Source organism: Vulpes lagopus, chromosome 5 (assembly GCF_018345385.1).
Source record: "Vulpes lagopus strain Blue_001 chromosome 5, ASM1834538v1, whole genome shotgun sequence".
In the NCBI taxonomy this organism is placed as follows: domain Eukaryota; kingdom Metazoa; phylum Chordata; class Mammalia; order Carnivora; family Canidae; genus Vulpes; species Vulpes lagopus.
The window spans coordinates 839,939-952,024 of NC_054828.1; the positions used below are offsets into that span (position 1 = coordinate 839,939).

General features: G+C 50.1%; 2 protein-coding genes across 4 annotated transcripts; one reads left to right on the forward strand and one right to left on the reverse strand.

Moving 5' to 3' along the window:
• Positions 1-4,876: 4,876 nt before the first annotated feature.
• On the reverse strand, positions 4,877-75,605 carry MOV10L1 (Mov10 like RISC complex RNA helicase 1). Its single transcript, XM_041756686.1, has 27 exons — positions 75,509-75,605; positions 74,313-74,497; positions 64,113-64,275; positions 57,689-57,801; positions 56,888-57,075; positions 52,903-53,046; positions 52,205-52,428; positions 51,652-51,781; positions 50,398-50,592; positions 47,916-48,030; positions 41,747-41,924; positions 41,369-41,439; positions 38,709-38,800; positions 31,733-31,791; positions 31,200-31,297; positions 21,860-21,968; positions 21,317-21,495; positions 20,145-20,295; positions 18,998-19,115; positions 17,787-17,886; positions 16,797-16,961; positions 12,852-13,025; positions 7,355-7,504; positions 6,528-6,635; positions 5,494-5,631; positions 5,313-5,404; positions 4,877-5,153 (listed from the first exon to the last, which is right to left on the reverse strand). The coding sequence occupies exons 1-27, from the start codon at positions 75,603-75,605 to the stop codon at positions 5,144-5,146; spliced, it is 3,546 nt and encodes a 1,181-aa protein (XP_041612620.1). The 3' UTR covers positions 4,877-5,143.
• Positions 75,606-78,717: 3,112 nt separating this feature from the next.
• Positions 78,718-100,885, forward strand: MLC1 (modulator of VRAC current 1). 3 transcript variants are annotated; one of them, XM_041754276.1, is made up of 12 exons: positions 78,718-78,852; positions 79,074-79,343; positions 80,961-81,050; positions 82,137-82,190; positions 82,963-83,064; positions 89,239-89,337; positions 89,811-89,882; positions 90,682-90,798; positions 93,377-93,433; positions 94,047-94,169; positions 97,816-97,968; positions 98,996-99,105. In XM_041754276.1, the coding sequence occupies exons 2-12, from the start codon at positions 79,164-79,166 to the stop codon at positions 99,065-99,067; spliced, it is 1,119 nt and encodes a 372-aa protein (XP_041610210.1). In that variant the 5' UTR covers positions 78,718-78,852; positions 79,074-79,163; the 3' UTR covers positions 99,068-99,105. The 3 variants fall into 3 exon arrangements, with proteins under 3 accessions (XP_041610210.1, XP_041610208.1, XP_041610209.1); XM_041754274.1 differs by having other exon boundaries at positions 78,721-78,852; positions 99,090-100,885; XM_041754275.1 differs by lacking the exon at positions 78,718-78,852 and adding an exon at positions 78,872-78,950 and having other exon boundaries at positions 99,090-100,885.
• The last annotated feature ends 11,201 nt before the right edge of the window (positions 100,886-112,086 follow it).

The window sequence follows — 112,086 nt, forward strand, 5'->3', positions numbered from 1 at the left end:
TTGGTCAAGTTTCCAAAAAGGAAATGAAGCTGGAATATTGAGATTGCCCTAATAATGTATACTAACCTGGGACACCTGAAATCTGCACAATTGTAGGTTACCTTTCCTTATCCATAAACATAGTACATTTCTTCATTTATTTACATCTTTATATCTTGTAATAAATTTACAATTTCTCTGTAAATGTTGCATTGGTTTGTCCTAGACAGGTCCTAGTTTTTGTTCTCTGTACATGGCATCCCATTTTGTGATGTACTTCAGCTGCTTAGTCTGGTGCAGAGGGCACACCGCTGATCTCCATGTGATCAGAGTTGGCCTGTGGGCATTAGCAGGTTGTGGACTTGCCTCTGGAGTACAGTGGTGCTCAGGACACTGGTGGCACCTGCTCCGTGAGGAAGGCTGGGCTGCTGTCTTCCCATCCAACAGAGGGGCTCCGGGGGAGAGCTGAGGCTGGATTGCACCCCCATCATCCCCACTGCAGCTGTGGCCTTGAATGCTATCCTTCCTTCTCTCTGGGAAGAGAGGGGCCTGGATGTGGCTAGGGTGGGCCCCAGAGCAGAATGGTGAGCGGTGGTCTTTGATGGCACCCCAGACAGGGCTCAAACCCTGCAGAGACCTGGAGCCCAGGGCCCTGTCCCTTGTTTCCCGCCCCCCAGGAGCAGGGGTCACCAAAGACCTCACAGCTGGCTGGCGTGGGCAGGCTGTACTGGAGGGTAACTCTCCCCACATCCTGTCTTCAGGGAGGACCACACTGGAGAGCAGCTTGTCCTTTCTTGTGCTGAGATGTTAGCAGATGGCTTCTGACACATGGAGAGGTTTGCAGAGGCTGACAGTGCTTCAGCAAAACTTTTTTTTTTTTTTAAACACATGACTCTGAGGGTCAAGACCTGAGCTGAGATCAAAAGCTGGACACTTAACTGAGCCACTGAGGCCCTTCCCTTTTTCTAAAGTAATGTCTACATCCAACATGGAGCTCAAACCCAAACCCCAAGATTAAGAGTCGCATGCTCCTCCAGCTGAGCCAGCCAGGCGCCCCTGTAGCAAAACTGAATGCACTGTCTGTGCAAACCAGAAATGAATGGAATGAGGGACCCTCATTCGAGCGGTGTTGTGCTGTCCCATGAAGACGGCAGCTTGTTAGCCGATGCCCTTCCAGTTCTACCTCACTTCCGTGTTTACTTATGAAGATCCAAAACATATGCGTGTCACTGATTAAATCCTTACAGTAACTACAAGAACAATTCAGGTGAACTTGCTATCAAGTTCAGTCTTACGTTTTCACAAATCAAAGTGAAAGGCTGCTTCAGGGCACCTGGCTGGCTCAGCTGGAGGAGCGTGCAGCTCTTGATCTCTCGGTTGTGCGTGTGAGCCCCAGGTTGGGTGCAGAGATAACTAGAAAACGAAACAAACCCCTTAAAACAGCTGCCTCAACGTATACAAGTTTGGAGAAGCAGCAGAGGGTAAGCAAGAGGCTCGTTCAGTTGCAGGAATCAACCACCCTGCTCTTCATTATCTGTCATCGGGTTGGCTGGGAGCTGTGCCCATCTGTCCCCTCACTCTGGGGACTAGCAGCCACCATCCCAGTGGTACAGTTCACACCTCTAGGTCACTTCCGCTCACTCTTCAGGGGTCAGAGCTCATGCCTGGTGGCACAGCGGTGGGGTGGGGTGGGGTGGGAAGGCTGGTGCAGGCCCCATCGTGTGCCCCAGAGAACAGGCTGTTTGCGACGCCCTCGACTTTCAACCCCACACACTCGGCATCACGTATGCTGCTGTGGGCGAAGCTCTGGGGGAAGGAGCAAGGGACAATGTGCAGCCATGAAGGGGCAGCTGGCTGGGTCCTTTCTAAGTGACCAGAAGGAGTGTCAAGCTGCAAATGCCTTTTGATTCCAGTGGACACACTGAAAAGGCTGCTTTATCGAGCTTCAAAATGGCAAAAATTACGACCTGCCGGAATGAGCAATTTTGAACGAGGAGACCAACGGTAGGTAAGCTGAACCAAGTGGCAGCACACAGCTCCCAAGTCTCCAAGCACAGAAGTTAAACCCAGTGGGGGCCACACCTGCCAGCAGGAACCTCTGAGCTTGGCCCACCAGGAGTCCATGCTGCCTGGGCAGCCCCCACGCCTTCTCGTCCTGGGCTTGCCAGTCTTCTGCTCAGTCACTGAGCGCACTCAGTGAGTGCTCCGGGCCCAGTGGGGCTGCACTGGGTACCCCTGCCTGTGGTGCCCCGTCCTCTACAGAATGACCCACCTGCTCTCCCCCCCCCCCCCCGACACACCTCCAGGCCAGTACTGAGTACTCCCTCGGCCTGGGACACCCAGCCCTGCTTTCCTGTCTGCTCTCACCCTGGATCCCTGCACCTGCTGCCTCCTGCAAGCCAGGCCACCCCATCACTCAGGGCTGTGCCAGCTGGGCTGGGTGCAGTGCTGTGCAGGTGTGCACATCGTTCTGGGGTGGCAGCTGGGCCCTGTAACACAGTGTGGGCAGGAGCAAGGGGACAGTGCTGGGCTGGTCTCAGGGTGGGGACGGGAGGCCATTTGCGGGGGTTGGGGGGAACGAGGGTGGGATCTAGCACATGTGAACTGCCAACCCTGGCTCCCTCCAGGCCTTTCTGGGCCCTCCTGGTCACTGCTCGGGGGGAGAGAAGACCTGCCCTCCAACACTCCTTCTAGAGACTGGGGGGGGGGGGGCACAGCACGGTGAGGTGGGGGCTGCTCAGGGAGCCTGGCCCTGGGGCAGCCAGTGCACGAGGCCAAGAGCAGGTGTTTCCTGAGGTAGTAAATCAGAATTTTCTCACGTTCTGACAGTTTTGGTCTTGGGTGACCCACCACAGCCAGGAGTGAGCTGTGTGGTCAGGAGAGCCCTCTCCTCAAGCATGGAGGCAAGGAAGGGTTGTGGGCCGGCCCACCAGGACCTCAGTGTCCCCACCCGCCAACAGGGAAGATGGGATCTCATGTTTGCTGGGGGTGGGTTGAGGGACAAAGCCCTGATCGGTGCCCTGGGAAGCAGGAGTGGTGGCAGCCTGTCACAGGGTGCGCTAGGGGCCTGGGGTGGCCCTGGGGCCCCTGGCATGAGCACTCTCTACCTTGTCCCTCCCCACCTGCCCTCATCCTGTATAGGACCAAGTTCTCATCTGCCCATCTGCAGCCTCTAGGGGCTGCACTCAGCTATCTCTGGCAAGGCTGTTGTAGGTTTGTGGCAGGACACGGCTCGGCATCCACCTGGCCTCCCGTTCCTTTCCTTCCCATGACAGCAGCGGGCATGGCTCCCTTCTCCTGCCATCTGCCCCTCCTCCCCTCCTCCACTGGCTGTGGCAAAGGTAGGGAGGGCCAGGCTGCACAAACTGGGGGCTGAGGGCCACCTCCGTAGAGAGGCCCTGGCTTGGCCTGATGCTGCTGTCGCCATCTGAAGTTCCCAATGGTTTTACCCTTGACAGCATTTGGTACCTAAGGTCTGCTGCCCCACGAGGCCGGCGAGCACAGAGTCCCCACAGACCACAAAGGGTCCCCAGCCATTCATTGCATCAGGCACTGGCTGCTGCAGCGCCAGTCCCCACGGGCCCTGGGAGTGAACGGAAGTCTTCTGGGCCCTGCAGACAAACGAAGTGCCCCCGTGGCACCCCCTCTGTGTGTGTGCACACATTTGGGGACTTGCCCAGAGCCAAAGGAGGTTTAGGCCTGATGCCACAATGATGCCAGCTCGCACACAGTGAAGAGGGGTGAGTTTGGAAATAATGCCCCCAGCCTGCTATGCGGAGGAGAGCACCCACCAGAACCCCATATTCTGGCAAGAAGGCCCCGTCCTAGAACCTGCGCTGCTGGCCTCTGGTTCCAATGATCCTAGGATGCGCTAGCCTGGGCAGGACAGCTGAGCAGAGTCCACACCACCCCTGGCTACTGGCTCCCAGTCCTGATGACTCGGGTTTCCTCCTGAGGGCAGCTGGCTCGAGGTCTGGGGGGCGGGAGGGCTCTGCCTAGGCCTCCACGCTCCGCACGCAGCCCGCCATCTGAGCTGCCTTCCTGGAGGAAGCCATCCTGTGTTCTACCCACAAGAGGACTCAGAGGGCAGCCCCAGTGGCGCAGCAGTTTGGCGCTGCCTGCAGCCTGGGGTGTGATCCTGGAGACCCAGGATCGAGTCCCACATCAGGCTCCTTGCATGGAGCCTGCTTCTCCCTCTGCCTGTGTCTCTGCCTCTGTGTGTGTGTGTGTCTCTCATGAATAAATATATAAAATCTTAAAAAAAAAAAAAAAGTACTCAGAGCCTCGGTAAGGAGCAGTGCAGGGTCGTGTCTAGGCAGCACTGTCCTCCTGCGGAGGAATCCCCTTGGACGGGGGTTGGGGGGGGTGGGGGGGCACTGCAGGACAAGAGCCTTAGTGCCCCAGGGTGAAGGGGCTTGCCCCGCCTCCTGCACTGGCTGCTGGGGCTCCTCCCTGCCCCACCCCCACCGGGAAGACACGGTGCCTTCACTGGGTGCCTGGGTATGGACGTCCCCAAGCCTGATGCTGTTCACAGAGAATAGCCTCCATTGTGTAAACGCAGCCGGCCCTTCCCAGAAATGGGTTCCTGAGGATTTGTGCTGACAAGCCTGCCTCTCGGCCAGAGGGCACAGGCCCCACCTAGCTGCACCAGGGCTCCAGGTGAGCAGGATGCTGACCCCCACTTCTTTATAGCCGCTCAACCTTTACAGGTATCCTGGGCTTTCCAGGGCTGGCTCAAGGACCTGGAGAACATGTGGGAGCCCGGGAGCCCACAGGGATCAGAGGTCAGAGGCCATAAAAAAGCACAGTCACTTCCCAGTATCCAGCGCATTTTGAGGTGGGAAGGCACGCTGGGTGTTCCATGTGAGCATTTATTTTGGCAATGCGATGCAGTAACTCCCCAGTGGAGGAATGGGGTGGTGTGGAAAACAGACGGACAGCAGGCTGTCTGGCCCCATGGCCCCCACGTTCACGGCCAATGACAGGACACAGGGAGGCTGCAGGGGCCCCACCACAGGGACCCTGCCACAGAGGCAAGGACAGGAGCTCCCTGGGCTGCGGTGCCAGGCCTCCTGGCCGTGCCTTACCAATGGGGCCTGTGGACCTGGTCCTGTGGGTCCCTTGGATCCTGGCTCTGTGGGGTGGAGAGGGACCAGCTGCACATCTACTCACAGCTGCAGGTGGGGAAAGGGGGAGGGTGGCGAATGAGCTGGGCTTCCCAGAGTGGCTCAGACCATAGCTGCCTCTTTCAGTGACCCCACAGGAAGGAGGTGAGTGCAGGGGGCCCGCAGGGAGGGGCAGGCCTAGTGCAGGAGGAAACAAGCAGAGCTCACTTTTGCAGGGACTGCAGTTCCGGAGGTAGATTGCACCCTGTGTAGACACCGTTGGTAATACTGTATTCCAGTAAAGCACCAAAACAGGGATCCTGCTGAAACACCAAGGAGCCAGGCCTCAAACCCCACACTGTCTGAGTGGCACCCTGTTAAAAGGCCCTTTCCTCTTTGGGTGACTCACTTTGACCAGAACGTGAGGATTTCCCAGCACAATCAGCAAGGCTTTGGGTCTGGTGATGGCAACATTAAATCTTTTTGAGTTGGATAAGAAACCCAAAAAATATCTATCATCTTCAAATCTATCTTCATTTGACCGTACCTAAAAAAACACACAGATGAGAAAAACGGTATCATAAGTTTTTCTGACATGGAAAGAAACTTGGTATTTTAAAAGCATTTTTTTTTTAAATTTTAAAAGCATTTAAAAAAAATATTAAACAACAGTATAACTCCATTTTTGGTTAAAGAAGGAAAAACCCGGCGGTGTAAGGGGAGCCTCACATGAGACCCACTAATGTATCTCTAGGGTAGAGTTGTAGGCAATTCCAATTTCCTTTATCCTACCTGAATTTTCTAATTTACCTGCAGTTTACATGTACTGTTCAGTAAAGAGGATTTAAAAATGGAACGTGGGGTTTTCAGGATTTACCTGGCATTCCTCAGGTGAGAGCCGAGCTGCTGTGGCCGGCGTGTTATGGCAGGCCCTCATTTCCTGCCTGGCCCTCCCATCCCCTTCTCTTTCAACATCCGTCCCTCTATCTCTAGCATATTTCCCACTTCTTCCTGGGATTCTTTTATTTTTGTGTCAGTAGATCTTTGAGCGAGCTATCTATGCCTTTTTTTTTTTTTTTTATGATAGTCACAGAGAGAGAGAGAGAGAGAGAGAGAGGCAGAGACATAGGCAGAGGGAGAAGCAGGCTCCATGCACCGGGAGCCTGACGTGGGATTCGATCCTGGGTCTCCAGGATCGCGCCCCGGGCCAAAGGCAGGTGCTAAACCGCTGCGCCACCCAGGGATCCCCCTATCTATGCCTTTTAAAGAAGCTCCTCCATAGTTAACAGCTTAAGATGATGCTGGAGCATCTCTATACTGCAACTGGTTTTCTGCACTACTGATCCGCCTCTGCCACTTTCTACTGGAATGTACTAGGAACCTGGTGACCATCAGGTGGCATCAAACACACTGCCACCCCCACTGAAAAATGGGAATACTTACAGTGGAGATAATGATGGCCAAATATTCTTGCCCTTGAAACTCCTCTACTGATCCAACCTTTATGTCCATCAGATCAATGTTTCGCAAAAGAATTTTTATTTTTTCCACCTTTGAAGCAGATAAAGATTAAACTTAACACATTTGACCATTTCTTTATATATATGTAAGCATAAGCCAAATAAATATTAACCAATACAAAATATTGCTTTTCAATTCCAAATCCTATTTCATCTGACTTAATTTGATTAGAACACAAATTCTGATTCCAGATACAGTACACTGGGGGAAGGGGACACCTATGTCAGAAGCAAAGTTTCCCTCACCCCATGAGTGCACAGCAGGGAGGGCCGAGGCATGTGCCTGCTGCTGCATGGACATGGCCATCTCCATGGGGACAGCACAGGGCCCCACACCCCAGGGGCCTGGAAGCTTCTATACAACTGGCGCAGTGGGAGCAGCCAAGTCATGGAAACGGGACCCTGCACTGTGTGTCTAGAGATAAGGCTCTCCAATGGGTGTTGGTAAAAGAAACATCAAATTAAAATTTTGCAGAAAAGTCTACAGAATAGGAGTTAGCTCAGCGGTTGCGGGGAAAACTGTTCCCTAGGAGGGCATTGAGGGGGCCCCTTGCCCACTGCCAGGTGAATAGACTCCAGCCCCCTCCCTGGCATCTGAGCACCAGAGGTCTGTGTGTGGAGCAGGCCTGTGGGAGCCCCCTGCTGGGGGGCACAGAGGCAGTGGCTATGGAAGGACTTGTGCCACTTGTCTCCACTCTCCTTCCAGACTCTGAACAAGGAAGCTCAGAGGAGTGGTCAGCAGGGCCACACCTGCTTCCGGTAGGGTGTGATCACACCAATGTCAGCGGTGGACACTTGGCTGGAGACGCCCCTGGCCAGGAGACAGCAGTAGCGCATGACCTGGACAGCTTCCGCCGCATTGAACCATGACGGGCTCCTCCCTTCACGAGCTTCGCTGCCCTGAGTTAATCAGGAGACAAGAGAATGGGACATCTGTCACAAAACTTCATTTCCTCAACAGATGCTTATGCAGGTAACAATGAACAACGAAAGGAGCAGAAGCAGGTGTTGGGAATACAGCATGAATGAGAGTGAAACACCCTGCTGTCTGGCACACCACACGCTCCAGCAGTCTGACCAGCTTCAGGAATGGTGGGACCCACCACAACTACAAGAGCCCACGGGAGAAGGGCTGCGTGGAGCCGTGCTATGATCTGTGGAACAGGAGTGGACGGTCAGCGAGGCCTGTGCCAACATATGCATGTGCAGGAGGGTATGCTAGAAACAGGGACAGGTGTTGCTGCAGCCAAAACCCAGGGGTCCAGGGTGAGCGCAGACTGCATGGCCTGCAGAGGCAGGTGGCCAGCTGGGGTCAGCTCAGCAGGGGGCGAGTGCAGCCCTGCCACGGGCCAGGTGGGTGACCACGCACTCAGAGTCCCACTCCCTCCCTACATGTAGGTACGGGCCCTCTCAGCCAACCAACAAAGACGACATGCAACTGACCAGCATCACTAACAATCAGGGAAACAGATCCAAACTCCAAGATCCCACCTCACACATGGCTACTATCAAAAAACAAAACGTGTTGGTGAGGATGTGGAGAAACTGGATGCCTGTATGCTGCTGATGGGAACGTAAATTGGTCCTGTCACTGTGGGAAGCAGCATGGAGGCTCCTCAGAAAATTAATCAGACGATATGATTCATCAATCCCACTTCTGGGTCTAGACCCAAAAGAACCGAAAGCGGGGACTCCGACTAGCACCTGCACAGCATCTGCCGCAGTGTTACCCCAGCAGACCAGCGGCGGAAGCAACAGACCGATGAACTGCAGCTGAACCACAGGATGGACCATCCTTGGCTTTCAAAAGGAAGGAGGTGCAGACACCCAGGTGAGCCCTGAGGACGCTGTGCTCAGTGACCTACGCCAGACACAGAAGGACGAATCCTGTACGGTTCCACTGCTATGAAGCACGTGCAGTGGTCAGATTCCTGGGGACACAGGGCAGCTGGTGGTGCAGGGGGCCGGGGAGGAGGCTGGGGGCGGGGTATGTGTGATGGGGACATAGCTTCAGTGTGTGGGGTGGGAAAGTTCTAATAACTGGCTGTAAAACAATGTGAATATATTTAACACTACTGGATTGTATACTTAAAAATGGCTAATGAAATAAACGTATGTCATATGTATTTTACCACACACACAGAAAAAAACACCAGATAGAGCAATTAGAATGCATTAATTCTGAGGATGTTTTCTGCTGCTAAGCCATATGTAATTTATCTGTTATTATTTTAAAATTTTTTATAGTTTATTTATTCACTTTTTAAAGTAATTTCTACACCCAATGTGGGGCTTGACTCACAATCCTGAAATCAACAGTCACACGCTCTATCAACTGAGCCAGCCAGGTACCCCATAATTTATCTTTTAGATTTACAATAGAGAAGATACCTAAAAAAGAAAATTAAGTTTGATGAACCTTAGGAAACTTCTAAACTGAAGAGATAAAACATTAAACAGAAAGCAACCAATCACATACAAAAAATAAGGAAAAAGAAGAAATAATTGATTAAAAATGTAAAAGGCAGCCCAGGTAGCCCAGCGGTTTTAGCGCCACCTTCAGCCCAGGGCGTGATCCTGGAGATGGGGGATCGAGTCCCACATGGAGCTCCCTGCATGGAGCCTGCTTCTCCCTCTGCCTGTGTCTCTGCCTCTCTCTCTCTGTCTCTCATGAATAAATAAAATCTTAAAAAAAATAATAAACATAAAGATGAAGGAATAAAGGTCAATAACCAACCATAAGTTGGACTGATTATCTCATTAAAACCAGAGACCCTCAAATTGGATTAAACATTAAAACTAGCTGCTCCTAAGACAGATGCCTAAAATAAGATGATAAAGAAAGAATGAAAAGAAAGAACAGAGATACCAGATTAAAAAGAAACAAGAAGGGGCCCTGGAGAACTCTGCTGGTTAAGACTCTGACTCTTGATTTTGGCTCAGGTCAGGATCTCAGAATCCTGGGATGGAGCCCTGTGGTGGGCTCTGCACTCACTGGGTAGTCTGCTTGGGATTCTCGCCCTCTGCCCCTCCCCAGCACACACTCTCTCTCTAAAATAAACAAATCTTAAAAACAACCCAAAAAGAAACAGCAAGGAGTGGTAACATTAATATTACCAGGTGGAATTTAAGGCTAAAAACATGAAACAGTATAGAAGAACATTATATAATAAGGAAGATAATCATAAACCTGTATGCAGGAAACACCACAGAAGTTCAACACTTAAGGCAGAAAGTACTGGAAATTCAAAAACAATCTGATTAAACAGCACCACTATAACAGGAGACATCATTACTCTTCCCCTTTAGTGGGAGTACCTAGTGGACAAAATCTAAGTCAGAATACAGGAGAACTAAGTAACAGACTCCATAAGTTTATTTAAAAAATGTTGGGATCCCTGGGTGGCTCAGCAGTTGAGCGCCTGCCTTCACCCCAGGGCGTGATCCTGGAGACCCCGGATTGAGTCCCACATCGGGCTCCCTGCATGGAGCCTGCTTCTCCCTCTCTCTCTGTGTCTCTCATGAATAAATAAATAAAATCTTTAAAAAAAAATGTATACAGGGGGAGGCGGGGCTCTTGGGGGTGGCTTAATCCGTTAAGTGTCTGCCTTCAGATCAGGTAAGATCATGATCCTGGGGTCCTGGGATCAAGCCCTGTGTCGAGCTCTCTGCTCACTGGGGAGTCTGCTTCTCTCTCTTCTCCTCCCCCTTGCTTGTGTTCTCTCTCTCTCTCAAATAAATAAATATAATCTTTAAAAAAATGTATAGAATGTACATTTTGTGTGTGTGTGTGTGTGTGTGTGTGTGTGTGTGAGGGGTGGTATGTCCTTAGAACATTTACCAAACCTGATACCTATTTGACCACAAATTTTTAAAAGCAAAGAGTTTTTGATCAGAACCTAATAAAATTAGAAATAAAAAAAAGGTGGCCAAAGTATTCTTAGCCAGTTGGAAATTAAGAAAAATACTTCTCTATAATCCTTAGATCAACAAAGAAAATAAAGAGAAAGTTATAAATGTCCAGAAAGTCATGAAAGGAGGATCCCTCAGCAGACGTATGTGGAAAGAGAAAGCTACAGGATGGCATCCCCAGGGCCTTCCTAATTAAGAGGATGAGGAACATGGGAACGAACTGTCCATCTTAGGGAGTTTTAACAAAGAAAATAAATAAGAAGGTAAGGAAAAAAAAAAAGTAAGGGGGATGCTTAAAGACAAAGCTGAAATTAATGAATAAAACAAAGAGGAGAAAACACAAGCAAGTGCAAAGCTGCTTTTTCGATTGACCAGGGGTTGCCACATCTCTCCTGCAGAAGGCCAGTCGCGTATCTCAGGCCTTGACAGGACTATGCTGTCCTATTCAACTCTACTGTAGCAGAAAGAAGTCTGAGATCAGCGTCCTGTCTGCTGGGCACAGGCTTCCAACTCTCTTCTTTATGAGGACAAGACTACAGTGACCTTGGTGGTCCCACCTTGGGCCACCCTCGGGCTCAGCCCTGCCCTACAATGTTCACACAGCATGTTCTACTGCACTTCCTCTGCTGAGATGGCATGGGGATGGAGCAGTGAGTCAGAGTTCCTCCTAGAGCCTCCCCAGGAGCAGGTGTCAGTCAAAGTCACACTCCCATGAGGTGGCCCTTGCCAGGCAGGGTGTCTGACATTGCACCCCAGGACGTGGAGGGGCCTGCAGGAGCCGAGGGTGAGTGTGCAGAGGGAGAGGAGCAAGGGCCAAGCCTCACTAGCGATCCTGAGGCCATTGAATTGGTGGTAAAACCCTTTCTGCTGCCATGAAGGGAGTAGACCAAAATCTCTGCAACTCAGCCCCATTTTATACTCAAGGCACAGAGTAGAGTCTAGGACACAATTTGAGGCCCTTAAAAAATCCTTACTGAATAAATATTTCTGGACTTTGTTCCACTGACCAATTTCTTTTCTATGAGTCAAAAGTATGCTTTTATTTGTTATTGTTTGTAGCATGTTATCTAGGCGACTTTGTATCTCATTCTTCTACAAATACTGTTTGCACACTTACAACACATTTGCACACTCATAATCGCTTTCTCATGAAAAAACCAATTGTGACTTCTATGTAGACTGTGATAAAAATATGAATGAATACGGGCAGAACAATACTGGTCTCTCTCTCTTCGTGGGCACCACGTGCCCGTCTCACTTCATGCATGTGGGTTCCTAAGCTCTCTGGCTCTACAGCAACTCTGTTTACTTCTCCTTAGGCTGACTTCGAGATAATGGTAGAGAGACCTCTGACCCCCTCTGCATTTTCTCACTGGTTTTTCTGATGTACAGGGGAGCCGCACAGAGCAGGGGCGGTGTCCCTGGGAGCCAGAGCAGCATACAAGGCTGGGAGAGGCACAGGCCACTGAGGGCTCGTGCTGAGTGCTCCAAGGGAGGTCTTAGTCGCACCGCAGAACCTCCTTTCCTTCAATTCTCTTTTGTCCAAAGGGCAGGCACTTCACAGTCACACGTGAATGTGATACTGCCTCTCCGTCCACTCCCGAGAGAGCAGACACATACACAGGCACGAGGCAGTGTGCCCTCACCTGGAACCTTGAAGGCAGGCTGCATGGAGGAGGGGGCAGCCATCTCCCCAGGGGCACCCCAGCACTAGCTCCTCCTGTCCTAGGGTCTGGGTGCAGCCCCAATTCTGGATGAGAACTTGGGGGTGGTTAATGCAAACGATGACTTCTGGTTCTACCAACCAAGTTCTAATACACATGTCATTTTCTGGACTAATGAGCATCTAGCTCTTTCTGCCTGGTGAGGCCATGGTGAGGAGGAGGCCCCCCCACCCCATTACCAGTCCACTCACTTGACCAGACCAGCAAGGTGAGTGGTCACTCTGGGTGAGCAGGGGAGCTCCCTGAGCTCTACTTGTCACCCCGCCTTCCATGCAGCTACAGGCCATCTTCAGTGCCCTCCGCATCAAATCCTACTAGGGTGACACTCTCTACGCCTACGTGGGCCAGCACCTCCTCAGATCTGTTCTGTGTACAGTCACCTGAGTGGTGGCCAGGCCGGCCTTGCAGGGGCAAAAGCCCTCCTTTACTCTTACTCTTCAGCACCAGCACGACCATCAGCACCGCCCCCCTCGGTAAATGCTTCATTAACAACGGATCTGAACACACACACACAATGAAGGTGCTTAAAGCCCGGAACACCACTGTGCACCGCGCGGTCACTCAGCTGCTAGAGCTGAGCCGCTCCCCTTCCCCACAAACGCACAACTCACCCGCACACCGTGGAATATGAGTGGGAAGCCTTTCTTTGGTAACTTCTCCCAGCCCAGCAGGGAGGTCACCACCTTGGGGTCTGCGCACACTTCAAGCTCTTTGTGGTAGAACAGCCTGGACGGCAGCGCCAGCAGAGCTGGGTGGGACCTGTAGTTCTTCACCAGCTTCGTGACCTGCAAGGAGACAGCTGGCAGCAGGTCCCCAGCTAAACGGGCCCATGCATGGAGCATTTCTGCCAAAGACAAAAATGCTGACACACCACCTCGGGTCACAGCTCCAGGGCCGGTCCTCCCAAACCTGGCCTGTCACCTGCCACCTCATTAGGATGTGCTCTTGCACCTCTAATGACTTTTTGAACAAAGGATCTGTTTTCTTAGCTGAAATATAATTAGCATACAGGGTCATAACGAGTTTCTGCTGCAATAAAACAAATCAATTCTATACATGAGCCAGCGCTCATCACAAGAAGTGTACTCTTCATCCCCGTCACCTATTTCACCTGCCACCACCTACCTCCCCTCTGGTGACCATCAGTTTGCTTTCTGTATTTAAGAGTCTGTCTCCTTGTTTCTTATATTCCACACGAATGAAATCATATGGTATTCATCTTCCTAAATTAACTTATTTCACTCAGCATAATGCCTTCCAGATCCATCCATGTTGTTGTAAATGTGAAGAATATCATTCCTTCTGATGGCTGAGTAATATTCCATCGTGTATAGATGTTTATGTGTGTGTGTGTATGTGTGTGTGTATATATATATATATATATATATATATATATCATATCTTCCGTGTCTATTCATCTGTCAGACATGGGTCAAGGTGGCCCTTTCTTGAGAGGACTCAGGACTAAAGTGTTCCCTTTAAGACTTTGTAAGAAAATGTAAATTTCACTAAGAGGGTCAAGAGGTGAACCTGACTTAAAAGGATCCCGTAGGAAAAGAAAACAGAGCCAGGGAGTGTGCAGTTCTTAAAGGCAGGCCCTGATTTGCAGGTGCCCTATGACCTGGAGTTGATGGCAGGGGTTGCTCATCCATGAACCTATCCCAGTCCACAGAGGAGTTGAGGCCACAACTGGGGGGATGGCCATGGAGGGCCTTGGGCTCACGGAGATCTCCTGCCTTCTTCTGATCATGGGGCTCTGGCTGGGGGACTGAGACAGCCAGTGACGGGGTGAGCTGGAGGTGGCTGCATGGACGGCAGGCCTTTGTGTGCCTCCCTGGGATCTCTCCTCAGCTTCTGTGGGGCCACTTCCACTCCAGGCCCTGCTCTCCCCTGGAGTCCTGAAGGCATCCTGAAAAGCAACCGCCTCACCTTCCTCATCCATGTCCCCAGGCCCTGAAAGGGGTTTCTGGCTGTGCCATGCCCTGATCAGGGACAAAGGGTAGCAGTGGAGGAGGGTGGGTCTGTAGTCATGGACTGGGCAAGGGCAGGCCAGTGCGTCTGGAGGTGACAGCTGCCTGTGTACTGGGACTTACAAGCCCGGCTCTCGGGCAGGCTGAGCCAAGGACAGAGACGGCTCCGTGTCCAGACTGCCTGGACTTCCCCAGCTGTTACCACTGGTCCCCAGTGGCAATCAGTCCAGGCACAGAAGGCCCCACGCGGGGGGCAGGGGGGGACTTTCAGTTTACAAACCCTCCTGATCACCCGCTCTGAACCCAGCCTTGGCTGACCCAGGGCCACCTGGATGGGCCACAAGAGTCGGCAGGGGTGGAGTGTGACAAGCTGAAACTGGGGTCCTGGGGCCTAGGGAGTCCATTAAGTCCCCCAGGGAGCCGCAGGAGCCCTTCCCCTGACAGATTCCTTCTGATTTGCAGGTTGGAAAATGCTGAGGCTCCAGAGTCTGAATGGCTTTCTGGGTCCCACTCCCTGCCCCTTTGTCTTGTTTGGCTCAAGACTTCTTGACCCGCCTCCCCTTTTCCGTGGCTTCATCTCTGGGTGCCATCATGGCTTCCAGACAGTCAACACCTGCTCTCCCCGTGCTGGGCACTCAGGCCATCCTACCCTTCTTGCCGGCCCAGCACAGACAGAGGGAGGCTTCTGGGCAACTCAGGTGGTGGGGCAGCTGACGGGGGAGGCCGACACACACTTGGCGGCCTGCTGGCATCCACGTGGCTTTGCATGATGGCCAGCAGTCCCCACGCTATGCGTGCTGCAGCTGAGGCCCGACAGTGAGGCTGAAGCATGCTCAGTGCACCTGCAAGGCCTGCCAGTGGTTGCACGGAGCGCCCAGGCCTGGCTCCCCGCCAGCCACCAGGGTGCCCTAACCCCCACCAGGCTTCTCACTGATGCTGGGTATGAAAAGCACTGCCTCCATCCCAGGGATTTGTGTTCACCACTGGCCTGGCACTGTCCCCGGCAGAAGAACTCTTCACCTGGAAGATGCTTTCAGACCACAGAACTCCTGAGAACCACAGGTTTGCTGAGAAGTAAGTGCCCATGAGCCGCCGCCTCCCAACTCCAGGGCAGGCTCAGAGGGTTCGTGTTTGAGAAGGTGAACATCAGCCAAAGAGAAGAAGAAGCTGCTTGGATGGTGTCCTGGGTCTAGAAGCTGAGCAGTCCTTCCTTGGGGACAGAGCACTGCATGCTTCACTCTGCGTTCATCCTGCAGCCTTGACATGAACCACGAAGCCTTGTCTCAGCTCGGCTGCAGGTGGCCCCTGGTTTCTGGACCGTGAGGCCATGGTGGCTAAGGGCACATCCCACTGACCGCTCAAAGCCTGGCTGGGACCAGCACAGGGAGCACAAATGGCAAACACTGTGTCTCCTGCTGGCCCCGGGGTGTCCTTCCCTTGTTTGTGTTGTGAGGACTCATGGACCCAAAGATTGTTCCGCCAACTGATGGTTACAGTTGTAACGTGTCCAGTCTCCAAGAGGCTAATCAAAAGTCCACACTCAGTTTGGCATCTCAACCTCTGGCTCCCCCAAGCCAGGCCCTGTGTTAGCCTGTAGGGCACCCAGGGAGAGAGGCCCTCTGCGCCAAGAAACTCGGTGTAGCTTCAGGCCCTCAGAGCAGAAAGCAGCTACCAGCTGAGGCTCCTGCCTGAAGGAGTCCACTGAGCACTGCCATCCCTACCTGGGCCAGGGGCCTCCCTTCCCCCTTTGCCTGTCCGCCCTGGGGACGTGGATGTGGGGCGGCACACAGGTGTCTCCACAGGCATGGGCTCCCTGCTGCTGTCTGGGTCAGTACAAGTGCACTGCTGGTGTGGGCTTGCCTGGGAGCCATCTCACACGGCCCCCAGCACCGCCCCGCAACCCCCCACATGCTCTCTTGCCCTCTACTCTCCAGGTGGGGAAAGGGCCTGGGGGCTGAGAGCCTAGCACAGGTCCTAAGCCATTTCCAGGAAAATCTGCCCAGGATCACTGTACCTCGTTTCTGTTTACTGTTCGAGTTTAGAAGGAACTCTTGTTTTCTACTGTAGGAATTCAGAGAATATGCTCCTTGGCTCATCTTAATGAGTGACATCAGAGACCCAAGGTTCCTGAGCTCGTGTGCTGGGAGAGGGGGACGTAAAATGCAGTTTGCAAGGCCCATCCCTCCAGAGTGGTCAGTTTGGCTGGGAAGGGAATGTGCAGCTTAACCAGCAAACCAGCACCACAGAGGACACAGGGCCTCTTCTTTCCGATTAGAGTAGAAGGCTCTTGCCCGTTTCCCATGTTAAGCCAGATTTAGCTCTTACTGTGCGTGGCCACACAGACCTCAGCCATCAGCCTCAGGCTGGACCACCCGGAACTGCCTACCCCTCTGGGGCCGAGCAGCACATCTGAGTGGCTGGGACAGAGGAGCCAGCCAAAGGTCCCACTGAGATGGGAGGCAGAAGTGTGAGCTATTTGCCCCCCCACCCCGGGGGGCAGCTCCATGCACACAGGGAGCGGGGCCAGCAGCCACAGGGGCTGCAGCGGAACCAACAAGGGACCATGTGCCCCACCAGTCTGCTTACCAACAAGGGGTTGTAGGCGCCGCAAGCACCAAAAGCATCTTCATCTCTCAGATATGCCGGCCGGGACATCAGTCTTTCCAACATGGACACGTTCAGCCCGTAGGCCATGGCAAGTCTGGATTTAATGACCGGCCCGAGCTGCATGGGGTCTCCCGCGAGGACAATCTGTGACACACAAACGGGCACCCACAGCCAGGGGGCGCTCAGGAAACAGGCGTGGGGCACCATGCACACAAACGGCTGGCCACCCGCCTTCCGATGGCCTGGCTGGGGCTCCCGGAGCACAGGCTGGGAGGCACCTGGGCTGCAGAAGCCAGGTGAGGCCGGCACAGCTGCACGAGCCAGGTGACAGAGGCTTACACGCCAGCGGTGGGGATGTGCACAAACTGGCCGGGCAGCTCTGCCCCGGTCTTCTGGAAGCACATGCTGGGCCCTTTCTCCTTGATGCTGCCCTCTTCCCAACCTCCCGCGGGCCGCTGCAGCAGCTGAACTAGGTCTGCTCCCAGCTCTGTCTCTGTGCAGCCCTGTACTGACCATGGCGATGGGAGGAGGCAGGCGTGGAGGACGCAGGCAATCTGGGGAGGTCCCTCCCTGAGTATATACATGTGCCGAGAGGAGGCCTGTGGGGAGCATAAAAGGACCCCAGGTCCCTGTCAGGGTGAAGGTGCGAGGAGCTTGGGGCAGGGGAGGGAGCAGAGTTGTCAGCTGCTGGTAGCGAGCCACAGCCATGCCTGGTGTCCTTGCCTGGGGGCACAGCTCTTGGTGTCTGTTTCAGACTGTGAATCAAAGGCAGAGCCGCCCATTCTTCCCTGTCCACAAGGAATGAAGTATATGACTGAGCACAAAGCCCCAGCTTCACGAGCCTCAGGGTCCTTCGCACCTCACCTGAGCCTGTCACCCTGCGGTTGTCCTGTGCAGACTGAGGTCGGGTGTGCAGAGCACCCACCAGTGTAGAAGTGGGATGAGAACCACAGAGCAAACGGGCCTTACCTGGCTGTTGGCATCGGAAACCAGCCCCAGCGGAATAAGGCATTCTGGCTCGCTCGCCTGTCCTGCTTCGTCCACAAACACGTGTGTAAAATGTCCGACTCTGGAGCCAAAGATGTTCTCAGTGGTCATTTCTGTCAAAGTGTGTTAGCAAGCGACTGCCAACACACACCGCATGGGCACCACAGGCTGGCCCAGAAGGTGGGTGTCACCTGGTCTGGATTAACAGGCCACGGGAGACCTGAATCAAGTCCCACCAGCACCTGGGACTCTATGTAATGTATGTGCTTGTTCACAGGATGAGGGGTGGGAAAGAGTAAACTAGTGAGACCACGGGCAAGGCCGCAGCACTGTTCACATCAGAGCAGGGGCTCCTCACACCTGTTTGAGGCTCAGGAGCCGGGATGCCTAACACAGCTCCACTGCCCACAAACCATGTGACCCTGGGTAGGTCACACTGTCTCTCTGTGCCTCAGTTTCCCTGACATGACGTGGGAACAGGTCAGCTGGTCTAGCTGAGCGGTGCCCCCACAGGGTGGCTGCTGGCCTCCCCAGTGCGCCCTCACAAGCATGTTCTGTGTTACGATGATACCCCGACCCTCCAGACCAACGGGGGCCCCAGGCAGCCTCTGCCCCACTGGACGCCCGGAGAAAAGATCTACAGCAGGGACACCATGCCAAAAGCCACAGAGCTGCTGTTGACAGGACAAACTTCGGGCAGAGCCTGACAGCAGTGCCACCAGAGTCCGCTGGCCACAGTGAAGCAGCTCTGGCCCTACCTCTCTCCATCCACAGGGAGTCGGCTTACAAGCCCACAATGACACCCATAGGTCCCTCCCTATGAAAGATGAGCAAGTTGCATGCTCCTGTTTTTCTACTTCCTGTCCTAATTCCTGCTGAAGAAACTCAACGTTGATGTATCTTTCTTAGATTATAAGCACTTACGGTTTCAATCTTTTTATAAATCAGTTATTTAAAGGGATGCTGATCAGTCCCCACTATTACCTGATTATACCTCCTCAGCTTGTACAGCCCAGCGGCTTCCCACCTGCTGCTGCTGGCTCCTTCCTCGTCCCTGCCACCTCGGGGAGCCCCGGGTCCCTCTCACCTTTAGGGTCTCCCTGCCCCCCAGCCCATGTTCTCGTACCCTGCCCACACACTAGCCCCGTGCAAGCTCCACAAGGACAGGGACCTGAACCATGCCCAGGGCCTACCTCACTCCTATTTGGTAAAAGAGCCCCGCGCTGCTGCACGTGGTAATGATTATCCTGAAGCGTGAGGCCTTCCAGATATCTTCTCCATCTTTGCAGTATGGTTTGATGGCATCAGTGACTGTCTGCAGGAAGGAGGTGGGGCCAGCTTACTTTTTAAAGTATGAAGTATTTCTTTAAATTGGACAAAGCTGAACAAATCCTGAAAGATAATATCTTGTTCCCACTTCTTAATTATGACCAAGTAATGACTTGAGATTCTTTTTATTTTTTTTTAAAGATTTACTTATTCATGAGAGACACAGAGAGAGGCAGAGACACAGAGAGAGGCAGAGACACAGACACAGAGGGAGAAGCAGGATCCCCACAGGCAGCCCAATGTGGGACTCAATCCTGGATCCTAGAATTCACGACCTGAGCTGAAGGCAGGTACCCAACTGCTGAGCCACCCAGGTGTCCCTTCTTCTTTTTAAAATATTTTATTTATTTATTCATGAGAAATACACAGAGAGGCAGAGACATAGGCAGAGGGAGAGGCAGGGAGCCCAGTGCGGGACTTGATCCCAGGACCTTGGGGTCACAACCTGAGCTGAAGGCAGATGCTCGACCACTGAGCCACCCAGGCGTCCCAACTTGAGATTCTTCAACTGAAATATTTTACACCTTCCTGTCACCTCAGCCCACGTTCTACAGACTCTACAGCCATGAACATAACACAAAATCCTGCAGATCTTTTCCCGAAACAACTGCATACATTTCCTAGATTGTTTCTTTTGTTAAGCCAACCAAGAACTTCTAATTTTCCTAAAGGGGTATTTATGGAGAAATCAATAAAACAAGACCCAAAAGAAACAATACATTTGAGTATCAAACAGAAGTGGAGCAGCAGCGTTTACTAAAGCTGAGACCGCCAGGGGTGCCAGGTGGCTCAGTCAGTTAACTGTCCGACTCTTGCTTTCTTCAACTCAGGTGGTGATCTCGTGGTCGTGAGATCGAACCCTGTCAGGCTCCATGCTGGGCATGGAGTCTGCTTGAGGTTCCCCCTCTAAAGAAAAAGCTGAGAATGCCCATCTCACAGAGAAGGAAGAGAATGTACTTCAAGTTAGGCATGTGTGGGCAGGACTTCCCTCTGCCAGCTGGCTGGGACAACTCACCTCCTCAAACCTGCAGGTGGCGTTCACACGGACCATGGTGCCAGGCCGCAGCACCTGGCTCTCATGCAGCCGCAGACACACGAGGTCGGCCGCACTGTTGGAGGGTGCACACACCAATATCCGGCTGTCCAGCAAAGCGTAGTATACCTTCAACCAGGGCACATGAGAAACAGAGGTGATAAATGTCAACCTGTCCAGGGCAGACACATGTGGTAAGTCTGACACCAACATGCTTGTGCTCACTATGCGGGGGTGGCCATGTGGGCTCCCATCGGTTCCTTACATGCCTGAGACATGGCCACTGACACATATGTGCACGTGCCAACAAGACAGGAGTCGGTGAGAGAGTTCTCTGTTCTCCAAGATCTTAACCTGTCCTCCCAAGGCAGAGATGGTGTCGTCACTCTGATTCCTGAGTGTGGCTCGTGGTATGGTACCCGCTGGGTGCTCAGCACACGTTTGCTAATTTGTTTTTGTTTTTTTTTTAATTTGTTTTTTTTTAAATTTATTTATGATAGTCACAGAGAGAGAGAGAGAGAGGCAGAGACACAGGCAGAGGGAGAAGCAGGCTCCATGCACCGGGAGCCTGATGTGGGATTCGATCCCGGGTCTCCAGGATCGTGCCCTGGGCCAAAGGCAGGCGCCAAACCGCTGCGCCACCCAGGGATCCCACGTTTGCTAATTTGAATCCTGAATCTCACACACACACTCTGTACCAACTCCATGTTAAATATGGAGGCACCAGAAACTTCTGCAGAATGGTGGCTTTACTGTAAAGGGAACTTCTTTTCTACAACAAAGTTCATGACTGAATGGTAGAACATTTTTTAAAATTCTTTTTAAGGTTTTATTTTTAATTAATCTCTATACCCAACGTGGGGCTCGAACTTACAACCCTGAGATTAAGAGTTGTGTGCTCCACTGACTGCATCAGCCAGGCACTCCAGAATTGTCAACCATCCTAAGAATAGAGGGTCCTTTCTAAAATTATGAAATAAGCTTTGAAAATCCTACCTAGTTCCATAAACGTAGTACAAACTTGGCTAACGTGAAATAACTGAGATGAAGCTCACTCTTACTTTGATTCTGCACGAGCTGCTACTTCCTGAGAACATAAAAGTGGCATGTGGCCTAGGCCACCAGTAGCTGTGCTGCCACCTGTACTTACCTGTAAGACAGCCTCTATTATCGTCACTGTCTTCCCGGTTCCAGGAGGTCCAAAAAGAATATACGGGAGAGGGCGGCAGTCTCCACTCAGGATTCTTCTGACTGCTAACTTCTGGTTTTCATTGAGCACAGGATTGAAAAATCCCTTCTCTCTCGCCTTAGGGGTTTGAACGTCATTTACTGTATTCAAAGTGGGAACCCGTGTTAGGCAGAGGTCAAACAACTTGGCACAGCAGGAGCACAGGGCAGCAGAGCCGCCCAGAGGCGACATGGCCTATCTGGAGCCTGCTGCCGAGGTGTGCTGTCCAATAATCTGAACTTCACTGGGCGAGTCCAGAAAGTTAACTTTCTGAGAACCTAACTGCCAGCCATACAGTTCATTCTTCCACTTTCCGTGCGCACATCACCTAACCAAGACGTCAGGGACGTGGTCTGGAAAAGGCCAGCTGCAGTAGCCTGGCCTCGGGTTGAGTACCTAACCTCACATTCCTCCCCGGCCCGCCCCATGCCCTCTGGGGCTGCAGTCAGCCCTCACCATACGCACCCAGATTCCTTGACTCTTCAGCAAGGGCCACTGGCCCCGGGGTGTCCTGGGCCCCAGCCTGCCTCTCCTTTGCTGCATGCTTAATCTGGTCCTTCATGGCTTTCCTATTCTAGAAAGAATCATGCAGAAAAATGGCCTTAAAAAAAAAAAAAGCTCTGTATTTACACAGGTTTAAAGACGGAACATAAACAGCTGTCAAAGTTCTTTGTGTTTTAACAGCTCTTCACATGGATCAGATTGTATGTTTCAAAACACAGTAATAAAAAAAATACAGATATCTGACAAAAAAGTTGCAAAAAGGTTTCTTTTTTGAATTCCCTTACAAATAAAAGCAAGAACAAACTAAACTCTGTATGGTGACGCCAGACAAAGGGTGATACTTATTTGACGAAGGGGTCTTCTCTATCTGCATCCTTCCCCGCCCTGCTCATCTGTGAGGGAAAACTCAACAGTACTGGAGTTAAATCCTGGCCCCTGGTTCCCCTCAGGCGAAACCCTTTCCTCTGCAGCCTGAGTAAGGCCGGCAGGGATGGCTCAGGGCAGAGCTTGTTCTGAGGGGACTGAACATGGCTCCCAAGTGCCCAGGTGCTGCCAAGGCCTGGCAGGGCTTCTCTGTCCACTGTGTTCCACATTCTGTGTAAGAACTGATTCAGTGTGTTTAAACAAACCGAATCTGTCCTGGACCAAGGGGGTTGGCTTTCAAATCTCCCGTTACAAACAACACTGTAATAAGCACCTCTGCACATTTACCTTTGTGCAGTCACATGATTATTTTCTTTCTTTTTAAGATCTAGTGGGCTTTACTCAATTTGTGAGTCAGGCAGCATCGCACCTAACGTGATTATTCTCACAGGGCAAATTCTAGAAGTAAAATTGTTACTAAAAGTTTCACATTAAAAATGATATGCATATTGCCAAATTTTAGTCTAGAAGGTGACAGCAATGCACCTTCCCATTACTTTGAGTTTTCAGAGAGTCACTGATACACAGTAAAATGTGCACATTTAACATGCCCAACTGGACAAGTTGTGACACATACATGGGACAGCATCAACTAGAGAGCTAAACACATCTACAGAGTCCACAAGATGCCCTCTGTCAACAGTGGTTACTTTTTCTAGAATGTTCTGTACAGGGAAGCCTAGATGATGTACTTCTTGTCTGACATCTTTCTACAGGGTAGTTAAGTGTTATGAGATCCACCTACGTCATCCCAGGCATCAACAGTTCACACCTGTCACTGCCAGGGACTATTGCACAAGAACATACTGCAGTTCCTTTATCGGTTCACATGTGGATGGATACTGGGCCATGACTCAGGGTGTTGCTGTGAACATCTGTGCAGGGCCCCTCATATGGACATGTGTTTTCAGGTTTCTGGGGCCAACACTAGGAGTGAAGCAGCTGGACTGTACTGCCAGTGTGGGTCTAGATTCTTAAAGAACTCATTTTTTTTTTAAAAAAGATTTTTATTTATTTATTCATGGGAGACACAGAGAGAGGCAGAGACATAGGCAGAGGGAGAAGCAGGCTCCATGCAGGGAGCCCGACGTGGGACTCAATCCCAGGTCTCCAGGATCACGACCTGGGCTGAAGGTGGTGCTAAACCACTGAGCCACCAGGGCTGCCCTTAAGGAACTCATTTCAAAAGCAGCTGTACCATTCTGTGTCCCCAGTAGCTCGTATGACACTCCTGTTGTCACACATGCTCACCATGGTAAGTCTGTGGCCCTGTTAATTTAATTTGGGTTCCTCTGTGTGTAGTGGCAGCTCACTATGGTTTTGTTTCCCTAATGACTAATGCTGAACACATTTTCATGGATTTACTCACTGCACAGTTCCTGATGATGGTCTGTCTTATGATGGTATGAAAGCGGTACACACTTTGCAGAAACTATTCAGAATTTTGAATTTGGATCTTTTCCCTGGGGCAGCGATATGTACTACGATCCTCTGGCAATGCTGGCAGCGGCCACAGTTCCCAGTCAGCCTGCGATCCATCACGAGGTCGACAGCCGATGCCGATAGCCACTCTATTTCTCACTTTGAATACAGCATGCAGTAATTACGTGAGGTATTCAGCACTCGATTATAAATAGGCTTTGCATAAGCTGATTTTGCCCCACTGTTTTGCACACTGTTGAGGTTAGCTGGACTAAGCTGTGATGTCTCGTAGGTGTATTAAATCCATTTTCAACTAAGTATTTTCACCGTATGCTAGATTTCACAAGATGTGACCCCACCCTAAGCCAAGGGAGATCTCCATAATCTTTGGTAAAGTGTTCATGTCTTTCATTCAGTTTTAAGACTCTAATGCTCTAGTGATGAGCTAGACTTTCATGATCCTAACCATGTCTTTTGAACAGTAAAACATTTGAGTCCAAATTCATCAATTTTTTATGAATCACATTCTTGGCATCCTATCTAAAAACTCTTTGCCTAACCTGAAGATATTAATATTTTCTCTTGGGATGCCTGGGTGGCTCAGCTGGTTAAGTGTCCAGCTTTTGGTTTCAGCTCAGGTCATAATCTCAGGGTCGTGAGATTGAGCCCTGCATGGGCTCTGCACTGGGTGTGGAACTTGCTCAAGGTTCTCTCTACACTCCTGCCTCCTGCCTGCCCTCTCTCTCAAAAATAAAAAGATTTTTTTATGTTGTTTTCTAGAAATTTTAGTTTCAGGCTTTGTATTTTGTTATGATCCATTTTGAAGGATCCAGGTGCACACCCTTGCATACAGACTCCCCATTGTCCTAATGCCTCTCGCTAAGAAGACCATCCTTTCCCCACCCTGATTAACTGTGTACCTTTGTAGAAAGTCAGCTGTCCAAATTCCCATGGGCCTACTCTAGGCTTCTGTTCTATTCCACTGACTTATGTTTATCTCTATGACAGTACCACACACAGGACCACACCATCTTATTATAACTTTGTGAAATGTTTCAAGATCAAGGAGTGTGAGTTCTTGAGTTTGTTCTTTTTCAAAGTTGTTTTGAGAATTATAGGCCTTTTGCATTTCCATATAAATTTAGGAATTGGATTCTCAATTTCTTAAAAAAAAAAAAAAAAAAAAAGTCTGCTAAGATTTTGACCTGACCCACACTGGGTTTGTAGGTTGATTTGGGTCCTCTGACATGGAACAGTTTCTCTCATCAGAGCCATGAGGTCTCTAGTGTATTTTTGTACACCTTTTGTCAGATTTGTCCCTAACGTTCAGAACTTTTTATTAATGAGACACTCACAGAGGCAGAGACACAGGCAGAGGGAGAAGCAGGCTCCCCATGGGGAGTCTGATGTGGGACTCGATCCCAGGACCCTGGGATCATGACCCGAGCCAAAGGCAGATGACTCAACCACTGAGCCACCCAGATGCCCCTGTTCAGAACATTTGGTTGCTATCTTACATTTGGTGGCACTGTAAATTAAATTCTGGGTGTTTATGCTAGTATACAATTTATTTCTGTATACTCACCTTATATCCTGTAAATTTGCTCATCTCTTATTAGTTTCAATGGCTTCTTTTTTGAGTTGGATTTTATACACAAATGGGTGCATTTTTCTTGCAGAGTTGCTGGTCCACAGCCTCCTGCAGCATTGAACATAAGTAGCAGGACTCGACGTGCCCTGATCTTCATGAGAAAAGTGCATTTTGTCACTCACTGTGTAGGTTTTTTGTAGGTGAAGGACGTTCTCTTCCATTTCTAGTTTGCTAAGCTTTTCGGTGAAGAATGGATGTTGGATTTTGTTAGGTGCTTAGTTTCTATTTCACATGTTCTTATTTTTCTAGTTTTCTAAGGAAGAAGCTGAGGTCACTGAGTTGAAACCTTTATTCTTCTTTTCTTTAGGCATTCAGGGCTATGAAAAGGGTGTTTCTAGCAGCAGCTTACTGTTCCTGGTATGCTGCGGTGTCACTTTCACTTTGCAAGAAACATTCTAATTTTTCTACTGATTTCTTCTGTGATCTGTGGGTTACATATAAGAGTGTTTTCCGCTTCTCAATATTTGGGGATTTCCTAGAGATCTTCCTGCAATTGATTTCCAACTTGATTCCATGTGGTTAGAGAACGTATTTTGTATGACTTTAATCCTTTTAAATTTGAGACCTGTTTTCTGGTCCCAAATAAGGTTATAGTGGTGAAAATTGTGTCCACTTCTATACAAAGTGCATGTATCCAGCTCTTCTTGAGTGGTGTGTTCTACAGACACCCCTGACTGCCCACGTCATCTGCACCTGTGCCCATCATCTTTCCTGTAATTAACTGGGGGAGGAGTGCTGACATTGCTGACAGGCAAAGGGAATTTGTCTGGTCTCATTGCTGATAGGCACAGGGAATTTGGTCTCTCTGCAGTTTTATCAGTTTGTTTCATGTGTTCTTTTTTTTTTTAATTTTTTTTTTTTTAATTTATGATAGTCACAGAGAGAGAGGCAGAGACAAAGGCAGAGGGAGAAGCAGGCTCCATGCACCGGGAGCCAGACGTGGGATTCGATCCCGGGTCTCCAGGATCGCACCCTGGGCCAAAGGCAAGGCGCCAAACCACTGCGCCACCCAGGGATCCCTGTTTCATGTGTTCTGAGGCTGTTATTAGGTGATTGTGTGTGTCTAGGATGGTTATACATTCCTAATGATTACTTTCCGTTACTATGACATCACCTTCATCCTGATTACCAATACTCTGAAACCTGACACTGATACAGCCACTCCATCTTTTTTTTCCATCTTTATTTTGATATCTTTTTCTTTTACTTTCGACTTATTGTCTTTATATTTAAAACATATTTCCTATAGGCAGCATATAGTTAGTTCTTTCCTTTTTATGCAGTCTGACAATCTCTACCTCCTAACTGCTTTGTTGAGCCCACATACATGTGATGTGGTTACTGATAGATTTAATTTCCTCATCTTGCTACTTGTTTTGTGTCTCAAGTGTTCTAGGTGCACAATTACAGCCAGAGATGTCAACAACCCACCCCATGTAAATCACTGTACAAGTGGGTAATAAATAAGTCAGGTTATGGTATGGTTGTCTATGTGTCCTTTTCTGCTTACTTTTGAACTAATTATTTTTGTGATTTCTTTTTATCTCCTTTTTGGTCTAGCTCTTTATATTGTTATTTTAGTAGCTGCTGTAGGGTTTAGAGTATATATTAATTGATCACAGTTTCCTTCCAGTGAATTATAACAGTATAAGAAATAATATTCTTCTCCCATCCCCTATACTATTATATTTTATATGTTACAAACTATAATACATTGTTACCATTTTAGCTTGAAAGTCAATTATCTTTTAAAAAATTATTATGAAGTTTTATCACAGTAATAACATTTCACTTCAGATCTCTTAGAATTCTACTCTTTTGATTCCAGGAGTCTGATTATTTTAGAGATCTCATATGAAAGGAATCACGCAGTATGAGTCCTTCTGTGACTAGTTTATTTCTCTGAGTATAATGTCCTTCAGGTCCACCCATGTCACATTTTACAGGATTTCCTTCTTTTTAAAAAGTCAATTATCTTTTAAGAATTTTTTTTAAAAGATCTATTTATTTATGATAGAGAGAGAGAGAGGCAGAGACACAGGCAGAAGGAGAAGCAGGCTCCATGCTGGGAGCCCGTCCCGGGACTCCATCCCGGGACTCCAAGATTGTGCCCCGGGCCAAAGGCAGGCGCCAAACCACTGAGCCACCCAGGGATCCCCTAAGAATTCTTTTTAAAGAAAAAAGTGATTTAAATATATGTAGCTACTTATAATTTCTGGTCTTTTTCATTCCACTGTGTAGACCCTCATGTCCACCTGGCATCATTTCTGTGTGCTGCAAGGGTCCTCAGTCCAGCAGTGGTCAGTGGGTAACGGACTCCCCCATCTCTCAGCCTGAGCAAGTCTGAGTATGTTTCTATTTCCTCTTATTTCTAGTGTTTACTGGGCACAGAGTTCTGGGCTGACGGTTTCTCCTGCCAGCGCCTTGCTGTCTTCTGGTGCACACTGCTGTCAGAGTCTGCTGCTGTCCTCCTTCTTTTTTAAAATTAAAAAAAAAAAATTGAGAGCGAGAGAGAAGCAGACTTGTTTTCTGTGTCTCCACTGAACAGAGTGCCCTATATGGGGCTCCATCCCAGGACCCTGGGATCATGACCGGAGCAGAAAGGAGACACTTCACCGGCTGAGCCACTGAGGCACCCTGCCATCCTTGTTTCTGCTCCTTGGTATGTAATGTCGCTCTTTGCTTCTAAGGTTTGCTCTTTGTAAGCGACTTTCAGGAATTTGACTGTCAAGTACCTCAGTGCAGTCTTCTTCACATTTCTTGTATTTCAGGTCTGTTAGTAAGTCTCCTGAATATTTAGGGTTTATGGTTTTTATCAATTTAGGAAGGCTTCCACAATTTTTTCTAGTATTTCTTACGCTTCTCTCTGGGACTCCAATTGCATAGATGTGAGGCTGCTAGAAGGTGTCCTACAGCTCACTGATGCTTTTCTACTTTTAATACACTTTGTATTTTAGAGCTATTTTAAAAACTTATTTTGCTTCATTCTGTCAAGTTTCTGTAACTGTTCAAGTTCACTAATTTTTTTTGACTGTATTGTCTAGTCTTTTAATTCTTTCTTTTTTTCTTAATGTTTATTTATTCATGGGAGACACAGAGAGGAAGAGATAACAGGCAGAGGGAGAAGCAGGCTCCCTGTGGGGAGCCCGATGTGGGACTTGATCCTGGGACCTGGGATCTGGGATCACACCCTAAGCTGAAAGCAGACACTCAGCTGCTGAGTCACTCAGACCTTCCTATTTATATTTTTCATGATAGACATTGAATTTTTTTAAGATTTTATTTATTTATGTGTGAGAGAGAGAGAGAGAGATATGCAGAGGAAGGAGCAGGCCCCATGCAGGGAGCCTGACATGGGGTGGGACTTGACCCCAGGATCACACCTTGGGCTGAAGGCAGGAGCTAAACCGCTGAGCCATCAGGGCTGCCCAATTTTTTTGTTTCTTTAAAAGAAATTTGTCTTTTGTTTGTACCTCTACTGAACATGCTTGTGCTCATGAGCATATGGAGTGTAGTTATAAAAACTATTTTAATGTCCTTTTCCGTTAATTGCCACTACTGTTACATACACACACACACACACACACACACATATATATACATATACATATATATTATTTCAACTGATTGAAATTTCTTATAGGCTGTGTTTTCAGTTTGTTTCTGGATTAGATACTAGACATTGTGAATTTTACACCTTGAAAGGCATGTACTTTTGTATTTCTGCAATTATTCTAGAACCTTGTTGTGGCTGTGGCTGCACTACTTAGCCACTCTCTCAGCCTTTCAGATGGACGGGGTGGCAGGCAGCACAGGGCCAAACTCTCCCCATTCCTCAGGTGACACCCTCTGAGGACTCTACTTGTTACCCTGTCAATTCTGTGGCTGTGGGAACAAACCATGCCCAGCACTGCGGGGACTCAGGATTCCTGCTATTCTCCAGGGCTTCTTCCCCAGACCGGAGTTGTTTCACCGCTGGCATGCATTCAGGAGTCCTGGCCTGAAAATTCAAAGGGGCCTGTGCTGACTCCAAGAGCTCTCTCTTTCCTGTGGTCTCCTCCAGCCCTCTGTCCCATGAACAACATCTGTCTTGTACTTGTACTGCCAGGAGTCTCATCCTCAATTCTGCAGACCATTGGCTTCCCCCCTTCTGCTCCCTGGCCTGGGAACTTTGAAGATGGTGAGCTGGGGCAATCACAGGAGTCACCTCATGTGCTTTCTCTCTCTCAGGAATCACTGTCCTATGATAGCTGATGTGCAAATGTCTGAAAGTGTTGTGTCATGTGTTTTGTCTGATTTTTAATTATTTAAGGCAGGAAGGTAAATTCAGTCTCTGTAATTCCATCTTGGTTGATATGTGGAATGCCCCTGAGTTTATTTGCTACCTAGCTAATCCATAATAAGAAGGTAATGTTCTGCATTTAAAAGTATTAAGATTCAGCTAATCAGGAATGTGATCCACACAAACAGCCACACTTCCTCCACCTCACATGTCCCATCAGGATCACAAGACCCTCCCCCTGAGAATCAAGCCATGAAGTGGACCAGTGAGGTGATGGAGAGAGTCTGCAGGTAACAGTGTCTGTTCCAATGAAGATCTCTTTCTACTTTCAGATTAGGTAAGAAAGATTATTTTTTTTTATTTTTTAAACTTTTTTTAAAAATTTTTTTATTTATTTATGATAGTCAGAGAGAGAGAGAGAGAAGCAGAGACACAGGCAGAGGGAGAAGCAGGCTCCATGCACCAGGAGCCCGATGTGGGATTCGATCCTGGGTCTCCAGGATCACGCCCTGGGCCAAAGGCAGGCGCCAAACCGCTGCGCCACCCAGGGATCCCCAAGAAAGATTATTTTAATGGAAACTATTTGCTGTTTCTTTCACAGAATTGTTTGTGACTGTGTAGGCATTCCAAAACTATCATTTTTGCATTGTTTTGGAGAGGAGCTATAAAATGGTAAGAGTTTCTAAATATTAGATAGAACTAAAAATTTATATTTATTATACATTTAAAACATGCTAAAAAAGGAAATTCCAACAGCACAGAACTACAGATTAAAACCTCTACCACAGGGATCCCTGGGTGGCGCAGCGGTTTGGCGCCTGCCTTTGGCCCAGGGCGTGATCCTGGAGACCCAGGATCGAATCCCACATCGGGCTCCCGGTGCATGGAGCCTGCTTCTCCCTCTGCCTGTGTCTCTGCCTCTCTCTCTCTCTCTGTGACTATCATAAATAAATAAAAATTAAAAAAAGAAATAAAAAATAAAACCTCCACCACAGACATGGAGAATTCTGCTCATTACTGGAAATACAATGATAAATAAAACCACTTCTGTTTTACTCATAAAAATATATGGAACAGCCTAGGATAACAGCTGGCATGTAACAGGCACTATGTTACTCTGTATAGAACAACTGGATTGTATAAATAACAAATAAATAACTTTGTAACGCTCATAATGATTACAATTGTTAACAACTTGGTAGATGTATACTTGTCCAGACATTTTCTATGCAGCATATAACCATATAAATGTGGATATACACAAAACACATATAACTTTAAAATAAAATGGTAAGCTCAAACAAATGGATCCTTGTCTTGGTTTTCCCCACTAACGATATGATAGCCATCTTAGCCCTATGTAAAGTTGTATGTAAACTTTACACTACACATCTGTAGTATGGTATCTTAGTTTTATTTGAGCTGTTATCTCGGGTTACTTGTGAACTACACTCCTCTAACACACTAGGCAATTGAGAACTAATATATTATCTACTTAAATATTTAAATAATCAAAGCAATACCTTGATGGTGGAGTGTCCATTGTTTTTGGTGTCTTGTGCAAGGTTCCAATTCCCCGTCACTTGGGGAGACTGTAAAATGATTTCTTCTGGAAATAACACTTTTAAAACAAGGGAAGAAGGTAGGTATTACTGAAAAGCTTAAAAAAGATGAATAGAGGCAGCCTAAGTAATTCACATTTATGCCTTCCTTTCTCTTCTGGCTTCTGTACATGGTTTCTCAGTTACCGCAGAATACCAGTACTGTGTATCGTTCGCAAAGAAGCCATCTGCCTATCTGGAGCTACATAAGTGAATTATATTAAGAGGGGAAAAGCACAGTGCAATGACTTCATTTTAAATAATTTAAGCATGCTATTTTTATGTAGTTGGAATAGTAAGAAAACACTGAAACTTGCCAATGGGAAGGAAACTTTGGACTGCATAGTTTTACTTGTAATATAGGACTGAAGAGTCTGTTTTTGCACAAAATTGTACATGAAACTTATAAAAACATTCTGGGAAGAAGTAACACTATCATTCCACAAAAATAATACCTTTAACACCTAAGTGGATGACGTGTTCAAGTGCAAAGTGACACCGTCTGCTTGTAGTCCTGCCAGAGAGAGAACAACGTGGAATAATTCACCTTCAGTTTAGAAATATTAAGTTTAGCACTGGTCACTAGGTTATGAAACCTAATTACATAACTTGCGCCAACCTGCTAATGTAACCTTTATAAAATACGTAAAAAAGAGCTATATTAAGAGACAGAAAAAAAAAAAAAAAAAAAGAGACAGAGATCCCCACATTCTCACAGGCCCCGCCGGGGAGTCTGGAGCACAGAGGGGTCACTTTACAGTGTGTGTCTATTCACAACATTAGGAATTTTACAGAAAACTTTAAACCGAAACAACTCATGTATCAGGACAGCAGAGACTCTTTCCTTTCTAGGACTATTTCTCTTTTAAACATACAAAGAGTGCAAGTAGAAAAAAAAAGGGGGGCGGAATATAGCCTTACAGCCTTAGAGGCATTAGGGAAATATTAATACTATTATATCAACAGCAAAGCAATTTAGATTGTAAGATTTAAACTTTTGAAATTCACAACCATTAAAAGATACTGAGGCCTATTAGTAATTTTAAGAGTTTAAGCAAAAATTGATTCAAACCAAGCAGCACCCCAGCCAGCAGATGCAAAGAGGCCATGAAGAGCTGTATGGAATAAAGGACTTTACAGCCAGAAGGGAGTGGGCACAAGGAAATTACCCTGGGGCAAAACAGGGGGCTGGTTATCGCAAGCTCCTTTTCATAAGGGGTGGGCAGGGGTCCGCCAGGCTGAGCCCCTCACCAGTCCTGATGAGGCAGTTCCCGAATGACTGGCTCAAGATTCCGTTTCGGGGGGAGTCAAAACTGTATTTCCCTCCTGGTGTGGTGACTTGGGGCTCAGCATAAGAAACTGCTGTAGGGAAGCCCCGGTGGTGCAGCGGTTTAGCGCCGCCTGCAGCCCAGGGCATGATCCTGGAGACCGGGGATCGAGTTCCACGTCAGGCTCTCTGTATGGTGCCTGCTTCTCCCTCTGCCTGTGTCTCTGCCTCTCTCTGTCTCTATGAATAAATAAAATAAAATCTTAAAAAAAAAGAAACTGTTGTACACCTGCTGTTTTGTTTCTCCACACAATGAAAATAAAAAACATAAAACCTCATCTTCAATGAAGATGACCAAAGCTCCAAATAAGTGAAGATGGATATCTATTAAATAAAGAGTATCTGGCCTCAAATAAGCACAAGTACAAGAGCGGCTCCTTACCAACTCCAAATCTGGGCCACACACAGGTTTCTGGAAAATTCAGACTCGGGAGCCCAAAGACCAAATGATTGTTTCTCACCCGAATTACAAGGTGCAGAGCAGATGCTGCAAGGTCACCATGAGGACCCATTTGCACAGCCTGGAATTATGGGTGAGGGGGTGTATGAAGCTGGAAAAACTGAGTGCTGCACCCAAACCTCAGACACTTTCCCTAGGCTCCCAGGCACGAAGGGTACTGGCAGCCCCACTGTTCCTTCAGCATCATCTTCAGCAATTAGCTGCCCAGGTTATAATCAACTCCATCCAAGAGGAGTCACAACCAGAACAGCACTTAAAGCAGACACTTAGAGAAGAAGAGACCGGGGAAGGACTAAATGCCTCATCCCCTTTCAGTGGGTGGCTTTCCAATCTCAGTGCTATCTCACCTCTTCCAGAGGGGAAGGAGAAAAGGTTTCCAAATATTTTAAAAGGTACAGGGGCACCTGGGTGGCTCAGATGGTTAAGCGTCTGACTCTTGATTTCTGCTCAGGTCATGATCTCAGGTTGTGAGATCCAGCTCTGTGTCAGGCTCCACAGTGGGGGCTGAGCTTGAGAGTCTCTCTCCTTCTCCCTCTGCCCCGCCCCTTGTGTGTGTGTACGCCCTCTTTAAAATAAATAAATCTTAAAAAAATATTTTAAAAGGCACAAGAAAGACTGAACATGTAACAAAGACTATGCCAAGCTAACAAGATCACTGTCACTGCACACAAAGGTGATACTTAAATGCTTACTGGTTTTTATTAAATCAAATTTGCAGTCAGAAAGCTTTCCATCAAGAAAGCTCCTGACCTGGAAGGCTTTACTGGCAAATTCTACTGCCCAAGGATCCTGTCCTCATGCTTTAATGAAAACTGAAGGCGTCTCAAGAATTCTTTCTTGGTCTTCGGCTCTGAACCCCACCACTTTAAATCACATTGATTTTACATTAGAAAACCAATCAGTTTAACTATCTTAATAGACTAAAAAAGGAAAACCACACAATCACCTTGATACAGAAGCAGTATCTGACCAATCCCACACCTACTCATGACTGAGTGCTGGCTGGCAGCACACCTGGAGTCCATCTCCTCAACCTGAAGGGGGCCAAGTACAAAGGACCTACCTCCAGCTCACACGGTGCTTAATGGTTCCAGACTGAATGAATGCTAACCCTCAGGTGGGGAACAAGGCCATCTAGGAAATGCTATTCTAGCCAATGCAGTCAGGCAAGGAAAAACAAAATGCATCCAGATAAGAAAGCAGTAAAGCTCTTTACTTGAACATAAAGATCATATGTGTAGAAAACCCTATGCAGCCTATAAAGAGCTACTAGAACTGCAAAATGCATTTAACAAACTCTCAGGATACTAGAATATACAAAAATAAATAGCATTCATAAACATTAACTGGAAGCAAGTAGAAATTTAAGGTTACTGTTTACAACAGCAGTACATTTTAAGAGTCCTACCAATCTGACAGAGGAGAGGAAAAACAGTAGTGAACTGTACAGATGCTCCTGAAAGCAATGAAAACCAGACCTAATGAGATGGAGAGAGGTACCATTTCCAAGGCTTGAGAGACTCAGTATTAAGGTATCAATTCTTCCTGAGATGGACCTAAAAATTCAATGTAATCCCAATCAAAACCATAACAAGTTTTTTGTACAAACAGATAAATTGAATTCTAATATCCATACAGGTCTACCAAAGACCGAGGAAAGCCACACCAACGTGGCAGACAATGGACAAAGTGGAAGCCTTATGCTACCTGATTTAAAGACTCATCAACGAAGACTATGAACGGGAAATAAGCACATAAGAAGGCAGTCAGCATGATGACTCATTTGGGAAATGCAGACCCAACCATAGTGAGACACCAGCTCACAACTATTAGAACAATCACAATGAAACACGCTGACCAGACCAGGGTGTGAGCCTGTGGAGCAACAGGACCCCCACACGAGCTGGTGGGAATGCAAATGGCACAGCTGCTTTGGGTCAGAGCTTTCTTTCAGTTTCTTACAATTATGCACACCCTCACCACACTGTTCCATGTTCACCCAAGAGAAATGAACACACGAACATGCAAAGATTTGTATGCAGACATTCATAGCAATTCCTTTATGTAATGGCTAAAAGATGAAGAAAACCGAGTGTCTACCCACAGGTGACTGGATAGATGAACTGTGGTAGATTCCTTTTTTTTTTTTTTTTTAAGATTCTATTTATTTATTCTTGAGAGAGAGAGAGAGAGAGGCAGAGACACAGGCAGAGGGAGAAGCAGGATCCATGCAGGGAGCCCGACGTGGGACTCGATCCCAGGACTCCAGGATCATGCCCTGGGCTGAAGGCAGGCACTAAACCACTGAGCCACCCAGGTGTCCCCTATGGTAGATTCTTACAACGAAATACTACTGTCATAAAAAGGAAAAAAATGGGAATCACTGTTAGACAACTGATGTTAATGTAACATCGTGTGTCAACTATAATTCAATAAAAATATCAATGAAATCATTTTAACAGTGAGGTTGAATCTTAGAATAATTATGCTAAGTGAAAAAGAGATGTCAGGTAAAAAAACAGTAAGTCTTGTATATTTCCATTTATGTAAGATTTTATAAAGTGCAAACTAACCCTACTGCAACAGAAAGTGCTGCTTTGGGCCTGGGGAGGCCAGGGCGGGGGCGGGGTGGTGGTGGAAGGAAGCGTTTGCTGTGGCAGATACTCTCTTTCTCTTGACCGTGGAGGTGGTTTCACAGGATACAGATGTATATGAAGTCCTCAAACTACATACTTTAATAAGGCATAATTACAGTGCCTATATTCTATCTCATTAGACCTGTTTTATTTTTTAAAGGGAAAATCCCTACAGAAAGCAAGTAACACACAAAAGTCCAGCCTCTCTGCCCTCTCTACAGAGCCCTGCCCAGCTCTGCTCCACCTGCTGCACTGCAGGCCTGCCCCATTTCCAAATGTTCAAAAAATAAAATATCTATTCCTCACTTGTTTTTATTTTTATTTTATTTTATTTTTTTAAAGATTTATTTATTTATTCACGATAGACATAGAGAGAGAGAGAGAGAGAGGCAGAGACACAGGAGGAGGGAGAAGCAGGCTCCATGCCGGGAGCCCAACGTGGAACCCGATCCCGGGACTCCAGGATCGTGCCCTGGGCCAAAGGCAGGCGCTTAACTGCTGAGCCACCCAGGGATCCCCAGGAATAGATATTTTAAAAAAAATGAGAAATCTTGGGGCACCTGGTGGCTCAGTGGTTGAGCGTCTGCCTTTGGCTCAGGGTGTGACCCTGGGGTCCTGGGATCAAGTCCCACATCGGGCTCCCCACAGGAAGCCTGCTTCTCCCTCTGCCTGTGTCTCTGCCTCTCTCTGTCTCTCTCATGAATAAATAAAATCTTAAAAAAAAAGTGGGGGGAAATCTTGGGCACCTGGGGACCTCAGTTGGTTGGGCTTCTGTCTTTGGCTCAGGTCATGATCTCAGGGTCCTGATATAAATCAAGACCTGTGCTGGGCTTCCTGCTCAGCAGGGAATCTGCTTCTCCCTCTCCTCCTGCTCATGCTCTCTAATAAATAAAAATCCTTTTTTTTTGGGCAGCCCTGGTGGCACAGCGGTTTAGTGCTGCCTATAGGCTGGGGTGTGATCCTGGAGACCTGGGATCAAGTCCCACATTGGGCTCCCTGCGTGGGGCCTGCTTCTCCCTCTGCCTGTGTCTCTGCCTCTCTCTCTCTCTCTCTCTCTGTCTCTCTCATGAATAAATAAAATCTTTTAAAAAAATCTTTTTTTTTTTTTAAAGGGAAATCTCTTGATTTTGTATAACTTAATACAAACAACCTAAACAGTTATGTGGGGCAAGCAAAGCCTTGGTGCGTCAAATGTGGCAGCTTGCCACTCCCACACTCTGGCCTCTCATTTCTTTCACACTCTACACCAGGCTGCCCACATGCTTGCTGAAGACCTGGGCCTGGTGTCTGAGATCACCAAACCAACGTCTTCTCTCCACCTCATCATCCTGTCTCGCCAACAGCCCGTCACTGCTGGTACCCTCAGGCTTCTCCTGGACACGTTCTTTCTGGCTCAACCCCATGGTCTGTCAAGCCTACTGCCCGAGTCCTGCATCCTCTGGCAGGTCGGCTCCCACACCACACCACATCCTTCTCTCCTTCCCTCCTCCAAACCCCTCCTCCTCTGGGACTGGGCTTGCTGCACATGCCAGAGGAACGCATGATCAGAAATGGCCAAGTACACATCAGCTCTCGCCTCTTCCAATCAACTATCTTGAGGGAGAATGTTACCCTCCACCAATGGCTCCTGCCCCACCTGGCCAGACTCATCTCCTCCTGCATGCACTGCCTTGCCCCAGCCACCCCTGCCACTGCAGGAGGCTCCACGGAGCTAGTTTCTCTCATTCCAAAAAGCAAGAACAGCCTTTCCTGGACTTCACGTTGCTCTTCATGCCACCTGCTCAGCCTCCATGGCCAAACAACCTGCTCTCCCCACTGATCCACAACCCATTCATACTCAATACACTTTGATTTGGCGGCAGCCTCAACACCCAAACATTTTCCTAAACAAGACTAATTTTAAAAATCCCTGATCAATTTTAAAATTAGCACCTTCTGATACCTAAAAGGTACACTACAGAAAGTGAAACAACAAGCAACAGATATAGAGAAATTACAGAAGTTAACTGTAGCATTAGGTAGCATAATCAAGAACAGTCCACAAAGAACACAGAAAAGACTCCTACAGGTAACAAAAACCAAATTATTCAGGAGAAGACATGAACCAGCATTTCATGGATGAGGAAATTTTATGGCCAAGAAACATGGAAACTCCCAACCTCATAAGAAGTTAGAGAAACACATGTTCAGATCATAAGGAGACAGATTACCAAGATCTACGAACTTGGCAAGAATTTAAGAGAGTTTAACAAAACCAGGTTCTGGGATGGTGTAGATCAGGTTGTTAGAGATGCTGATGGTGGGGTCTCTGATGCCATCATGGATAAAGCGGAAACAAACACCCAAGCCAAGGTCCCACTCTTTTAAGGTACGGCCAAGAAAACACTGGCACGTGTGCACACAGAGGGAGCAGGTCCTCACAGCAGTGCCTTCAGGGCAGAGACAGGATAAGCGTCCATCCACAGAACGGGGAAAGTGAGTAGGGGACTTACCCTGTGATGGAAGCAGCAGTGAAGACACTGAATAGTGATACACAACATGGAGAATGATAGGAACAGGTCAGTGAAAACCTCCTGGACATCAGACACTGACTGCTCCAAACAAAACCAAAAAAGATTTTTCTGTGTATGTGTGTGCATCCACGTGTACAAAGACACACAAACTTTTTTTTTTTAAATAGGGGAGAGAGAAATACAAAATCCTAGTTAATGGTGGAGGGTGTAGTAGATGAAAGGGAGGGAAAGACAGGTTGTCAGGGCCACCGGCCCACGCTCATGTGATAAACAAGTCATCCGTGTACTTAAGCTCCATTAAAGAATGAAAAGCAAATGTCTGTGACTTCATCTCAAAACATGTCTGGTAGTGAAGCTGGAATCGTGACCCATGAACAGGGATACTGCCATCCTGCATCTCCTACACTGGTGCTGAGGTGTGCAGGGATGGAAGGGAAGCCTGCTACCTGCCAGGAATGAAGATACATTTGTATGACAAGTCACTGAAAGCATTACCTGTTATATGTGAATTCCACATCCATAGGTTCAAAGTTATATGCTTGCTCAAATTCTGGGTTAAGTTTAAGGGTTACATCTTCTTCGTGAATCTAAAAAGGAAACAAAATTTAATTCCCATACTTCACACATTTGATTGTTGGGACAATCTTCATCTTCATCTAGCAACATGTCATGAAACACTGTACAGACTGGAGCTAAAATATGGCATTTTTAAATCCTTGTGAAACTGATCAGAGGATTAAATCCCCTGTTGTTACATCCTCCACACCAGGACCTGGCCCCTGGAGGCGCCTGCATTAGCACACTTCCTGAGCTCCTCCCAGGCCACGCTCCAGAGCCAGGCTCTGTGGAAACAAAGTGTACAGCATAAGCCACAGCCTCCACAAAGAGGTCCTTCCAAGGACTCCCTTTGCAGCAGAATAGGGAACTAGGCATTCTGGGGCCCTTCAGCCATGGCTAGGGCCTGTGTAAAGTGATTCCTGGACAGGTGGGACAAAAAGGGAATTTCTAAGGAAGAACAGGAGGAAAAAAGCAGGAAGGACAGCTGTGAGGTGAAAAGGAGCACAGGCTGAGTAAGGGTGCCAGGCAGTGTGGGCTTCCCAAGGGCTAGGCAACCAGAGCTGGCTGGTGGGAGAGTGGGCACTTGGGCCGCCCTGTTGGCAAGGCCCCCTCTTGCAGCAGAAGCTGTCAGTCCCGTTAAAAGATGAGAAAGCCCAGCACAGGTCCGCAGGTTTCCCAGGGATCAAGATGAACGAGAATGATCCTGTTAAGAGATCACCAAGCACACAAGGAAGCAAATATCCAAGAGTGAGGGTCAGCACAGCCATCAAGGGAGTTGGACCCCCAGGACATCACATGCTAATATCATCATTTCCAGAAACTTGAAAAACTGTATGATTTTTTTTTAAACCCAGAAAGAAAACGATAAACAAGCCAGTATAAAAAATAAGAGGGCAGCTTTAATGAATCAAACAGAGCACGTGGAGATGAAAGCCATGCTAAGACAAACTGAGCGGGAAGGGAGGAAGTGATGACCTCTATTCCCAAGCACATGCTCCTGGTGATAAGAAGGCCCCTCTGCAGATGTGGCTATGCTGGCTGAGGTCAGTGCCGTGCCCAGCCTAGGGAGCCTCCTGTCCCATGGCCCCTGGACCACCAGGTGTGTGTAATCTGCCGGCAGCAGCAGCCCCATTCTGGAATGTCCCCAACACCTGGTGCCAGGTGAGAACACTGGGCTGCTGTCACAGAAACACCAATTTGACATCCATGGAGTAACTGCTGATCCTGGATGTGTGTCTTCTGCCCAGCACGCCATCTGCAGGGCTCTCCTGAGGGCCTTCTGTACCATCATGGTCTCCCATTCCACGGCACTGGCCAAAATTAAACTACAGAGAATCAAGTAAAGCAATGGGCCGAGACCTATAGGATTTACTAACTGGACCATGAATTCCACCACTCAGAAGCGGCTGCCTTTGTGGAATATCCCCCTAAAGGATCAGTAAGCGTGCTCAACACCCTCAAGGCGTAGCTTCAGTCTGGATTTGTCAGCCTATGGTGCTCACTTTGGCAGCACATAGACTAAAATTGGATTTGTCAGAATATGATTCTGGCCACCCCCCAACCAGTGTTCAGGAACCAAGGAGACCTCAACCTGTGATCCTGGTCCTGCTGCTTCTGAAGCTTTATTTCCCACAGCATCTTCCTGGAGGGGCACAAGTGGATCCATTCTTTGGAAGCTAAAAAGTCACTTGGCCATTATGGGATTCTCATACTCTTATTTAACAGCTAAAGTGCAATAAAGCTGGGAAAGCTGACAGCCCCTTGAGCTTGGGCTAAGTGGCTATCACTCTGCAGCGAGGGAGGGAGGGCAGCCTGCTGTGCTGCCCACTGGGGAGAGTCAGTGGAACAGCTGGCAGGGCACCAGGGGTCAGTTCCCTCTCCAATCATCCTAGCACTGGTTTCATAATCAGTGCATTGGCAAGGGCTGGTGCCCTGTATTTTGGTGCAGAATGCAACAAACGTGGCCACAGGGCCAGAATTGCCCCCTCTTTGAATCCTTACCAGACTCTTCTAGTTCCTACAACCTAACCCCAGACAGGGCTTCAGCATTTCCTTGTTTACTTTTAGGTATCAGGCTGGAGTGGGCTTCATCCTTATCTTCACACAGACTTGGCATGTGTGGCAGTGCTATGCGCAGGATGGGAGCAGCAGAGACCGGCCAGAGAATCCCAGAACCATGTGGTAATGACGGGAGGGAGTCCGAGAAGTCAGCAAAACTTCTCCACGAAAGCATTTAGAACTGTAAACTTTTAAGTCTACTTTTCCTTTTGAGGGTCTCTATTCGGGAGTATGTTCGGCCCAAACCTGACTAAATCAAACATCACCACTTACATGTGCTAAAAATAAAAGGTAAATATGACTTACATGATTGAAAATTACCGGGTTTTTTTAAAAGACATTAAGCTCTCTTTATTTATGTATTATTATTTTGTTATTAAGCTGTCTTTATGCATCACTTTAAATATTCACTTAATCCTAAATTTTCTGAAATACTGTCAAAGGCTGAAGGAGCACCCCTGCCACAGTGGCGGGACGAAGTTGACCTCTGACGGGCTGGAAGAGTTGGCCCAGCAATAAAGATCAGGAGCGCCGCTCACCTCAATCACATAGCCGATGTACTCGATGACATGTCCATTGTACTCTTGAGTTTTTAAAATCAGCTTATCACCTAGTTAAAAAATATAGTGCCACATGTAAAACTACAAAATCCCCAAATTTTGCAACTGTTCTCTAAAATTAAACACTTTGAAAAAGTAAAACAAACATCACTGGGATGAACTGCTTAAAACCAGCATCAGAATGACCAAAGAGAGGTGCTGGATGCATGGAAAGTGCTGACCAAGTTTTACAGAAGATTCCAACCCAAAGCAAAGCCAACGAGATGTAACTGGAGTGTTGCCAGTTGCGACGTTCTTTCCCTGACAGGGGATCTACGTCTAGTCCACCGAGTAAAACGGGACCTGTAACAAACCCACCTGCATACAGAGAAGGCCTACTTTCAGCCAATCCTGGGACCTCCAGGACCAGTAGGTCACCATTTCTTTTCAAGGTGACCCCACTCATGTTGTATTCTTTCAGTTCTATTTCTGCATGAATCTCCTCAAGCCAGAGCAAAGTCGAAAATTTTTCTTTGTAGTTTGACATGTTCAAAAGCTGAAAAAAACCCCAGCAAGTTAGTGAGAGCAGAGTCATACATCCAATACACCCGTGGTCCAGGAAAGCAGCAGCTCTGGAGGTGCTAAGTCAAAGCTGCTGAAACTCAGCAAATGGGAGATAATGGCTTTAAAACACTGACCCCCAGGCTGTGCAGGACAGTGCTCCTGAGGTTGGGAGACTACCTCCGGGAACCGCACAACTGCCCCGGCTACTGCCTAGACAGAGTTTCTAGGCCCTGATGCAGAGAGCCCAGGGGAGCTGTGTGGTCTCTGCTTTGAGGAGACGGAGCTGGGGTCCGAGGAGGCCAAGGGGGCAGAGTGCCAGGAAGAGCGAGCAGCACAGATAAAGGTTTGAGGAGCTGCAGAGGGTCCCCTCTGAGCTGTCAGCTGAATGCTGGTCAGTGCGTGAGTGCAAGAGCCCATGTCAGGTTGGGACATTTATCTGATGAGGTAAGAGCAGGGTTCCCCAACCCAGGCATGACCAATACCTGGGCTGCACTCTCCGGGGTGGGGGCCATCCTGTGTACTGTAGGGTACTTAGTGGCACTCCTGGCCCCTACCCACTTGCTGATACTAGCACCCCCAGTCATGACAACCAAAAATGTCTCCCAGGAGGGGAACTGTCCCCTGTTGAGAACCACTGCATGAGAAGGAATAATTCCCAGAGCTCACACAGGGCGGAGAACAGTTTCCAGCAGCCCAAGTGGAAAGGCTTGTAATACATGAGACATTGGACAGAGTATTCAGAAGGGTATTAGCCCTAAGTCAAATGCTATTCTGGTCCCATCTAACAAAGCCTTAAAGCCAGGCTTCAAAGTATCCAACTGTTTCAAAGTAACTTAACTGCACCCCAGAATAAACCTCAGAATATTCTCAGGAACAGAAAAATAAGCCAACAGCCAGCAAGGTAAAATCCAGAATGTTTGGCATCCAAACAAAGATTAACAGGCTTAGAAAGAACAGAAACCACAACTCATAATGGGGAGAAAAACCTCTAAGCAGAACCAGAACTGACCCATGTGACAGAACCTGCAGACTAGGACGCTGAAATGGCTGTTATTCAAAGAGCTAAGACTGAGCATGTGCAGCAGGGACACAGAAGATTTACAAAAGACCCATGCTGAACTGCTGAAGATGGTAACTACCATGAGCAACATTAAAATACACCGGATGGGCCTACACATTGCAAAGGAGAGAACTAGTGAACCTGAGCACTGGCAACAGGCATCTTCCAAATGCAATGTAGAGAAGACCGAGGAAATGTGAGCAGAGTGTCAGTGAGTTGTGGGTGGCTCCAAGTGACCAATACACAAGCAATGGGAATCTGCAAAAAGGGCCGGGCAGAGAGAGAGTCTGAAGACAGAATGTTCAAAAATTACCCAAATTTGAAGAAAACTAAAAGCCCACATATCCAGGAAGCACAAAGAACTCCAAGCCAAGGGATCCCTGGGTGGCGCAGCGGTTTAGCGCCTGCCTTTGGCCCAGGGCGCGATCCTGGAGACCCGGGATCCAATCCCACATCGGGCTCCCGGTGCATGGAGCCTGCTTCTCCCTCTGCCTATGTCTCTGCCTCTCTCTCTCTATCATAAATTAAAAAAAAAAAAAAAAAAAAAGAACTCCAAGCCAAGAAATGAGAAGAAAACTATATTAAGGCAGATTATAAATTGAAATTTTTTAGAAAAAGAAAAACTTAAAAGCTGCTAAAAAAGTACACATTATATGCAAAACAAACGGTAAGAAAGAAAGCAGATATTTCATTAAAAACACAGTGAGCTGGAGACAGCAGAGGAGCATCTTTAAAGTTCCAGCACAGAATTCAAGACCCAGCGAAAATCTTTCAAAAATGGAGGTAAAATACTTTTCCAGATATATAAGACTGTAAGAACTGGTCACTCTGGGGCCCCTGGGTGGCTAGAGGTTGAGCATCTGCCTTCAGCTCAGGGTGTGATTCTGGGGTCCTGGGATCGAGTCCCACATTGGGCTCCCCACAGGGAGCCTACTTCTCCCTCTGCCTGTGCCTCTGCCTGTCTCTCATGAATAAATAAAATCTTAAAAAACAAACAAACAAATAAAAAAAAACCATCACTCACAGATAAGCACCACAGATGTTTACCTTGCTCTATAAGACCCCAGGTGTCTGGGTCCACATGAAGGAGTGAAGAGCACCAAGGATGGGAACTATGTGGTAAGCCTCAAAAAATGCTTACACCTTTTACTTTTTAAAATATTTTATTTATTATTCATGAGAGACACAGAGAGAGGGGATGGGCAGAGACACAGGCAAAGGGAGAAGCAGGCTCCATGCAGGGAACCCAATGTGGAACTCGATTCCAGGACCCTAGGATCATGTCCTGAGTCAAAGGCAGACGCTCTACTGCTGAGCCACCTGGGTGCCCCAAAACACCATTAAAAAAAAATTTTATTTATCAGAGACAGAGAGAGCGAGTGAGCAAGCACGAGCAGGGGCAGAGAAAGAGGGAGAAGCAGACTCTCCACTGAGCAGGGAGCCCGACATGGGGCTCCATCCCAGGACCCTGGGGTCATGACTTGAGCCAAAACCAAGAGTCAGAGTCCAGAGTGAGATGCTTCATCAATTGAGCCACCCAGGTGCCCCAAGAAATGCCATGTTAAACACTCATCAAAAGCAAGCTGCAGAGGGGTGGGTGTTGGGGCTCCTCGCTCAGCAGGGAGTCTGCTCAAGATCTTCTCTCTCCCTTCCTCGGCCTCCCACCACCCCACACCCCCCGCCAAAAAACAAGCTGCAGAAGCAGCATCGGTATCACACAGAGTAGATGCCAGAACCGAGACTATTAGGGACAAAGCAAGACCTTTCATGTTAGTAAAGGGGCTCATCAATCAATCTGACATAGTAGCCATCAATGTCTATGCCGCTAATTATAGGACTTCTGTATAGGGAGTTAAGGGCAACAGAAAAAAAAATAAGGATCAGAACAGATATTAACAATAAAAACAAAAACAAAAACCCAGAAAAATAGACAAAAAAAAAAATCAAAAGCTGGTTCTTTGAGAAGATTCGTAAACATTTATAAACATCTAGCCAAATTGATGACAAAAGAAAACACATGTTAATATTATAAACAACTTCATGTAAATAAATTAGACAACTTACACAGCAAAACTCCTTTAGAAATAAAAGCCACCAAAGCTCACTCAAGAAACTCCACTTCTTTATCACTTTTGAAGAAATCAAATTCCTTTTTTTTAAAAAGATTTATTTATTCATAAAGATACACAGAGAGAGGCCGAGACACAGGCAGAGGGAGGAGCAGGCTCCTCGTGGGGAGCCTGATGTGGGACTCGATCCCAGGACCCCGGGGTCACACCCTGAGCCAAAGGCAGACGCTCAACCACTGACCCACCTGCGCGGCCCAAAATCGAATTCCTAATCAAAAATCTTCCCACAAAGAAAACTGACCCAGAATGCCTTCCTGGTAAATTCTGTCAAAAACTTAAGGAGTAAATGATACCATTTCTACAAAAACACTTCACTAATTAAAATGAGGGAACACCCCAACCATTCCGGGAGGCCCACAATACGCTCCCATCAACACCAAAGAGGTCACAGAAAAACCACAGCACCATGTCTGCTGTGCAGACACAGACACCCCAACAAAACCTTAAGCACACCAAATGCAACTCCGTGTGCACACATGCACGAGTACGGACCACGGCTGGGTGGAGCTGACCACAGGAGCAGGAGGCTGAGTTAACTTCTCACCACATTAACACATCACCCTCAAGAGAGCCAGAAAAAGCAGCTGAAACTCACCTCAAGTGGACACCCGGGTGCCCTGAGCACACTTCACAGTGTAGTGCGACACCCATAAGAACACCACGGCCAGGCAGTGCGCCTGCCCCGTCCCCTGGCCTCTGCAGCCTGGCATGTTCTGGACACCTCACCTAAACGCAATCATGAAGCGTGTGACCCGAGGGGAATGCACTGGGACACGCTCGCTGAGTGGTGACGACAGGGCCCCACCAAGCAGCTCCCAGCGTGGGGGTTTCCTGCTGTTGCTGTGATGGACGAGTGGGCTGCACACGTGTGGTCTCACCTCACAGGGGAAGCCCAGCTCTGGCTGGGGCTGCTTCCTCTGGGAGGCTCCCAGGGAGAACCCCGTCTTCTTGCCTTTCCCACTCCTAGAGGTGCTGAATCCCCCTCCCTCACCAGGTGGCCAGTCCGGGCCACCTCTCTCCCTGACAAGGCCCACTGGGCTACCCAGAAAATCCAGGGTCATACCCCCAACCTGCCGAATCTCAAACTGAAATAACCTGAGCCAAAGACCCAAACCACCAAAGGAGAAATACTTTGATTCTATTCACACAGATTTCTGAAAAGGAAACCACCCTCTGGAGACAGCAGACGGTGCTAGGCCTAGGGACAGGGCGGGGGGAGAAGAGGGGTCACTCGGGGACGCCGGGGGCAGATGTGCTCACCATCCTGACTGTGGTGAGGCAGTGGGCAGGGGTTGGAGTGCTCTTCCATGAATGCACCTTCCATGGACGCAGGCTGCCGGATGTCACTCATGCCTCAGGAATGCTGATGAAGGGACGCACCTGTGTGCTGGGCGCACCTCAAAGGCAGGTGCAGGACTAAACACATCACACAGGTGGAGAACCTGGGAGCCTGCAGGCACACGGCACTTTCACCACCGTTCCCGTTCTTAGTACTACCCAGCAGGATTGTGCTACGTTCTTGTGCCCACACAAGGAAGGTCCCTTCCCAGTGCCCAGGTTCCCGTGGTTGCGTCTGTACCAGCAAGAGACACTTGGTCTCCAGGTGACCCCCTATTTCGAAGGCTGGTTTGCTGCCTCGGAACCTAGCTCAGGCCTGGAACTCACTCAAATACCGCAACGCCTTCCTGACATGACAAGCCTCCCTGTGTCCACCCTCTGCACCCTGATCCTCCCATGTGGCCAGGCCAGTGCCCAGGCAACGCAGAGCCGCCCCTCCTGCCTCTGTGTCTCAGCGTGCCACTTGCTGTTTGCAGTATCTCCTTCCCTCTTCCAGAGCGCCAGCGAGTCCTTGGGGAGGGGCACCTCCTGCCCATGCCCACCTGCGGTGCAGCATCGTGGGAGCTTCTCCTGCCCACCCTGCTAGGGGTCCAGAGCCCGGCTGACAGGAAGACCACCCCTCCCCTGGTCCCCAGCCTCCTCCCAAACCTTGTTTCCTCTGTGTACTCCCCTTCTCCATCTGCTCCCTCCTGCTTCATGCCCTCAGCCCGTGACAGACTCAAGGCTGGCTCATCCTAGATAGAACGCTGGGAACCAAGTCTTCCTCCAGCTGCCATCTGGTCTCTGGTCTCATCACCCGGATGCTGCATAGGCCCACACCCTCACAGCTGCTCAGCTGCTCCTCAGCCAGTAGACCCCCTGCACAACGGGCAGCACTCTCCCCTCTAACAGCAGACGTGATGCTTTCCTCGCTCCTGGACTTGGCTGTCCACTACACACAGGCACGTGCTCTGTCGACCCCCGGCTCCTCCTCGTGCCACCCCTCCCCTGGGGGCCCTTCCCCTTGTCTGGCTTTGCCACCACCTGTTAACAGTGTACAGGCTGGACAACGCTTCCTCCCATGAGCTCGACAATAAGCCTGAGCACAAAGCAGGAGCACTGCCACAAAGGGTGGGTGATGTAAAGGCGGTCGTGTGTGAGGCCTCCTCCCAACCACCGGGACCCTGTAGCTTGAGGGCTTTCCCACACACGTCCTGCCTTCCCAGGTGTTCAGAGTTTTATTCTGGATGGAAAGCCATTTGGAGGCAGGCCGCTGGCCTAGCAGAGACAGGCTGGGCGGGTGGCAGAGGGCAACCACACACGTGGGGTCAACAGCAAGGAGTCCCTCTCTCTCAATGACCTGCTATTTCCAGATGTCCACGATAGAAATGAACCAGTCTGAGCAGGGTTCATCCTCAGTTTGTCAGAAAAAGCTCAAGTGTGGCAAAGAGTATTTCATATCAAATACATTTCCTACCTCTGCAAGTAACGGCTGAAAAGTCAGAATGTCGATTTTCTGTTCTACACATTTTTTAAGTCTATCTGGTATTGGATACTGTGGGAGGAAACTTGGAAGTTGTCGTCTTGAATTCCTTTAAAAAAAGAACAAAAAACAAAAGCACAAGTCAAAGATAATTCTTAATGACCCTCCATGTCACAGGAGCCGTACTCACTCAGACATCCTTTCCCACTTCAGAAAAGCTAAAGGTCCTTCCATAACCCAGTATAAATGTGAACTGCTGCCATCAGTCTGGAGTTTGCAAACTTACTTCAGCTGCTTTGGGATCCTTCCACCACATCAGCTCTCGAGGGCCCTCTCGTGTCCTCCAGCAGAGAACAGCAGGGCTGCCTGGCCCAAGACTCCCTCAGAACCAGGGAACGAAAACCACTGTTCCTGAGCCCCCACTCCGGTAACTCCCACTGCAGCCCTGCGCCTCGGAGAAGCAGCTCCGCTCCGCAGGCCGCGGAACAGCGCAGGCTGCTCCATCTGGGTCCTGCCGCCCTGTTTTTCAGCCCGGGGAAATTTGCTTTTACCCTCTGGCTTCAATCTTTCCCCAGGAAGGGCTGTGGAGAGGAGTCACCAAAGTCGGCCACCGCCAGGATGAAGAACACGCTACTGCTATGGTTCGGTCTGACAGAGCACAAGAAGTGACCGGACAGGAAACAGCCAGGGGAGGCCCAGCGGATCTCTGATCTCAGGCTGTCCCCCTGCATGCAGTGAAAAAAGCACTCCTGCTCCATCCTAACTCCTGCTTCCAGCTCTCACCTGGCCGGGGGCATGCAGCCCCAGCCCCTTCCTCCAGGCACCTCACTTGGATATCCCAGTGGCTCAGCTCTGGACAGGAAGGCTGCTCAGAGAGGTACTGTGGCAGAAACGCCCCCGAAGCCCCAGAGCCACTACTACTACTAGCAGCACCTCGCACCTGAGACACGGGTTTGCAGCAAGGGTTTCCACCAAAGGACGTGTGTGAAGTACATGTGGAGAGGCATTCCGTGAGTGACAGTGAAGTGTTAATTACCAGTATGAACAAGACAAATGGGATGGGACCATCATTACGTACATATTTAGGTAAAAGGCCTCAACGGTCTTACCACATGGTCTGTCTATAGCCCAGGGTAGCTGGAGACTCCGCGGAAAAGGTCCTGGCACAGAGAGAGCCTCCAGAGACTGGCTAGCCAACACACAGCGCTGTTCTGGGTGGGGAGCAGGGGCAGGTGGCAGCAGTTCCAGGTCCCTAACGTGACAACAGGAGACCCTACCTCCTGTTTTAGAGACTCTTCCACACAGTGACCCGCGACAGCTGAGCAGGGGGCTGTTGGTCTAGTTCCCTCTCTAGTTCAGTCAAATGCCAACTAGCAAGCTGCTTGCTATACCGCCACCTGACAACCTGGGCTCCATAAAGCTCCTATAGTTAAAATGCAATCATTTAGGACATTCCGCTGCCTGCAGGCCCCAGTAACGCTCATTGCCCCGGCCTAGGCTCCATCCCCAAGGGCATATCCTTTCCATGATGGATGGTTCTCACAACTTACTGGTAACTACTGATCACTCTGTAGAAGAAACTGGACGTTTTACATATTTACCTCATCTAATGCTTGTAACCATGTGAGGGACACTATCATTTTACAAACAAGACCAGGATTCCATGAGGCTATGAAACTGGCCCAAGGTCACACAGCGCCTGGTAGTAGTGCTGGATTCAAACAATGGCCTGACTCCAAAGCCAACCACTTCATACTCTGCTAACAGAATTTTTCTTTAGCCTGCAAATTAGTAGAAATCCGTAATACCTTAAGTTATTACTGGGCAGAAATGTGATTTGAAATTCAAGATTTTCCAATATTAGAAAAGAAGTATCTATCCTCCAGTGGATTCTGGGCAGTACTCACATTAAACCTGTCAGTTCCTACAGCTGTGGGTGAGCTTTCACATCACAAAATCAGGAAATATCCTTATAGCTCAGATTCTTCCCTATAGCTCAGATTTTTCCAGCACCGAACTGCAAAAATTCTGATTTTCAGAGATTTTTCGTTTAGCAGCTACAGAGCATGTGGACCTGTAGCACTTGCTTGAGGCTACCACCCCAGTCCCCGACCAGTCACATTTTGTGGACCTCTTGCCGACTGGTTCCTCTGGGTGCCCATGTGGGATGCAGGATGTCTGGGTAGATGGGCCGGGCTGCTGGGAAACACGAGATGAGGCAGGAGCAGCTGAGGCACACTGGTGGCCCAGGGGGCCGTGGCTACTGCTCTGTTCTCACACAGTGGGGCCCTCCTGAGGGACAGAGCTCTAAGAGTTTCATGAAAACTCCTCCCTGCAAGTTCGATGAGGGAGGTGCCTGACGTAGCTGCCCCCCAGCTTTATCCCAGGCTGCCTGCCTCTCTTCAACAACCACGTGGCCTACTCATCTCTCACACCACGAGCACACATTTGGATTCATGTTTTCTGCTTAAAGTACCTTTTCTGTGTGGTCACAACAACTGTAGTTTTTGTGGATGTTACTGTGGGGGAACTTTTAGACTTTTTCCAAGAAAATGGTTCTCGGACGGCTATTAGCAACTCCTCCCCACTTATGACATTGACTTCAAGGTACCGCCCAATTATGAAATTGGAGAAGCAGATCAGGAGAAGCTCCTTGCAGCGGCCAGAATTCCTGGAAAAAACAAAAAGCAGTTTGATTTTAGTCATAAATAAGACAAGCAGATCCGATGGAATTCCCCTCTGTACATGTATGGAAAGTCGGTTACAAAACCAGTCACCCTTAGTTTTCAATAATTTTCTTCAGAGGAGAAAAATGAGCTTTCTAAAATAAGAATGTTTTCCCATGATAAAAATAAATCAGCCACTTAAAACTATTCTGTGATTCTCCAACTTAAGAACAATAGGAAAGACACCGTCAGTTCTTAAGTTTAAATGAGAATTGTGTAATGTTACCAAAAATATCCTGCTTTTACTTTGCTTTCTGCCCAGTTTCCTGCTGCTGCTCTATGCAGGCTCTCTTGGATGCGCTACACTGTGTTCTGTACTGTCACGTTTAAAGTGTTGGCACCACACGCTCTGACTGAAGGAAAGGTCACCGTGCTGTGAGGACCGAGGGCCTGAAGCAAGGTGGTGGTTTAATCAGACACATTAAAAAAAAAAAATGGAATTAGCAACTATAGAGGGCTGCTGAGAAAGGAAGAGGCCTGCAGCCCAGATGCCCCAGAGGCAGGCCCAGCAGGCAGGGCTGGGGAGCTCAGGATTCAGGGCAGGAGGCAGGGGAGGAGGAGGGCTGTGAGGGCTCCCGGCCAGCTCCACACAGTCTGCCCAGGAAGGGAGGGCCCAGCTTCCTGCCCCCTGAAGCCTGTACCCGGGCCTGCTGCCCAGATGGAGACGGAGGGGCAGGAAGGCCTCAGCTGAGGAAGCAGGAGGGAAGGCGAGGAGCAGTTGCTGAGGGGCTGATGGCAAACTAAGCTGAGCCCAGCAGGCTTGAGGCTCAGAAGCCAGGGTGATCGGATGGGGCAGCTTGTCAGGCTTGGGGAGGCAATGCCTTGGGTGGTAAACTCACTCAAGCCATTTTCTCCATCAGTGCTTTTCCTTGTGCTTTGTCTCATCTGAATAGTTATGAAGACTTTTACAACCTCCAACCTAGAAGTATCACCCATGAAACCTTAAAATCCAAACATACAAATGTCTCCAAAGGAAACTCACTCCAAGCCCTCCAGGCACGTACTTTGCATCACACACAACCACAATCGGGGCTCTTCCACCTGGAGGGATGAGCCCTCCGGGCTCCAGCTCTGTCACCTGCTTCCAGGGCTTCCTCTCTTCTCTGTCCCCACCTTCTTTACAGGCACGGTCATCTGGGAGGAGGAATTCAAATCCAGTATCAGATCAGAAGCTGAGCGGTCTCCGACAGCGGTGGCAAGCCAGTGACAGTGCATGTGCACGCAGTCAAAGCATAGGACAGTAGGTGACAAAAACATCAGTGGACAGTGGGCGGCCCTTCCCGAGTTCAGAACTGCTCACAGGAAGCAGCATATCTGAAGCACTTCTGGGTATCTGTCAAGCTGTTTTTATCCCTTTCCTCATTCCCAAAACATCAGACAAGAGCCCAGAACCAAAACAGCCGGGAGCACACACTGCTGTACCAGCTGGAGCATGCCAGCCACTCGGCCCCCGGGCCCCCGGGCCCAGGCCCCAGGGACAGCAGCAGCCTCCCTGTCACGCAGACCCTGCAGGGCTCTTACCGGTGGACCCAACACGGTAACAGGAGGAATGTCTACCTGGACAGACTTCCTTCTCTGATGCCTGACAAGCTGGGTTTTCTTGGTAGCTCTCTAGTGAGTTAGCAGTTTCATCTGAAAAATTCTTGTTCTCCTTCTCAGGAACAGGAGACCCTACTGGGCACATCTGAGTTTTATCCAGCATTTGGAATCTGAATTGTTTAGCTTTATCCCAGCCAGCCAGTTTACAGCTGACTAAGTTTTGAGGAGTATCTCCTTTATTCCTGGAAAAAGAAAATCAGCCATGAATACAGACAAGATCCCTGAAGCTGAAATAATTGGCTACTGTAAAATACAGAATTCAATCTTTTGAATGAAAAACAATTACAAATACCTTTAAGAATATAAGTAAAGAGGCTATTTCAGGGTGAAAAACTAAAAGATCTTTATAAAGGAAAAAATTAAAGTTGGTTCTACAAAAATCTTTTTCCTTTTTTTTTTTTGGTTTTTCAAATTCTTAAATTGTAATTTAAAACCCATTGACAAGGACACCTGGGTGGCTCAGTGGTTGAGTGTCTATCTTCAGCTCAGGCCGTGACCCTAGGGTCCCCGGATCGAGTCCCGCATGAGGCTTCCTGCATGGAGCCTGCTTCTCCCTCTGCCTGTGTCCCTGCCTCTCTGTGTGTCCCTCATGAATAAATAAAATCTTAAAAAAAATAAAACCCATTGACATAATTTTATATAAGCAACAAACTTACTCTATCCAGATCACCATATTTTTACTTCCTCCTTCCTTTAACGTTCCAAAATTTGTCATCCTCGTGACTTCAATATCACCTTTGTTTTTCAGTAAAAGGGCTCCATAGGACTCATCGGTAGTCTCTTCAAAGGCAGCGGGGTCCCTGGGGAGAGCACCCACAGAGACAGCACCATCACTGTGGCAGGCACCCCACAGCGCCACCACCCGCAAGCATCGACCTACCCAGGGTCCACTGTTAGAGGACAAATCTGCTGTCAGTCCCCCAGGGACAGGCCACAGACCCACACAGAGCTCCCACAACACTGAGAATCTCTGAGAAGGACAGCAAAACATCTTGAGGAAGAAAATGACAAATTCTACAAGATCTAGAAAAAAAATGTCACCGTGGTGACATCTTGAAGGAGTCCCTGACTGTGGGAACAGAGTGTTCAGTCCTCTCCTCTGCAGGCTGCCAGCAGGGGTGAGGGAAGGCACCAGTGCTTCTTTACTCTCCCTCCACAGACCCTGTGGCTCCCCTCAGGCCGCGGACACTGCTGGGAAGCCGGACCATGTCCTCCTCTCTGCGCATCCACAGTGCTCCTCTAGACCGAAAACCTGGAGGCACTCCCCTCCCAGACTGCAGCTCCCTTCAAAAGACGGGGCCCTGTCCACAAACTCAGTGACATTCTGTAGCATGCCGGAACCCTCCTCAGCCAGCTCCTGCCCCTCACACCCTTCCTGCCCACGCGCCTCCCACTCTGTGTCACCCCCGATCCTTCCTCTCTCCTCTCATCCAGTCCACATGGGCTGACAACAGTTGCCAACCCCTCTTCCCGTAGCTCCCACAGTCTTGCCTCTGCCCTCACCCCTACCCCAGACCACAGAGGCCATGGAGGTTTCTGGCTCAAGCCACCTAGGGAATGGGGATGGGGAAGACTTGGGGCAGGAGGAGCTGCAGCTGGAGGAGAGTGGACGTCCTGCCTCACACTCATGAACTGGTGCTCTTCTGGACATTCAACTAGGCAGCGGGTCCGCAGGGAGCATACGCTCGGGACTAATGCTGCAGAGTCCCAACCAGCTCCTGGAGAGACTCACACAGAGCCCCGCTGCCCCCAGGCCTCCACCAGCAGCCTCCCCTCGGGGTCAGGAAGCCATAGCGAGTGACAGCCCTTAAACTCTTCAGGGCAGATACATGGCTCTTCTTTGTCCAAGGCAGCACTTCTGGGGCTGCAACAGTGCTTGGCACACTGGGCTTCTGCTGAAGGGTAGGACGTTCATTCCATTATAAATTCAGGAAATGGGAGCTGACTGCTTCACTGCCTGAGAGTTCCCGGGACCCACACATTGCTCTCATCCACTACTCACCCTCTAAGCCCCCATGACTACTAGAGGCTTTCAGAGAAGCCTCAGGCAATGTGCAAGGGATCAGAGTGTCTCCTCCCCAAGGAGAACGAGCACTCCCCCAGACTTACAGCTGCGCAGGGGCCACCTGAGGCTCCCCAGTACCTGACCACCCCGCCCCTGGTAGGAGGCCGCGCAGACCGTCTCTCTGGTCACTGCCATGCTTTATGTGTACGGAGGGGAGCTCAGCTGCAGAACAGAAACAAAATTAAACCCCGGGGGGGGGGGGGGGGAAGGGTCATGCCCCACCCATTCCATTCAACAGATACTAGTCCACACCTACCCTGAGCTACCACTTCTCTCGAAAACATAAATACAAAAACCATAGAGCATGTTAAGAAGTGCTTAAGGGGGGATCCCTGGGTGGCGCAGCGGTTTGGCGCCTGCCTTTGGCCCAGGGCGCGATCCTGGAGTCCCGGGATCGAATCCCACGTCGGGCTCCCGGTGCATGGAGCCTGCTTCTCTCTCTGCCTCTCTCTATCTCTCTGTGACTATCATAAATAAATAAAAATTAAAAAAAAAAAAAGAAGTGCTTAAGGGACTCCTGGTGGCTCAGTGCTTGAGCATCTGTCTTTGGCCCAGGGCAAGATCCTGGGGTCCCGGGATTGAGTCCCGCATCAGGCTCCCCACAGGGAGCCTACTTCTCCCTCTGCCTGTATCTCTGCCTGTCTCTCTCATGAATAAACAAAATCTTTGAAAAAAAGAAAGTGCTTAAAAAACCCACATCAGACTGAACAACAAGGATCTAAAACTGGATACAAATGTTAAGTCATTCCAAGGAATACACTTGGACCCTGAGATGGCAACTATTTTCCCTGTGACAGTCGGCAAGGGGCAGGACTGGCCACCATCCTCCTGAGCCCATGGCAGTCAGGAGCCCAGGTAACTGCAGTGTCATTTTCAAGCATTTCTGGGCTTAAATGAAGAGTCAGGGAAGCATATGTTTTCATGGCACAGGTGTTTCCTTATACTGTACATGTAGCTCCAGGGGACCGTGATGCCTAATGTGGGAAGCAGGCCTCCCAGCTTCTGCTCCAGGGCTTTTGACTGCTTACTACCAGGAAGATGACAGAACTAGTGGGGAGTCCAAGAGCGTGATGCAGACACAGGGAGGAGCTGCTCTACTCCTGTGGTACACACACTGGGCAGTGAATTCCTGCCATGTCTCATATGCTCACACTACTCAGTCCATCAGATGAAGCGAAAATCCAACCTCCTGTGCCTGCCAGGCTGTTGTGGGTGGTGAGAGGAGGTAAGGGCCGTGTATCTGGTTTCATTGCCCCACAGATGGGCCAGAGTCATTCCGGGCAAAGTAGGGTCCTGTGGGGCAGGGGCACTGGGTGCTAAGTAGCCAAGGATGACAGCATCTATTGGATGGTGGGAATAGCGGCAAGGCTCCCCATCCCACACAGCTCCCACAGCCTTGAGCCAGGTGGTCTGTCCTACTGAGTCTGTCTGTAAACCAGTGGCACTCCCCACTGTTCTGCTCCTGGAAGACCCACATTCGTGCCGAGGACAGCGGCACAGGTGCTCAGTGTGTTGCAGGAAACAGGACACAAACACCTTCTTGCACAGAACTTGCATTCTGATGATAAACAGAATAACTAAGGAAAACATCCAGTAAACTCACTGGAGGTTAAGTGCTAAGGAGAAAAACCAGGCAAAGGAAGGGCACAAGGGGCAGGGCAGGGCTGCCATTTGCACTGAAAGCTCAAGAAGGCCCCATGCTGCTTTATAAACATGTGTGGACAAGCTGGAAGGTTGCTGGGGCTCAGAGTGAAGAGCCCAGATATGACAGTAATTCTAAGGGGCTCCTGGTGGCTCCATTGGTTAAGTGTCCAACTATTGATTTCCACTTGGGTCATAGTCTCAGGGTCATGGGGTCAAGTCCTGTGTTGGGCTCCTCACTTTGTGTGGAGTCTGCTGAGGATTCTCTCATTCCCTTTGCCCCTCCTCCAGTAAAATAAATGAATCTTAAAAAAAATTAAGAACCTGTGTCCAACAAGTTCTATAAAGTAGCCACATGTGAAAGAATAAAAGCTATAAAAACCCACCAAGAGGGTATTATGCTGAGTGAAGTAAGTCAATCGGAGAAGGACAAACAGTGTATGTTCTCCTTCATTAGGGGAATATAAATAATAGTGAAAGGGATTATAAAGGAAGGGAAAAGAAATGTTGGGAAATATCAGGAAGGGAGACAGAACATAAAGACTCCTAACTCTGGGAAACGAACTAGGGGTGGTGGAAGGGGAGGAGGGCGGGTGTTGGAGGGGAATGGGTGACGGGCACTGAGGTGGACACTTGACGGGATGAGCACTGGGTATTTTTCTGTATGTTGGTAAATTGAACACCAATAAAAATTAATTTAAAAAAAACCCCACCAAATGTGAAAATTTCCAATATAAGATTAAGGATTAAGAAGGAACCATTCAAATTTCAATCAACTACAGAGGCTGCCAAAAACCTTCCAGAAGATACTTTCCCTTTAACTGCCCCAGCTAAGGATTTTGACAGGCTATTATTTGAGCTTGTTAAAGCAACTCTTAAAATACACTTAAATTGGGCCTCTCTCTTCCCAGAGAAGGTGGCTGTTTCCTCATTACCGTTTTTTCACCGGGGTGATGCACAGGGCTCTCCAGATGTAGCATGACTGGCTGCTCTCCACCACCACAGCATTGACTATGTCATGTCTTCGAGGCACGTATCCTTCAGCAAGTTTCACAGAGTCCAAGGTGAAAAAGATGCTGTCATCTATCACCCCGTTTCTCCCGCAGAGGCTAGAAATGCAGACCTGCAAGCACAGTAATTGACAACTGTGTCCACATGTGCTACTCCGGAGGCCCACCTCTCCTAATCAGCCCAACTCGGGTTGGTCCGGAACCAGAAACACACACCTCACACAGGCCCCACTGCAGACAAAGTCCAACCTCTGGGGGAGTGGGCACCCTGAAGATTTTGTGACCATTGGAAGGAAAGGACCCCAAAGCCAAGGCTGAAGTAGGGGAGTGAAAGTGTCAGGTGGCCAGTGTTCACTTCCTGAGTCTCCATCCCAGCACGCATTTCCACCTCCACCCTGTGCAAACTCAATGCCCCCTCGTTCCAGTCTCCAACACAAAGCATGCCTGCCTTTACGGGCAAGCTCTCATCCTACACCCATTCCACTCATTCCCAGCAAGCAGAACTTCTTCTCATTCTGTGTCAACTACAGGACCTAGAGTTCCATTGTATGAGCATGCCAGGCGATCTCTATTTATCTCCTTAAGGAAACCAGCATTCTCAGCAAGGAAACGAGGTCTTTTGGCCAAGACTGAGCCTTATTTAGCTTGACTTCCCAATGCACCCCCAGGAGAAGCCTCAGCTGTGAAAACACAGGAAGACCAGGACAAGCGAGGGCCAGCACCTACCCTGTCCACGTGCTTGTACCTCAGTGGCTTCACTGAGATGGCCTCGCTGCTCCATGTGCCTGGCCGGATCCAGTATTCCGCCTCCACCCAGTCTCCCTTGCAGGGCTTGAAACCTCCAAGCAAGGAAACCATGGTGCTTACTTAGTAATGTTGGTTATACCAAAGTGTACAATTCATTCTGAAGTTATGATAGCTGACGTCATTTCTGTCCTACCTAAGAAACCAGTTTTCCAATCTCAGCTCTCTTCTAGGTTGCCTCAGTTGAACGAGCAGAGGATGTTAAAGACCAACCTTTCTATGACCTCATCCTCTCCCACCTACAAGGGCAGGGAGCCTAGGAAGGATGGTGGCCATCATGGTCACACACCGGGTTTCTACAGTTTTGGGATCCCATCTGGTTTCAAATACTTTCCATGTTTCTCATAACTATTATTAACAATTGCAACACAATAAGCTGAACAGCCAATCTCTGACCCAGCCTCTAGGGAGTGGCACATTCGTGGTGGGCAGTCTCTCTAAATCATGGGCACTCCTTCCTGTCAACTGTTTCCAAAAACAGTGTGAGTGCCTCTCCCTACAGGTACACACGGGGGACTTGCGGACACAAGGCAGTGTACTCAAGACTTCAGAGTTGGGAGGTCTATCCCAGCTCAGACCCCCTGCCAGACCCTGGGTGTGCCACATAGCTGTGCTGTGGCCTGCAGGATGCAAGGTGCTGCTGGGCTGCCACTGGCGGGATGGGTGGGAATGTTGGGCCACTGGAGGTTCCATGACATAAGTGGCTTAACCGTCCAAGGTAAAACATGGAGAGTAGTCTGCACAGGTGTGCTATGATGCAAGGTGTAAAGCTACAACTTGTTAACAACCTTTGTGTTAGTTTGCAGCCATTAGTCCAAAACACAAAAGTACAGGGATGCCTGGGTGGCTCAGCTGATTAAGCTCAGGTCATGATCTCAGGGTCCTGGGATCCAGCCCCGTGTGGGGTTCTGTGCTGGGCATGAAACCTGCTTGGAATTCTCTCTCTCCCTCTGTCCCTCCCCACCTCACACATGTGTTCTCTAAAAAATAAAAAAAATACATAAATAGGGATCCCTGGGTGGTGCAGCGGTTTAGCGCCTGCCTTTGGCCCAGGGCGCGATCCTGGAGACCCGGGATCAAATCCCACGTCGGGCTCCCAGTGCATGGAGCCTGCTTCTCCCTCTGCCTGTGTCTCTGTCTCTCTCTCTCTCTGTGTGACTATCATAAATAAATAAAAATTTAAAAAAATACATAAATAAAAACCCAAAGTGCACAATTTAAAACTGAGTTTGTTTCTCAAGAAAGCTGGTGATAAATATCTATAAGTGCAAACACCTGCTGATCAGCACAAGGGCCACAGTGGTACCACTGATGGTATGAAACCAGAAGAGACAAACCTGTTGGAGCATCAACTTCCAGGTCAGGTGGTATTTTAAGACAATGCTCAGAAGCACAATTTTACAGGTTGCAGGACACTTTTGTATGTTGTTTTATAAACCATGACTTCAGTTATCAAATAATTGTTTAACATAATTCTGTTAATTTTTTATTCCAAATCTCTTCAGATACATGTGGCAAATGAAACAAAGTGTTAGTTGTATAAAGTTACTTCAAAGAGAAAACAGTGAAGCAAATTCAAATAACAGTTTGATTTTTTTTTGCCCATCAAAATCATGGGATCAGGGGCTCAGTGGGTTGAGTGTCTGCCTTGGGCTCAGGTCATGATCCCAGGGTCCTGAAATCAAGCCCCATGGGGCTCCCTGCTCAGTGGGGAGTCTGCTTCTCCCTCTGGCCCCCCTCCCCAGCTTGGGCTTTCTCTCAGGCACATGCTCTCTCAAATAAATAAATAAAATCTTAAAAAATAATTAAATCGCAGTTATTGAAAATACAGCTTGTAAATAGAAGACAGTGACACTGATTTCCACCAAAGCAACAGAGGAAATGAGGCCATGAGGCCCCAGGAGCTTGCATGATGCACAAAGCATAAAGCTGAAGCCCTATATTGGACTCCACACTAACCCAATTTGTATCAAGTCTTCCAACAAAGCCCTTTACTTTTAATTAGGTAAATAGATATTCTGTAATTTTTTATGACCTATAAATTTACAGCATCCGAGTTTATTTATCTTTTAAAGATTTTATTTATTTATTCACGATAGACACACACAAGAGAGAGGCAGAGACACAGAGGGAGAAGCAGGCTCCACGCAGGGAGTCTGACGTGGGACTCGATCCTGGGACTCCAGGATCACACCCTGGGCTGAAGGCAGGTAGTGCTTAAACCGCTGAGCCACCCAGGCTGCCCAGCATCTGAGTTTAATGTAACATTCAAAAAAAAAAAAAAATCAGAGACACAACTATTTGATGAGTTTTAGTTTATAACATTTGATCACCTTTGTCTCAGAGGCAAAGACAGTACCTATAAAAACATTTGGCCTGACATATCTCAACAGAAAAAAACCTGGACTTAAGAATTTAGCAGAATTTGTTCTGAGCTTACTAATAGTCCCTCAATTAAAAATATTACAGCCTACAGGGAGAGCCAAAGGTTTCAGTTTCAAGTTTATCAACCATGAAATGCAGCTTTGAAGATTCTAAGCCACTATATAAAAAAACAAAATTAAAATACTAAAATAGATGTTTTAAGTGTTATTAAACGTTAGTAAATAGTAACTTATTTACTATTGTTTTTCAAATATTAGGATTCTATTTATTGGTTTGAAAGCACACACAAGAGAGCTTACACACAGATGGGATGGGGGGGCAAAGGGCAAGGGAGGGAGAGACTCTCAACCAGACTTCTTTGCTGAGCTGAGCAAGGTGCCTGATATAAGGCTTGATCTCACAACTCAGATCATAATCTGAGCCAAAATCAAGAGTCAGATGCTTAACCGAGCCACTCATGCACCCCAATGTTTTTTTAGAATACCAGTGACATGGTGTTAGAAATTCTGAAAAAAATCAAAGTATGTGTCAAGAATATAATGATGGAATAATAAATATTAAGTTGTTTTATTAAGCCCAAGTCCTATTTCTTTTTTTAAAATATTTTATTTATTTATTCACGAGAGACACACACACACACACACACACACATACACATAGGCAGAGACACAGGCAGAGGGAGAAGCAGGCTCCACACAGGGAGCCGGATGGGGGACTCAATCCCGGGAGTCCAGGATCAGGCCCTGGGCTGAAGGTGGCGCTAAACCACTGAGCCACCCGGGCTGCCCACAAGTCCTATTTCTTTAAAAAAAATTTTTTTTTTGCAAAGTTTCTGAAAAATGCTACTTTAAAGATCCATTAATATAGTAAAATCAATCTGCTAACTGATGTGTAACTATTTCAAGAATATTTAATTTTAATTAATTTTAACACCTCCTCCCACTTCTCCATGTGCACCAGTCCTGACACTAACTTACGTGGTCACCCTGGCCATGGCTCTGGCCCTGGAGAGGAGTGCAGCCACTGTCAGGACATGAGGTGGGGTGTGATCCTAATCTCCATCCCCTCTCTTCTGCCAACTGGCGGGTGCTGTCCCATAGGCTAATCCCAACCAGCAGCTAGAGAGCAAGGCTGGGGGTGCAATATTGGGCAGGTTTGGGGGAGAGTAGGGCAGATGTAGAAAGACATCGGACTGTCCAGTTCCAAAAGCTGAAGAACTTGATGAAGGGAGAGTTGTTGGGAGGGCTGTGCTTCAACCCAGGAAGAAGGGGGCCAGTTGCCGGGTAGAGGTTTTCAGAGAGAAAGCATGAGGACCTCCGGGATACTGGCACACTAGTCAATGAGGAGCACCCTGACACAGGGCACAGCATCCTGTGCTACGTGTGGCACCAGCTTCTTGGGCCTAGGGAAGGTCTCAGAAAGGATCCAGGGCACCTGCTCTGTACCTCACAAGTGGGTCCATGAACCAATTTAATTTGAAAATAAAGAAAGCCGGGGATCCCTGGGTGGCGCAGCGGTTTGGCGCCTGCCTTTGGCCCAGGGCGCGATCCTGGAGCCTCGGGATCGAATCCCACGTCGGGCTCCCTGCATGGAGCCTGCTTCCCTCTCTGCCTGTGTCTCTGCCTCTCTCTCTCTATCTGTGACTAACATAAATAAATAAAAAAATTTAAAAAAAAAAAAAAAAAAGAAAATAAAGAAAGCCTGAGTTATGACCCAGGCTGAGAACTCAGGCCGCGATGGTGACATGGATATGCAGATGCTAGAGGGCCACCCACTGCTTACCCTAGAAATGAAGAGGGAAGAAGCAGGTCCGTCACATACGCGGATTTTAGACCCCAACCTTTAGGCCACTGATTCATACCCAGGGCCATTCGTCACCCAAGCCACATCTGCAGATGTTCTAGCTGTAATAATCGGCATTTAGTGGGCAGAGGTCAAAGATGCTGCTGAATACATCCCACAACTTTCAGGGCAGTCACCACAACTGAATGACCAGCCTCAAATGTCACAGGGCAGAGCATAAGCAAGCCTGCTTTAGGCTAAACGCCCATTTTAGCAGCCTTGGCCAAACGGGTTTAGGACTCACTGGATATTCATGTGTAAAACAGCTTGGGCCCTGCTACTGACAATAAGACTTCCTGTTAGTAGGAAGTTGGGCACCTGGCTAGCTAAGTGGGTACAGCATGTGACTCCTGATCTTGAAGTTGTAAGTTTGAACCCCACGTTGGGGGTAGACTTTACTTTAAAAAAAAAAAAGGGTTAAAAAAAGAAAGAGAATTCCCATGAGTGTTATTTGGGGGCCTACATCTGAAGTGTCATCCACAAAACTGGGCTGATGGCCACCACTGCCTCTACAGTCGGAGACTGAGGGGACTCAGTGATCCTGAGGACTTTCCTCCCACCTGCACACTGTTCACATTTCTCCCCAGTGACACCCCTCCTTCAAACAGTCACATCTTGCATACCTCCCATGCTGAAAGTACACTGTACACAACTGAACCGGACACCCAGGTTACCTACAAGGGTTAGGACACAGCCCATGCTTCACCTGGACCTTCCTCAGAGTCCTTAGTCAGCTCTGCACTCAGGGAGGCTGTGCCTTACTGTGTCCTAGAGGAATCCCAAGCTGGTTCACCTCCCACTCTAACACACCACTTGTGTGGTTACTACAGAGCAGAAAACTGTCCTGTCTACTCTGCCTCCTATCACAGCACATTCTACAAAACAGTGCCAGGCCTGGAGTAACACCTTCTAATATTTGCTTAATGAATGCCAGAAAAAAAACCGCCCATTCTGACTCCTCCTAAAGTAAATAAACATCTAGTCCAATTCCTCCTCTTCTCACCTTCATTCAGATCAGAGATTCGCAACGGCATCCTGCCACCTGTTTTTGTAAGTATAGTCTGATAGGAACACAGCCCCATCTTTCTGCTCCGGTGGTGCCTACAGCTGCTTTCTTTCTTTCTTTTTTTTTTTTTTTAAATTTTTTTTTATTATTTATGATAGTCATACAGAGAGAGAGTGGCAGAGACAAGGCAGAGACATAGGCAGAGGGAGAAGCAGGCTCCAGGCACCGGGAGCCTGACGTGGGATTCGATCCCGGGACTCCAGGATCGCACCCTGGGCCAAAGGCAGGCGCCAAACCGCTGCGCCACCCAGGGATCCCCCAGCTGCTGCTTTCATGCTACCTACCAGCCCAGAGGTAAGGAGCTGCGAGACAGCACATGGTCCACAGGCTTTACTACCTGGCCTTTTTGGACTCTTATCTATTTCCACATTGTGTTTTCTCTTTCAAGAACATTGTTGAGTTGAACTTCAGAATTGCATTAACAAATTATTTAGGCATAAAAACAAAATTTTATAACAGCTAAAAACAAATGCAATTAAAAACATGTATGTTTGTGCGAAGGCACAAAGTTACCCCCAAATCCTATTTTAAAACATCTGAAGTTCTGTAAACAGCAGTCCCCTTGTATGTCTATTAACAATGCTGACTTAGATTAGTAACAGTACTTAATTGAAAGTAATAATTAGGGATCCCTGGGTGGCGCAGTGGTTTGGCTCTTGCCTTTGGCCCAGGGCGCGATCCTGGAGACCCAGGATCGAATCCCACATTAGGCTCCCGGTGCATGGAGCCTGTTTCTCCCTCTGCCTATGTCTCTGCCTCTCTGTCTCTCTGTGACTATCATAAATAAGTAAAAATTAAAAAAAAATTTGAAAGTAACAATTACCCAGAAATTAATGACTCCATTCAACAAATGACACAAAACAAACTACAGCAGTCTATACCACCTAATCTGCTTGGAGCCAACACCTGGTAAAGGCATTCTAGTCTGAAATTCTCTTAACAAACAAAGCAAATTTGACCCTTTCAATGTGTGTAACCATCTCAAATCTAATTCATAAAATTAAAAAAATATTAAACACAACCTAATCCTAATTATAAAGTCATCTAGTGTACCTTCACAGACACTCTGCAGAGAGAAGTATGTGGTCTGACTGATGTAGCCAGCACCTTCCAACAGTGATGTCACACAGCCAATCAGCACCCGGGGGCTGGAGTCAGACAGTCCTCCACCATGGGTTTTGCTGTCATCTTCCCATTTATCTGAGACAGCTTCCACCTGCAAGACAGACCACTGTTCAAACCATAATAAAAGGACTACAAGAGAAGCAAACTACAGACCAGTATCTCCTATGAATATACACATTAAAAATTCTCAAAACATAAGCAAACCGAGTAACGGCAGTGTATTAAAAGGGTTATACACCACAGTCAAGGCTGGTTTATCCAGAATGCAACACAGGTCCAACATATGAAAATCACTCAATATAACACACCACACATTGGTAGAACAAAGGAAAGAAAAACACACAAAAATCTCAGCTGATGTAGAGAAGGCATTTGATAAGACTCCCCCTTCACGAGAGAATACTCCAACCAGGAATTGAAGGAGAGATTTCTTCAATGTGATAAAACCCACAAACGAAAAACCCACAGCTAACATCACACTCAATGATGGAAAAATTGAAGGCTTTTCCCTTAGGATAAGGAACTAGGCCAGGATTTTGCTACTTCTCTTTAACAAAAGCACTGAGATCTTAGCTAGAGCAACTGGGCAAGAAAAAGAAATAAAAGTTATCCAACCTGGGAAGGAAAAGTAAAAATTTTTGTTTGTAATAGCATGATCTTATAGGTAGAAACGCCTAATATTCCATTAAAAATATGTTACAGTTGGGGATCCCTGGGTGGCTCAGCGGTTTCGCGCCTGCCTTTGGCCCAGGGCGCGATCCTGGAGTCCCGGGATCGGGTCCTGCGTTGGGCTCCCGGCATGGAGCCTGCTTCCCCCTCTGCCTGTGTCTCTGCCTCTCTCTCTCTCTCTATCATAAATAAATAAAAAATAAATCTTAAAAAATAAAATAAAATAAAAAATGTTACAGCTAATAAACAAATCCAGCAAACTTGTAGCATACAAAATCAATATACAGAAATCAGTTCCATCTATATGCACCTACAAAAAATTAAAAAATGTAAATTCAGAAAACAGTTTCACTTACAATACCATCAAAAAAGAAAAAAAAACAGGAATAAAGTTAATCAAAGAGATAAAAAACATACACTAAAAACTACAAAATGTAGATGAAAAAAGTTAAAAAAGACACAAATAAATGGAAATAGAAAGCATTCATGGACCAGAAGATCTAATGTTAGTGTATTGATATTACTCGATGTGATTTACAGATTCAATGTAATCCCTATCATAATCAATAGGGATTTAATCAATCCCTATCAAAACCTCAATGACATTTTCAATAGAAATAGAAAAACCTCATCCTAAAATTCACCCAAAGACCCTCGAAAGGACCCTGAACCACAAGTATCATCTTGAAAAGGAAGAACAAAGTTAGAGCATTTCAAAATGTGCTGTAAAGCTACAGTAATTAAGAGTGTGGTAGTGCCATAAAGACAAACAAGGCTGATGGAATAGAATATGGTCAAGTGATTTTTTTTTTTTTTAAGATTTTATTTGACAGAGCAAGGGGGAAGCAGGAGAGGGAGAAGCAGGCTCCTCACTGAGCAGGGAGCCTGACATGGGGCTCAATCCCAGGACCCTGGGATCATGACCTGAGCTGAAGGCAGACACTTAATACACTGAGCCACCCAGGCACCCCTGGTCAAGTGATTTTTCAACAAGAGGCTAAGACCACTCAAAAGTGAAAAGGTAAAACCGGCTATCAACACGCAAATGAATGAAGGAAACCCTTACTCAACACCATACTAAAAAAATTAATGCAAAATGGATCAAAGGCTTAAACTTAAGAGCTGAAACTATAAAACTTGTAGAAGTAAGCAGATGTGAAAATCTTCATGATTTGGATTAATCAATGATTTTTATATTGATATCAAAAGCACAGGCAATTAAAAAAAATAAATTGTACTTCACCAAAATTTAGAACCCTTTGGGAAGCCTGGGTGGCTCAGTGGTTGAGTGTCTGTCTTTGGCTCAGGGTGTGATCCTGGAGTCCCAGGATTGAGCCCCACATCGGGTTTCCTGCATGGAACCTGCTTCTCCCTCTCCCTGTTGTCTCTGCTTCTCTCTGTGTCTCTCTCATGAATAAATACGATTAAAAAAAAAATACATGGTTTACAAACATTCCTCTCATTCTGTGGGTTATCTTTTCAGTTTTTCTTGATAGTATCCTTTGATCCACAGAGGTTCTGGATTTTAAAAATATTTTATTTATTCATGAGAGACACAGAGGGGCAGAGACACAAGCAGAGGGAGAAGCAGGCTCCATGCAGGGAGCCCGATGGCTTCGGTCCTGGGACTCCAGGATAACACCCTGGGCCGAAGGCCGGTGCTCAATCGCTGAGCCACCCAGGCATCTCGTAAACCATGGATCTGATGAAGACGTTGATATCCATTATATATAAAGAATTTCTGAAGAAAAAAATAAGATAATTAAAATATGGGCAAAGAACTCAAATGGACATTTCTCCAAAGAAGATCTATAAATGACCAATGAACACATGAAAAGATGTTCAGTATCACTGATTATTAGGGAAAGGGAAATCAAAGCCACAGTAAAAGAGCACCTCATAGCCACTAGGATGGCTAACATTAAACAAATGGAAAGTAACTAATGTTGGGGAAGATGTAGAAAAACTGGAACCCTGTGTATTGCTGGAGGGAACATAAAACGGTGCAGCTACTAAGGAAAAGTTTGCTGGTTCCTCAAAGAGCTAAATATAGGGCAGCCCGGGTGGATCAGCGGTTTAGCACCGCCTGCAGCCCAGAGCATGATCCTGGAGACCCGGGATCGAGTCCCACATCGGGCTCTCTGCATGGTGCCTGCTTCTCCCTCCGCCTGGGTCTCTGCCTCTCTCTCTCTCTCTGAATAAATAAAAAAAAAATTTTTAAAAAGAGCTAAATATAGAATGACCATATGACCTCTGTAATCTCACTCCAAGATATGTACCCAAAAGAAAATATAGACTCAAAGACACCTGTTCAAAGCAGCATTATTCACAATAACCAAAAGATAGAAACATTCCAAGTGTCCATTAGCAGAAAAGTATACAAACCATAGTCTATACACACAATGCAGTATTATTCAGCCACTAGATAAACCTTGAAAATATTGTTAAATCCAACAATACAAACACAAAAGGACAAATGTCACATGATCCCACGCATATGAGATACCTAGAACAGCCAAATTCATAGCGACAAAGTAGAATAGTGAACTATTATTTCAAGGATGATGATGAAGTTGTGAAAATAGTGGTAATGGGTGCACAATCATGTTATAATATGCTTAATGTCACTGGATTGTATGCCTAAAAAATGGTTAAAATGGTAAATTTCATGTTATATGTATTGTACCACAGTTAAGTCCCATAAAAAGTAAGCAAAAAAATTACCTATCTTTCATGAAATCAGTAAATACTACCTCTAATGTTGGTAAATCAAGTAAACGTGTAAGCATATTATTCAAGTAATTCAGGATCTACTGAAGAGCTAAGAATAGAAACCAAGAAAAGCACTGGCTTTTCCTCAAGCACAAAGGCTTGAGGAAATAAAGCAAAGCTGGAGTGTATGCAGGGTTTTTTTTGGTAGCACTGTGGGCCAGAGCAACCTACTAGAACTTTCTGTAATGACAGAAAGGTTTTATGTTTGTGCTGCCCAATCTGGTAGCCAGCACTGCATTTAGCACTTGAAATGTGGTTAGTGAAGTGGAGAAATTTTACATTTTATTTACTTTTAATAAATTTAAATTTAAATAGCCACACATGATTGCTATCATATTGAATGATGAAATTTATAATATCTGATATTTAAACACGTTATTTTTAAGACTTGAAAAATTAACATTAAGATACCATTTACTAACTGCAACAGTAATTAATACAGTATATTTCAACCACATTAAAAATTTTTTTAAATATTTTATTTATTTATTCATGAGAGACAGAGAGGGAAAGAGGCAGACACACAGGCAGAGGGAGAAGCAGCCTTCCCCTGAGGAGCCTGATGAGGGACTTGATCCCAGGATCTGGGGGTCACACCCTGAGCCTAAGACAGACGTTCAACTGCTGAGCCACCCAGGCATCCCAAGATTGTATTTCTTTATTTTGGAGAGAGAGAGAGAGTGAGCAGGAGGGAGAGGGAGAAGGAATCTCAAGCAGACTTTGTGGTGAGCATGGAGCTCAACACGGGGCTTGACCCCATGACTCTAAAATCATGACCTGGGCTGAAACCAAGAGTTGGACACTTAACTGAGCCACCAGGTGCCCCAAACCTTTTTTTTTTTTTGAGAGAGCACACGTGTGTGTGTGCAGGGTGGGGCTGGAACAAGACAGGGAAAAGGAGAATCTCAAGTGGGTTCCACACCCAATAAGAAGCCTTATGTGGGGCTGATCCTACAACCCTGAGATCATGACCTGAGCCAAAATCAAGAGTTAGAAGCTTAAGCAACTGTGCCACCCAGGTGCTCCTCATCTCAGCCATTTTTAAAAAGGAGTTGGGCTCAGTTAAGTTTGCCAGCTTCCAAATTACATAACAAAACCCAGTAGCTTTCCTACACAGGAAAAAAAATTAAAAATATAGAGGCACCTGGGTGGCACAGTCGGTTGAGCATCCAACTCTTGGTTTCAGCTCAGGGCTGATCTCTGGGTCATAGGATTGAGCCCTGCATCAGGCTCCACACTGGGCATGGAGTCTGCTTGAGATTCTTTCTCTCCCTCTGCCCCTCCTGCCTGTGCTCTCATTCTCTCTAAAATAAATAAATAAATAAATAAATAAATAAATAAATAAATCTCGAAAAATATGAATTCAAAGCAAAATTATATGGATAAATAGAATATAAACATTAAAATTCTTGGAAATAAACAAGAAATTAGCAGAACCTAAATAAAGCTATTGGGATATAAAAAGAACATAAAAGCAGGCTTAAGTAATTGCATGAATCATAGCTGGAGAAGTCTGTATATGATCTACGTTTTGCTTAGCTAAACTGGATCCACAAACTTAGTGCTGTCCAAAGTGATTCTGAGCCGAGGAGGAGAAACAACAGAATGACTCTAATGTTCATCCAGAATAATCGGAGAGGGAGAATTCCATCCACATCGAGGAGGAAAACCTGCCTATCATCCATGGATGAGTCAGGGCCACAGGGACCCACACATACACATCAGGACTAAGGGGGCCCTATGCACATGGGGTTCTGGTGTATGATAAAAGGGACAATCCTAATGAGAAGGAAAACAAGTGGGATGACTGGTTAGCTACTGAGAAAGAAATGTCTGGTTCCCTTTTTCAGTCTGTATAGCAAATAAATTCCAGGCAAATTAAATATTTAAATGCCAATAAATTTTCAGAAGAAAGCTTGACTGCATACGTGTAAATGGAATAAGCCTATGGATTCTTAGAGGCCAAGAGGCCATGTGAAAAAGACACATTTAACTATTTAAAATGAAACTTTATTTTTTAAAAGACTTTATTTGAGTGAGAGAGGATGCACATGCGCCTGTGTGCGCACACACACATGCAAGCAGAAGCAAGCAGGTGGGGTGGAAAGCAGAGGGAGAAGCAGACTCCCAGGAGCCTGGAACTGGGACCCAAGCCAAGAGCAGACACCTAATCAACTGAGCCCCCCAGGTGCCTCAAACAAAACTTTATAAAACCAAGTCAAAACACACCTTGGGGGAAACATCTACAGTACTTTCATACAGTGATCTTCCTTAAAAATCTCTAATTTCCCAACAAGATAAGGATGTTCACTCTTCCCACTGTTATTTGACATAGTACTGGAAGTCCTAGCCATAGCAATCCGATAATATACAGAAATAAAAAGCATCCAAATTGCTAAGGAAGAAGTAAAACTCACCATATGCATATAACAAGATACTCTATATGGAAAACCGTCAAGGCTCCACCAAAAAACTACTAGAACTGATAAATGAATGTAATACAATCACAGAATATCTACAGAAATATGTTGCGTTCCTATGCACTAATAATGAAGCTGCAAAAAGTGAAATTAAGAAAATCCCACTTACAATTGCACCCTGTAAAACAATAAAATACCAAGGAATAAACTTCATGAAAGAGGTGAAAGACCTGCACTCTGAAAACCACAGAACACTGATGAAATAAACTCAAGATGATGCAAAGATGTTCATCAGTTGGAAGAACATATTGCCAATACAGCTATACTACCCAAAGCAATCTACACATTTAATGCAATCCCTATCAAAATACCAACAGCAATTTTTACAGAGCTCGAACAATCCTAAAATTTGTATGGAACCACAAAAAACCTTGAATAGCCAAAGCAATCCTGAAGGGACGCCTGGGTGGCTCAGCAATTGAGTGTCTGCCTTTGGCTCAAGGCGTGATCCCAGTTCCAGGGATCGGGTCCCACATCAGGCTCCCTGCGGGGGGCGGGGGGGGGTTACTTCTCTCTCTGCCTGTGTCTCTGACTCCTCTCTCATGAATAATTTTTTTAAATAAACAAATCTTTAAAAAAAACACAAAGCAATCCTGAAAATGAAAAATCAAACTGTAGGCATCACAATTCCAGACTTCAAGTTATATTACAAAGTGGTAGTAATTAGAACAGTGTGGTCCTGGCACATAATTAGACACACAGATCAAGGGAATCAGATAAAAAACCTAGAAATAGACCTACAATTATATGGTCAGTTAGTCTTTGACAAAAAAATAAAAAAACAGAATATCCAATGGGAAATAGTCTCCTTGTCAACAAGTGGTCTTGGGAATACTGGATTGCCACATGTAAAAGAATAAAACTGTACCTCTTTCTCACACCATACACAGAAGTAAATTCACGGTGGATGAAAGCCTCAAATGTGAGGCCTGAAACCGTAGAATCCTTGAATAGGACACAGGCAGTAAGTTCTTTGACACTGGCCATAGCCACATTTTTCTAGATAGGTCTCAAGGCAAGGGAAACAGAAGCAAAAATAAACTACTAAAACAACATTAAAATAAAAAGCTTCTGCACAGTGAAGGAAAACAACCAATAAAACTAAAAGGCAACCTACAGAATGGGAGAAGATATTTGAAAATAACATCTAGTAAAGAGTTAGTATCCAAAATATATAAAAAACTCCTACAACACCCAAAAAACAATCCAACTTAAAAATGGACAGAAGATGGAACGTCTAGGTGGCTCAGCGGTTGGGTGTGCCTGCCTTTGGCTCAGGGTGTGATCCTGGAGACCCGGGATTGAGTCCCACGTCGGGCTCCCTGCATGGAGCCTGCTTCTCCCTCTGCCTGTGTCTCTCTCTCTCTCTCTGTGTGTGTGTGTATCTCTATGAATAAATAAATAAAACCTTAAAAAAAAAAAAGGGACGGAAGACATGAACATTATCCCAAAGACCTCCCAATGGCCAGGTGACACATGAAAAGATACTCAACATCACTCATCATAAGGGAAATACAGATCAAAACCACAATGAGATACCATCTCACACCTGTCAGAATGGCTAAAATGAACAAGTCAGGAAACAACAGATGTTGGTGAGGATGCAGAGAAAGGGGAGCCCTCATACACTGTTGGTGGGAATGCAAGCTGGTGCGGCCACTCTGGAAGACAGTGTGGAGGGTCCTCAAAAAGTTAGAAATAGAACTACCCTTAAGATCCAGTAATCACACTACTGGGCATTTACCCAAAGAACACAAAAACACTAATTCAAAGGATACATGTATTGCCTATCTTTATAGCAACATCGTCCACAACAGCCAAACTATGTAAGGACCTCACATGTCCTCTGACAAATGAACAGATAACGAAGACATGGTCCAAGAGGACCCCTGGGTGACTCAGTGGTTGAGTGCCTGCCTTCAACCCAGGGCGTGATCCTGGAGTCCTAGGATCCCGTCCACATGCACCTGTGGACCACACTGGGCTCCCCCACATGGAGCCTGCTTCTCCCTCTGCCTGTGTTCTGCCTCTCTCTGTGTCTCTGATGAATAAATAAATAAAATCTTTTTAAAAAAAAGATAGGAAAAAAAAAAAAAAAAAAAAAAAGATAGGGTCTGTATATACAATGGAATATCACTCAGCCGTCAGAAAAAAAAGGAAATCTTGCCATTTGCAATAACATAGATGGAACCAGAGAATATTATGCTAAGTGAAATAAGTCTGAGAAAGACAAATACCACATGATTTCCCCTGTACATGGATTTTAAGAAATGAAGGAGGAAAAAAAAAGAGAAACAGACAAACCAAGAAACAGATTTGTAACTATCAGCAGAAGAGAGATGGGTGTGGGGATGGGTGAAATAGGTGATGGTGATTAAAATTAAAAAAAAAAACTTTTAGTGAAAACGATACTCAACAAATTTTGAACCCCAGTAGTGTCTCTCCTAAAAGACCAGCAAGTCAAGAATGAGGAGAGGGAGATAAAGCCTGGACAGACTGACATAGCGAGATCATGCCTGAAAAAGAAGCCATCCAGGGGAGAATTCTGCCCAGAGAAAAACTTGTTATATTTCTCAATGCTTATGGCAGATTGTGATGAGTGTAAAACTCTGTGACCATGATATACTCAACTGTACACTTTAAGTGGGTAAACTGTATACTACATGAATTATATCTCAATAAACCTCTTTTTAAAGATTTTACTTATGGGGAGGAATGTGCACAGGGAGAGAGGGACGGAGAGAATCTTGAGCAGACTCCTTGCTGAGTACGGCGCCCAACATGGGCCTCGATCCCAGGACCGTGGGATCATGACCTGAGCTGAAGGCAGACGCTTAAGCAACTGAGTCACACTAAGGTGCCCCATCTCATTATAACTCTTAACAAAAAGAGAAAAAAAAAGCTCTAATTTCCCTAATAGAGGACCTTTAAGTAAAAAAGACTTTTTAAACCAAAAACAGTATAAAGAACATAAAAATAACTCAAAAAAATTAACCTATTTTAAGTGAAAATTAAAATTATGAAGTCCCTTAGGTTGGCAAAGATTTCAGAGATTGGTATCTCCACATCTTTGCCAACTTTGGGTAACAGTCTCTCATCCTGCTCCTGGGAGTAACTTAATTTGAACGTTATTAGAGGATAATCTGATAACCACTGAAATGTTAAATGTGCGTATGCTTTGACTAACAATTCCACTTCTAAGAAATATAGCACAAAAACACTATTTTTAAATGAAAAATTGCTGAATAGAATCCACCAATTCTCTTTGCTAAGTGGATTGCAAGGGTCCACTCGTTCCACCATCTGGGAGCCTGTGGAGACCTGCTGGGAACAGGACTCCTGGAACGACAAGTATGTCTGCAAGGCTGTGCTCCAAGGCCATTCTTGCTGGCTCTAACTGGGGTCTCTGGAACCAGGGGGAGCACACAACTCTTCTTAAAACTTAAGGTGTCTTTGCTCCAGATGAAACTGAATTCTATTTAACCTTCTGTGTAGAAAGCAGAGAACACCACAGTGACTCCTGGTGGCAAACTGAATAAAACCAGAGTCATGTGGGGAAAAGTAACTCATGCTCCTGGAAACAGTGACATGGTTTGTGCCAAAATCTGAAGGAAACTTCCTGCTAAAGCCGCTGGCCACGGAATCTGTGTGACACTGTGCCCCTCAAGGATTTAAGCTTACTGAAAAATAAAGGTACACCCTTTGCTTTCTTCTTTAAAAAAATCTAATGATGATCAGTTTTAGTTTTAACCTTTTTTTTTTTTTTAAGATTTTATTTATTCATTCGTGAGAGACAGAGACAGAGAGAGAGAGGGGCAGAGACCCAGGCAAAGGGAGAAGCAGGCTCCACGCAGGGAGCCCGATGTGGGACTCGATCCTGGGTCTCCAGGATCACACCCTGGGCTGAAGGCGGCGATAAACCGTTGAGCCACCCAGGCTGCCTTTTTAACGCTTTTTCAAAATACTAAAATAAACAAACATTAAGCATTCCTTGTCATGACATAAAATTACAAACTTTATATTCTGAATTATACATCTTTACATTTGAACGACACACAATAACTGCCATCATGAAAACAAAAGCACCGCAAGCAGGTCCATCTCAGTCTCCGCCCTGCCTGCGTTGTCCCTGAGAGCTTAGCTCCCAGAAGGATGGTGACCTGAGGCTGCACCTCGGAGACCCTGGAAACAAACAAGTAGGCCTTACCCTGATTGCCTTCAGCCCGCTGGACACCTTATCTTCTTGCACAACCGCGATGACCTCCTGCCCCACGTTGAGAAGCACCTTGCTAGTCACAGCTTCGTTGGAAAAGTAGATCAAATCATCAATCATGCCATAATCGCTGCAGTATCTCGTCACCACACCCTGGATGGTCTTCAACTTGGTGTCCCCTGAGACGCATTAAAAAAAAGAGGTTACCTAAAGCGTAAAGGCTAAAGCAGCGAACGCTGCCGAGAAAGGGAAGGGTCCCTGTATGGAGCCCCCAGCCCACTGGAGCCCTCAGAGCAGATCCCTCTAAGGCACAGGCGGTGGGCGCGGTGGGCGGGCGTGGAGTCCACGGCCAGAGGCCTGGCTCTGACCCCCGCTCGTCTACGGCCGCGTGCGGGTCTCTGTGCACGTTCTCAACGGCGATACAGGGCCAGCCGCGGCCTCCACCCAGCAGAGCTGCCCGGGCACAGGCCGGGCGCGGCCGCACAAGTGGGCCTTGGGGGACGCCCCGCGTGCGCACGCGCTGCCGTCACGGTCCCCCCGCACCAGGAACCCAGCCGCGGCGTCAGCGGGTCGTCACCTCGCCCAGCAAGGGGCCCGGGCACATTCTGGGCGCGGCGCGGAAGCCTGTCCACGCGGTGAGCGCTCCCCCGCCCCGGCAGCGCGTCTCCGGCAGGACGAGGCCGAGGTGCCCAGGGCGCGGGCACGGCTGTCGCGTGCAGTTCAAGCGGCTGCGGGAAGCGCGCGTTCCACGGACGAGCCCGACGCCGGGCTCCAGGCCCTGAGTCCGCATACAGACGGCGCTTAGCACGCTGCCCGCCCCAGATCCGCCGCCGGTCCCCGGCTTCCGGCCTCTGGCGGCAACCTCACGTCTTCAGAGATTAGAGGCAGCAACCGGAGGGCCACCGCTCCGGTTCTCACCCCGGAGGACCGGCGGGCCTGGGCCGCGTCCACACGGCACGTGGAGACCTCGACGCCCGAGGTTGGGGGGGGCAGCCCCGCGCTCCGGGTCACCGCGAGGGCTCTCGGGTGTTCCCAGAGCAGCGCCACGCCCAGCGCGGACCCGCCTCAGGACCCGCCGCGAGCGCCCCTCCCCCCGTGGCGTCAGTCCCCGCGGGAGACACGGCGACCCAGGGAGGCGCTCAGGGCTGGCATTCAGAGCCGCGCTGCCCCCTGCCCTGCCCCGCGGGCACCTTCCGCGAGCTCGGGCGCCTGCGGCCCAGCCTCCTCCTCAGTGTCGTCTGCCCTCCTCCAGAAGAACGCCAGCAGCTTCGCCGCGAGGCGCAGCATGGCTCCGCTACTACTCCCGCCGCTCGCCACCCGCCGTCCGCACGCGGCCACGCGCCTCCTGCCGCCCTCGACCAATGGTGTCCCACGCTTTGCACCCTGGGCCAATGGGCTCCAAGTCCCCGCGCCTGCGCCCGCCCTTTGCACCCTCGGCCAATGAGCTCGAAGTCCCTGCGCCTGCGCCTGCCCTTCACGCCCTCGGCCAATGAGCTTGAAGTCCCCGCGCCTGCGCCTGCCCTTCACGCCCTCGGCCAATGAGCTTGAAGTCCCCGCGCCTGCGCCCGCCCTTCACACCCTCGGCCAATGGGCTCCCTGCACGCGCGCCACCGTTAGCAGGGGGTGGCTGGCGGTTGGCGACTGTTAGCACGCGGCCCAGAGAGGCGAGGTGTGGGCGGGCTAGATGCCCGGCTGGGCACGTGGTGTCGCGCTGTGGGCGGGGCGCCGGGAGGAGCGCGTTGAGGGGCTCCGCTAGGGCTGCCGGGGGAGCTCGTGACCCGCCCCGCCCCGCTGCCCGGCTCTGGCTGCGCGGTTACAGCCCTCGCAGTCTTTGGTTTTCTCCAGGGCCGCGCGTCTCTTATCTGTCGTTGCTGCTGATCCGGGCTTTGTACCTTCTTAGGGTGGAAAAGAGACGCGTGTTCGCCGAGCCCCAGTTGAGCTGGGCCTGCAGATGGCGGCGTGGATTCCGCGCACTTGTCCTTCGCGGAAACTCCCAGGCGGCCTCGGGGCCTCCTCCTCCCACCGCACGGATAAACTTCTCCGGAACCGCGGTTTCTCGTGATTTAATGCTAATTCCCCCTTAGTGTTTGTCTGGCTCAAAGCAGCGGCCTGCGCGAGACACCCCTGGGGGGGAGGTACGAGTGAGGGTCCGTCCCGTCAGCGGGTGTGGGGGGGGGGAGGGTCCGTCCCGTCAGCGGGTGTGGGGGGGGGAGGGTCCGTCCAGTCAGCGGGTGTGGGGGGGGGAGGGTCCGTCCCGTCAGCGGGTGTGGGGGGGGGGGAGGGTCCGTTCAGTCAGCGGGTGTGGGGGGGGGAGGGTCCGTCCAGTCAGCGGGTGTGGGGGGGGAGGGTCCGTCCAGTCACCGGGTGTGTGGGGGGGGAGGGTCCGTCCCGTCAGCGGGTGTGTGGGGGGAGGGTCCGTCCCGTCAGCGGGTGTGTGGGGGGAGGGTCCGTCCCGTCAGCGGGTGTGTGTGTGGGGGTCCGTCCCATCAGCGGGTGTGGGGGGGGGAGGGTCCATCCCGTCAGCGACCCTGGCAGGGCCGCATGTTCGAAGCCAGCGGACTCCGCCTCAGCGTGGTCACCTGCGGCCGCGGCGAAGCTCCGTGGCGCCCCGCGTGGGGGCGGAGGCCAAGGAAGGGGCTGCGGGGCAGGCGCTGGCAGCAGCCCAGGCTCCCGCGGGGGTGTGGGAGGAGTGCACTGCGCGACCCCCTGTGCGGCAGGCCTGCCTCCTGGACTGGTGCCCGCTGCCACCGCAGCTCCCCCGGCGACGCAGCAGGGCGTCGAGGTCCATCAGGGGCAGGCGGCGGCCTCGAGGCGTGGCTGCCCCGACGGGTCCTGCGGGCTCCTGGGCGCCTGACGCTCTCGTGGCCGTGGCGCCTCAGAACCCGAGCGCCTGTGGCTTGGCGCCGACTCGCCCGCATCTGCTCTCACCGGGCGCGGCTTGCTCTGTGCGCAGCACCCGATGCGCCCGGGCCCGGAGCCTCCCAGCGGGTCCGCCTCAGAGCCGCAGCTGGGGCTGTGTGCATGCCACAGGGCCTCAGGCCGGTGCCCACCTCGTCCTTGCTCCGCCCCCGGCCGGGTGCCTTGGGGCCCCTTGCGGCCGCCGCCCCCTGGCAGCGCTGCTGGAGGCTCCTTCCTCGCCCTCGGTCTTTGCTCAGGCGCCTCCCACTCAGCGAGGCCCGTCCCGGCACCGAGGGGCCTCGGGTCACGGAGGAGGGTTTTGTGTTGCGCGCTGTGCCCGCCGTTACCGCTGCGGGAGGACTGCCGGACCGTGTGCGGGTGAGAGCGCTCCGGGCGGGCCCGGCGGCCTTTCCGGGAGCCGCCGTGTGTGAACGTGCGAAGGCAGCGGCGCTCTGGTGACTGGGAGCGCTTCGGAGCGTCGATGGCCTGGGGCCCTGAGGTTCCGGCGGCGCTGCTGCTCTCCGCAGACTCAGTCGGGGGCGCGGCGCGGGAGAGGCCTGCTGACCACGTCCTTCAAACAACCCCGAAGGGTCTGTCCGGCCACGTGGGCTCCTGCTCTCTCCAGCATCTGGGAGACCATCGAGGGGCGTCCTGGCCTCAGCCAGGCCAACCTCGGGCAGGACGGAGACCCCATCGAGCCCCACATCGGCCGCGCTCAGCTCAGGGTCTGCTGGAAGCTCTGTGTCCCCCTACAGCCCCTCCCGGCTCTCCCCGAAAACCAGAAGAGACAACCAGCGAAGGTCAGGAGATTTCAGGTAGGTTCCAGCCCGCTGGACTTCCCAGCGGGCGAGGAGCTTTCTCTTCCCCAGCGGAAGGACCCTGTGATAGAGCCGGTGTTAGGTGGACCCGTGCTTCGCTTGAACTTGGTGTGGATCTGCAGCTTGAGGAGGGGGCTGTCCAGAGCGCCTCCAATCAGCGCTTCACAGCTCCCAGGTCCACAGAGAGCCCGTCGTTGTCACTGTCAGGGCACCAGTGTCCCCGGACCAAGTCTACTCAGTCCTTTTTCTTTGCTCAGTGAGCAGAAATAAAAGGCCCAGCAGGACCGCGGGGGCTGCCCAGGAGAGCCAGCGGCCACCGTGCCAAGCAGGTCAGGGGCCCCGTCAGCCGTGCTGAGTGTGCAAATGCATGTGCGTCCCTGGGACGGAGGTCTTCCTCCAAGGTCACCAGACAGGGGATGGGCTGCCCAATAGGACGGATCACAAGGGCTTTGAATAAAAAGTTACTTGTTTGGAACCCTGGCACGGCCCCCCGCCCCGATTCTGCGGGGACCCGCAGCTGGCAGATGCCCCCGTGTTGCCCGCCTCCTCCCCCACCATCCCCGAGGGGCTGAGCGGAGCGGGGCTGGGCGGGCAGGGCGGTGCTCCGTGCCAGCGGTCAGACAACCATGGACAGGCCAGCCCGCTGTCTCCAGCTCATTGACATTCAGGCAGCAGCACCCCTTCCCTGGCTTCGGTGCTACTGCGACTTTTTTTCCTTTGTGAATAGCAGTTGCTGGAAGCCCGAGGCCGGATGGCTCGGTAGCAGCCACTTCTCGCCTGGAGACAGGAGACCACGGCTCAGAAGCAAACAGCTTAAGGTGCTTTGACCAGCGTGGGGCTCCTGCGGTGCAGGGTGGGGTGTGTGGGGGCCCCCGCGTCACCCCGGCGTTACAGCCGCTTGGGGCTCTCTGGGAAGGTGATTGCAGCCCCTCGGGGGTGGGGGGTTAAGTGCTGCTTTTTCGCTTTAGTTTTATGGCATCTCGGTGCGGCTGATGTTCCCCTTCCTGAAAACAACTTCCTTTAACTACTTTTGTTCCAGAGTGACCCGGATAACAGCGGCAGAGGTGACCCCGGCTGCGAGTGCCACTGTCCTGAGGCTGCCAATGCGACGGTCTGTGCCCTGGGCACCATGACGCGGGACGAGCAGGGCAGGGAGGAGCTCGGTTATGATCGCATGCCCACCCTGGAGCGCGGAAGGCCTGATGCAGGGAGCTACGCTCTGGACACCAAGCCCAATGACCTCCAGCTGGCGACGAGGCTGCCCCCGTGCTTCAGTCACAAGACGTGGGTCCTCTCCGTGTTGATGGGGGTGAGTAGCTCCCCAGCAGGACTGGGGAGGCCTCCCCCTGCCACGAGCTGTCCCTTGGCCTGGGTGCTGTCCCGGGGCCTGGGAGAGTGCGCTTCCCAGACTACTTCTCCTCTGGAGCCCCTCAGGCCTGATGTGCTTACTTTGTGTTCTCTGGGTTCAGTTCATGAATGTCCAGCCCCAGCTACTGTTGGCTTCTGGGCTGTGGCTCCTCTATGTCCCACCAGGGTTGGGACAGCCCACAACCAGGCCTCCCCTCTGTGGGGTCATGCGTTGCACTAGGGTAGCTTCCACCACCCTCTCCCCGGGGGGTCTGGAGTTGCCCTGCAAAGATGGGAGGAGGGGCCGTGCTCTGAGCAGACCTCTGGTCAGGGTCCCCGAAGAGGGAAGGCAGGGCCCTGGCACAGGAAAACCCCGCAGTCGGAGGGACAGGGCCAGCAGGAGGCAGGCCTGGGGTCGGGACATTTCCGATCAGACATGCTTGCTGGGCACCGCACCACTAAAGGGGTCATTTCGGCCCCAGAGCAGGCTCGCTCAGACTGGGCCACTGGATGCACCTCCTTTCAGGCAGGACCCCAGGGCTCTGTGTGGCCTGGGCAGAGAGCTATGATCCAGGCAGTGCCCTCCCCCCACACTGGGCTTTCCCAGGCCACCCCCCAGCACTCCTGGGGATCCTGCCCACCCTTCCCTGTCCCACTGAGACGGTTCGCCCATCCTCCCCGGTGTGGAGGAAGCCTGTCCTCCCTGCTCCCAGGGCCCTGGACTCTGTGCTGCCTGCTGCTGCCTGTGGCCAGGACACACAATCCTGCTCATTTCCTCGCGAGGGCTGTGTCTTGGCTTTTCTGTTGCCTGGGTCCCAGGTCCCTTGCTCCCATCACAGCGGGGCGCACACACCCCGGCCCAGACCCTGGGGCTGAGCCTTTGACACTGAGCTCCGCCCCAGAGCCTCACCCTCGGTTGTACGTTCCCATCTCCCAGGCCTGACGTGAGGCCTGGCTGCCCCCCCAGCCAGGAAGCCCTTGGACCTGCAGCCCCTTCCTCGAGCAGTCATTTCCCAGCTGTCCACTTGGATTAGCTTTGTGGAGAGCACCAGACAGATGTTTGCCAGCCTCCGCGACGCCCCGGGGATCGGGATGCTAAGGCACCTGAAATCGCACATGGTGGGGTGTGTTCAGGAGAGAAGCACCTTTTCTTGCTTTAAATTTCAACAGAGGGATCCCTGGGTGGCGCAGAGGTTTAGCGCCTGCCTTTGGCCCAGGGTGCGATCCTGGAGACCCGGGATCGAGTCCCACGTCGGACTCCTGGTGCATGGAGCCTGCTTCTCCCTCTGCCTATGTCTCTGTCTCTCTCTCTGTGTGACTATCATAAAAAATAAAATAAAATAAAAATAAATAAATAAATTTCAACAGAGGTCTTTTTCTGTCTTCCCAGAATGTCGAGGCCCGTAGTCTGACAGTGTGGGGGGGCAGTGCGGGCTGAGGCTGTTTTTCAGAGAGGAGTCTGGTCTGGCGGGAACCGGGCGTCCAAGGTGGCATTGTACAGACTATTAAGTTGTAATCAGAGGACTTGATCCTCAAGTGCACACGCCTGTGTTGTCACTCGAATCGTGCTGTTTTGCAGAGCTGTCTACTTGTGACGTCGGGGTTTTCTCTCTACCTGGGAAATATGTTTCCCTCTGAAATGGATTACTTACGTTGTGCTGCGGGATCGGTAAGCATCGCTCTTCTCTCGCGTCTTTCAGTACCGAGGTTTGAGGTGCGTTTGAGTTTCTTTGCTCTGAAATCTGCGTGTTGCTTTCCGTTGCTCCTCGTTCAGTATCTCCCATTCTGACTTCAGTTTCAAGTAAGATTTTTACTTTTGAAGTGATTGCTGCAAGTGTCAGTCTCACTCCGCAGATCCCTTGATGGGAAACGGTCCTTGGGTTTCTAGCGGCTGTGAGCTGGCAGGGAGCCCGACCTCTGCTCTCCCTAGAACAAAGCCCCTTGAAAGAATGTGACCCATCCCCTGCTGTTGTTCTCTCTGGAGCCTTCTAGGTGGCCCTTGTTGGGGGTCACAGTGACTTCTGACCCAGATGCTCCAGGGTAGCGCTGACCTCGACTGGGTATCTCAGCAAAACCTCAGAAGTGACAGGCTGAGGAGACAAGCATGTTCTCCCCCCAGATCCCCCTGTGCCCTCACAGGCCCAGCCCGGGGCCCTCGTCCACCCACTGCTCTGCGTCCTGCAGGCTCTGTCCCCATAGTTCATGGGTCTGTGGGGTCCTGTTGTCCTCAGGGGTGACATCTGGCATGGTCCACAATGCCCAGGCTGGTGCCCTTCCTTCCACCTCCCCACTGACCTGACATCCCCACGCTTGCCCTCCTAATGCTTCACTTCTGTGGGGGTCAACTCTGGGGGTGTGGGTCTGACGAGAATCTCCTAGGGGCCCTGGGACTCCTGAACATTTCTTCTCCCTTTACACAGACACGCTTTTCCCTTTTGGGGTAATACATGAGCCAAGGTGAACTCTGCTGTTCTGCAGTTAGTAGAGGGGAAGGTCTGGCTTCTAAGTGTGTTCAGTGAGAATAGCTTCCATTATCTGTCTGCTTTTCTCTTCAGAAAAATTAAACTTTTCCCAGAATAAATCATTTTGAAAGGCACGAGACCTTCTACCATTGGCAACACCCCTGTGCCTGCAGACTGGTGGCATTTGTTTGTCTGGCATGTCTTGGGTCATTCTGGAAGCTTAAGCACTGCAGCCCAAGTAGGGACACCCAGGGGATCCACCGCTGGCTCACAGAGCTCTGGTTTCTTTCCAGTGCCTTCCCTCAGCAATCGTGAGCTTTGCCGTTTCACGGAGAAACATCAGTGCGGTGAGTCCAGCTTTCCCTGCGGTATCTGCAGGTGTGGGGGCAGCACATGGCTCCCAGCTGTGCAAGAGCCCCGATGGCGGAACATACCAGGCCGCGGGCTGGGGAAACCGGCCGAGGCCGCCTCTGGGGCTGACGGGCACCCGCCCGTGTGTGTGTGCGCGCACGCGCGCGTGATTACATGCACACATGTATGTGGAAGGGTGCGTCTCCACTGCCTGCAGACCCTGAGCCCCCCCAGCAGGGCTTCCTTACCCTCACTCCACCCCTGAGGGGCTGCAGGGCACCCTCCCTGGCTATTTTTTCTTTTTTTTTTTTAAGACTTATTTATTTTAGGGAGAGAGAGAACAAGCATGGGGTGGGAGGGATAGAGGGAGAAGGAGAATCTCAAGTAGGCTCCCCGCTGAGTGTGGAACTGGATCTCATGACCCTGCAATCATGACCCGAGCTGAAGTAGAGTCAGATGCTCAGCCACTGAGCCACCCAGGTGCCCCCTTCTTGGGAGTTGTTTTTTTTTAAAGATTTTATTTATTTATTCATGAGAGAGGCAGAGATACAGGCAGAGGAAGAAGCAGGCTCCATGCAGAGAGCCCGATGCGGGACTGATCCCAGGTCTCCAGGATCACACTCCAGGCCGCAGGCGGCGCTAAACCGCTGTGCCACCAGGGCTGCCCCCCTTCTTGGGAGTTTTAATTAACAACCTGGAATTTGGTTCAGTGATGCCTTTTTTTTTTAAGTTATGCAAGAAAGAGTGAACCCTTGTCTTGTTTTTCAGATCCCCAACTTTCAGATCCTGTTTGTGTCCACATTCGCAATCACCACTACATGTTTAATCTGGTTTGGATGCAAACTGGTCGTGAACCCCTCGGCAATAGACGTGAGTCCCTGAGTAGGGCTGTGGGTCCCACCTGTTTTCCTGTTTTTTCCCTGGACATGTCTTCCTGCTGATATGGGTGCCAGAGCCCTGGTCCCACCAGGTCTGGTCCAGAGAGGTGCTGTCATTGGGTTGGAAATGTGCAGTAGTCACGCGGTGCGTGTGTGTCAAAGCTCTTGAGTCCAAGAAGTTTTGAGAATTTTATTTATGCTTTTGAGAATGGTCTTTTTTATTTTCAAAGATTTTATTTGAGAGAGAGCGAGCACAAGTAAGAGAGAGAGAGAGAGGAGAGAGAGGGAGAAGCAGATTCCCTACTGAGCAGGGAGCCCAATGCGGGACTCAATCCCAGAACCCTGGGATCATGATGATGCTTAACTGGCTGAGCCACCCAGGCACCCCATTGAGAATGGTCTTTATTTGTTGCGTTGATTCCAGTGGATGGGTTTGTTGGTAGTATCTCTAATGTCTCTTTTACTATGTATTTCATTAAATTTCTGATGCTGTTGACTGGAAGGTGCACTTTACTGTGTGAACCACTAAGAAAAATGGGAAAACCTTCCCATTTAAACTACGATGGCAGGGACACCCGGGTGGCTTAGCGGTTGAGCATCTGCCTTTGGCTCAGGGTGTGATCTGGGGATCCGAGATCGAATCCCACATCAGGCTCCCTACATGCAGCCCACTTCTTCCTCTGCTTGGGTCTCTGCCTCTCCATATCTCTGTCTCTCTTTCTCTCTTTTTCTGTGTCTCTCATGAATGAATGAATGAATAAACAAACAAGCAAACTACGATGGCAGAAAAATCTCGTATGAAAGAGGGCTCATCAGAGATACCTCAAAACAACAAACAAAAAAACCCTTCTGTTTTATGGGAAATGTTGAACTACTTTTTTTTCAAGATCAGGAAGAGGATGAGGTGACCCTGAGGAAGTATCAGCCAGGCCCCTGAGGCAGAGGCATGAACATTATCCTGTGGATCTGGAAGGGACACTCATGTTGCCATAATCTGCAGGCAAAGGGATTCCTGCTGACTTGACCTCAGAATTCACATGTAGCAGGGTTGCTGGGTATGACAATTGTGCCGGCAACAGAACATTCTGGAAAAGTAACTTAAATACAGAAATCATTTTATAGTGATAAACGTGGAGTTCCTGGGAATAAGTTGGAAGGTTTGTGAGGCTGATTTGTAGAAAATCAAAGTCTTCCTGAGAACCAGGATGTCTTCATTAAAGCGGTGCCACAGGTATGGGACCAGGAAGACAGGGGTGCCCTCACCCCTGACCAGGCCAGCCTGGAGCAGCCCCACATGGGGAGACCATGGCTCTGGACTTGGAAGAGGGTAGTGCTGTGACCCAGCTGTTGGAGCCCACACTGTCAGGGGGACCCCTTCCAGCTCCTGCTGTAGATCTATAAGAGAAGGTCCAGGGCAGGAGGCTGCTTTAGGTACTCACTGAGGAGTGAGGCGCAGTGTCACCCGGCAGCGGGAGGCACTCTCAGCCTCGCTGTAATCAGAGGAGGCAAATGGAAGCCACAAGGAGATGGCATTTCCAGCATCACATGGGCAGAAGCCCCAGGTGCCTGCCTTCCATCTGAAGCGACTCTCACACCCTTTGGAGACAGTCTGGCGTCTGAAGCAGCACATACACTGGGACTCCGTACAGCATCCCCCACACAGTGCAGACCCCGGGAAGCACTGGTGCACTCGGCCACAAAGTGTGGCTCCAGCAGCCCTGAGTATGGTGCCCAAGACCCCAAAGCAAAACAGATACTCAAATGTCTATTGCCTAGGATGGTGCCCCCAACGACACAGAATGATGAAAGGTTGAGAACCGCACACCAGGTAGCCTTCTCAAGCGTGGCCGTGGCTGCAGTGCTGCCCGTCCTGGAGCTGGAACTCCAGTCTCCACCCCACCTGGGCCACCACACGGGAATCCACAGGTAGCCAGGCCCTTGGGTGGTTCCTGGCATCTGAAGGTCGAGCAACAGCCCACTGGAAGTGCTTTTGTGGCACCAAGGGCACATGGTTCTAAGGCCTGAACCACCAGTGTCTGGGGATGTGTGTGTGTGTGTGTGTGCGCGCGCGCACACACACACACACACACACACACACACACACACACACACGGGAAATAGCCATGAGTGAGACATGACCTTTCAGGACTGTGACTCCCACACCCGGCTCCTTGCTTGTGTGGGGCCCCAAATGCTCAGCCTCCACCTGCGGGCAACCACATCTTGATGTCCCCACGTGGTATATGCAGGAGAGCTCCTCTGTTCCCTGTCCTTGCCCCATCTAGCTCCCCATGAGTCTGCCCAGCATCAGCAGTAGGGCCTGTCTCCCCAGCATTCTTCAGGGGTGGATCCAGATGGCTCACATCCAATGTCCCGCAGCCACAAGCAGGGCCCACAATGACACATTTCTGCAGGCGTCTCCTACGCCAAGGAGCATGCTCTGCCTGCACTGCCTGCACTAGAGCAGGGCCCGGCTCTCACCCTCCTGGCCTGCTTAGGCCCCTCAGATCCCACAACCTTCCCTGCATTTGGCGTCACCAGTGTTCCCCTGTGTCCCAGTCAGACGGCCCCAGTGGCAGCAACTCATTATGTCCCTTCCCCTTGTCTCATCCCTGATGCTTCTGAGCACCTGGTGCTCCTCTGCCACCTCCTGAGCTTCCCTCCTTGACAGCTGCCTGCTTTTGCCCTTGGCCTATCTGAAAATCGAGGTTGTCTTTCTCCTCATGTCCAGGACTTGATTTTACACAGTATGTGTGTCCCCTGTGCTGCTCCCCCACCCTGTCTGGAGGCCACACCGCACGGCCTTGGGCCAGAGTCACACCTGCCTCCTCCCTCAAAGCTGACCTCTGACTTTATACTTTGGAAGGGATTTACGGAGTTCCTCAGCAACTGCACCTGGGGTTGCATTATGGTTAAGTTCATAGAATAATTTTGTCCCAAGTAACATCTTTGTTACATTAATCATCCCATGGAAGAGCCTCCTGGTCTCTCCACTTATTCAGATCATCTTCTGTGTCCTTAGGGCCTCAGTTTTGTGTCGTCTTGGTCAAGTAATCGCTACATCATATACAGATTTTGTTAGTATTATAAACAGCATCTTATTTTTTAAATTATATTTTCAGATGGGTTTTTGGAGTGCAGAGAGAAGGTATTGATTTGAAATTTTTCTTTATTTTGAAATATGTTAAGACTCAAAATAACTTGCACAAAGAGTAGGAGAGTTCCTGTGTGCACCTCACCTGGCTTCCCCAAGAGACAGCGTCCCACATGATCAACTAGGAGATTGACCCTTGCTGTTGAATATTCACTTAGGTGAATTTGCAAACTGTACCAGTTTTTAAATAAAAAGGGTATTTCATCAGTTGATTTTGTGTTTGGAAACTTTGCTGAACTCTCTTATCCTTCCTAGTTGTTGTGGATTGTATTGGTTTTCCTGTGCAGGTGAGCTCGTCATCTGTGAGTGTCCCGTCAGCCCTCCAGCCTGCTCTTTCTTGCTGCGTAGCTGCAGTAGGTCTGCAGCACGTGGGCAACAGTGGGACGTTTCTGTCTTATTCCTCACCCATGAATTGCATCCAGAGTCTCTTGCATTTTTGATGTGTAACTTTTCCCAAGTTAACAATGTTCCCTTCAAGTGCAGGTTTACTATGAGGTTTTCATTTTAAAAACATAAATAGGTGTTGAAGCTTAATAGTTTGGTTTTGTATGTGTTCAGATGACGTTTTCCCACTTAGTTTATTAGATTGATAGATATTTCTGGTGTTGAGCCTTTCTTTCCTAGAATAAACCTTCCCTGATGGCACCAGTATTGTTGTGGATATTCTGATGCAGTGACTGACAGGTATGGTGATTAGGATTTCTGCATCACCTTGAAATGGGCCTGTTTCCCTTTTTCAGTTTTAGAGTCAAGGTTACGCTGGCCCATAAAGTAAACTAGGCAGCAATGACCTCTTTCGTGTTTAGGAATTGATAAAATGAACTGCTTCTTAAATGTTGTGTAGAACTTGCCTGTAAAGTCATCGTCACCTGAAGCTGTGGCTGAGGGAGGATGTTGTTATTAGCATCAGCGTGTTCTGTGTCTTCTTGTGTCAAGGTCTGACATTTCTCTTTTTATTTTTTATCAAAAATTTCCCCATATGGTGCAGTTTTTCAAAATTATCAGCATGTAGTAGCTTGTAATGCTGCTCACTATTTTATGTGTGCCATCTGTGATTTCTCCTTTTCATCCAGAATTTTATTTGTGTCTTTGTATTGACCTTACTCATCCATCCAAAGAATCAGCTCTTGTTTTGTGAACCTCCTTTGGTTTGTTTCTGGTTGCCATTCTCTCTTTACTGGTCAGTCTGTCCTTCCCTCACTTCCTATGTCTCTGGGTCTCTGGGCTGCTTTTCTGTCTGTTGGTGGATCAGTCGGGATGCTACCTCTGTTGAGAGTTGGCAGCCTGGCTCACTCGGGGTGTGTCCCGTCCTGTCTTAGCTGCATTCCAGATTCTCATGTAATGTTTTCATCTTTGTTTGGTTCTCAGTGTTGGTGAGGTTCCCCTTTTGCCTCTCCAGACCCACTTCCCACGCCCTGCCTCCCCCTCCCTGCCTGTGCAGAGCAGGCTGCATGGGTGGGCTGGAAGACTCAGAGAGATACAGATGGGGCACTAAGGAGTGGTTGGTGTGCCCCGTCTCCTGCCTCTGAGGCCGTGGGGGTGGCGGGATGGGGCTGCGTCCTCTCTCAAAGTCACTCCTGCTTCCCCTGGTCCTCAGTGGTTACTCCTGCCCCTCTGCTAGGTTTCCCTTCTTCCCGGCTCAGACCTGTGAGCTCTCCTCTGGTTAAACTTCCTCCAGTCCTTCCTATGGCTGTCCCTGGGTTTTTGCTAGGACCCTCCTGAAACAGATATATGAGCTTATTTTTTGAAGTCTTCCATTTGTCGTGTTCTCATATTATCATTACTGTCAGAATGCACAACTTGTAGTGTAGATTTGTTGGAATTTACCAAGGCTTATTTTGTGGCTCAATAGTTGGTCAGTTTTTGTTAGTGTTTCACCAAATCCTATATTAAAAAAAAAAGTTCTCTGTTTTATTTTGCATGTAGGGTTCTGTAGATCAAACGTCAATTTCATTTGATTTTAAATGTAGGTTTTATTACCACTAAGGTCTGGCAAGGCCTGTGATCAGGAGACAGTACCATTGGGAGAGCTTGTCACTCACAGCTCCCAAGAGAAGGGGGCAGGCCGTGCCCAGGCAGGGTGCCCAGGGGGGTCACCCCAGGAGGCAGCGCAGGAGGGGGCCAGGGCAGGAGCCTGTCCCGTGGTTTCTGCAGGAGGAACAGACAAGGCAGGTGGACGGGCTCAGGGCTGGCTCATGGGAACACCATCTGCGGGCTCCGGGGCTCCCTAGTCGCCAGGCACCTGCCCTGGGTGGTGGGAGCAGGTGAGGGAGGCCCCGAGGGCAGGACCCCCATGGAGGGTGCTGGGCGGGGGCTCTGGGTTGGCTGCTGTGCATACCTATAGTTAAATTGACTTTTTAAAGTTTTTTTTAAAATTTATTTATTCATGAAAGACACACAGAGAGAGGCAAAGACACAGGCAGAGGGAGAAGCAGGCTCCTTGCAGGGAGTCCGATGTGGGACTCGATCCTGGGACTCCGGGATCACACCCTGTGCCAAAGGCAGATATTCAACTGCTGAGCCACCCAGGGATCCCTTAAATTGACTATTTTAAAGGATTTTGTTCTATGATGATTAACATAGGCACAGATTCCTGTAATTGCCAACACGATCAAGATATGGAACAGTTCTATTACCCGGGTCTCTTCAGTTGTTGGCAATTATGCATAGAGCTGTGTAAAGCATGCAGGTTTTGATGTGAACATAAGCTTTTGTATCTTTAAACACCCAGGAGGGGTGAACCACTAAGGAGGGTTTAGCTCAGGGGTCAGCGGACTGCAGCTCAATGGCCAAATCCAGCCTTTGAGCTAAGGATGGTTTTAAAAGAGAGGAAAGAAAAGACCTACGTGAGTCAGAGGTGATATGTGGCCCTGTGCCTAGCATCAGGCCTTGGACAGGACAAGCTGCCCAGAGCTTTGAACGGGCTTCTAAACCTGTCCATAGGATCATCTACATTTACAGAATAAAGGTGAAGAGAGCCGGTTTCATAGACATAGGTCTTCTCTTTGGCAGATAAATTTTAATCTGATTCTGCTCCTTCTGTTGGAGCTTTTCATGGCGGCCACAGTGATCATCTCAGCACGATCAAGTGAGGCGCACTGTAAGCAGAAGGTAGGTCCAGCCCTGTGCTGCATGGGGCACACAGCAGGCGCCCCAGAGCGCTCGCTCCCCTGAGGGTGGTGGGCTTCCCCAGGGCACCCTATTTGGCCCCACTCTCCAGGGATTCATGAGGCTCGTGGCCTCGGAGGCAAAGTGGAAGGTGCAACAGGACCTCCCTGTAGACTGATTCTGGCCCAGCACCACTGCCCCGCACTTCCCAGGGAGAGACCGAGTCTGCTGAAAGGGTCACCTTGTACATACACTGGGATCGCAGGGATTAGTCCTATTTTCCTGACCAGGGAGAGCATTGGACCCGGAGCATGGTTGAGCGGTGGCCGAGACACAGCCAGCTGGTGCTGAGAGCCTGGGCTGTGGCTTTCCTGGGCGCACCCCTGCCCCCAGCCCCTGCAGCAGCTCTTCTGAGGTGCATCCCCCTACCACAGCACATGCAGAGTCACCAGGCCAAATGTGTTGTTTCTTTTCAGGGTTCCATGTTGGAGAGCGCCAACATTTTGTACGAAGTGGCATTTCCTGCCCGGGTCCTAAAATCCTATTCAGTAAGATAAATGTGTCTTTCTCCTTGTTACTTGATTTACTAGGGGAGGTCTGTGGTGATATCCTGTCCCCAGGGTTTAGGAGTTCCTAGTTCACCGCCTCACTCTCAGGAGGGTCCTGGTTGGCAGGGGGGTGATGGGGCCGCCCTCCATCCTTACCTGCGCACTTTCCCCCTCGTTCTAATAAACCTCCCGCTCTGAGCATGGCACTCAGGATCTCTGCTGGTTGGTTCTGTACTTTCTGCCATGGTTTCTGGAGCTTGTGTCCCTAGGTCCATATGGGCTTCCTCCTCTCATCCCTCAGCAACTTTGCTGATGGCTGCCCCTGTGATGCCTGTGTCGCCGGGTCCCGGTGCCAGGCTCCCTTGTGGTTGGCCTCAGACGCTCAGCTCTGCTTGTCCTTGGGTTGGGGATGCTTCTTTCAGCAGCCTGGGACTGTTGTCCTCTCTGTGGCCTGGTGGACGGAGTCCCTCACGTGCGGGCCCGCATCACTGCGCTGCATGTTTCTACCCAGTTTTACCACTTTTGTCTCTTCCAGCTTCTTTGCCTTCTCCTGTCTCTCCTGTTTTTAATTAGGGGGGAGCATCTTCCTTCCTGCTCCTTGCCTTTCTCCTTTTCTCACTAATTTTGAGCTGGAAACTATGCATTTTTCCATGTTTTTTAGAGGTGGTTCCCAACATTTCAACATAGGTCGTGTGGCTCTTTGGCCCTGAGCTCTTAGAACAGTCCCTTCATGCCCCCTGCCCCCCTGCCACCTGTCAGACACTCCCTGGGTGATGCTACCTGTGTGTCTGCCCCCCAGGTCATCGAGGTGATTGCTGGTGTCTCTGCTGTCCTGGGTGGGGTTATTGCTCTGAACGTGGATGACGCTGTCTCGGGGCCACACCTCTCAGTGACGTTCTTTTGGATCTTAGTGGCCGTGAGTACACCTTGGTGGCCCTTGTCTGTTTGGCTGTGCAGGCTGGCAGGCTGCTGGCCGAGCCCTGGTCCCCTCTCACCAGGACAGTCACTGTGGGCCTTGGAGCTCAGCTTTGGTGGATTTCGGGTGGGAGAGCAGCTGAAGAGAAGAGGGTGGAAGGTGGGTGCCAGTGGGCCAACCAGGACGCTTCGCCTTGGCCGCCCTGCCTGGGTCCTCCCTGGGCCCACAATCGGAGGGATTTGAGAATCAAGGCTCAAATGGGTCAACAAGTTAACTGTTTTTATATGAACCAATAGCATGGTTTCTTGTCTTGGTGGTTTTCCTGGCGAACACTTACTGGTTTTATTTTGTGCAAGGGTATGATGTGTGATAGTTTATCTTGCTTTGTAATGTGATTTGTTTTGTAAAATGTAACATATTTATGTTATCATCTTATGTTAAATATTACTGTGGTAAAATACCTAACACAACACTGGTGCTCGGTAAGTGCTTGATATACATGGTTGCTACGTTCTGTAAGGTTCTTTTGTTGTTTTATGAGCAATTCTAACATTGGTCATGTAAGTTAATGTTGTTTAGTGTTGAACTGAAATGCCATCTATGGGGCTTCTAGCCCAGTGCCTCCCATTCTCAGTCTTATGCAGCCGTGGCCAGTGTGGGCCCCTCACAGCCACATGGGACAGTTAAGATCAACCCCAGCACATCCAAAATCCCATAGTCCTGGATACCGCAGACACCTGTGCCCCGTGCTTCTGGGCGCTGTCACCCCATGGTGGCTGCTTTGCAGCATCACTGTGTCACATGGTGATGCCTGCAGGAGGGGCTGGTTTGTCCCACCTTCTGTCCAGGGTCATCCTGTATGAATGAATAGGACGCAGTGAGCATCCCTGGCCTCGTCCAGGAGCTCTTCCTGAAGCTGCCTTGGAGGCCTGGCCTCTGCCCTGACCACTGGCACACTCAGCTGAGGTGCTGTGCTCCTGCTGCATCCCAGGGCTCAGAGCAATGGCGCAGATGCCTGTGCCCAACCTTACTGATCCCTGGGAATAATGGTGGAGATGCTCCCCAAGGACTTGGAGGGAGAGGGAGGATGTGGGATGGAGCCACACACCTGGCTGCCAGCTGCCAGTGCACAGGTCGGGCTTGCAGAGCAGAGAACTGGCCTCGTGCCTGCCCCAGCACACAAGTGCAGCTGTGAAAATGGAGGAGGCACATCTGCATATTTAACCTCTCAGGTGACGGGGAAGCACCTGTAATTATGTCCTTGAGTTATTGCGACAGAGACCAAATACCTGAGGCTGATGAAGAGACTCGCCTGAGCAGCCCTGTTAACATGCTCAGCGACCCCCCAAGCAGTCACTCTGGCCCTTCTCTCTGCAGATGCTCCCAGTCCCCAGTTGTGGAAGAACTGGCCAGGGGTGAGGGGAGTTTCCCTGGTGGGGAGGGCTGAGTCTGGGGACAGTGCTCCATGGTCATGGAGCAGGTGGAGAGGGTCAGGGCTCAGGGCCTGGCTGTCCCTGCAGCCTCCCTGGGCCGGGTATGTGTGTGTATGAACAGGAGTCTCTTGGCCTGAGTCACTTCCCCACTGGCTGCTCCATGTCCACATGCCCTCCTCATGGACACCTTCGCCCCCCACACTCCCTGGCCCAGGCCCACAGCCTGGCCACACCAGCATCTTCAGAGTGCCAGTGTCCCCACCTTCCTTGGCCTGCTCCCCCGTCATCCTCCCTTGGCTGTCCAGGCTCTCAGCCATGAGCCTGCTCACCCTCAACCCAGAACCCTGAACTAGTGCAGATACGTCCCCAGTATCTGGGGGTCTCAGCTGTTCCCACCCAGGGTGTGGTCATTTCCTTTTCCTCTGTGGGTGTGTGGCTGGGCCATGAGCTCCCTGGGCTCCTTGTGGAGGATAGGCTTTCCTGCTGTGCTTTTCTCTGCCAGGGATGGCGTGAAACTAAATCCATCTCCTTCACATAAGTGGAAAAGGACATCTACCTGTTATGAAAGGGCAGAGGTGCCCATCCAGTGAGGAGCCTGAAGAGCCCAGCTAATCCCGTGGTCAAACCCCTTGGTCAAAGTCAGTGTGGCGGGTGGTCCTGGGGGGAGGCCTGTGTCTCCCGAGGCTCCCTAAGTCTGACGCCGAGGAAGAGCACAGTGGCCCCGGTTGAGGCCAGTTTGTGGCCAGCTGGTGCATCTGATGACAGGGGACGAGGCTCTGGTCAGGGAGACTCCTAAGTGCAAGCAGGGTCACCCAACTGTGTCCTGTGCCTGGAATGAAGAACATGTGTGATGTTTGGTGGGGCGCTCGCTGAGAGTGGTGCAGGAGCGTGCCCTCTGTTTCTGCGGTGCATGCACACCTGTTCGGGACAGCGTCCTGTGTCTCAGAGAGCCGACGAGGCCGGAGGTCACAGCAGTGATTCCAGGGCACACAGGCACTCTGGCTGCGGCTCCTTGAGCTTCTCTGCAGCCTTGGAGAGGCCATCCCGTGTCGCCCCACTGGCTCCAAGGATGCACAGGGGAAAGCAGGAGAAGGCGTGACTGCAACCTCAGCCATCACCCCTCAAGTTGACGTGTTTTCTTTCAGTGTTTTCCAAGTGCCATTGCCAGTCATGTCACAGCCGAGTGTCCCAGCAAGTGTCTGGTAAGTGAAGCCCTTCCCAGGAGCCTGAGGCCTGCTCTGCGGTGCCAGGGCCCAGCTTGCCCCACCTGGGCTGCCGCGTGGTGGGGCAGTTCTGGGAACCAGGCTGCGGGCCAGAGCAGGGGGTGGCCTGGGGAGGCCTGAGGTGTGTGGCTCTGAGGGCAGGACTGTCTGTGGAAACAGGTAGAAAGTCAGGAGAAAGTCTGCGACTCAGCAAAGAGCCTCAGCCTGCGTCCTGTCGGGTTGTCCGTTGTTGACAGGGATAGTTGCTAAATTTGGGCCAGAACAGCCTGCATTTGTACTTGGCAGCACCTGTGTGCAGTGCCGGCCCAGACCACCCAGGCATCGTTCTCTGATGGGGCAGAGGTTAAAGGAACTGGTTTCAGGGCAGCGGGAGGAGGCCACCTGAGCATGTGTGTTACTCATACAAGAGTGGACACTTGTATCTGAGTTGGGGGGACTCATGACACGAGCCGTGCTCGGAGCTCCTGGTAGCCCAAGCGCAGAGAGCCTAGCAGGAGCCGCGTGCCAAACCCAGAGGCTGCCCTCCTGTGCAGGCAGTGGCTCCCGGGCCCCACGGGCCGGCTGGAACCGAGTTCTCGTCTGCTTTCCTCAGGTGGAGGTGCTGATCGCCATCTGCAGCCTCACGTCCCCGCTGCTGTTCACGGCCTCTGGGTACCTGTCATTCAGCATCATGAGAATCATGGAGATCTTCAAAGATTACCCACCGGCCATCAAGGTACGTGTTCTTTTCTCTCAGAACTCTGTACAGACGTGGCCTTGCTGCCCTGTGGGCCACATGGGAGCAGGCTCTCCCAGGACGTGTGGTCCAGCTTAGCGTCTGACCCGCGTGGGGCCCGAGCTGCATCTCCTTCACTTCTGTGTGGACAGCCAGGTGTCTGTCCTCCTCTATGGTGGGCGTGTGGCCCCAGCGCCGCACAGGCTGCCTCTTTTCCTAACTTTGGGCATGGTGCCTAGTCTCGAGTGGCCCCCTGCCTGCCTGGACACCCTCTCAGCCCCTTTTGCTTCCATCCTCACCGTAGAATCCGTTATTCATCCAGTCATGTCACAACCTTGCTGGAATTTTTGTTAGAATCACATCAGGTTTATAGATAAATCTGAGGGGAGTTGAGGGGTTTTCCACAGATGAACATGCCCATAACGATAACCCCCCATGACTGTCTCCGCGGGCTCAGACACACATCACCAGGCTGTCGCTTAGATACCTTGTGGTGTTACTGGCAGGTATTGTATTTACTCCCAAATGTTTACCATGAGAAATTTCAGATATGCAGAAGAATGGAAAGGATTCCCCAGCAGCTTACACGTTGTTTATACACGTGTGTTTACACTGACGGCTGGGAGCACAGACGCATGTGCGTCGTTTCTCAGAAGCATCTGAAAGGGAGCAGCAGGAGTCTGATGACAGGACCCTGCACCCTAAAAACCTCGGCATTTCCAAAAGGACTGCCTCCTCCACAGACAGCCCACGTGGTACCTGACAGGCCTGAAATCATCACGCGGTGTCACCCTCAGGCCATGTGCACGGATCATCCCCAAACTGCGCCCCATGGGCTGGAGCTTTTGGAGCAGGGCCCGGCTGAGGGCCACAACTTGCCCTTGAGTCTCTCAATTCAGGACAGTCCCCACCTCTTCCCCCAAGACACTGACTTTTTGGAGTCCAGGCCATGTGTCTGGGAGAAGGTCCCACTTGTGCATCTCTTTCCTGTGATGCCTGTAGGGGTGAGGTCAGGAGGAAGTGCTGTCCCCTCCCACCTGGTTTGGCAGCAGCTGCCAGAGTGCTCCCAGGTGAGTGGCTCTCACAGGAAGGAAGTGACCACAACCATGGTATGAGCCGGGCACCGGTGGATGCCGCATCCTGGCACCTTGCACGGGGTTAGCCCTGGTGCCTGACCCTTGTCTGAGCTGTTGTTTTACACGGAGGAGTAGAGAAAGATGACCTGCCTGGCTCTCTTGTCCCACATCCCCGACGAGCTGGCACGCAGTGTGACGGGTGCTCCTCTTTGGAATGCCACTAAGGACTCCTGAGCTGGCCCAGCTGTGGCCAGAGGAGGCACCTGCCAGCCCTGTGCTCCCTGAAGTTACCTGGAAGCCTCTGCTTGCAGACTTGCCCCTGCCCCTGAGCTGCCCGGGCCCCTTCAGAGAGAACCGTACATAGAAGTCAAGCTCTGGGGGCTCTGTGTGCTCATTCTTGCTGGAGCATCATTGCTTCTAAGCCTCTGCAGGAGACAGAGCTGAGAACTATAGATTTTACTTTTTATTTTTTAAAAGATTTTATTTATTTATTCATGAGAGAGACAGAGAGAGAGGCAGGCTCCCTGTGGGGAGCCCAATGTGGGACTCGATTCCAGGACCCCAGGATCACGCCCTGAGCTGAAGGCAGGCGCCAAACCACTGAGCCACCCAGAGAGCCCCAAGAAATATAGATTGTTAAAGGCCTTGTATTTATATTGTATTTCCAATTCAGAATTTATGTACTTGGGCTTTTTTGTTATATTTGCATCACTTTTCAAAAATCTTGTTTTCTGAGAACATTGAATATAGTCACTATTTTATCTTATAACATATGTAAGAATGTTCCCAAGTCCACCAGCAGCACATCTGCTGAGTGAGGTCACAGCTTCCTCTTTTTTTTTTTAAATTTTTATTTATTTATGATAGTCACACAGAGAGAGAGAGAGAGAGAGAGGCAGAGACACAGGCAGAGGGAGAAGCAGGCTCCATGCACCGGGAGCCCGACGTGGGATTCGATCCCTCTCCAGGATTGCGCCCCAGGCCAAAGGCAGGCTCCAAACCGCTGTGCCACCCAGGGATCCCACAGCTTCCTCTTAACCCATGTAGGAGGTGACGTCACTTATTCGAGGAAATAACCCCCTTTCTGCCCGTGGTCATGCTGTTGGTCTAATGTGCGCTCAAATTTAGTATTTTCTGTTTGTATTCCTCAGTACCCAGGATGGGGGCTCTTCTGTGTTGTTTAATTATGGGTCGCGTGATGATGTCACACACCCCCGGCCTGTTCCTGGGGCAGAGGTAGCTGCTCTCTTACCTGCTGTTACCAAGGGCTCCTCAGTGCACACGCGTGGTCTTGAGTCTGTGCGATGCGTCATTAGGACAGTTAGCTCGGAGAGGGCCTCTGGGTCAGCGGGACACGTGTGTAGTTTTGTTAGATGGTGACGAGTCCCCCTCACAGGAGGTCCCAAGTCCCCTGGGAGCTCCTGCTTCTCCACAGTCCGCACACAGGGTTGTCAGGCAGGCGAGCCAGAGCGCCCAGTGTGGCAGCCGCGCGTGTCTCTCTGGACACAAGTGCTGTGGGGCCTTGGGCTGTGCCTGGCGGTGCTGGCGTGTCTTTCTGGGTGAGCTCCTGCCCACTTTCCGGGGGGCTTTGAGCCCCGCCAGTGTTTGGGGGACCAGCGCCCTGTAACGGCAGAGCCAGGAGGAGGCCTCCGCGCAGTGGCTGGCCTGCCTTCTGCTGCCTGTGATTCTGTCATGAGGAAGTTTGTTTTATGTAGTTTGTCAGTGTCTTTCTTGCTTCTGGATTTTAAGTCGCGATGAGAAAGGCTCCTGCTCATGTCTGGCGGGAGTTTATCCTGGAGTGCGGGGGAGCCAGCCTTTCCTCTCGAGGGCTTCAGACGCCATCCGCTGGGATGCCTGTCTTTCGGCCCTCATTGGAGAGGCGGCCCTGATCACACGCTGAGCATCTGTCTGTGTGGGGACCCGTTTCTGCGCCTGACGTTCTCACACGTGTGTTGTCCGGTGCTGCCCTGTTCCTATTGTGAAAGTTTTATTACCGGCTTCACCAGCTGGTGGGCTAGTCTCCTCATTGCTGATCACTCTGGGTTACCTCACTTTTGTGTATTTGCTTTTTTGTGTTGGACATTTTATAATCAACTTTGCCTGGCTCCAGAAACCACTCTTTTTTTTTTTTTTAAACTGGGCTTAGGTTTAAATTTATCCTCGAACTCGAGGACAGGGTTTGTGTCTCCTTGCTGCCTTCCTACAATGACACTGTATAGGGCTAGGGGTTTTATGTTAACATTCGGGGTGTGGGAGACTTGGCTGTGGGCCCCTGGGGTTGCTCACAGGGCTCAGCAGCCTGCGGGCTACCTGTAGGTCAATGTTAAAGCGAGGACAGCAGAACTTCCAGCAGAATCGATTTCCTCGACTCCCATTCACGAGACAGAAATCCCAGTGCAGAAGGGCAGGTACCTGTGGTTGCTCCACACCAGCTCCGGGGAAGCTCCCGGGAGCCCCAGGGCCAGGGCCAGGGCCTGCCTGCATTGCCTCCCTTGGTTGGGGGAGTGGCCTCAAGGAACCCCGGGTGGCGGCCATGCTGCTCAGCACTGCACCACCTCATGTCTCGCCAGCAATCCTATGACGTGCTCCTGCTGCTTCTCATGCTGGAGCTGCTGCTGCAGGCCGGCCTCAACACAGGCACCGTCATCCAGTGTGTGAGCTTCAAGCTGGGAGCATCCTGGGATGCCGCACAGACCAGCCAGCAGGAGCGCCCCCCAGGGGAGGTGAGTGGCGTCGGACTCGCTGGCTGCCCTGTCCTGGTGGGGTGGCCCGACACACAGCGTCGTTCCCGGGAAGCTACTACGACCGAATGCCTTCAGCTTTACTCACGGACCTGGACAGGAAGTTGGTCAGCCTCCACACTGGTCACAGAAGTTCCCTCCCCAGCCCCTCGTGGGGGCACCGACCCAGCTCCCTACAGGTGTGGCATCAGTGACCTCTGGCCCACAGGCTCTGGAGGTGATGTCATGCCAGCCCCCATGCCGGGCTCACGGCCACCCGGACAGTACTCTGCCCAGGTCCTGCCCCGTGCTCCCCATGAGCTGCCCGCCCACAGGTATTTACGCTGTGGACTGAGGAGGCTGCTGGAGGGTCCTCCAGGGCTGCCCGAGTGGACCAGGCCCTCCTCCCACCCAGTGCTACCAGCCCTACGACCTTTGTGCGGGTGCGCCTGTGCTCCTGCTATCGGCCCCTGCTCAGCAACCCTGGTCCTCTCCAACTGTCTTGGGCTTTCCTTCACGGAGATCCAAGGATGGTGCTCTTTCCTTGTTTTTAACCAGTGAGGGCTGGTCTCCGTGGGGACGGCTCTACCCCCAGGCCTGGGCAGGGACCCCAGGGAGCTGAGTGGTGAAGGAGAGCTCCCACCAGGTGCCAGAGGCCTGGGCAACTCTAATTTTAGCAACTGTCTGGTGACCTGTGCCTCAAGTACTCTCCTTCCCTGGGTGTCAGGCCCCTCATCTGTGGGGGCGCTGGGCCCCTGCCCCCGGGAGGAACTTGGAGGGCCTGGCCCCTCCCCGTTTATTCCTGAACCATGGAGTATATCCTTGCCCTGTCTCTGAGTACTTACTGGACACCTACTATATGCAGGTGCTCATGCCATGGTGGCCTCCCACCCCGACCCAGAGCCCACCCTGCCCTGGCCGTGTTCCCGCGGGGGATGCGGGCCGAGGTGCCAGTCAGTGGGGGCGTGGAAGAGCAGGGACATCTGCTTCCCCTCCTGGGAGTCCAGCACTGTTTCTGGTCCTGTCACAGGCTGAGAAAAGCCCGCGAGTTAGCAGAGATGTCCTGCCCGCCTGCTGTTGCTCCGGGGCCCAGGAGGAATAACACTCTGCCTGTTTGGCCACAGGTGTCCAGGAGCCCACTGAAGGAGTTCGACAAGGAGAAGGCGTGGAGGGCCGTGGTGGTACAGATGGCCCAGTGAGCACGGGCGGGGAGACCGAGGCAGGAGCAGGGCCCCACCTGGCTAGTTGTCATCTGGCTACCACTGACTTGCCTTCCACCTCCGTCCAGGCCAGGCTGCAAGGTGGAGTCTTCATTGCTTAGAGTAGTTTAGTTCTCAGGCTCGTGTTGACTATTTTTGTGCTTATCAGCCTGTCAGGTCCTGGCAGCCCAGGCGCCCCCGGGGCGGTGGCACGGGGCCTTCAGGTGAGGAGGGCAAGCAGGAGCCAGGCCCTCCAGGGCCGAGGGGCATCTGTGTGCTCGGAGGTGTGGCCAGCCGCCTGGCTGCTCCCCTGCACCTGGCCGGCCTCCCTGGCCCGTTGTGGAGGAGGCAGCTCAGCGGCTGTTCACAGCCCCACAGGGGTCTCACCAGCTCTCATGTTTGTCGTCTGAGCCCAGCTGGCCATGCACGGTTTCTGACAAGAGAGCAGAGCTGCACATTCCTGTCGTGTCTCATGAGCCAGGGGAGCCCCCACGCTCACAGCTGTCCCTCTGTGAGGCCCACGTGCCCAAGTTTCCACCTGGTTATAGAGGGACCTGCCCTCTCCATGGCCCTGGCGTCCATGGCGCCCCTGGTATGCAGAGACCCAGGTCAGCATTGGCTGCACTGGCACCAGGGGGTTCCTAGCTCCTGAGCCCTTTGCCAGCACCCATGCTGGGAGTGACCCTCGCCACTGTGACAGCTCAGTGTTCTTTGGGGTGGGGCCCTATCCAAGGCTTTGAAAACTTGGGCCACATTTCCTGGTCTCGTCGGCCTTGGTGATGTGGGTGGGGTTGGTCCCGTTCCTCCTGTTATGGGTTCTACTTTGACTCCTGTTACCATGCCCAAAATCGCAGACAGATGCCCCTGGGACCCTCAGGGCACTCCCTCCGTGCACTCCCTGACCTGACTCAGCTGAGCTCGGGCCCGGGCCAGGGGTCTCCCCCATCTGTCACTGCCCCCCCCCCACCCCGCCCCGGGCACACAGCAGAGGCAGTCTGTGAGAATAACATCCCCTTCTCTGAAAAGCACCGCCCAAAATTAGATTGTGTGCCTCTCCTTGTCCCCTGAGTACACCTGGAACTTCTGGGAGGACAGTTACCTTTCCCAGTGGACCTGGTCACTGATGACTCCTCCACACCCTTCCTTCCGAAGTGGAAAGTTCACTGTCCCCATGTGTCCTTCACAAGCCTACACATGCCCGCGCTGGTCTCTTTCCTTCCCCTGGAAAGAGTGAAGCAGCCCTATGCTCAGCTGGGAGGTGCTAATGCTTGCTCTTTACTGAGCTCATGGGTGAGGACTTGGGGCTGCTGGGTGTAGACTCTAGGATGTGCCCTGCTTCCTCATTTCCCAGTACAAGTGACTGGCTGCCTGTCTTCACCACCAGCTGGGTCATTTTCAAACAGGTGGAATGCAGGTGAGACATGGAGAGGTACTTGGAAGCACTGATGGCTTCTCCTGCACACAAGTGCATGGCCTCCCCCAGCATCCCCGCCCCCCGCCTGAAGCAGCACAGGCCATGCTGATGTGTTCCTGGGTGTCCAGAAAGTCTGAGTCTTAGAGCCAGAATTAGACATCTGGGGACTCTATACAGGTTTGTAGTTTATTTCAGAGAGAGCTTGAGAAATCCAGGCAAATGGGGGTTTAAAAATTTATAACTGTCCATTTACATTTTTGTCTGATACAGTTTAGCATCTCCTGAACAATAAATGCTAACATGTAAATGCAGCCTATTTTATTTCAGGGCTCTTGGGTTCTGAAAACAATGAGAGGGAGAGCGTAGGAGGGTGGGTGGAGGGGAGGACTGGGATTGCCTGGGTGGGGGGCCCCGGGGACTGCCCGCCGCAGAGAGGTCCGCTAATGCGAAGTGGGGGCAGCTCTACACTTTGGGGTTGACTCGGGAGTTAGGTGCAAGATAAAAGTAACATGTAGGTTTCTGAAATCTACCAGCGGGAGGTCTTTCCTAGTCCCCCCTCCCTCCAGGAGGCGGGAGGAAGAGTTGGACGCTGGGGACTTCGGGTGGTGGCGTCACGGGGTGGAGCTGGAACTCGTAGGCGGTTGAACTGGCCCCATAAATGACCTGGGGACACCAAGGCCCCCCCGGGGTCCCTCCCCGGACCCGAAGTCCTCCGACGGCCCTGGTTGCCCAGTGTGCAGTCCCCCGCCGCGCGCTGGGGACCCGGGAGTGGCGGTTGGAGGGAGGCCTGGGGCGGGGGCGGGGATGGTTGTGACTCTGGTTGTGACTCTGGTCTTTATGACTTGGGGGCCTCTGACTGCCAGGGGGGCCTGTGTGACCCCAACAGCCCGGCGCCTGGTGGGCCCGCATGAGCCCGGGCGGGATGTGGCGCGGCCTCCCCTTCCTGCAGACACCATGGCCCGGCCCCCCCCGCGCCCGGCCCCCTGCCTCGGACCTCAGCCCCGGGCCCAGCGCCCTCGCCCCCGGCCCGCGGGGCCGCCCCCGCCGCAGCCGCTCCGGCCGCCGCCCGCCCGCACGCCCGCGCAGCCCCACGCCCCGCGCCCGCCGCCGCGCTGCGCTCCCCCGGCCCCGCGCGCCCCCAACCCCGCGCGCCCGGCTTGCACAATGCGCCGCGCAGCCCCGGCCCGTTGCCCCGGGCAACCGCGGGACGCCCGGCAGCGCGGCGGGGGGCGGGGGCGCGGCGCGCGCCACGGGGCCGGTCCCGGGTGAGCACTCGGCCCCTCCGCTCGGGACCCGGACCCGCGCCGCTGCGGGTGCCGCACGGGACCCCGCGCCCCGGCCTGCGCGAGTCCTCGCGGCCCCGGCGCGCCCTCCCCGGCTCGGGACTCTGGACCCCCCCGCCCCGCCCCGCCCCGGGCCTCTAGGCGCCCCCCGCGGAACCCCGGACACTCTTCTTGGAACGCGGGCCCGCACCCCGCCCCCCACCTCCGGCGCTGCCCTCGGGAGCCCCGACGGCCCCTGCAGCCCTGCGCCGCCGCAGCCCTGCGCGCCCCTCACCCTGGCTGCCCCGCCGCGGCCAGGAGCCCTCGCCCATGCCCCTCTCCCTGCAGGGCCGCGAGCCGGCGCGAGCGAGGGCGAGCCGGAGGCCGCGATGGAGCCGCTCTCGTCCGCCGCACGGGAAGGAGACCCGAGAGAGGAAAGCAGTCAGTGTCCCCGTCTTCCATCCTCGGGCGCCCGCGGGCGGAGGCGGCGGGGTGGGGTTAGTGGCTCCGCGGCCCTGCCCGGAGCTTGTGCTCGGGGCCCTTCCCCCCCAGCCCTGCCCCGGAGCCCCCTCACCTCCGGCCGCCTGCCCTGCACCTGTGTCCTCCAGGCTGGGCAGCTTGGGAAAGTGGTGCAGGGTCCTCTGCTCGGGGTACGGCGCTGCCCCAGAAGTGACGGCGAGCCCCGCCTTGGCCCGAGGCCCCCCCCCCCAAACCCCCGGGCTTGCCTTTGCGCGGCGCGAGGCTGCCGGTGGTGAACACCTGGGGGGCCTCGCTGGGCCAGGGTAGGCTCCGTTACTCTCCGCGGACCCCTGGGCTGCTCCGGGTCCAGGCTAACGCGGGCACCGCCCTGTTGGTCTAGGGCGATGGGTGAGTGTGCAGGGCGCCTCCCCGAGCTGCCCATGTACCCGCCTTTCCTGTGCTGCTCCCCTTGGGGCTCTGCCGGGAGCGCCTGTCCCCGACTTCCGGCCATTACTAAGTCGGGTTGTGGGTTTTCTCCGATGCAGCTGCAGGGTTGCTTTGTCTCTTCTGGACGGACTCTACTTCTTTGTCAGATAGATGTGTTATTAATACCTTCTGGTCGGTGGCTGCTGTTTCAGCCACTTAAGAATTTCTTTAGAAAAATCAACCTCTCAGTGGTAAACAAGTTTAATTGTCAATCTTTTCTTCTATAGTTAGTGCTTTTAGAGTCTTATTAGGACACCGGTACCCACCCCATTGTCCAGGAAACAGTATCCTGTGCTTTCCTTTAGAAACTTCATAATGTTACATTTCACAGTTACCTCTGCAGTTTCACAGGGATTGACTATTTTGTATGGAGTGAGGTGTTGGGGGCTGGGCACATGCTCACGCTAACCCCGCGGGGATTCTGGTTGACCCAGCTTGAGCCCAAGAGCACCCTTGTGTGGAAAATCAGGCCTAGGCCTATTTTTTGTTCTTCATTATGTTTTATTGATTTCTTTGCCTGTCCAGAGTCCATACTGTTTTAATTCCAGTAGCTTTATACTAAGGCTTTTTAAAAATATTTAATGTATTTATTCATGAGAGAGAGAGGCAGAGACACAAGCAGGCTCCATGCAGTGAGCCGGATGTGGGACTCCATCCTGGGTCTCCAGGATCACACCCTGGGCTGAAGGTGGCCCTAAACCACTGAGCCCCCCAGGCTGCCCAATACTAAGTCTTAACAGCTTATAGTGTAAGTCTTCTGACTCTGTCCTTCAAGATTTGTTCAGGTGTTCTTAGACTTTAGCATTACCATATAAATTGTAGAATCAAATTATTAATTTAACCCCTCCTAACCCCCCAATCCTGCTGGGATTTTAATTTTGGTTACACTGAATCTATAGATTGATATGGGTGAAACTCAGCATTTTGTTAATACTGAGTCTTTCAACCCAGGAACCTTTAGTTCTTTGATTCTTGTCAACAGTATGCAGTTTTCAGGGTACAGGTATGGAAGATCTCTTTTGTTAGATTTACTCCTAGATTATTTTATGTTTTTTAGAGGTGAAATTATTGAGTTTCACTCTCTATTCCCAACGTATAGAAATACAGTTAATTTTATTGTACTGACTTGGCATTTGGTGACTTTGCTAACTAATTCTAATAGCTAGTAGATTCATTTAGATATCTTTTACATACACAATCATCTGCAAATCTTTTCAGTCTTTATACTTTTTATTCCTTTTCTTGCATTATTGCATTGGTTAGTACTTTCAGTATAATGTTGAATGGAATTGATATAGTGGATATCCTTTTTTGTTCTGAAACTGAGAGGAAAAGTACCCAGTATTTCAGCATGAAGTATGATGTTGCTATGGGCTTTAAAGGAAGTTCCCTTTTGTTCCTGATTTACTGAGAATTTTTTAATGAATAGTTATTACATGTGATAAAATGAATAGTTATTACATTTTATCACATGCTTTCTTCTGCATTATCGAGGTGATAATATATACTTTTTTTCTTTTAGTCTATTGTGGTGGATTATGTTGATGGATTTTCAAATATTAAATCAACTTTGTATTCCTGGAATAAACTTCACATGGTCATGTTATATTGTTTTATATTTTTTATATATTATTTTATAAATGTTTAGGATTTGTATGCCTATTTCTATGAATGAGATTGGCTATACCATTCTTTTCTTATAAGGTCCTTATTAGGTTTTGGTATTAAATTTATGAACACCTAAAAAGAATTAAAAGGGTTTTCTATTTCCCTATTCAATGAAAGGCTTATAGAAGGTATTTTTCACCATTAAATGTTTGGAAAGATTGATCTGTGATGCCATTGAGAACTGGAGTTTTAGGAAACTTTTTAATTATGAAGTTAATTTCCTTAGAAAAATAAGCCAAAACTTTCTATTTTATGTCAGTTTTGATAAAGCTGTATTTTTCAAGGGAAATGTTAATTTCCTATGAGCTGTCAAATTGGCATGCGGATGTTCATAATATCTTATTATCATTTTAATATCTGTACAATCAGTAATGATGTTCCCTTTTTCATTCTTGATATTGGTGATTTGTGCTTTCTCATTTTTCTTGATCAATTTAAATTTAAAATTTTTTTTTTTTTTAATTTATTTATGATAGTCACAGAGAGAGAGAGAGAGGCAGAGACACAGGCAGAGGGAGAAGCAGGCTCCATGCACGGGGAGCCCGATGTGGGATTCGATCCCGGGTCTCCAGGATCGCGCCCTGGGCCAAAGGCAGGCGCCAAACCGCTGCGCCACCCAGGGATCCCTAAATTTAAAATTTTAATTTAAATTTTTCTTGATCAATTTTAAAAATTTTTTAAATTTCAATGGTCCAACCTTTGGTGTGTTAATTTTCTCTATGGCACATCTTTATTATTTTCTGTCTTTCATTTCTTTTTGTTTAATTTTTCTAAGACTCTTGGGATGGTAGCTTAGATTTCAAATATATGAAATTAAATTTATAAATTTCCCTCTAAATCACTATTTTAGCTGCATCGTAATGCTTTGCTATGTAATATTTTTATTATCATTTAACTCAAACCTTTTTTGAGTTTCTCCTTTGGTCCATGTTTTATTTTAAAGTGTGCTGTTTAATTTTTGAACATTTAAGAAAATTCCCAGCTACCTTTTGGTTATTAACGTCTAATAACAGTTGTCAGAGAACTTAATCTATATCATTGCAATCCTTTGAAATTTATTGAGATGCTCTCTGGTCTAGGATGTAATCTGTGTTGAAAGACGAGAAAGTGAGGAACATGGTGTCTACGTACATCATTTAAGTGCAGCCGGATAATGACAATGTTCAAATCTGCTATATTCTGCCGATTCTTTGTTTACTCTTTTTTTTACTTTAAGTTCTTTTAAATTTATTTATTTGAGAAAGAGAGAGAGCACACAAGTGGGGTGGGGGGGAGGGGCAGAGTGAGAGGGAGAAGCCGATTCCCCTTGGATCAGGGAGCCAGATGCAGGACTTGATCCAGGGACCCTGAGATCATGACCTGAGCTGAAGGCAGATGCTTAACCTACTGAGCCACCCAGGTGCCCCTTTTGTTTAATCGTTCATTTACTGAGAGAAGTAGGTTAAATAATCTCAACATGATTGTGGATTTTTTATGTCTTTTTTTCTTAGCTTTGTCAACTTATTTTTTTTAAAAGATTTTATTTATTTATTCATAGAGATGCAGAGAGAGAGAGAGAGAGAGAGAGAGAGAGAGAAGCAGAGACACAGGCAGAGGGAGAAGCAGGCTCCATGCAGGGAGCCTGATGCGGGACTCGATCCCAGGACTCCAGTATCAACCCCTGGGCCAAAGGCAGGTGCTAAACCACTGAGCCACCCAGGGATCCCCAGTTGATTCTTTTAATACTATGGGCTATCTGTCTTTTGTCTTTAATAATGAGTTTTCTGCAAAGATTTTATTTATTCATGAGAGACACAGAGAGAGAGAGAGAGGCAGAGACACAGGCAGAGGGAGAAGCAGGCTCCCTGCAGGGAGCCCGACGTGGGACTCGATCCCAGGACCCTGGGGTCATGCCCTGAGCTAAAGGCAGATACTTGACCACTGAACCACCCAGGTGTCCCTTTAACAATGATTTTAAGTAAATATTAGTATGTATCTAAATATTTACTAAGTACCTCTAAAAATGACATTTTATATATAACTAAACTCTTTTTTCACATTTAATAAGATGGGCAATCATTCCTTAATAAAACCCAATAACCAGAATACGTTCGTATTTCCCAGAGTTGGTTTGTTCAGATTGGGTTCTGGGCGAGGACCACACACGGCATTAGGTTGTCCTCTTTGCTGTCTTTTATCCTCTTGTGTGAGACCTACACTTACTGATGAGGACAGCCTCTGTTGTGCAGCAGGTCCTACCTGGGGACTTGTCTATCTGTTGCCTGGTGGTTTCTTCTCTGCCTCCGTCCTGTATGAACTTTGTGACATGGAGATAAGCTCTGGAGGCTTGATGAGATTCGGGCTGAGTGTTTTGCGAAGACTCCTTTGAAGGTGGTGCTGCACTCCTAACCTGCCGGTAGAATCTGGGCGGCCTGTCATCAGTGCACCTGAGGAGGGGTGCATGGCACCCGGTGGCTGCCCAAGGCCCCTGAGCAGGGGTGGGGGTTCCCTGGAGAATCCCTCTGAGATGGGACTGGGCGCAGGAGGTTGACAGGCCCACAAGGTCGTGAGGAATACAGGCCTGGCAGGGGTGGGGGGTGTTGTGGCAACCCTGGCCCCTACTCGGGCAGCACCACCACGGCACCCGCTCCTCTCCCCTCACCCTCCCTAGGGGTCCAACCCTTGTTTGAGTGGCCAGTTCTCCACACTGAACAGACAGGGAGCTATGCTCTGTGAGGAGTGCTTCCTGCCCGGGCAAGACTCCTCAGCCTCCCCAGCCTCCCCTGCTTCCCCAGCCTCCTCAGTTCGGCCCCCAATCATAGGTTTCCAGGGAAGTGTTGGCATGCCGGGCGTGTCTGACGGCTTCAGGTGAGGATTGTTTGTGTCTCGGCCTCACTCCAGAGTCTCCTGGACATCTGGGCCGTGTCTGGCCAGTAGCCGTCATATTCCGTGGTGCTCCAGGGCCAGTGCTCAGCCCTCCCGCCTCTGTGTCTGCGTCGTTTTGCTGCTCCCCTACCCCAGCCTGTAGCTGCCTCCAGATGCTCTGAGATCACCCGGCTCCTGGGTCCCGGGCTGGAGTCCCTGCTCTCAGGGACCGCAGGACCCTCCACTGGGCACGGGGGTGTGGTGCTTGGAAACCAGAGGCCGGGTGTCGCAGGGGGTTGTTGCCAGGCTGTTTATGGGCGTCTCTGTTCATTCAGACTTTTCAGCCTGAGTGGATATTTGGGTTAATTAAGATATTTCTGCATCTGTTAAGATGGGATTTGTGACTTGAGTCCTTTAAATGGTGAATCTAGTTTGCTTTTCCAGTCTAGCCGGGGATAACCCAGCCCTCTGCCTGCATCGCTGCTGTGGGTGGCATCTCCTGTGCAGGATTCTGTCCTCTGTGCAGGGGTCACGCCGGCCCGTGATCTTGCAGTTCCGTCTGTGGCTGGCCTCGGAAAACGAGTGAGGCGTGGCCTTGAGTTTTCTACACTCGGAACGAATCGACCAAGACTGAACGTTGAGTGTTTACCCGTGAAACCGTTGGGCCTAGAGTTTTACTGATGGGAAGGTTTTGTCCCTTTTCTTTTCTAGCTGGTCTCACCAATTGTTCATTAATTTTAAGCCTTTGGCTTGATTAATTCTCTGCTGGATTTTTTTGAAAAGATTTTATTTATCCATGAGAGACACACAGAGAGGCAGAGACACAGGCAGAGGGAGAAGCAGGTTCCCCGTGGGGAGCCCGATGTGAAACTCGATCCCGGGACCCGGGGTCATGCCCTGGGCCAAAGGCAGCGCTAAACCACTGAGCCACCCGGGCTGCCCTCTGCTGGATTTTTAAAAATACTTCATCAGTGTCTCTTATTTAGTTTCTTGTTTCTCTTTGGGTTTAAATTTACTGTTCTTAACATCTTGAGACGGATGCTTAACTCACTGTTTTTAGCTTTTGCTATTTTTGAATATATGCATCTACAGCTAAAAATCTCTTTATAAATATAACTTAAGCACCACCCAAAGATTTGCTGTTTGGTGTTTTAATGATCGTTTAGTTAAGAAACACGCAGCACTTTCCAGGTCGACTCCCAAGGCGCATGGGTTGTTCGGAGCCAGTGTGGAAGGCGCGGGTGGCGGTAGCTCCCTCGCGCGCTGGCTTCTGCGTCCACCCTGGCCCTTCTCTCTGGTCCCTGTGTCCAGGGCACGTGCGGGGGCCACGGAGTGAGGGGCTGCACGCGTGGGCACGAGGTGGCGCAGTGAGGTTGGGGCGGGTCCTGGCAGCGGCCGCTGACCTGCGAGCCCTGGTGGGGCTGCTTCGGGGCCGCGCTGCTGCACCGGGACCGGCCGCCTCCTGGCAGCCTCCTGGCGGCTGCTCCTCCCACCCTCGGCTGGCCTCTGGCCCGGCCGCTTAATTCTGCTCCAAAGCCCCACACGGACGGACGGACCGATGGAACCGCTCACCGCCCACCCTTTTCTGTCGGCTTCACTTGACGTAACGTTGTGAATGGTTTTTCCCAGCCTGTGCTTTACCTTTTTACCAGTTTTAACTCCTACGGCCGATGCTTTCTGCGCGCCGCCTGGGAAGGTTTGCCTGATCCAGGGCTCTGCTTTCGCACGGAGGTGCGGGATCCACTTCAGATGAACTGCAGTGCGTCGAAGGGTGGGGTTAGATTTGTTTCCTGCATGTGGACGTGCAGTTGTCAGAACCCCGTCCCCACTGAATGGCTCTGGTGCTTTTGTCTGATTGTGCGGGCGTGGGTCTCTGGGGTCTGCTGCCGGCCCTGCCCACCTGTCGTGCTTGGGGGTCCTGGAGGTGCCCGGAGCTCGGGTGGTCAGGGGGAAGGTGTGCGTTCCAGGGCCCTGGGTGAGGTGGAATTTGAAGCCACCAGACAAGGTGACACGGCCCAGGGAGTGTTGTGGACGGGAAGCACGGAGTTGAGGTCCAGGCCGGGGCACTTCCAAGGTCAGGGCATGGCGAGGGCACAGTTCGCAGGGAAGGGGTTCTGAGGGTGCAGGGCCGGCTGGCCGAGTGTCCCGTGCTCGCAGGAGCCAGGGCCCATGGTATCGGCTCGTGTGTGACTTGAGCATGAGCCGTGTCCTTGGTGCAGCCCAGGAAATGGGGGTGTGGAGGGTGGTTGAGGCAGGAGCGTGGAGGGGTGTGCGCCACCGAGAGGATGGTTTTCACTTTAATTTTTAAGGCAGTTGCGCTACAGCCTGGTGTGTGCTGATGGGAGTCTGGTGCCAGTGGTGGAATGGGCAGGAGGGCCCTGTCAGAGGGAAGGCTGGCCATACAGGCTGGGGTGGTCATCGTGGGTGTGGACACCGAGCAGAGGCAGCGGCCTGTGGAGGGTGGAGGGCGCGGAGGGCGCTGAGGGTAGCTGGAGGGGCCGTGGGGGCAGAGGGGGCGGGGAGGAGGTGACAGTGGGGGAGGAGGTGACGGGCGGGGGCAGGCTTCCTGTCCAAGAACCCGGGGCCTCCTACCTGTGCCTTGATGCCTCTTTCTCTTCCGCAGAATTAAAGCGAGGAATTTTGCAAGACGTGACTTCTTCCCCCAAATTAGACAGATACAAAATAGCAAGACAATTAACAGAAAAGGCCATCAAGGTAAATGCCTTTGGGGCTGGGGGGCAATCTTTAAAAGTTTTTATTTATTTCAGTAATCTCGTCACCCAACCCGAACTCATGACCCCAAGACCAAGAGTCATGTGCTATTCAGCTGAAACGTCCAGGTGGGGGGTAGGGGTGGGGTGACAGGTTTTAAGTATGGAAACTTGTTTTGGAATTTGGGGAGCGAGGAGTTGCCTGTGATGCGCTGAGCTCCCCAGCCTCCACTGGCCTGGCCCCAGCACTGACCCCAGTGGGGCCACAGGGCAGGTCTGTGGGAGCTGGGGGCCCCGGGATCCAGAGCCCACGGTGTGGGGGACGGGCTGGGGGCTGCAAGTGCCGCCTGGTCCTGGCTGCCAGGGCACCATGCTCTCTGGGATTTCGTGCCAACGCAGCCCCACCAGCTTGTTCATTCTCGGGTTTTCTATTGAAACCTCGGACCTGGTGAATGGGAGGCTGCAAACATCCCTGCAGATGTTGTGTTAGCTGATTGCACAAGCTTCTAGCTCATAGTACTTTTGTTGGGATGTAGTTCTAGGTGTTTTATGATTCACATTATTATTTTTCACTGATTGTGGGTCACTTAAAAGTGTAGTTAATGCTTATACTTTTGGGGTTTTTTTTTCTATTTTTTCATGTATACAAGATTTTCTCATTTTATTTTATTTTGTTACTTTTTTTTACTTTTTATTTAAATTCAATTTAATTAATATATAATGTATTATGGTTTCAGAGGTAGAATCAGTGACACGTCAGTTCCCCATAACCCCCCCTCCCCCCGTGCTCATCACACCGCGGGCCCTCCTTCATGCCCGTCCCCCAGGGATCCTGTCCACTCCAGGGACCCTCAGTTTATTTCCTGGATTCAGTCTCTCACGGTTTGCCTCCCTCTCTGATTTCGTCTTGTTTTATTTTTGCCTCCCTTCCCCTGTTTTGTTTCTTAAATTCCACATATGAGTGAGATCACAGGACAATCGTCTTTCTCTAGCTGTCTTGTGTCACTCAGCGTCACACCCTCCAGGTCCATCCATGTCGTCACAAATGGGGAGATTTCTTTGTCTGATGGTTGAGGAATATTCCGTTGTATATGTAGGCCACACCTCGCGGATCTGTGTTCTGTCTGCGGACACCGTGGCTCCTTCCACAGTCTGGCTCTTGTGGACGTGGCCACTGTGAACGCTGAGGTCTAGTTGCCCCTTGGGATCACTGTGTTTGTATCCTTTAAATAAGTACCATTTTTTTTCTATTTTGTCACTGATTTCTAGCTTGATTGCATGTGCTTAAGAATGTAATCTGCGTAATGTTGTCACATTAAAATATGTTCAGACTTGCATTATGGCCAGCAATCTGGGCGTTCATGTGAAAGTCGACGTGGGTTACTCTATTCCTAGTCATCAGGGCAGAGCTGGTTGTTTGTATTTGTTCAACTCGTTGAGGCTGCTTGAAATCTCTGGGCCGTGTGCTCGGTCACGTACCGAGAGAAGCGTGTTAAACACCCTGCTACCAGTATGGACTCCTTCACTTTGTGGTTGCCAAGGTTTGCTCTTTATGATGGACGGCCCTCTTACCAGGTGCCTCCAGGAGTATCCTCCCGGAGAATCGAATCTTTTAATAAATTATGGCGTGATTTTCTTTATGTCAGTGATTTATTTTGTCCCAAAGGCTATTTTCTTCCTTTTATGACCCACCTACCTGTAGGCTTGCGCTTTAGGTTTTCTCAGGTAAACAACATAGATTGAGATTTTTAAAAATCCAGCGTGGCGCTCTGCACCCTTCCCTTGGAGCGGTTGGTGTGCTCATCTGTAACAGCTCCCCCGGTGCCCCGGACGCCACCGGGTGTCCCCGTGTCCTCGTTCCTTCCTCCTGTCCTCTCTGCTCGGCCTCCCCCTCATTTCGTGCCTCCTCGTAGACTGATTACGTCTTCTCCCCTCTCGAATGCGTTACGACTCTTGCACTCTGAAGACAACCTTTTGTAGTTCCCTAAGGAGTTTGGCTCTGTGGGTTTCAATAGCCAGCTTTTCTAAAGTTGTTCCTTTTGACTGTAAGCAGGCTGGGAGGTCTTGCGGGTCACTGG

Bases quoted from the DNA above. Each gene is read 5' to 3' on its own strand.
- MOV10L1 (XM_041756686.1), bottom strand. From the start codon at position 75,605: ATGCTGCGCCTCGCGGCGAAGCTGCTGGCGTTCTTCTGGAGGAGGGCA. The intron at 48,031-50,397 runs GTACTTTAAGCA...CTTTTTTTAAAG, and splicing joins GTTGTGACCACACAGAAAAG to GAATTCAAGACGACAACTTC. The intron at 19,116-20,144 runs GTTGTCCCAGCC...TCCTGCAGACAG, and splicing joins CTGCAGGTTTGAGGAGGTGA to TCACTGATGCCATCAAACCA.
- MLC1 (XM_041754274.1), top strand. From the start codon at position 79,164: ATGACGCGGGACGAGCAGGGCAGGGAGGAGCTCGGTTATGATCGCATG. The intron at 93,434-94,046 runs GTAAGTGAAGCC...TGCTTTCCTCAG, and splicing joins AGTGTCCCAGCAAGTGTCTG to GTGGAGGTGCTGATCGCCAT. The intron at 97,969-99,089 runs GTGAGTGGCGTC...GTTTGGCCACAG, and splicing joins AGGAGCGCCCCCCAGGGGAG to GTGTCCAGGAGCCCACTGAA.